Source organism: Polyodon spathula, chromosome 9 (genome assembly GCF_017654505.1).
Source record: "Polyodon spathula isolate WHYD16114869_AA chromosome 9, ASM1765450v1, whole genome shotgun sequence".
Classification (NCBI taxonomy): Eukaryota; Metazoa; Chordata; class Actinopteri; order Acipenseriformes; family Polyodontidae; genus Polyodon; species Polyodon spathula.
Window position 1 is genome coordinate 47,500,709 of NC_054542.1, and position 121,896 is coordinate 47,622,604.

General features: G+C 38.4%; 11 protein-coding genes and 1 non-coding gene across 18 annotated transcripts; 6 read left to right on the top strand and 6 right to left on the bottom strand.

The window, feature by feature from the left end:
• Positions 1-1,835: 1,835 nt before the first annotated feature.
• Positions 1,836-6,363, bottom strand: LOC121320952 (olfactomedin-4-like). Its single transcript, XM_041259790.1, has 5 exons — positions 6,195-6,363; positions 5,257-5,412; positions 4,121-4,333; positions 3,807-3,963; positions 1,836-2,904 (listed from the first exon to the last, which is right to left on the bottom strand). The coding sequence occupies exons 1-5, from the start codon at positions 6,258-6,260 to the stop codon at positions 2,090-2,092; spliced, it is 1,407 nt and encodes a 468-aa protein (XP_041115724.1). The 5' UTR covers positions 6,261-6,363; the 3' UTR covers positions 1,836-2,089.
• A 27,463-nt stretch (positions 6,364-33,826) lies between these two features.
• Positions 33,827-37,402, top strand: LOC121321106 (protocadherin-8-like). The gene is made up of 3 exons (XM_041260012.1): positions 33,827-36,280; positions 36,401-36,608; positions 37,095-37,402. Exons 1-3 carry the CDS (start codon positions 33,827-33,829, stop codon positions 37,400-37,402), a joined length of 2,970 nt encoding a protein of 989 aa, XP_041115946.1.
• Positions 37,403-42,120: 4,718 nt separating this feature from the next.
• Positions 42,121-47,749, top strand: LOC121320953 (leukocyte cell-derived chemotaxin 1-like). 2 transcript variants are annotated; one of them, XM_041259791.1, is made up of 7 exons: positions 42,121-42,232; positions 42,551-42,691; positions 44,059-44,199; positions 44,520-44,633; positions 45,660-45,813; positions 46,142-46,335; positions 47,082-47,749. In XM_041259791.1, the coding sequence occupies exons 1-7, from the start codon at positions 42,161-42,163 to the stop codon at positions 47,304-47,306; spliced, it is 1,041 nt and encodes a 346-aa protein (XP_041115725.1). In that variant the 5' UTR covers positions 42,121-42,160; the 3' UTR covers positions 47,307-47,749. The 2 variants fall into 2 exon arrangements, with proteins under 2 accessions (XP_041115725.1, XP_041115726.1); XM_041259792.1 differs by having other exon boundaries at positions 46,157-46,335.
• Positions 47,750-48,502: 753 nt separating this feature from the next.
• On the bottom strand, positions 48,503-58,027 carry LOC121320955 (protein SGT1 homolog). 2 transcript variants are annotated; one of them, XM_041259798.1, is made up of 14 exons: positions 57,939-58,027; positions 57,782-57,830; positions 57,320-57,410; positions 56,887-56,956; positions 56,414-56,484; positions 56,248-56,301; positions 55,363-55,391; positions 54,495-54,539; positions 54,105-54,127; positions 53,447-53,543; positions 52,407-52,514; positions 50,052-50,139; positions 49,620-49,792; positions 48,503-48,824 (listed from the first exon to the last, which is right to left on the bottom strand). In XM_041259798.1, exons 1-14 carry the CDS (start codon positions 57,950-57,952, stop codon positions 48,723-48,725), a joined length of 1,014 nt encoding a protein of 337 aa, XP_041115732.1. In that variant the 5' UTR covers positions 57,953-58,027; the 3' UTR covers positions 48,503-48,722. The 2 variants fall into 2 exon arrangements, with proteins under 2 accessions (XP_041115732.1, XP_041115733.1); XM_041259799.1 differs by lacking the exon at positions 54,495-54,539 and having other exon boundaries at positions 57,939-58,024.
• Positions 58,028-59,882: 1,855 nt separating this feature from the next.
• LOC121320954 (ETS-related transcription factor Elf-1-like) lies at positions 59,883-78,467 on the bottom strand. Of its 4 annotated transcripts, none has more exons than XM_041259795.1 (9): positions 78,274-78,467; positions 71,551-71,924; positions 70,153-70,327; positions 66,014-66,121; positions 65,240-65,365; positions 64,322-64,402; positions 63,763-63,955; positions 62,409-62,921; positions 59,883-61,809 (listed from the first exon to the last, which is right to left on the bottom strand). In XM_041259795.1, the coding sequence occupies exons 2-9, from the start codon at positions 71,620-71,622 to the stop codon at positions 61,293-61,295; spliced, it is 1,785 nt and encodes a 594-aa protein (XP_041115729.1). In that variant the 5' UTR covers positions 71,623-71,924; positions 78,274-78,467; the 3' UTR covers positions 59,883-61,292. The 4 variants fall into 4 exon arrangements, with proteins under 4 accessions (XP_041115729.1, XP_041115727.1, XP_041115728.1 ...); XM_041259793.1 differs by having other exon boundaries at positions 59,883-61,812; positions 78,274-78,465; XM_041259794.1 differs by lacking the exon at positions 78,274-78,467 and adding an exon at positions 72,186-72,310 and having other exon boundaries at positions 59,883-61,812.
• Positions 78,468-80,398: 1,931 nt separating this feature from the next.
• On the bottom strand, positions 80,399-80,470 carry trnae-uuc. Its single transcript has one exon. It is a non-coding gene; the product is annotated as a tRNA-Glu (tRNA).
• Positions 80,471-80,652: 182 nt separating this feature from the next.
• wbp4 (WW domain binding protein 4) lies at positions 80,653-88,613 on the top strand. The gene is made up of 10 exons (XM_041259800.1): positions 80,653-80,770; positions 81,538-81,610; positions 81,863-81,925; positions 82,739-82,862; positions 83,750-83,893; positions 84,286-84,344; positions 86,062-86,137; positions 86,652-86,968; positions 87,513-87,694; positions 87,870-88,613. Coding segments are annotated over exons 1-10 (1,239 nt in total). The 5' UTR covers positions 80,653-80,768; the 3' UTR covers positions 88,069-88,613.
• Positions 88,614-91,916: 3,303 nt separating this feature from the next.
• wu:fc50b12 (uncharacterized protein LOC103911624 homolog) lies at positions 91,917-95,465 on the top strand. Its single transcript, XM_041259802.1, has 4 exons — positions 91,917-92,058; positions 92,952-93,012; positions 93,309-93,472; positions 94,135-95,465. Exons 2-4 carry the CDS (start codon positions 92,992-92,994, stop codon positions 94,367-94,369), a joined length of 420 nt encoding a protein of 139 aa, XP_041115736.1. The 5' UTR covers positions 91,917-92,058; positions 92,952-92,991; the 3' UTR covers positions 94,370-95,465.
• Positions 95,466-96,506: 1,041 nt separating this feature from the next.
• Positions 96,507-100,195, bottom strand: LOC121320957 (kelch repeat and BTB domain-containing protein 7-like). Its single transcript, XM_041259801.1, has one exon. It carries the CDS (start codon positions 99,777-99,779, stop codon positions 97,890-97,892), a length of 1,890 nt encoding a protein of 629 aa, XP_041115735.1. The 5' UTR covers positions 99,780-100,195; the 3' UTR covers positions 96,507-97,889.
• Positions 100,196-101,085: 890 nt separating this feature from the next.
• Positions 101,086-107,409, bottom strand: mtrf1 (mitochondrial translational release factor 1). 2 transcript variants are annotated; one of them, XM_041259803.1, is made up of 10 exons: positions 107,278-107,409; positions 106,199-106,630; positions 105,734-105,825; positions 105,404-105,485; positions 104,964-105,071; positions 104,670-104,842; positions 103,674-103,791; positions 103,279-103,415; positions 102,775-102,873; positions 101,086-102,397 (listed from the first exon to the last, which is right to left on the bottom strand). In XM_041259803.1, the coding sequence occupies exons 1-10, from the start codon at positions 107,288-107,290 to the stop codon at positions 102,272-102,274; spliced, it is 1,380 nt and encodes a 459-aa protein (XP_041115737.1). In that variant the 5' UTR covers positions 107,291-107,409; the 3' UTR covers positions 101,086-102,271. The 2 variants fall into 2 exon arrangements, with proteins under 2 accessions (XP_041115737.1, XP_041115738.1); XM_041259804.1 differs by having other exon boundaries at positions 107,004-107,409.
• A 1,847-nt stretch (positions 107,410-109,256) lies between these two features.
• Positions 109,257-113,757, top strand: LOC121320961 (ras-related protein Rab-33B-like). Its single transcript, XM_041259805.1, has 2 exons — positions 109,257-109,657; positions 110,381-113,757. The coding sequence occupies exons 1-2, from the start codon at positions 109,316-109,318 to the stop codon at positions 110,825-110,827; spliced, it is 789 nt and encodes a 262-aa protein (XP_041115739.1). The 5' UTR covers positions 109,257-109,315; the 3' UTR covers positions 110,828-113,757.
• A 2,190-nt stretch (positions 113,758-115,947) lies between these two features.
• Positions 115,948-121,676, top strand: LOC121320962 (regulator of cell cycle RGCC-like). Its single transcript, XM_041259806.1, has 5 exons — positions 115,948-116,115; positions 116,755-116,931; positions 119,581-119,682; positions 120,329-120,391; positions 121,261-121,676. The coding sequence occupies exons 1-5, from the start codon at positions 116,082-116,084 to the stop codon at positions 121,266-121,268; spliced, it is 384 nt and encodes a 127-aa protein (XP_041115740.1). The 5' UTR covers positions 115,948-116,081; the 3' UTR covers positions 121,269-121,676.
• The last annotated feature ends 220 nt before the right edge of the window (positions 121,677-121,896 follow it).

Genomic DNA, 121,896 nt, shown 5'->3' on the forward strand with positions numbered 1-121,896 from the left:
AATACCACCACTGTTCTTTGTTTTTTTTAAAACGCACTTTCCCTTGACTGATGTGTGTTAAACATACCGAAAAGTTAGGAAGTTGGCTCTTTGAGCATAAAACATATGAATATATATAACCTGTTTGTAAACCTGTGCTGGTTCTTGTTAGAAGAGAGGAGTTAAATAAAATAAAAGAACTACCCTTTACAATGAAAAGATAACCATGAGGGGTTTCAGAGTGATAGCCAACCAGCATAGACCTGCTCTGAACTCCAGGCTGCAGCAGGAATGGGACTGACAGAACCCAGAATGACCCCCAGGGTGCAGCAGGAATGGGACTGGCAGAACCCAGAATGAACCCCAGGCTGCAGCAGGAATGGGACTGACAGAACCCAGAATGAACCCCAGGGTGCAGCAGGAATGGGACTGGCAGAACCCAGAATGAACCCCAGGCTGCAGCAGGAATGGGACTGACAGAACCCGGAATGGACCCCAGGCTCCAGCAAGAGTAGGACTGGCAGAACCCGTTGTGAACCCCAGGCTCCAGCAGGAATTTGACTGTCAGAACCCCTGTGAACCACAGGCTCCAGCAGGAATGGGACTAGGAGAACCCAGAATGAACCCCAGGCTCCAGCAGGAATGGGACTGGGAGAACCCGGAATGAACCCCAGGCTGCAGCAGGAATGGGACTGGCAGAACCCGCTGTGAACCCCAGGCTCCAGCAGGAACAGGACTGGCAGAACCCGTTGTGAACCCCAGGCTGCAGCAGGAATGGGACTGGAAGAACTCGCAATGTCCTGACTTAGCTGAGTGCATCAGCAAAGGTCGAAATTGAACTGATAATCAAATGCCACTAAAGATTGTCAAATATATCCCACATATTCCTTATTACTGTGAATAACATCAAATTTTGTTTTTCTTTTCATCCCATTTGTTGTCTTGTTTATTATTTGTGTTGCTGTACTAACACTTTTTAACCATGTCATAGGAAAATACCAATATGTTTTAATCACAAAGTGTTAGAGAAGTGACAACTAAAGAGTACTATTTACAGAAACAAAAAGCAATTCCAGTACTAAAAGCTAGTGAATAAGAGGTGTCATAATTAACTCCAGGTGGGATTGGTAGGAACTACCAGGGTATTAGGGAACATGAAAACAGTCTAGTTGGGTAGGATTGGTTTCTAGAGTTTATGGATTAATATCACCCAGGCCTATTGTCTTTGATTCCTTTTTTTTGGTGGTGTCAAAATGGGATGATCCCAAGACTAAATATTAATTGTGGGTATTTGAGGTCTAGGTGAGGGTGAGGCTTAGCCTATTTTAATTGTCCTCTTTGAACCCAAGCTATAACTATATATTTCACTTGGGACCCTAACACAATAGAATATGCATAACAGGGCTATGGGTCCCACCAATGAATTTGTTTTGGGTTGATTCATTTTGTAGCGCACAGCAAAACTATAGCATTGTTTTCACAGTTGTGTTTGCAGTTTTGTTTTTATTATTGCATACCCTTTTTATGTAAGCCTGCTGAAGGAGCAACACCTACTGAGTGTATCATGCGGTGGTGTTACATGATGTTGCACCTGCACTGTTTGGCTGTGAATGAATAAAACCTGGATGTCTGTCTATGTATTTGTAACCAAAATACACCAGTCTCTCTCTCACGCTCTCTCTCACAGCAGACTCCCACACCCTTTTACATCTCAGTATCAGATCTGCATCTCCGACTGTATCATTTTATTTACACTAGTAAACATAGATTAAATGCACATGTTCCTTCATTTGCCATACCCTAGGCTGTGTTTCACGATTCAGAACTGAAAATGAAACATGCTATTGACAATATCATTCAGGCATGCTTTATTTTATTAGAACGGAACAGAAATGATCACATTTTGCATATGTGTGTATTTTCAAATCAGCAGCTGCTTTCAATTTTTAGTGATTTTAAAAAATGCAACAAATTAACATAAGAAAACAATTGCCAGCCATTACACCTGTTGATTGTATTGGTGATTACTTTTTTAATTGTATTTAAGGATGCTAAGCATTGTTCTGCTGAGGGGATTGATTCAAAGGGATTATTTTAAACAGTTGCTCATTTATAGGTTGGTATTTTTTGGATAAAAGCTGAGATCATAATTGATCAGATAGCCATCATTATAAACATATAACTTATGGTCTGGTGGATTGTAATTGACACCGTGCACGTATTCCATCATCTTTTTAAACGGTATGCTAATTTTGGTGTCTTGGTTTGTCTTGGTGTCATACATGTAAAATATCTCTTCATGTCTAGTTGTTACAGTCTTGGTTACATAGAGAACTCCACAAACAATGAAAGCATTGCTGGCAGCTGGTTTATACTGTTGTGTCACCCAGGTTTTCTCAACATTAAGTGTTGTTTCATTAAGCTTACTGATCACAATGTTCCCCGTGCTTTCTTCAGTTGCATATATTGCCCACAGACCACTTTCATCCACAGCCAGATCAATATCCTGCCAGGGTGATCCCGAATATGAAAACCTGTTATTGAAGGCTGCACCTGGGAGGTCTTTCGTTAACACAATACCATTTGTGTTGATGTCAACTTTACGAATATTTCTTGAATTCAACAAGTTGTAGTACAAATTATTTTTATACACCACCATGCCACTGCCTTGAGCCAAATGACCACTGCCAAGTTGGTACTCTTTGGGGTTTTTGTACAGCAGTAAATCATCAAAGGACTCATACTGTCTATAATAGTCCATGTATCTCTCATCCCTCAGAGGTGCTTGCCAGTAGAGGTCCTTCTTTGGGGGGACGGGCGCAGGATCTCTTCCCCAGGCACCAGCTTTGTATCCAAATCCTCTCCAGTTCAGCTGGACAACAAATGGCTCGCTAATGTTTGAAACAAGCCCATGGTTGCAGCTTCCTGTGTTGGACAAACAGTCATCAAGACTCTTAAAACTGATAATATATATCTGTCTTTCTAAAAGGATTGCTCACTAAAGGCTGTAACTGCACATTCAGTCACTGTGGCAGTGTCCAGACAGAACACAAATCAATAATGGGAGGTTCACTAAATTCTCCTGCCCTATTTAAAGAATGCTCACCCCCAACATTCAAAAGCGAAATGTAACGTGGTTTTGGGTGTCACATGGGAAAACATGAAGCTACAGTACAAGTGCATTTTTAAATCAAATTTTGTACATTTTAATTGTATATTAAATATTGAGGCAGGACCTAGTTCGGGGCAGCACTAGAAAGATTTCTGAAATACAAGCATATAAAGTAAAGTGGGAATGCATTTTAAATCTTTTACATTTTATCTGAGAAAAACCTCAGAAAAAAATCACAATTTGAGCATAATGATTGGTTATAATAGTTATTATAATCCAGGGCTGGCAATGAAACATGAAATAAGCAATGCGATTGGTCGAGCAAGTTTACAGCTTTCCGTATATTGGATGGATAAGGACAGTTGGAGCCTTGTCACATATTCGAAATCACTGCGCTGCCTCACAGAATGTAAAGTATAGAGAGCCTCTTCCTTACAGTTACAGTACAGCTATAACTATGAAACTGAGTGAGCAGTTAGCTGCAAAAAATCCCAAAGCAGTAAGTAGACATGATGATTTGGATGAAGAACAATTAATGAACTGGAAGATAGCAAAACAGAAAAAAGAGATGGAGATTCACCATACCAACCTGCACCAGTAGGTCTAACTGCCCCAACCCCCTCTGTACTGCAACAATAGTTTGACATTTTAGTCCTAAGATCATTTTTCTTATGATTTCTTATAATTTGTTATAATTTAAGAATAAAATACTAACCATAAACAATAGGGGGTTGAGTAGGATTGGTTTGATTTCTGGTCTCCTGGCATTCCTCCAGTCGTCTCTTCAATGCAGCAACTTCACGGCGAATAGCAAGGACATTGTTTTTGTCAAACTTCTCCAGTTTAGTGATTGCAAGTGTCATATTCTTTAACTGTAAAAACATGTCAATTCGATTTATTTTGATTTAAAAAAATTGTAATGGTAATGTATTTAAAATAACATATTTTTTGGAATATTCAATGGTAGAAGCCTGTAACATGACACTATGAGTAAATGCAGACATTAGATATTAACTTGACAAAATATACCTCAATAGACAGTTGTTCAATAATCCCATTGCTGTCAGCAACAGTAGCCTTCATCTTATTGGTGAGGGACTCCATCTGTCTAATTTCAAGTTTGAGCAATTCAAAATCTAACTCGGAGTAGGAAGCAACATTATTTTCCATGGTCTCCACTCTAAAAGTGAGATTTTGCATGCGATGTTCATGAATTGATAATTTACTTGCAAATTCCTGTATCTGTGGGGAGAAAAAAAAGACATTTCAGATATTATTATATTATTATAAAGCATTGAAAATGCTTGATCATTATAGGAGTGAATTTATCCAAACACATGTTCCTTATTACTGCTGAATAACATCAAGTTCTGTTTTACTTTTTATTTGTTTTTGCCAAACACTACATTAAATGGATGCTTTATATAATTTCCATTTTCCTAAATCGAATGTCTGGCCTGTTTAATATCCTGTTCTGTGTGCGTCTCTGTTGTTGTCTCTGCTTAGATCATTATTTAACATGCCTACTAGCTCTTCCAGCAGATCAGCCCTTTCACAGCACATTTACAGCTTGGTTTATGGCACTATCCTTACTTAAATATATATCATCAATAGAATTATTTAATTATGTACCTTTCTATCTGCATATGTTGGGCAGATTAAAAAAAAAAAAATATATATATATATATATATATATATATATATATATATATATATATATATATATATATATATATATATACACACATACACATACACCATATGTTTTTTATGGGCTGGTCAGGCTGCACCTCAAAATATTCTTTGACGATCCAGCTCGTTCCCTCCTCTGATGTCATTTTCTAGCAAAATGATTTGAAAACTGAAGTGATTTCTAATTTCCACATTATGCATCAGCTGTAGTCTTTTTTTTTTTTTTTTTAGAAATAACTACGGTTTTTTCACATAATATGTAATTGGTCACCACCAACACTGTAAAGAATGTGTGTGTCTCAGGTACCCATTATAGTTTCCTCTTTTGTAGCACATTTTGTTTCCTGTGTAAAAAAGGAACAATTACAGTTACAAGTTACTGAAAAATGTAATCCCATTACAATAACGAGTTACACATAATGTGCTACTCCCCAACACTTAAAATCTGATACAGAAAGAATAGTTGGTATGACCTTTGTGAGTTCCCTCTCCACAGTAGTTGACAGAGAGACTGACAACATTTCAAGTTGTTCAACCCTGTCTACAGGAAATGTAAGATCCGGATAATTGACTGTACAGTGGCAGAATCCATTGGGTCCCACGCTCCCATTGACGCTGCCAGGTACCATCTAAAAGAAAACCAAAAAACAGAGCATTTCATCTTTTAATATACATTGTTTATTTATCTTTCCTAAATATCCATTCATTTTGTCCTTCACAAAACTGATTACATTTTTGTTTCTGCAAGTGACGTCGTTGACTTTATATAGAAGCTGCAAATGAATCTAAAACTGCAAAAAAGAAAGAACTAGATAGTTTAATTATATGGTCCCATAAAACTGATGGTTGTCAGATCAAATCAGTGCCCATAGTGGTCTTACACCCTATTTGCAGTGTTATGTCAAGTGTTTAGGTCAAACCCTTGCATGTACAGTACTGCATTTTATGTGGTAAAATCATGATTTGTAATGTATAATATATTTGAGAGAATTGTACGGAACTGAACAAAATCAACCCATAAACACCACTACATGTGGAAGGGAGTCCATCCAGTTGCCTTTTACTGGTCTTCATGCTGACCTTTCACACTTAATCTGGCAATCCACTGCCTCTCCAGGAGGCTCTTTAATCCCACCAGCCTAACCCAGCCAGTGCTGCCCCTTTTTCTGTTTGGATGTTCAGCCAGTCCAGTGGTCTACTAAACAGGCTACAATGCATACTGTTGGATGAATAGTGTGCTCATCTTTTACAGTGAATGTCTTGTCAGCATAAATGATTAGTGCATCTATAAAATATCTTGAGTAGATCATAGGTCTCTTGATAAACTACAAGTGTAGTATTCTATTTCTTTTAACTCGTAAACATAGAATGAATAATAGATCCTGGAAACAGTCTACAAAAGCATACTTACAGCTGTGGTCACTTGGGTTGTGAGGATGCTGCTCAGCAGCAGGACGTGGAAGCTTGCTGTGCACATCTTCTTCTGTGTGTGTCAATGTGCCAGAGAAAGGAATGGGCTTATATACCATCCTTCTGGAAACCACACATTCATCATCTTGACAGTGTTGTCAATGAGTGAATAAATGAAGCTAACCCTGAACTGTGAGTCATTGTTTTCTTAGTGCCTGAATACAGTGATAAACAATGAAAACATTGTTGTGTAATATTCCCATACTCTTGGCAGATTTTCCCTTTGACTACAATCAGATCTTAAAAGCAGAAGGGGGTATCCTGTGACACATACTTTGGGGAAGGGAAGGGAAGGGAAGGGAAGGGAAGGGAAGGGAAGGGATCTACAATGCTTGACCTACATAAGACCATGTCTGTTAACTGATGGTAATGCCTACAGAACCCCAACAATAAGATCTGGATCCTCTCGAAGACCAAAGTAAAAAGCAAACCGTACTACTAATGATAATATTAATAATAAAGCAAACTAAGACCACAGTTAGCAATAATAATAGTAATAATAATAATAATAATAATAATAATAATAATAATAATAATAATAATAATAATGATATTATTTGAGAGTTATTGTGTATTGTATTTGCTCTTAACTGTACTGTGATTCTTGAAACATGTATATTTTGTAACAACTGTAAGTCGTCCAGGGTAAGGGCATCTGCTAAGAAATAAATAAATAAATAAATAAATAAATATTGATTGTAGTGAGGATCAGGATTTATGAGCATGTTGTCATATAAAGTACTGAATTTCAGATTTTAATAAATTATGCGTTATAACAGACATTTTCCTATTATTAGTACTGAATAATATTCACAGTGAAATTACTCAGATCAGCTGAACTATTTTTCTCTGTTTAGATTCAAGATTACTAGACATCAGATACACCATCTTCAAACTGTTGGCATTTCTTGGATGGCAGCTGGAAGATGCCTTGGGTTTGTACATTGTATCAGAGAAGAAATGAATCTGAAATGTGCACTTCACACCAAAGCAGATGTTCTGACATCAGTAACAACACACTTGAACGTGACCTAACCAACATCTTGCAGCTCACATTAAATGCTGGAGAAAGTTAGATCGGAGGTAGTCTTGTACAAAGGGGATTAAGGGTTCTGAACAACTTTCTGTTTTGGATGCAGTTGGTCGAGCGATAAGAAGGCGAAGAGCAATCAAAAGAAGAGTCTACCATTTGCAGGGACCAAACCATTTATGGTACATTTATGAATATTTATTTTCATAATTTGATTTAGTTTAAGTAACAGTACATACAAACATATACTATATATCACTTATATTTGAGCATCAAAAGAAATGTATTACTTATATTTGGATAAAATTCACTATATGTGATTGAAAAATAACAAAGCAGAGGAGGTGCAGTGACTTTTTATTGAGCTGATTAACAACTGACTTCACAAAGATGCTGCAAAATGATCTGGCGATCTTGGGCAGGTGTTCGTGGCCTGTCATGGACAGAGTGTGTCTGGTTATACCCTCTTGCCAGGTTTGAAATTGCTGGCTGTGAGCACTCAAGACGGCGAGGCACAGTACACTGTTCTAGTCTAGCCTCCAACATGCCGATTGCATAAAGGCACTGCTCTCTTAAGAGATGTGTCATTTTCTTTATTGAAAAAAGCAAAAAAAGATTATTCTGATGCTTGATATATATATATATGATTTAATTTAAAGTAAGTAGGTGGAATTAAGAAAATTTCACAAAAGTCCTTTTCTTCAATAAGTGTTATTTTACAATATGCAGGAATATTCCCAGATACAGAACAAGCAGACTCAAAGTGTTTACAGTTTACAGGACATTAAATATCCTGTTGTACAGAATGTTTCCACTCCCCTGTTCCTGGCAGTTACCCAGTAGTACAGGGACACCATTCTCTGGGTACACCTCTTTCTTAGTACAATGGTTTTGTGTTGTGTGCAAAAGATGTGACTAGCGCAATGTGCTGAGTTAGCCTTTAAAATTGCTTGTCAGCATAAAATTACTGTTTTCCAACTTGTTATACTCAAGATGTTAGCTAGCTATTGTCATGTTATCTTGGATGTTTCAGTTTCCTCTGCCGTTGTTTGGAAGGGAAGTTGTCGTTAGCTTCCTGTTTTTTCTCAAGAGTATTTAACTTGCACTCAGTTATTGCCTGCTTGCCTGCTAAATGCTGAGCAAGTAAGCTGTAGGCTCAGGATCAGTGATTCTAGCCCTTATTAATTGTCAGCAGTGCATGCAATTTTGGAACCAGCAGTATGCTATCTCCAATGCTAGTGACAGAACAGTCTTTTCTTGGTGCTAACCATCGAGACGGTCATGCCGTATTCATCGTTAGTCCGTTACGTGTTAACAACAAGAAATTACCGAATTAAGCACAAGTTTCCAATTATCCGCAATTATATATATATATATATATATATATATATATATATATATATATATATATATATATATATATATATATATATATAATATGGAGAACACGAATTATATATATATATATATATATATAACATATATATATGGTACATGTCAAGTTTTAAATCTACTTCGAACAAAAAACCTTTGCATATCTGAAATGTTCACAACCTTGTATAGTTGTATACTGTGAACATATGTTACATTTTTAAAAAAAGGAAAGAAAAAAAGGTTTTGTACATAAATATCCAGATTCAGCCCTTCTGATCACATGCAATACGTTAAACAGCAAGTACCAGGGTTTTAAAAAAAAATAGTTATCGATCCCCACATGTTGCTTCAGCTGGTATCATACCTGTAATTTTAACCTTCGTTGTCAACACTTAAAAAAATTGAAATCCAGAGCAAAGATGTCCTGCAGCATAAGTCATATGATCTTTCCTGGAAAAGCAAAAAAAAAACACAATATTCCACACAAATGGTTCTGCATGGTGGGTTGCTACTGCTGTGTCTGCATCTGTAGGAAACAAGTCAAAATTAGAGCAGATTGTTTATTATGTAGGATATTTTGTGATCAATTGACTTATGCTGCACAAAATCTGCTCTCCATGATTGGCCATTTTGAGGACACATTTGCTCTTCTCAGAATGTTGATGGTTGAAGGTTAAAATTGCAGTGACCAGCTGTAGCAATATGTGGGTATTGATAACTCAATACAAAATTTTAAAAAATAGATACCTGCTCTTTAAAATAATATAGTCTAAAATTGTTATTCTTTGTTCAGAACTCAGTTTCAGTATCTGCTCAGTATATATAATTACTTTATCAAAATATGAATTATAGTTTTATAGCCAATATTGCATTTTTATGATCTTCATTTTATAGTCCTGCCATAGTAGTAAGGTTGCAATGTTCTTTCCATTATAAGCCCCTATTTTGTGCAGCTCCAACAGTGAGGTTAAGGTCAATCAATCTGCCTGCTGTTTTGGATTTCAGGTCTGATTAATATAGAAAGAATCTTCAAACAGTACAGGATGAGCATTAACAGCATGGATCACTCCAAGGGATTTTAGGCTTTCCTTAAATCTGAATTAACAGTTGGTTAAAAACTTATAACAAAGAAAACCAAATAAACATCAGTATGATTTGTATTTTTAATTCCATTAACTGATGATTATACTTTTGTTGTTGGTTTAGAATAGATACATCACTGTATTATGAAGAGCTCATATCACATTTCAATAAATGTTCGAAATAAAAATGTTCTTAAACAGCAATTTTTTTCTAAACCAGGAGATCCATTGAAGAGTTACATACCTTTCTAGTGAATTCCATGTACGTCCAAACACGTACCAATCCATAAAATCTTGGGCAATCATGTGTTTTGTCCTCTACACTTTTAACAGCGTGCAAGCAGCCTGTAAGATGTAGGATATTACAGTGCCTGACTGTCATATCCTGCAGACTCTCAAGTGTTGCTGCATTCTCCATCTGATAATTCTGAAAACAAAAAACAATTCCGGATAAATATTTCCAGAACAAAACCATTATTATGTGTGCAACCATATTATTTTGGAATAGTTTTTTTACACAGACACAAGTCAAAAGCAAACGTCCTGTATCAGCAGTATTATTTCGGGATCACTGATGTCTTTAATAGATGGCGTGGTGTGAGGAACACCATAGGCACTACAGTCATACTAGGTCTTAGAAATAAAGTTCGGAGCTGGCCCACCATGGACAAAAGACACAGCAATCACTCTCCCAGCAAGAAAGTATTCATCATTCTTCATTGCTAGCAAGAGCCACAATATCCCAACTGTTCTCCCAAAAATTTGGTTTTTCGCAAAGGAGTCAACTTCCTTTTTTTTTCTTTAAATGTCGGTATGTTTCACATGCCTTTTGTCAAGGGAACGTGTGTTTGAAAACAAACAGTGGAGGTACTTATAAACTTTTTATGCCATGGCAACTATATCCACTTACTGTGTTTGTAACGTTAATAATGTAACGATCTGCTATTCCTTTCTACTGAACATTTTTTATTTTGTTGAATTTGTTGATAAAGGTATCTGCCAAATGAACTAATAATAATAATAATAATAATAATAATAATAATAATAATAATAATAATAATACTTTTTTTAAAAAATCCATTTTTGTTTTAAGTAGCTACAGGATTTGCTTCAAAATAATAATCCAGTTAAAAGAATAGTAGATTGATTCACATTACAACAAGGTAAGCTGATGTTACAGTTTTCAGATCTGATGACTCGCTTGAGGATGTGTACTGGAAATCTGAACTACAGGACAATGCCTTTCCAGCAAGTGCACATGTAACTATATTAGAACAAAGATCAACTGAAAAACTAGGCCATCAGATATGCCACATTATAATTTTAAAGGAATGGTTGTCTCTTGTCAAATTCGATCTTTTGAATTGTCATATTTCAAAAGGTGCTTTGTAAATATAGCCCATAGTTTTGTATGACTTGCCATGCTAATAAAGACCTTTGGATTTTGAGTTTAATTGAATTGTGTTCTCTCTAGTTCTTCCTTGCCAGCATAAGCATATTGAATCTGTTATGGCATAAAACAGCTGCTGAATAATTTTATGAGTCCGGAAACACCTTAAAAAATATGACTTCTTTCAAGAGCACAAAGTTGACTGAAATGATAAGGTTTGTTAATCTGTGTAAACAGCACTCTGTCCTGTAAGGGTTATGTGTTATAGCATATGAAAGCTGAGAAATGTTAAGATTGCTTGACTGCTTTTTGGAAATTATGAAAGAAAGGAATTGTATTGGCAGATACGTTACAATGCTTTTGTTGATAAAGGGAATTTCTTTGTTTTTTTTTTTATCTCGTCGATAAAAGCCCCACATTAGGCTGTATATCTGTTCGTCTAACTGTAATTCAGGAAGTAATTGTAGAGCATCTATCTAGTGAACCACTTGTCCAGTTGTGATACAGTCTAATGACCATTTTTAGCACAAATTATTGAGTGTATCACAATCCGAGATATATAGAGTCCCCTGTTTGTCTGATTGTGTGTCAAACTTGCATGTTTACCTGTAATATAGTGGATACTGGTCATAGTGATCAACTTTTTCATGTTACTTATGGTTTAAATTTTGAATTTACAGCGTGGCGGTGGACGAATGTCACTGACACGTTTGTTACATTACCTATAACCCCTTGACAAGCAATGCATAAAACACAGAAATATATTTACAGTATGTATAATTGAAGACCATCCCACTATTCAGACACCAGCAACAGAAGTCCCTAGTTGTGACAGAAGGATCAAGGATACAAAGCATTGTATAGCACCCTCTTGTGTACGTTCAGGCTGATCATTAGGGCCGCTCCTCTCCACAAAGACAGGTTAATAACATAAGATAGATACAGAGTCCCACTGAAGAATGACCTGAGCACACTTCAAATGCATTAGTGTTTGAATCCATCCATTTATACAAAACAATAAGACAACCCTTAGCAGTAATATTCTTTCTGAACAGCACAGATCAGGAGAACACCTCACAGTGTCATACCTTATTTAACTGTTAGTGCTAAACGCACCTTCAATAAGATTCTTTCTAAGCAGCACAGATCAGGAGTCAGGAGAACACCTCAGAGTATCGGGTATAAAAGCCAATGCAACTTTTTTTAATTGTATAAAACTAGAAATAAAAGAAGTTGTTGGAAGGGACAGTTTAATTTTTTGTACTGAGTAGTTTCTTTCAAGTGTTATACCTTTTTATAGAAATTATTTTATTCCTTATTAACAATGTGACTTTTAAAAAAAAATGTGTTTTTTTGCACTTGCTTAAAAAAGGGCCCACTTTGTTAAAAATGTTGCTGTGTTAATGTATTGTATACCTTTCCATTAATGCGCAATATTTAATTGTGGGTGCTTTTCTTGGCCTATGAACTACACCACGATTGGAATATAAAATGAATAAAGTTACAGAAATAAAATGAATAATAATGATACTTATTATACCCAGTGGGCTTGCAACCTTGTCCTTCACCCTCTTTTAGGACTTTCTGTTGAATGCTTTTAAATGTTTTTAGTTATGTAACAGGGTGGGGGCTGAGCATGAACCAGCGACTCTGTGCACCGCAAGTGAGTGTCTCAACCACAATGCAAAAGAGCCAGGACAGGACAGGACCCACAATGGCAGTGTATCACACAACTACCAGTTACACTGACACACACTAGAGAAGTGAAAACAAGTACAGCAGACAAATGTGTTGGCAGGTGTGTTTCTCTACCTATCACAAGAGGGCGCTGTGGAAGTGGCCAATGCGCCCGTTCAGTTCAGTTATACTGTCAAGCTGTCTCCATGTTAGATTAGAACAGGCCGTGTGAAAAATCAACCAACTACTATCATACATTAAATGTTGATGTGTTTGTTTTTTTTTAAGACAAGGATTCTTTCTTTATTTGTTTTTGTAATAAAAAGTTTAATTCAATATTTAATTGGTGAATTTATACACAGTGTTCTGTCTGTCCCAACTTAGTTGATTATTTAACATTCTGTTAAATAATTATCCAGTGTATTTAATATAATAATTACTGAGTTAAATAGCAGCAGTATTTGTATCTACAACATGGTGTCAATATTCATAGACTTGCTCAGTCAGTCATAATAACCCATACACACAGAATTGTTGTTGTTATTGCATTTTCTCTAAATTCAATTGGTAAAGGGAGTCTATGAAATATGCCCATCATTGCAACAACATTGAAAATATGAAGCCCAGCTATAAGATGAAAGCACTGCAAAGAATGTTACTAATAGGAAGGAAACTCCCCAGGTTTAAAAGTCTTTTTTCTTTCAGCATGAATCCCATGATCTCTGAGTATTGAATTGAATCTTGCTTTTAATTTGTACTACAATACTGTAATGTAATGGTTAAAGGTGATACTTGTTTTATTAGTAGTATATTAGTATATGTTAAATAATGTCCAATATTGTGTATTTAAATACTACTGATTAAGATATTTTACATCACTTTACAAGAAAAAGTTCTTATTTTTTTTTATTATTTGCACATTTTACAATGTCATAGAATGTCCTATTCTAAATGTGCATTTGGGGATTGATAGATTCATTTGTAAAGGCCTTTGTTGAATGCTTCACAATATAATACAGAAAATGCACAGAAGAGGGTGAGCAATTAAAAAGAATGTATCAAGACTTGTATTTATATTGCACATTATGACTGTTTGGTCTTTTTTTGTGCATGTGTGAAATTATATGGTGATGTGTTCAAAAACATTTTTGTCCAGAATTTGGATGAAGAGTGCCAAGCAGTATCCAGAAGAGTCTATTAGTGTATAAAGGGTTAACCTCTATCAGGCACACAAGGAACACACATCTCATTAGTGTATAAAGGGTTAACCTCTATCAGGCACACAAGGAAGACACATCTCATTAGTGTATAAAGGGTTAACCTCTATCAGACACACAAGGAAGACACATCTCATTAGTGTATAAAGGGTTAACCTCTATCAGACACACAAGGAAGACACATCTCATTAGTGTATAAAGGGTTAACCTCTATCAGGCACACAAGGAAGACACATCTCATTAGTGTATAAAGGGTTAACCTCTATCAGGCACACAAGGAAGACACATCTCATTAGTGTATAAAGGGTTAACCTCTATCAGACACACAAGGAAGACACATCTCATTAGTGTATAAAGGGTTAACCTCTATCAGACACACAAGGAAGACACATCTCATTAGTGTATAAAGGGTTAACCTCTATCAGGCACACAAGGAAGACACATCTCATTAGTGTATAAAGGGTTAACCTCTATCAGACACACAAGGAAGACACATCTCATTAGTGTATAAAGGGTTAACCTCTATCAGACACACAAGGAAGACACATCTCATTAGTGTATAAAGGGTTAACCTCTATCAGACACACAAGGAAGACACATCTCATTAGTGTATAAAGGGTTAACCTCTATCAGACACACAAGGAAGACACATCTCATTAGTGTATAAAGGGTTAACCTCTATCAGGCACACAAGGAAGACACATCTCATTAGTGTATAAAGGGTTAACCTCTATCAGGCACACAAGGAAGACACATCTCATTAGTGTATAAAGGGTTAACCTCTATCAGACACACAAGGAAGACACATCTCCTTAGTGTATAAAGGGTTAACCTATATCAGACACACAAGGAAGACACATCTCATTAGTGTATAAAGGGTTAACCTCTATCAGGCACACAAGGAAGACACATCTCATTAGTGTATAAAGGGTTAACCTCTATCAGACACACAAGGAAGACACATCTCATTAGTGTATAAAGGGTTAACCTCTATCAGGCACACAAGGAAGACACATCTCATTAGTGTATAAAGGGTTAACCTCTATCAGGCACACAAGGAAGACACATCTCATTTGTTATCTTTCTTTAATAGTATTGTAAGGTTTTATATTTTGAGCTGGTAACACTTTAAAATAATTGGCAGATGAATGAATAGGACTGTATTTGATAATGCAATTCAACAGGGATTGTGGGTCCCATTCACACAGATTGAACTCCTGACTAAAGCCTTTTTTAAACCAGTAATTTCATGAATATCCAGTTTGATGACATTAATAAACCAGACTTTGAGTAAAACACTATTGGAATAACTTTCTTCTTTCATTGTTTCTGTTATAATTAATGATAACATTATTGCAAACAGTTCTTATTTTTAACATTTTCTGCTTCTTCCTCACGGGATCCTATCTATATTGTTCAAAAGAGCCGATTCCCAACAATTCACATTCCTTTGTCAAGGGAAAGAATGTTTGAAAAAAACAGTGGAGTTTTTTGATGCCATGGTAACTGCACTTATTTCTTTTTAAATCTATTAATAAATTAGTCATGTCATTTAAAACTTTGTTAATGATGTAACAATCTACTATTCCTTTCTATTTAAATCTTCAGACATCGTGGTATTGGGTCTATTTATCCATTTATTTGTCTTTATTCTATTGTATTGTACATTATCTAATGTTATTTACTCTAAAACTACAAATTGCTGGTCATTCATTTTATGTTAATTTGTTGTAGTGTTGAAGTATTGGTTCATTTACTTTTTTATTTCTTCCGTATTCGATAGGTGATTCTGTATTAGTTTATGCAATGTTGTATATATATATATACACACACACACACACACACACACACACATTGTCAGGTTTGCAATGTATAATAATCTATTTCCATGAAGCAAGAGAACAGTACAGATATCAATTACTATATCCCATACACACAATCTGTCCCTGATACCTGCAGACCAACTAGACAAGCAGCAAAGCTTAGGTTACTGTCCTTAGAAGCATGTATATGTATATAAGATATGTATTTTACTTGCCTGTTAGAACCCAATATCTGAGTTTAGGTTTCTTAGTTTTGAAAGACATCACAAGCTTACATTTTGAAACCAGTCAAGCATCATAGAATCTGTCAAAGAGAATCATGCAGGGAAAGGAATGGTTCAAGTGCACTGAGTAACAGAGTGCCCTATTGTTCCAGAAAGACTCTCGGGACACTTGTGATTGTGTGACAGGAGACGAGGTTAATCACACCAAAGTAACACCAAACATAGGACTTATTTGTAAAGGTTCTTTAAAGGGAATAAGCCCCTAACTAGAAACAAATTACATTTTGATTCTTTAAGGAAATGTGGAAGGATAACAGGGTCTTTGTGTGTTTCTTAATGGCAGAGTTTCTTAAACCCCACATGAACTGGCTGATTAGAAAACTGAGGAATTCATTGTCACATTTGGCAAATTCCCTGTAAAAGGTGTCTTCTGTGTTGGTGTGAAAAGGAACTAGAGTTTGTATTTCTTCTCGTATTCAAAACAGACTCTGTACTGTACTGTACTGTAAACCATACTGAATATGCCCATTGGAGTACAATACAATTGACAGGCTCATCAAAAGTCACCTCCCATGTGCCACCAGCAGAGAAGAAAAAATGTACTTCCAGTTTCACATAATGCTGACACTTGTTTTTCAGACCATCAAGTCAGAAATAAATTCAAGCATAGAACAATTTTACATCTGAGATTGAGCATACTGTATTTAGCATGACTTTCTGCAGGGAATAAGAATTCAACTTGCATTCATTCGTGCAATGATGGATTCACTAGGATTATGATCACTTGACCTTATAGAAGTTTACTACAGTATACCTTGGCAAAAACATAGCACAATGTAGTAAAGCACAGTGGGAGAACTGGCATATATGGTAAAGCATGGTACAAAGCAATGCACACTACATTACAGCTATGCACATTGACATAGAGTCAGAACAAGAAAACCTTTGGGCGGCTCAAAGAATGTTCTAGGTTAGAATATGATGGTCCTGAAACAGTAATAAAGGAAGCTTAGGGACACATTCATTTCAAAACATTTCAAAACAAATATAATAGTAATTCAAAGAATATTAATAGGAGCAGGTTTAGCACTTTCGAGCAGTTCTTGAGGACTAGAGCAATGTGCAGTGCCTGGGTCTTGAGGACTAGAGCAATGTGCAGTGCCTGGGTCTTGAGGACTAGAGCAATGTGCAGTGCCTGGGTCTTGAGGACTAGAGCAATGTGCAGTGTTTGTACTGTGCTTTTCAAGAAATAAACAAGATAGTGAAGTATCTCCTATTCCCAGATTAACAGGGCTGTTCTCATTGGAGGAAATCCATTCTGGTACAGCAGAGTACAAATAAACCCGAGTGGACTGTACGTAGGTGCAGATCGTTATCCCTCATTAAGCATCATGAGCTTGGTATTAAAACTAAATTTTAAATGAAACCCATATGGAGCACTACTTTTTTAAGCATCTTGGTTTTGTCCAAAATGTAGGAAAATATATATATATATTTTTTTTTTTTGGATCAGCCTAGGAAGTTTTGTGCAGCCACCAGCTGGCACACAAAATCATGAGGTACCCATGTGTCTCTACAGCTGATAACATCCTGGATCTCTTCCAGGCTCCCTTTGCTAGAGCCGTGACCTTGCTGAACTGTTCTTTACAGTGCTGAGACTACATTCTGTATACAAAGATAAAGTCAGTGCTAGATTGTGAACCATTATAGTGCATTGGGACTGTGAATATCTATCCAGTAAGCCAGCTGGCTTCCTCTATGCACTAGGGTGTTTGTTCCAGCTGGACTCCTACTATAGTGAGAGCTATGGCTGTACCCTGTTTTTGCCAAATACACAAAATACAAACTCAAGGCACAATGAAGATATTAGAAGGGGAACATCTGGACAGCAGCTTGTTGGTCAATGACATCACTGGGTTCCTCTCCATTCACCTCCAGGCATGCCAGCAAGCATTGGCCTGTGTTTGCATCTAGATCTGCTATCAGTATGGTCTCGGCCATTGCTGTTAATATAGAGTAGATACATATATTTAAAAATACTATCGTATTATAATTTACTGAATTGTGGAGGGACAGTAAAAGGAATAATAGAAACTGCAAAAGCTCCTGTTTGTGGCTTTGTTCTCTGGCTCCATGTAGAGTGGTAATATATTTGTTCCAGTCTAAAGCAAAGAGATGGAAGTTCATTTCACTACAACAAGGCTTGATGTTGATGAAAAAGCTGGTGTGACATTTTGTTTTTGAATTGGTAGCACAGATACTCTTATGTATACAAATGTATTGTAGAAGGTAAATATTACAGCTATTGTGGAAGTGTGATCATAAGAGTATTTAATTGCTGACTGACAACAACAGCAACAATCTACAGTGTCTTTTGATTCTGTGAGAATACTCGAGCATGTTTTAGTTTAAATTGATGGTTTTGAATATGATTCAATTCAAAGGTGTGCTAATTAGATTCTGGTCAGGTTTCTTTGAAAGACGGTGGATCTGTAACATTTCCAGAGAGATTTCTCTATTGTTTCCACTGATTTGAATTGTATTGGCAGTTCCATTGAAATTGCGCAGTATAAACTGAGGCACAGTATTTATTGTACTGGAGGTATAGTTCATTAAGGGTCTACAGCAAAGATAAGCAACCTGGAATCATGCCATTTTTTTCTCCATTGCTGGCCTTTATTCCAACCTCTTCCTTAAGTATTTAGTTGAAGATCCAAGGTTACCGGCCCATGTTCTGCTGAGAAAATGATCAGATCACGGAGCTGTGGGACAGAACATTTTCCAATAGAGCACTGCTTCGTTACAGCGAATGAAAGAAACATTAAATAAAAAAGGAGTTCTTTAAAGAGCACACAGTATCCCTTATTCCTCTGAAGCCCCCTATCATTAAAGTGTTAACAATGTATTTACCCAGGGTAGCTCAGCTGAGATGCCATGCATTCAAACCACTCGACTCTCCAAGAGACAGGGAAACAGGGACATTTACTAACCTTTTGCACCACCCCTTTTCTGACAAAGGAAAATAAAACTATTGTAACAAACAAATGGCTCAGAATGTTAATTATTATGTGTAACAAAGCAATTCATTTTTAGTTGTGTAACAGTCAGAGTCGCTTTCCCCGCGCACTGGAACATAATGTTCTCTGGCCCACTGACACTGTTAAAATCAAATAACCCAAATCACGATGAAGACATGAAAAGTTGTACAATATTTTACTGTTATTGCTGTTCCAGTGCTTGAAATAGATTCCTTTCCTCTTTCTACTATCAGCAATGTGTGTTTCTTTTGGTTCTTTGTTGTGTTTTATACTTCACTATGTAATAGGCAGATATTTCAAACGCAAGGCTTTTTAAGCTGCTGCTTTGGTACCAAAATATTTCCTGGAATCAGGCCATGTGACCTGCTGCACAGGAAGTGATTGGATACCAGGAAGAAACCATTTGAAAAATCTGTACATCCAAAATGAAAGTAAAAATACACACAAAGAATGTGTCTTCAACGCAAAAAGGAGAGCCTGTGATCCTGAAGCCAATGCTAATAAGTAAGAACATAGATTTTTCGTTTGGATTCGATGAATAGATTAATATTGCCCAGCTTTGTATAGTAACTCTCATACAAATCTTTAAATGGTCAAAAAAGTTCAAGTTTGGCTGCTTAGTGGAAAGCATCATGATCCAGTTAAGGAATACCCCATGTCTCCATTCATTCTAACCATGTCTGTTGATTTCTGTATATTCCATTTTTGTGGTAATCAACCATTCAGACAATTTTAACCCCGGCTGTAGAGAAACAGTCATGGTATAAGTCGAATAGAAATATTTTGTGTCAGTCCATCAGCTAAGCCCATATTAGAGCAATCTCTGTAAGAATATAATTTCAGTAAAGTACTTGACACCACCTTGACAAAGTTCCATCTGTCTTTCTTAACCCTTTCTGTTTTCAACACCACCAGCTGAGATCTCTAGCTGAGCTGCAATCTATAACATTAATATCCTTGGTCTGTTAGACGGCTTACATGAAGAGTTGCAGTATAAACAGCACAGGTGTAATGTAAGTCATACTGCAGGAAGGTGACATAGTGGATAAATGGCTCTCACAAAGCTCACCTCCTCCTCAGTCCTTTTCTTTGCTGTCTTAAAGCCTAAACCAAGAACACCAAAAGTCCTGCAAATGTTTACTGGCGAACAATTAGAGTTCTAAACAATTCATCATAATAGTTAACATTTAAGGAGTAAGGTCCTGTGTGGAAATCCACCCTTTGTCAGTCAAATATGTTTTGCAATTCTAGACAAACAGAATCACCAATAATTGAGCTGTGCATCATCAAGTACCAGAAGACAATACCTTCCTACAAGAAAAGTGGCAATATATGGACCCTATTGGAAAAATCTGGGGGACCCATTAAAGATGATAGCTGTTGAGCAGCAGGAACATGCTTCTAGAAACATTAAGAGCTGGGGCAGCATTAAACAAAGACTGATACTAACATCATAGAAGGGAGTAACACATCGTCCGCACATAGCAGTATTCAGTGCAGTGTATGCAGATGTTTCTGTGCCATTATAAGAAAGCAGTTGAAGTGTCTACCTCCAGCATATGGCAGGGGATAGGGTCAGATAGATAAAATGTTTCAGAGCCCAAACAATGCTTAACAACACGTGAATACAATTCTAACACATTGTAACAGAGTTAGAAATAATGTTGGAAACAGCTTTCAGCTATGAAGAGGAAATCTGCTTTTCAGCTCCACCCCATCCCTTCCAGTTCATTACTGTCATTGTGCACAGAAAGTATTGGTTTTTGTGCTACCTCTTAGCAATCTGTGCTCCTCTCCTTGCCAGATTTCTAATGGCTTTTCAATGATGATTTAGGAGACTTTGTTGTCTGCTGTCTCTTAAGGATTTTTTTTTTTATTTTATTTCTATCTTCCTCTCAACTCTTTTCTTCTCTGAATACCTTTGTCCCATTCTCGCCTCATTGCTCCCATTGCTCTATGACTGTGCTTTACCATTCTAGCAAGGTCAAAAGATCAACTTGGCATAAGAAACACTTGCAAAACTTAACCAGTTTACATCCCAATAAGATTCATGACAATTTGTAACTGTGATGGTAGTGGACCACCCCTATGGCACCCTGGATGAATAATTATCTTCATATTTTATACAGAAGCCTAAACTATAAAGATTGAAGCTCTTACCTATACATTCTCAATAAAGAATAGTCTGAGATTGATATGTTTCTTTGGATAACAGCTTGCTACAGCACCTGTACAATCACAAATGTCTCTCAAAAAGAAAACAAAAATAATCATCACAGTTGTCAAGACATATGTGCTCAGTAAGTGCTGCATTAACAATGGACAAGGTGCTTTAACAATCTTACTGCTGGAGCCCCTGTTAACAATTACATTCAAGTAGTAGAATACGTCGTTCTTTCTACACAAACCCTAACCCTAACCATTGCATTGTACACAATTTGCAGCATTTACTTATCTCATTATTCACCCTGCATCTTCTCGTTTTCTAATAATATTAAAGAGTGAGGTTTTTTTATTTAATTGTATTGATGAATCAATTGTATCCATTTATTTGGTAAAACTAGATTTCATGTATTGCAAGGTTATCATTACTGTTGTCATTTGTATAAAGTATATAGTCATATTAGTTGCTGCTATTGAAAACTTTGTTACGGTTTGAGACAGCTTAAAGAGCTTGAGTAGTATCACTTGCTGTTTGGTTCTTGTGTAGTAGGGCTTGTTTACCTTTCAAAAGTGCATCAAATTCATTCAATCAAAATGCGATCCTACTGTGTGTGTTTAATAGTGCTTCAGTTTTACATGGTTAGAATTGTTTTTCCTGATCTTGAATCAAAATAGTGACTGATGCTTGACTTCCATAGTATTTTACTTTCTTGAAATAAAGTGCTGCATTTGTTCCACTGAAGATTACTGAAACCTAGATAACATACACTATGACAAAATGATCTAATTTGTTCTACTGTACCTATGGAGATGCTTAGAGGCTTACATCATCAAGCCCTTATGGATGATTCCATTTGGAAACACTAAAAATGACAAAAGGGTAGTGATTTCCAGAAGGGTTAACATTATGTAGAAAGTGGTTGTCGGTCATAGGGTTAGGAAAACAAGGCTAAGAGAGTTTTGTTTTTATTACAGGATGTGATGTCAGAGCATATTCATTTACAGCCATGCAAAGCACGGTATATCAAGCAAGACCAATACCATACCCAGCTTTTCATATCTGCAAGGCTAATTTTCACATCTTTTTTTTTTTGTTCAGTTTACAAATTATAGCAGGGAACATATTATATTGAAACTGGTTCTAAATTTTGATTTTGCTTCTTACAACTGCCCTTTTGTGTTCATGGCATAAGGGAATAAAGAAAAATATCAGTATACAACATATACCTGCTAATAATCAGCACCCACTGGACTCCACGTGGCAAGTCATCATAACATGAATGTGTCTGTCAGTGAAGGGAGAAGACTGTGTGAAATCTCTGGCATATCTGGATGTCCAACTCATTCAATACCCCCATGGGATGAGCTTAAGTGTGGAAATGCCAGACTAAATATTGAAAAGAAAGCATCTGCTTTTAATGTCTTACAATTAATCCACAGGAAAGACAGTTGAGGAACTGCCTGTGAGAAAAAATAAAGAATACTAAGCATCCAGCAAGTTAATCCTCATTCACTGTCCTAGTGTCACGTTTTGTGGAGAATGCCAGGTAAAATGGAACAGCTAAACAAGAAAGGTCCAGCATCATGAATGCTTTGTGTGTCCTAGGAACTGAATCTGTATTATTATTATTATTATTATTATTATTATTATTATTATTATTATTATTATTATTATTATTATTATTATTATTATTATTAATATATAAAGAAAAATGTTTTTGAAAATTATTATCACATCCTCCTACAAGTGCCATGTGGAAACGCAATATATCAGATTCTACTTTTACGGCTTTTGAAGTTCAAAGGATAAAATAATAATGTATGTTGATGTTTGCGCGCCAAAACGTGCGCTTGTTTGCAACACTCCAGCCCAACACTCCAGCCCGCGACTCCCCGGGCCTTGGGCTTTTCTCTTCCTATTCACTGCTAATGGATGAGTAGCACATTGTGTTTGATTCTATGCTTTCTTTTCACTGGAGAGAGACCATTCATTTCGGTCGAATGCGGTGGAAAAAAGTGTTCTGTTTAAGCGTTTTAGGTACTGAAGTGTCACTCAAGTGTTCTGCGGCGCTCTTCTGTCTTATCCAATAAATTGTCCGGTCTCAATGTTTGTAACCCCGCCCCTTCACGTGCCTTGACTAAAATTAAATAAAACGCATTAACGGTTTACTGTAACCGAACTAGCGCTGTACCATATACAGCATGTGGCATCTGCATTAAATACGAGGGCACTAACCTCTCACCCTATACAAGTTAAACCCTTTCATATTGATTCCTGCATATTTTCTCAAGCAAGGAACGCGTTTGAAATTACATTTCTGTGAGTATTTTGGTAGACAGTTTAGATTAAGTGCAAGGCATGTACAGCGCATATTTAAGATTTTTGCAAATATTTTACTGTGAATAATTTAGTGTGTCGCTGGAGCAAAAAGTAATAACGTTGCCAAAATATGATGACTCTCTCAACATGTTTTGAAAAGAGCAGAGAGGCAGAAAAGAGGAAAAAGAAAGAGAAAGCTCAATAGCATGTACTTAGTTGGTTCCAACCCGAACGAGACCTTACTGTTATGAATACTTGGTAAAATGGTTTCCAAAGGAATGTTTTTTTCCTATATATATATATATATATATATTATATATATATATTATATATATATATATATATATATAATATAGAGAACACGTGGGCGGTAAATGTGCTCCACAGGAGGCTGCGCAGGGATACCATTCACAGAGAATTTGCATAATCTTCTGTCTCTTAAACAGCACACCATCCTTTAACAGCCTACCATTCGTGCGCTCGCGTGCTTTGGATGCATGATTGCTTTTAGCAGAAGAATGCAGAGTAATTAGAACATCTTTAACCCCTATAGCGAAGAACCGAAAAAAAAAGAGAAAGTGTACTGGGCCATCTGCTACATTTTAGCGAAGTTATGGTAATTCACATTGTATTACATTTTGTTAACTTCATTTGAAACGAATGCAGAATGTATATTAGTCCATTACGTTAACAGGGCCAATGTTTTTCAAGTTAACAAATTCCACTGCAAGTATATTAAGTAATTTCAATAAGACATCAGACATACAGTGCAGACAAACGAATGAGACTTACAGAATTAACGGCAGGCTGTACTATGAGCAATAAATAAATAAACAAACACCGAAGTGGAAAACAGTGACTATAAAACAGGCAGCTGCTGGCATTTTGAGTTATTTTCTTTAAATCTGTCTATTTTTAAACCGTAGGTGACACCATCAGGAACATTCATCTTTTGGGCCCTGATAAAAGTTATGATTCGCTGTGTTGGCTCCCGGAGGTTCAGATGTCAGAACCCACAACATGACACGAGCCTCCTTATACCTTATAACACACTGTAAACCAAGTGTTTAAGAATGAAGCCTACCTCTCCGCAACAGATTAGAAACATGTTAACACAAACATCTATCAAAACGAAACTATGGTTTTAATCTTTTATGTTTCATTGTTAAACATTTGGTTTTCAGTGTGTTATTAGGATATAAATGTGTGGCATAAACAAAAGTAACGTGCAATACTTATTTGGGGTCTGGGTAATTATACAATCAACTTTTTGATAATGCATTAAAATCCTTAAAAGCTTAATACCTAAAGGAAACATGTTTACATTTCTATTTGCTTTAAAGTTATTATAGGTTCCGTTCCTTGAGTAGTAACATCCCAGTAACAAGATACAGCAGTATGGGTTACTGAGCTATTAAAACCTTGAGATCGGTGTGGAAAATAAAATAGATTTGTTTCAACATACAACCAAGGAAAGAAGGTAAAATAAGAGTTTTCTGAAACATTGCATAATATTCTAAAACTGCAGCCTGTTCATTTGTATTACCACGCTTCTATTTGATTCACAATAGGTAATAATGTTAAGTACTTAAAAGACAATAACACTCTGATTAGAAGGAAAGGCAATCAATAACTCCTAAGGGTGTCGGTTTGTTATCTCTGACTGACTGTCAATCAAGCACAATGTACATTAGAGGAATGTTTATTTCTTAAAGTTTGATTTTTTAAATTGGTTTAAGAATAACATTAAGTAGAATTTAATCAAGAATACAGTGCTAGGACTTCTTGTTATCTGACAATCGTTTTCTAAAACAGAAAAAAAATGTATCATAGCAAATTACACCAGTGACAAATAAGAAATGCTGAAAAAAAATGTTTCTTGTATTTAGGCCCACCAGTCTGACTTTGAATTTGACTTATAGAATGTGTTTTATTGCATAGTAATTCTCACAGTTGTATGCCTCATATACTGTGAGACTGATTCTGTCAAATGGATACAAAATATTAGGCAACACAGCGATTTTCACATGTTCAACAACAGCCTATATATATAGTTTTCATTTAAAAGAATAAGCCTTCTTCGCGTACTTTTAAAATGACGTTTTCTTATTTGGGGCAGATGGTTTAAGACCGACAGGTTACTTTCTTTCTTGACCTCATGCAGATGCTTGCATCGAGAGAAAGAGATCTGAACACAAGGGAGAAATTCTGTAATACACCGTAACCGAATAGTCAATGGGGGGATCACTAACTGCTCTTTATTGGCCCTGCTAACGCGTTCCGTCTTTCTTTAAGGATAAATAATTGTGTCAGTAATTGTGAGAAAGATGAAAGGCTCAGTGAATTCATGTGGTGGTTTGCTATTATTATGAAATGGGGAATGAAGAATGCGTGAAAGATATGAACGGGTTTCCATTTAATACTGCAACACTGCAACAAACTGGACGTTGATCAATTGTTTCCTTTCAGATGTCCCATCAAGCTATTTTCTTTTCCCTAATGAGGTTGTCATGCACTTGTCTTTATTTAGCTATTGAAAGCTTGTCTGCGTGTGCTGATGCGCCCCGGTTTGGGGAGTTCTGCACATCGCCTCTGTTAAGCAATCTGTGTCCTTTTCCTGGCCAAATGTTCATCTGATTTTATAATGTGCAAAAGACATTATGACATGTGTAGACGCGTAATTCAGGACCTTCAGCATTGTTTCACACAAGAGGAATGCAAGCTCAGTTGGAACCCGCGTGTATGCTTTATTATTTATTTATGTATTTATTTATTTAAGAAAAAACTGGTTACATAGGGCAACAACTGCAAGATGAACTGAAGTGTCCATTTTTACACGACGATGTTGCATTATAAAAACAATTCATGAATGCTGTTATTAATGCATGGATAACTGCATATTTGTGCTGCTAACTGCTAAAATAAACCCATTATCCTTCGTACCAATACACTTGAATGTGATCCTCTTCAAACGTAGACCAACTTTGATACGTCTGTATCATGCAAAAATAAACTGGAAATGTATAATCAGAAAGTAAGACGCATTTATATACAGCCAGGTTTGCTACGGATTTATCCATGGGGAAAGGGAATTTGGAAATGGAATGTGTGAGTTGGCCGACTCCACAAGACGTATAAACTCCATTAGTTAATGAGCCAAAACGAGAGGGATAAAGACTTCGTTATATACGACGCATCTACTTTGTTTCAGTAAAAGTGACCTCTATTTTTTTTTTTTTTTCTCGCTAAATGCAATACAATAGGCGAGCACCACATGGATCTATTGCATGCTAAAGACTGCTAAGAGCCTGTGGCTGGGGCTATTTAACCACTAAATGACAAGAATTATAGCCTATTCTGAAAGAATACGGGTTATTCATTCATAGTTGAGGACGGGGGGTTGTTGTCTTTGATGTGCAGGCTTAAATGTTTCCAAAAGGGAACATTTATGTGAAATAAAAACGCTGCCTGGCCCTCCACTGCTGCCCGAGTGAAGGATTTGTTTACACTGTTTTGTTTCTTCTTCAAAGTAATGTATTAACTTGAAGCATTGGGTCCCATTTACTAAGCATTTTACTTCGTGTCAAGTTTGCACCATTTTTGTTAAAGGAAAAACAGACGTCTTATTTTACAGAACTAGCAAGAAATTGGTGCATATATTGTACGAGCTCTTCAGTACCCCCTGAGGTAGATATCTACATCTTCTTAACATCGTTTAATTTTATTAAAACAAACAGAAAGAGGTGCAAACTGCAATGGGTAGGTGTCTGCTAAATGTTACCCATTAAAGCATTCGATTTTCTAGAGGCAAATCGCATCCATAGTTTTAGAAAAGAAAAAAAAAGAAACTTCACCAAGTAATTACTCTATTAAGGCTTCAGGAGCCGGGACTGTATTCCACACGTAAGTTAAGAAATGTGGGTTTATTCTTAGCCCACGAGAGACAGGCTGTGGTCAAATTATAGATATCACTTTTCATTAAAAACAGAAACGTCCTCTGACCAATACTTTCATTTGCACAAACCGGTAAATGTTACAAATACAGTCCGGGTACACGTGCGTAGTTGGTTTCTTAATATGAAATATAGTGTTTAAAAGTGAAGAACATAATAAATCCTCAATGCTTGTCGTATTTCTAAACGGTTATATCTTTTTTTCTAAGATACACAACTGAATACTTTTACCAAGTGCTTGGGAGGCCCGTGTGCTATAATCGATTCCACGCACCATCAGGTGCGGTTCAATATTAATAGGTTCCAGTTGCAGGGCGTTCATGTTTTATAATACAGTTCAGTCGTTTAGAGCTTCGGTATTTAACTTTATGAATAATAACGATTGTTCTTGACTCTTGACTCTGTTCTTGTTCTCGTCTGATTTGTTTTATTACGAATATTGATACATTTGTGTGGTATTTAATTGAAACAGGCGTAGCAGGGCAATTAAATGATGGAGGTGTCCTTTTGTTAGCGTTGCGCAAACGTTTAAACATTTGAATGAACCCAGCGGGAGCAGGGGGGAATTTACTGCACAGACGTTGCGCTGAATGTGGTTTAAGGAAGCGGGGTCCTTGCAGATGTACAAGTCACTACCTGAATCCCTGGCGAGGGCACTTTTGTTGCATTGTTTATTCAATGTGTAAACCTTTTGTATCACAACAAACCTGTTGTCCGATACAAAGCAAACCACCCTCGCATTTGCTTTGCAGTTTGCTGCAACATGTATGTTTTGCATCACTACAGAATTGTCAAATGTCGCTTAAGTGGAATGAAACCCGCTGAGTAATGTTACATTAACATATTGAATTACACACCGCTTTGTAGTTTTCAATATCCCCACTTAAAAAAACTGACAAAGAAATGTGGCGTTTCAAAATCTAACATGAAATACTGTACTATTATAGTCTGACATCGAAAAGTAGACATTTAAGATATCATTTTATACATTTTTTGTAACGTTATGTTATATATATGTGTGTGTGTGTGTGTGTGTGTGTGTGTGTGTGTGTGTGTGTGTGTGTGTGTGTGTGTGTGTGTGTGTGTGTGGGGGGGGGTGGGGGTGGGGGTGTTTTAAAACTACAAAATGATGCAAAACATTTAGTCATAACTGTAGGCTTTTCTTAACGTTTCTGTTGTTCTTGTTGTTGTTTTTTATTTGAAGGGAACCTAAACTTGCAGCAAGAAAAGAAAACAAATCATCAAAGTAGTTGTTAATAATTGCATTTAGTCCTGAATTCATTGCCTGGCGGTTGTTATTGATATTTTGTCATTTAAGGTAATTCATATTTTGGCCTGACCATTGCACTTCATTTTAAAGTAATCATTTCATCACAGGAGACATCTTTAGGTTAATTTAAGTATGGTATTCTGTAAAGACGATTAACGTGTCCAAGTGTTTTAAGCATTTCAGTAAACTAGTAATGCAATATCTGCATTATGACCTATGGTGTTTGTAGAAACGTTAGTTTGATTGCATTCGTATTCAATATTGCACTTGACTCCATGCGTTTGGGTTGCTTTAGAATTAAATTGATGCTGATACTTTTCACACACGTATTGTAATTCTGAAATGCTTTACTTTTAAAATGCAGTGTTTGATCTCCTGACCCCGCTCGAAGCTTGGCTTAAAGGAGGCCAGCAATGAGATCGCTGAGGCGAGCATTAGACAAAAGTTGAGGATATTCAAAAGGGGTGCCGAGGAGTGAAAGAATCAGGCGGTACAAAGCCTCTTAAATCATCATTTGAAAATCATTAGAAATCTGGTGGGGTGGGCAGCCCAGATTGCAGGAAAATAACACAAAAGTCCCGTCTCTCTGAATAATGCTGTAAATGAAGTGGAAGAAAGATGGGTGCGGTTTGGGACACATTTCTTGGGTTAAACCAAGCTCGTAAACTTTTTTTACCCTTCAACAGTGTTTCAAAGTTTTATTCATGATTTGTTAACCATTTTGTTTTGTAATTAGTTATATCTTAGTGACCCCGCCCTGTTTAATTTCAGGGTGCCAGATGGCCCTAGCAAGGGTTATTTAGACCCCAAAAGAGGTACTTTCTTGGCTGACAACGAGTACACTGCGGGGCTTTGACTTTAGAAAAGCATCCAGATGCTTTTATTTAATAATTCATAGGTTTTCATGACTATAACGTGTAACAATATGATCGATATGTCTGGTGATTGATATTTTATGGGAGTAGCCTATATTGTGAGCATACCTAAGCGAGTTCGTTTCTATCAGCCGAGAACATTAAATCATAACTTCAGACTAAAGGCCTAAAAATGCGCACCCTATTTAACGTACCTTAAGTACCATTCCCACATCTGGACACTTTCTGTCGGCATTTCTGTAACTTCAGATTAAAGGAAACGAACAAAAAAAAGTACTACGGGGACCTACGTGGTTTCTACTCGCGTTCTTACAATTCTGGTATTTTTAACGTTCAATTTCTATTGCTTTTGGGTTAATCGGTCGCAAAGGCTCATTCCACAGTAGCCGATATAATTGGCATACTATAGGCCTAGCTATTCCACATGTTCCTTACCGCGATACTTCCCATTCCTCAAAGGTGTTTGAAGTTATGAATCATTAACGTTACACTACAAGAACCATTGATTTAGTGAATAAATATACAGTACTGTCAATTCAGGGGGGACATTTTAAGGTCATAACAGATGGAGCTGTTTTCCTTTACAATTGACGATAAGCAAATGTTAAACGGTGGGCCATTTGTTGTTGAGTCTATCTTTGTCCAGGATTCTGGCACCTCTCCTGGTTAGGCTGCATCACACCTTGGCCTGGGAAGTCTACGTTAACACTTACATGTTCTAGATTTTCTGTCACGAAGTGGTTGGTTAGACTATAGGGACGGGGTTCTACAGGCAGGGCAATAAAACAGTTTATTAGCTTACAACACTCATCTAAAACCTCACAATTAGTGTCATAAAACTATTACCAAATACTCACCTCACAGCTGCGGCGTAATTAGCAGATATATAGACGTGTAATTAAACACAGTACGAATCTGTATTATAAAGTATAACGTAAATAAGTTGCTACATTTTTTTATGCATAAGTGCGTCTGTCCTTAAGTGTTAATAAAGTCGTCCGTGTTTCATTTTAATGTTTGTTTTCTATTCTGTTTTAGACTACTGCTGAAAGTTAGCGCTGTGGTGAAACTCAATTATTGTGTTACCATTTTCTTTATTAGTAGGTAAGATGCACAATTAGGAAACTTCGATAACGTACATGTATTGTCCCCGAAATGCACCACCCCATTAAGAACATTCTGAATTACTGTAATCGTTTTCGATTGTTTCTCAACATGCTATGTTGTCCTAGTGAAACACTAAAGTAAACACCGTCAAACAGACTTAGTGAATAATATGTGAGGCTGGCATTTGAAGCGGTCCAATAGCCCTGCATATAATAACAAACTGTTTCTAACCGGTCAATTACTTCACCTTTTAAACACCGGCATTATAGCGCCCCTTTCTTAGGATCGCATTCGTATTAGAAACACATTACAAAATGTAGAATGTCTATTGGACAGATAATCCTGTTATTTGTGAGGTATATCTCGTGCGTTAAGATCTTTTTATAATGCTAGACAGACTTTGCAGCTGAGCTGCCTATTGTAGTGCCTTAAAAGCTTCAATATCCATCCATTCAATCACGTGATTTTCGTGTCAATCCTGCCGTCTGCACGCGAGTTCTACAATGTTAGAATTAGACTCAGCCAGGAAAATCCATCTTTTATCTGTGCTGGGTATTTGCATATTTTTTAAAAAGAAAAAGACTGCCATTGTGGTAACATTTGTTCTCAGGATAGCCAGGCGGTAGTCCACTAAATTGCTGGAGAGACCCTCTTTTGAGTGAGCTAAAGCCTTTTTTGGTTTGATAAAGAGGTGCTTTAGGCTTTTGTTAGGGAGATAAGCAATGGGCAAAGATTAAAAAAAAAAAAAAAAAAAAAAAAAAAAAACCTCGATTCGAGAACCGGTGTTCTATTTAAATCCCATTTCCATAATCACTCAAGCAGGCTTGAGAACCGTGGACAGCCCCAGCAACGTTAGCTCGCTTAACTCGCGTGCCATCACACCATTCTAGTAATTACTTCTTAACACAACATATAGCTAATTAGGAGCAGTTCGCTTAGTACTCGGCACGCTTCTATGAATCAGTCTGATATCTTACCCTTGGGTAAAATGCTTGAGTAAATATTTGAGCTGAGATGCGCACATTGGAGCCAGTGACCTTAAGCAAGAAATCACGAGCTGCTTAGAGCCTCTGGTGTACATAATCACCAGCTCAAGATGGCTGAAATCCTTTTGGGAAATTAAAATATTTATGTTTACTAATATCGTGAACAATATACACATGTATGTCTGGTTTTGCACAGACAGACAGACAGACAGGCAGGCAGGCTGGCAGACAGACAGACAGTTCCAATAATGGAACATGAATAAGTATTACGTAAAATACCCAGCTTATAAATACATAAAAAGGACAATGCGTTTATAAATCCTCACAATTCAGTTGGATATGGTATGCATTTATATTGTATGATGTAATCTATGGGAGCAGGTCTGCAGTACTATATCTGTTATAAAACAAACACATTGTCCACTAATCGTATTGCTCAATAGGGTTAACTATAACCCTTTATATATATATATATATATATATATATATATATATATATATATATATATATATATATATATATATATATATATATATATATATGCCTAAATGCTAACTAGTGTTTTAAGTAAATGAAGCATGCAGATCTGAAGTGGTTGTGGTGCATCTTGCTCTTATTCTCTCTCAGTCGCAGGTATTTAAACACCTCTCCAGCGTTTCTATAGTTTGAAGGGCAGATGGTTTCATTCCCCGTTGGTTTCTGTCAGGCCTGAGCTTCATCGTGTTGTTTTGTCCTTCTGTTAAGAGGCAAGTGTTGCTTCCCAGAGAGGTCCCGAGGAAACAAAAAGAGAAAGTCCTCTAAATCCCCGTGACGGTGCCATCAAGAGGGATCAGGGTGTAAATGGGTTTTAATACGAGCTTGCACTTCTGTACAATTCAGCACCCATCATCGTTTACTCAAAGAGTTATGGCAGTGACTGGGACTGAATGAAAACACACAATGGATACATGTGGCGCTCGCTCATTCTATTCAACTTAGCCACAGTCCGCTGTGGAAAGTGTTCAGGTCCCTTTCTCTTCAGCCTGCCACGTAGGAATAATACAGACATTGATGCCTCCAGAGATACCCGACCATGCCATTATATCTCTACTGCTATCGAGGGTTTCATAAGCCTTTGATATAATGTGACTATTGAAATCCATGTAAATCTCCTCACGTTTCAGACAAATCCGATTTGAAACGAGCTTTCTTCACCTGCTAGCGGGCAAGGTTACAGAAAAGCCGCCTTAGCTGCGACATGCATGTTAAAGCTTCCCAACAATAAACACTATCATTACAATCGCAAATTGAAGCTCTGATCAACCGAGATCACGCGAGTAAAACACATTCGGGGGCGCACATTTAAATAAAATCCATTTTAAAAATGGATCTAAAATGTTTCATTAAGTGAAACTACATGTATAACCGTTGTTGGATTACAAGGCACACAGGGCAATGGGGTGTTGTAGTGAATCTTAAGTAGGCCCTATGTATTGGAATACCCCATCTACGATAATAAAACAATGATTAAAACACCACAGGTCCTGTTTATTATTTATCCCCTTGTGAGTATTAATTGGGTACAAGCACAAATAAAACGATACTCTAATATAACTACAGATTTAAGAATTTCAGCGCTGTAGGGTTATACTTTTGTTCCCTTATCCAAGGTATTTTTTAAAATACACTACATGTAAAATAGAAGATAACAAAGAAGGAATGGTTTGTTTTATATTTCTATGCCAAGTTCTTTACACATTTAAGGAAGTTCCTAATAGGCTTAGGGACTACATAGAATCCACACAAGCTCTATTCGAGAGTTTCAAAGAGATTGATTGGTCAGACTCCGGCTCATTTGCATGCGGCTCCGTGCTATAAACCTCCAGTGCAGCAGTGCAGTTGTCTAAAGGGTTTCAATAAGTGAACACATTGTAGTTGCGACTTTCATCCCAGCTTTGGAGATCTGGTCACTCCAGAGACAAGCTCAACTTGAGAAGAGCTGTGCTTTAACTGAACAGATAAGAACAGAACGAGTGATTTTAAAGAATTAGTTGACCAACCAAAATGGGTTCAAAGAAGCTTCGAAACATGTTCCGTGTCTCGCGTAAATGGGCGCTCGGGTGCTATTTTATTAACTTGTTGTTTTTCTTACCAACTATTTCCAAAGCCAAGACCGTGAAATACCAGACCTATGAAGAAGAGAAGCCCGAAACAGTTATTGGACACCTAGCTGAAGACCTGCGGTTAAGTCCAACACAGGGAGGCCTGACCAGCTTTCGACTGATGAAACAATTCAACACATCTTTCATTAAACTGAGAGAAAGCGATGGAGAGCTGACGATTGGAGAGCGGATTGACAGAGAACTCATCTGCAGGAAGTCTCTCCAGTGTCTCATTGCTTTCGATGTTGTAAGCTTTTCCAAGGAGCAGTTCAAACTAATCCATGTTGAGGTGGAAGTGAAAGACATCAACGACAACTCACCCGAGTTCCCCCATCTGGAAACCTCACTTGACGTTTCGGAGAGTGCAGCGATAGGTACCCGAATTCCATTAGAAGTTGCTGTCGATGAAGACGTAGGCTCAAACTATATTCAGAGCTACCAGATTTCGGTAAACAGTCATTTCACTATCGAGGTCCTGAGCAGAGCAGATGGAGTTAAATATGCCGAGCTGGTTCTATTGAAAGAACTTGACCGGGAAACCCAGCCATCACATGTGCTGGAACTTGTAGCCACAGACGGAGGGAGCCCATCACGATCAGGTACCACCAACATAAATATTAAAGTAAAGGACTTCAATGACAATAGCCCTGTCTTTGATCAAAGCTCATTCTCTGTGGAGCTCAATGAAGACGCTCCAGTTGGGTTTCTCTTACTAGACTTAAACGCAGTGGATGCAGACGAAGGGTTAAATGGTGAAGTTGTTTATGGATTCGGCAATCAAGTAACATCAGAAATCCGACAGCTGTTTAAAGTGGACCGCAAGTCAGGTCGTTTAACACTCGAACACCCAGTCGACTTCGAGACCAAGAAAACATATGAACTTGACGTGCAAGCTTACGACTTGGGTCCCAACCCCACCCCTGCAATCTGTAAAATCATTATCCACATACAAGACGTGAACGACAATGCTCCTGAAATTAGTATTACTCCCATGACATCAATTAGTGCGGGGATAGCATACATCACAGAAGCTGCGGCAAAGGACAGCTTTGTGGCTTTGATCAGCACCTCGGACAGGGATTCCGGCGTTAACGGCAAGGTGCACTGTACTCTGTATGGACACGATCATTTTAAATTACAGCAAGCTTATGAAGACAGCTACATGATCGTAACCACCACATCGCTGGACAGAGAAAAGATATCTGAATACAACCTAACTGTGGTTGCTGAAGATTTGGGTTCACCCCCATTTAGAACCATCAAGCAATACACGATCAGAGTGAGTGACGAAAACGACAACGCGCCTCTTTTTAGTAAAACAGTGTATGAGGTTTCAGTTGTAGAAAACAATTCTCCCGGTGCCTACATCACCACCGTAGTAGCAAGGGACCCTGATCTAGGACACAATGGCAAAGTAATGTACAGACTCGTAGACACGGAGATTATGGGGTCCCCCGTTTCTACATTTGTATCTGTTGACCCAGCAACAGGTTCTATTTACGCACTAAGAAATTTGAACTATGAAGTCGTGAAACAACTTGAACTTCGAATCCTGGCAAGTGATGGGGGCTCCCCGCAGCTCCACAGCACTGCTGTAATCAATGTGAAAATCGTAGATCAGAATGATAACGCTCCTTCCATCACACATCCGGTTTTAATAAATGGGTCGGCCGAGGTACTGGTACCGAGAGATGCCCCGTCAGGTTACCTGATAACTAAGATTAAAGCTAGTGATGCAGACCAGGGTGTCAACTCCGAACTTACCTACAGAATCGGGAGAGAAGAACAGCATGCGGCATTTTCTATCAACAAAGTAACTGGTGAAATCTATTTAAACCGCGAACTAAGCCATGAATATCGGGAAGTAATAAAAATGGCCATCACTGTGAGTGACAACGGCAGACCATCACTCTCCTCGACTGCAACTCTTCGCTTCACTATTACAGCAACAGCTCCCCGTAGTGGTCATGTTGTGGTCGCACAGAGCCCCGAAGACACAAAGCTCTTTCACATGGACTTGTCAGTAATCGTCATTATAGTTTTGGCTGGTAGTTGCACTCTGCTTTTACTTGCCATCATCTTAATTGCAACAACATACAATAGACGCAAGAAAGAGAAGGAAACAACCGGCTTCCAAGGTGATGTAGACGTGCAGATTGAAAATGGAAGAATCAACTGCGACACGCTCATCTCTAGCCACAGTGGAAGCGTATTCGACAGTCGCCCTTATTGTAGCAAATCGCCGTTCTCAAATTCACAAACTACCGAGAGTGACATGTGCTCCAGTTCTGAAGATGGGAGAGATGCTGCATGCATGTATGAAGCAGAGAACAGGCTGGCGGGTTCCCATACTGAGGTGAGACACTGAAGTACGGTATGGACAGGCTCATCTGATGAAGCATCAATGCTGGGTTGATAAACAATACTATAAGTTGTTCGTGTTTTAATACGTGTTTCTTTTATCTTGTTTTAACAGTGTTACTCTGCTCTTCCTGGTTTCGGCGAGAAGGTTGTGCGGCCGATTGCGATCTGGAAAGGCAATTCTTTCAGCACTATCTCAGCTCAGGACCCAGAGTTCAGCGGCAAGGACAGCGGGAAGGGAGACAGCGACTTCAATGATAGCGACTCGGACATTAGCGGAGACGGTCAAAAGAAAGCTGTTGTGCCAGGCAACGTGCAAAACGGTGATGAATCTTTCATAAACAACTAGTGGCTACCACAAAATACCTTCCATTAAAGTTAAACTATGTGCTAAGTGAACCCACTATACAACATATCACCGCAGTTCTACAGTATATAGAGCTATGGCCAAAAGCTGAGCATTACCGATAGAATGTATCGAGTCCAATAAAATCTGAATTACATATTGAATTACATACGGCTTTGTAGTCTTCCATATACTTAACGAACAAACTGCCAACAGTTAAAACATGTGATGTTTCCAAATCTAAATACTGTACTAGTATTACTTTCTTTGATTACATGATTTTTTTTTTTCTCAATCCTAAAATTCTAGGTGATGCAAAACCTTTGTCCATAGCTGTAGGCTATCCCAAAATAAAATATAATTGTATAGTTGAGCGCGATGTGTGATGAGCAATGTTATCGACAACATCTTAGAGATGAGCTCTCATTGTGTATCTGAACATTTTCATGTTTCTCATTTGAAGGTCTGTGGGCGTGTACAAGCGAGTGCAAGATCATTGGGCACTCAGATAGGTGCTGGAGCCCCTCCGCAAGGAGAGCCAGTGCGAACAACTCCTCGCTTCCACTGGACACTCTGCGAAGAGAAAATTACTACCAAGCACACTTACCCAAAACAGTGGGACTGCAAAGCGTATACGAGAAAGTCCTACATATAGACTATGATTATGTTCTGGTGCCTCCTCCACGACCCGTGAGAATCCAAGAAATAAACGAAACCGCTGTGCCTGTATACGCACCAGCCACGACAGTGTGCCACACTAATAATGTTTAATAATGGTTTTCTGTTTGTTTGTTTAAAAAATAAATAATAAAGTTTAATTAATGTATTAATTATTAAAACGTGGAAGTTGCGATATATGCTTTGAGAAAATGCTAAGCACATTATTTAACTATTAGTTTTGTTTAATACCAGCGTAAGTCTTTATTGATTGTATTCAGTCACCTGTATGACTTTTGTTTAAACATGCTGTGTATATTATACAAGGTATTGTACATATAGAGTATATATTTTTGTAAGAAAAAATTGAAACCATAAGCTGTCATATTTGCAGTTTTACTATTATGAGAATTTCAAGATATTTGAGGTGATGATGGGCTGCGGTCTGTTGTAATCGTTGAAAGACTGGAATCTCACAGGGCAGAACAAACACGAGATCCCGTACAGACGCACCCAGCCTGCAGTATACTGGCCGTGACGCGGACCCCCCTGTACAGCTCATAACGTCAGCCTTCTTGGACCTCGAAATTACTTTATCAAGTTGATAACGATGTACTGCTGTGAAAAGAAGTCATTCGGCTATGTCTAAATAAATGTTTCAAAGCTGTTTATTTTATGAAAAGCTGTGATCTGTCGGTTTTGTTTTACTTTGTGCATTTCTATCTTCTTCGGGTATCTATAGAATGTTTCAGTTTTGTTCTGAAAAAGAAACAACACTGAAGGGCATCAATAATACCAGTATTTAAAAGATGGCACTGCTCTCATATCACACAATGACACTTTGTAGCCAACCGTAGCCAACACCCAATGGAGGCCCCCCCCCGGGCGGGGGAGGTTGGCCCCCCGCCCCACTATACACAACAGATCTACTCAAAGGTTTCCAGTTTCCACAGTGTAAAGTTGTGGGTATATTCGCCACATTTTAAAATGAGTACTTTCTGTTAAAATATTACAAGGCTGCACTACCAGGTAACGTTTTTTAGTTTTTAGTTTTTAGTTTTTTTTTACACGTGTTTTTGATGAAACCAGTTCACGTAGCTGAAAATCAAGATAATAAATATGTGTAAATCTTTTCAGATTTGCTGCTGGAAAATTGGCACTTTAGAAAAAAAATCACAAGATGGCGCTGTTGATCTGACGTTGAAAATAGCTAGGCATTAAGCAGCACCAAAAACCGTTCTATTGTTGCCCTGGATAAAAACAACACTTTTAATACAGTTTCAGTTATATTACAGTGTGCAGTAGCCTATGTTATGATGATCACAAAGGTCTGTTTTTCATACACCGATTGTAAATTGACCACAAAGGCTAATGCAAAACTAACCTAAGTCAGTAAATAAAAAACTCAATAAATATTAAGCAGCTCATCTAACATACATCAGCTATCTCATGCTGGTCATTTGTATGTTTCATTTAAGACAAAGTGAGACTGAAATGTGCCTTGCTATTGGAATGGTATCATATTCTATAGTCACTAGCTCTCCTCTCAAAACAGCACAATTAGGCCATATGCATGATCTATAAGCTGCTCTTTAGTCTCAAAAAGAGCAGTGAGGACCATGTTTTACTACTGTTTAAATACTGTGTACCAGCACTGTTCACCAATTGAATAAACCCCAGTGTACCATTGCACTACTGCGGCAAATCAAATACATGACAGAAAGCGTCTAAAAGGAAGGTCTCGGAAATCAGTGAGGTTCTTCTGATGAAGTCATTTACTTCACCACTTTGTGTTATCATTTACTTCACCACTTTGTGTTATCATTTACTTCACCACTTTGTGTTATCATTTACTTCACCACTTTGTGTTATCATTTACTTCACCACTTTGTGTTATCATTTACTTCACCACTTTGTGTTATCATTTACTTCACCACTTTGTGTTATCATTTACTTCACCACTTTGTGTTATCATTTACTTCACCACTTTGTGTTATCATTTACTTCACCACTTTGTGTTATCATTTACTTCACCACTTTGTGTTATCATTTACTTCACCACTTTGTGTTATCATTTACTTCACCACTTTGTGTTATCATTTACTTCACCACTTTGTGTTATCATTTACTTCACCACTTTGTGTTATCATTTATTTCACCACTTTGTGTTATCATTTACTTCACCACTTTGTGTTATCATTTACTTCACCACTTTGTGTTATCATTTACTTCACCACTTTGTGTTATCATTTACTTCACCACTTTGTGTTATCATTTACTTCACCACTTTGTGTTATCATTTACTTCACCACTTTGTGTTATCATTTACTTCACCACTTTGTGTTATCATTTACTTCACCACTTTGTGTTATCATTTACTTCACCACTTTGTGTTATCATTTACTTCACCACTTTGTGTTATCATTTACTTCACCACTTTGTGTTATCATTTAGTAAACTGTGACGTACAAAGATAAGACCAAAGATAAGTGAAGTGGCCATGGCTATAACTCTTAAAATAAATAAGATCATTTCAGCAGGGCAATGGCATATATACTCTCTCTAGATAAATGATGTATACAGTGCTCAGTAGGCCTACACCATTTATTCCACTTTGTTCAGTGAGACAGAAACACAAATTACTATAACAGCTGCATCAATAACATAGGAAAATAGTCCTGAATAAAAGGAGAGTTGTATAACCTCATTTTTAAACCCTTCATTGGGAAATGATATATTAGTGTAAACTGTAATTACAAGGAAGATGGAACTCTTCATTGGGAAATGCTATATTAGTATACACAATAATTACAAGGAAGATGGAACTCTTTTTCAAGATTGATCTGGGAAAGTCAAGTAGTATAAAAGGAGCTGGAAAAAACACACAGAGCCAAAAAGAATAATTGGGTCCAGCACCTCTGCTACAAGGCCAAGACACGTCCAAAAAACAAGTTAACAAAACCTACTGCCTGTCAATCTGAATAAGATTTTTTGTTTTTTAATTAGGGATTTACGTTTTGTAGGTTCGGGACTGAAGGCCTTCACATTTCTGAATAATTGCATCAAAACCTTTACCATTGTGGCATACAAAGTCAGGCATTAAAGGCAAAGTAGTTTTTAACTGCACTGTAAAACCATGCATTGAAGAATTAAACATAACCCTTTTGCAGTGTTTATTTTAGTTGTTTGAGAATAATGGGATTCAAATATGATGTTTCAGTCATACTAATGAGGTTATTATTATTATTATTATTATTATTATTATTATTATTATTATTATTATTATTATTATTATTATTTTACAAAAGCTGTATTATCTAATGCCTGGTCTATCATTCTAACACCACACAGGCAGCTGCGGTACAAGTCCTTGAGACAAACCCACTGTGACGTTGGATTCTCACTCCAAACTCAGAAGCTGGGTTGCCAGAATGACAAAAGCCTTGCTCTGCTTAAAATAATTTCTTAAGTAAAAGGTAAATTCCCAGTGTCTGACCCAGAGAGAATCTCTAAACAGTGTCTGTGTACTCAGCTGGAGTGAATGAATTGAGTCACATCTTGGATTGAGTCTGCACTTATGTGTCACAAATCGTGGAGTATCCCATGGTCAAATGAGGCAAAAGGGTTTATGTATTTACTTAGTATGTAAATATATTTAATAATAATAATAAATAAAAAAAAAAAAAAAAAATTAATTATAGGGGAAATTCGTTGAATAACACATAGGGCAGCATTCTGAAATTCAGCAATCCAATGTGATAATTTTCAAAAATAAACAAATAAAGAAATACAAGTCCTGTTCAACAACACGAGGAAACCGCATTTATTATATAATGGATTCCCTGCAGAGGTATAAACCACAGGGTTTATAGATTTGTCAGATGTACTTAAGTTAATACCCACATAGTTGGTCTACAAAGAAATATATTTTGGGCCTCTGTGCTTTTGACTGCATTGTCATTTTCAAGCCAGTTGTTTTAAGAGGTTGCGAGGTCATTTAAAGCGCGTATATTACGTGTACATATTCCCTTTAATGATTAGCACAAGCATGTAATTCGTGCTGCTAGAATCCATAGGCCTATGCGTTTTTGATAAGCAGAACAGGCGTTCGTCTGCCAAGCCAGTTTTCGCTTTGAACATTGACAAGAAAAGGCAGTTTCAGCTTTCAATTACGGTCATTCCTCCTCGGGAAAATCATCAGCAGCATACAAAACTAGCTCAATTTAACTATCCAAATAGTTCATTGTTATTAAGCTAATATAGCAACTAATCTTCCGAACGAATCTCATAAACTAAATATTCGCGCTCGGAAAACAAAGCAGCATAATAATACGGAAAATGTACGTAATACATAGCTAGAATAGTGCCTAATTGTACATTTATATTTCCCCAGAACAAGCGTTCTGGTTGCTTAATCACATGTTTTCCAAGTTCTTATAGAAAATTCATTTCAGCTTTTAATTAAAAAACTACAGGTTTTATGTATCAAAAATAACAATCGATCATTAAGGTTAGAAAATCTCAATTAAAAAAGTAATACCAAATAAGCACAATAATTCTAAACTTGTCAATAACAATAATAATAATAATAATAATACATAATAATAATAATAATGATTTTTAAGTATTAACCTTTCAAGCACTGCTGTGTGCTAATCCTCTTCCCTTAAAAATACACCAAAAATAAGTCATTTGTCAGGAAATGACGGTGTGGGTAAAATCATTTCAAATGTATTTCTTTTGGTGGGCTGCTACCGTTGACCAGGACACAGAGGTAATATAACACTCGCCTGGAATTCTGGTCACGTCGCAGTCTGGGCACTGGAGATCGTGCAGCGCTGGGCAATCCCGCTCACAACTGCAAAGGCAGTCATGGCAGAGAGCTCGGAGAAAGTGCCCATCGCTCTGGCGGGGCCAGAAGATGTGGAACAATGTTTCCCACCAGTAAGTATTGTCAAGATTGTATTTTATCACACAGGCCAGGACATTTAATAGATGGGAGGCAAACTATTGTGTTAAAGTTAGTTTTGGAATACCGAAAATATTGTGTTGCATGTAGCTCAACAGTAGGTCTTCTGTAAAGAAAAAAAGGTAAAGGCGTTATTTTCTTTGAGCCATTCACTGGTTGTTTGATTTTTTATAAGCTGTTACATACATGCCAACGTGAACCTTAAATTAAATATAGCGACACATTGGCTTATAAGAGTGATTACTTTATGACGATCCACAGTACAATTGTTATTCATTCCTTTCTTTATTCAGGCATACACTGCAGTCACGGTAAAACCTTCCAGCAACGGTCGTATGCTGAAAATCGGAGCTGCTGTGCTTATTGCTGGGGTGGCTCTTCTTCTGTTTGGAGCGATCGGGGCGTTTTACTTCTGGAAAGTCACCGACAAGCATGTACGAATTTTCACCTTCTATTCACTCGGGGTTGCTGATAACGAATGACAAACATTCGCCATTGGATTTTCTTTTAGCCTTCGTTCATCCAGCGCTATGGAGAGTTTAGTAGTTATGGGTGGGTGCAGTGGCACTGGAACAGTTTTTAAAGTGGGGGTGTTGAAAGCCATTGAACAAAACTGTAATCTCTGTGTATGATGGAAGCCATGCAAAGCCAGGCGGTGCTACTGCACCCCCAGCACCCCTAGTTCCAGTGCCCCTGGGTGGGTGCTGATAATGAAACCCTGCTGAAGTTTGGTGTCAGAGGAAACTTGTTTGGCTTGAGAGGGTCTGTTGGCTGCCCTGGATCGAGAGGAGGATTCAGCTAGCAATCGTAGTTGTGCTTTGGAGAGCTATTTATTTTCAACCTTCCCAGGCAATTAGGACTTTCAGGTCTTCTTACATATAGGAATGAATTACAAAAACACACAGAAACAAAAACTCAAATTAAAATATTCAACTAGACTATAAAAATGTATTTGCAAATGATGTGAATGTTTTTTTATTGTTGTTGTTTTGTTTGTTTGTTTGTTTTTTGCCAATAGTTAAACAATTCGATTTTATTTATTAAAATGTTTTTATAATTATTTTAAATAAATATATTTTATAAATTGGTTTACCTTACATGAGTATTACTCGTGTTGTTTTCCTACTAAGATCCTATCGCGCACCTATGAATTCTAATTAGCAGTGGTAACTTCTACTTTGCTCCGCATTTGGCATATAGGCTATAAGTTTTAAAATAAATATGACATTTTTCAGGTTTCTAACTTTTTTTTTTCTAATCGGCAGCTGTTTGGTCTTTCATTTTTTTTTTATTTAATTTTATTTAATTTTATTTTTTTATTATTATTATTATTATTATTATTATTATTATTATTATTATTATTATTATTATTATTATTATTATTATTTTAATAATTGACACATCAAAAATTAATTGAAATCAAATTGTATTTCATATGCGCTCTAATTCGGGTTTTTAGTAATATGCAACACTGTCAGCAATCGTCATTATTTGTATCACGGTGTATTATTGGAATCAAAATCCTTACATACGTTACCTGTCACGAGCACATCTTGAATAGCACAACTTGTAGTCCAGTGACTAAGTTAATTGTTATGCCCAACATCGCGCTTCCAAAACATAAACACATGCTGATACCTATACTGTATTGTTCTTAATCAAGAGTTGTCTTTGATCGAACACACTCCAGTTCATTAAAAACTTTTTGGTGGGAGTGTACCCAACTCCATAGGTACTTTACAAAACAGAAAGCAGGACTGCTTTGTGTTTGTAAGAAATTAAAGTGTGCTATTCTCTACAGGTGTACAATGTTCATTACAGCATGAGCATCAATGGAAAAGTGGAGGAGGGGTCCTTGGAAATTGATGCCGGAAATAACTTGGAAACGTTCAAAACTGGAAGTGGGAGTGAAGAAGCCATTGAAGTCCAAGACTTTCATATTGTAAGTGGGCACCGCTAATAACAGCAACCAAAATACTCATGAACTTCTGAGAAACCGTTTCAAAATCAACCAATTCAGTAAACAAAATATTATCAAATCGATTTATTTTTTCTGTCACTAGATGAATTAAAATGGCACACAGTATTTGTTATTTTCTGATTGTCCACTGGAATTCATAACACATCAGATGCTGTTATTTTAAGGTTGTCAAAATATTGTTAATTACATTTTGCCCTAATAGTTTAATTGTAGTAGGAAGTGACATAAATGCACATCAAATCCATCAAACTGATATTTAACCTGGTGTATATTTATTCTAGGGGATCACAGGGATTCGGTTTGCTGGAGGAGAGAAATGCTACATTAAAGCACAAGCTAAAGCTCACATTCCAGATGTTGAGAGTCTTAATAAGGAGTCAATGTCTTTCGGTCTGGTATGTACTTTTATATCAGGGGTCTCCAACCCTGATCCCGGAGAGCTCCTATCCAGCAGGGTTTATAGGTGTCTTTACATCATCAGTGGCTGAAGATCTGGAAAAATACAATGTCTAGCAGGATTATTGATTCATTTACACCATTAAAACACCCAATTGATAGCTTCCTACATAAAAGTTAGATGGGACAAACTCAAGCAGGTGTTTTAACCAACGCATCTTCAGAGTAAGGTACTGTGCATTACACTGGAGATGCTAGCCAAAGTGTTGGTCTACTTTGTCATTGTTTTCCCGTAACACCAAAGAATACTGTACAGCCTATGTATTATAACAGATGCATTCACAGCGATGTTACTGTATAGTTCCATAATTTTTCAACCAATCTGTGTGGAGTACATCTTTGTTTTAGTAATTCATTTGTATCACCATGTTGTGAATCCCTGTGTGTACAGCCTGCTACCAGAGGAGTTGATGAGGTGCAGCTGCAGGCTTCTAAGTCACAAAGCCTGCTGTTGTGCCTGGGGCTGTTCAAACAGGCCAACCACTTCCCACATCACCCAGACGAAAAAATCTACTCCTACTGGGCATAACTGCTAAACATGTGCCAAATATACAAAGCAGCACCATGCGCAGCCACCAGCTATTTCCTTTACAGAGGCTGTTAATGGACATGCTGCTAAATCAATGAAGACCAATTAATGCACTTCAGTAATGCAGTCCTTAAACAAGAGGCACTTCAGGCTTATTTATTTATTAAATTATTATTTCATTTACATAATTTTTTTCCCCACTGTGTACTTTTATATAAATGGAGTATACACTAAGGTGCTGCCACACTGCATTGGTCTTTTGCAGCATGTTTAAATGGAAAAAATAAACCCAACTTTAATTTTCAGTTCTTTGTTAGAAATTGCAACTATCGCAACAATTTAATTAAATATGAGCAATTATGGTCAGACTTTCAAGCAATAGAAAGTCTGATGCATAGAAATAGTTTATTAATCAAATTAATATTTTTTTTGGTAGGAGGATGAGATTATGCCAGTCAAGTTTGATGAGGAGTCCCTCATTTGGGTGGCTGCAGACCAACCAGTGAAAGACAGCAGCTTTTTGAGCACCAAAATCATGGATCTGTGCAGCGATCTTCCCATTTTCTGGCTCCGGCCAACATATCCCAAAGGTATGGAATAAACACAATTTTTTTTTTTTTTTTTTTTTGGTAGATTTTCAGATCCTACTATTATTCAATGAGTGTGCTGAATCCTATAAAGCTATTCCAAAGCATATGTCTGAGACAACCCTCTACTCACATGGAAAGGGTTAATACATATCAAGTCCTGGTATTATATTTATTATAATTAATCTGGTACTTTAAGGGTTGTATTTAACACAGAAAAAGTAGACATCATCAATGGCCCTTTTCTCATACAAAATCCAGCTCTGAAAATGTGATGGTATTAAGCATAATACTAACTGACGATCCCAATCATATGTTGGAAATTCTGAAGCGCCATCTCTTCTAGATGGTCAGAGGAAGAAACGAGAAGTACCACGCGCAAGACGGCAGTCAGACGATTATGATGAGAAGGAATTTGAAACAGATGCAGAAGAGGGCAAAGCTGAGAGTGAAACTGAAGGTGACAATGTTACTTCAAAACCAGCCGAGGAAAAACCGGACTTCAATCCAGAAAACCCCTACCATGTAAGTGCAACCTACTGAACATTTGACAAAGCTAAAGGGTTTTAGCTGTCCACTGGACACCTCCCTTTGACTAGGCGTATGCATATATATATATATATATATATATATATATATATATATATATATATATATATATATATATATATTTGCAAGGTTTGCTTCAAGCACACAGAACATTGGAGATGACTTTTGTATTTGAAGATAAAATGAATTAAAAAACAAAGTAGTCAAGCATTTCAACATCAGCAAACCTTATTTCTTAATGTCAATAGTTGTTTATGTAATATAGTTTAGCATAAGCAAATCTCTGAGAAATGACATCTGGCCTCTAGTACAAATGCCAAAGGATTGAATAAATGATAGCATTTCAGCCACTCTTACCTCATTTACTCCTTTTATCCCCAAACCCATAACAAGCCTCTTTCAAAGCCTGTCAAACAAGGACACCAACTGACACATCAGACTGGAGCAGATGCAAGTTCATCTACAGCTGCCCAGATCACTCACTAAACAGAGGCTGCCCTTTCTCCAAGGAAACAAACCCCCCTAGCCAATGCCATCATGACATGGAGACCCACCAGGTTCTGATCCTTACTTTATAGCCGTGACCACAAGTTCACGTCAGTATAGCGTAACTGAGCCAAGTCACACAATCTTAGCAATGTAATGTTCTGAGCCACAACTCCTCCATCCTGATATTAGACTGACAATATTGCTATCTGAATTAATCTCAATTTATTTCACAGCAAATGCTGGAAGGAGAGCGGGGTACCATGACCTTCGACCCTATGCTAGACCACCAAGGAATCTGTTGTGCCGAGTGCAGACGCAGCTACACACACTGCCAGAGAATATGTGAACCCTTGGGTGGCTACTGGCCCTGGCCTTATGATCATCGGGGATGCCGTGTTGCCTGCAGAGTAATTATGCCATGCAGCTGGTGGGTCGGACGCATATTAGGTGTTCTGTAAACTAGAGGCTGACGTTGTTAAAATAAGAAATGCAGCTAACACAAACCTAAGAAACCTTTAAAATACTTTGCCAGGCCTAATTGTATTTTAAATGCAATAACATTAAGTCACTCTTTCTGGATGTAAATAAATGTAATAAGATTGTAACTATGTATGTGTTAAGCTATTTGCAGACTGCTTCACTTTTGCAGACCGTAGCAAGCATGTCTTTTAGTAAATATGTATTATTTAACATCCATACTCTTGAATATTAACTCACCCTTGCTCACACTACTTTATGTTGCGATAGACTGCACTACTCTGATATTGGCTGAAATGTCACACTTTCCTAATTTTATTTTTTAACAAGCTATAGTTTGCCTATAAGCTCTCACAGCTGCTACGTTATTCCCTCCTCTCATCCTTTATAATGTACTTGATAATAAAACAATACTTTGCTCCTGGTCCTCATTTATATACATTTGTCTGTTGAATCCCAACAACTTCTATACCATTTAATCAAAGGAAAGTGTATTAAAAAAAACACGCATAATGCAGTATAAAAGCTATTTCTTTTGGTTAGTCCATGTTGATGGGAATTGTACAGGTACTATACTGTACTGTTGGAGGGCCCTTCACTCACTCACTGTATTCAGGATTTCAGTTTTTGATGTGCAAGTCATATTGAAATAAAGAGGGAGCACAGTCTTATCCTTAAATAGACACCACCTACAACAGCCTTGCTGGATTACTCCGGCTCCCTTTCACTAGAAAATCTTTCACTAGTAGGGAAATACAATCTCTCTTACGAGCAACCCAGAATTTCTATTCCAGATTTACTCAAGACCCTAATGGGGGTCAGTCGAATTTTTATATAAGAGTCTGATATATAACTAAACCAAGAGAAAACACATTCTCCACTATACTGTAGCTCTTATTACTTTACACTAATGAAGGTTAAACATGACTGACTGAAACAAAAAACCCACAATGACAGCTGTGTCATGACACAAAAAGTGACTCAACTTTAACCACATCAGGACAGCAAAAATGTATTTACAATTAGTTTTATTTATATCTGCAAAATGTGATGAAATTAACCTGAATGGTTTTAAAATCAGGACATGCCAGAATTATATAAATGACAGAAGGGGGGGGGGGGGGGGGTGGCGGGGGCACTTTTGGGGAAAAAAAAAAAAAAAAAAAAAAAGAATAAAGTTTAGAAATTGGTGTTCAAAGCAAAAAAAAAAAGAAAAAACACAATCCTTTGTCACATCTTTTTAGGAAAGTTGTAAACTACAGAACTTGTAACACATGCCAAAATAAGCAGTCGTGCATTGTCAGTGCTTCAACCAAAGATTACATTCTATGAACAATATGAACAAAGAGATACAGAGCTAAAGAAATGTGGCTGATTAGCAGACTGCTTGAATGGCATTAGAACTTTTTATATTCGGCATCATCTGGAGGGCACACCTCTACTTTTCTTTTGCCAACATCAGTCCAATTGGTGCTCAGAACAGTTCCTCCAGACTCCATCTGAAACAAAACAAACACTGCAATGGCACTGCAAATTCTTACAAGAAAATCATTTATGTACAAGTTAGCCCATGAAGCAGTGCTGAATGCTGAAATGGTGTACAATAACACACGGTATATATGCTAGATGAATCCGCTCCTCTGAAGTGCTTTCTCATTAGAGCTCATCAGTCAGTCCCCGCCTGCTTCCCGTTGCATGTTCACAGGGAAGCATGACAGAGGCCCTTCATTTCTGCTGCTCTGATTTGTAGGGCACTTACACTGGTCCTTTCAAATGTACATAAATGTTTGCTCCTACCTAATTTAAGACTAACTAACTAAAACTTATATTCTAGTCACATGATAAAAATAATGAATTGAACCATCACTGGTAACATCCAAGATGCTAGTAAATTACATGCAAGAGACACAATAATTCAGCTCATAGAATCTGCAAAGATGGATGACTGTAATTACAGATGATTTAATGAACTGTGATGGGCGCTCAGGGTCCATGAAAGATAAATTTGGCTGAAGGTCTCGTCCGTAGGTGCTCAACGGCTACATGCGCAAGGCCGGCTGGAAAAACGTAAACAATGAAATGACATGCTTTTCAGTGCCACAGATATGAAGTGGCTATGGGCCACCTCCCCCCAAAAAGATGAGGCGCTAAACCATGAATGGAAAACAATAATAAATGATTAACACACCCCACACTGGCCACAGTTGCGGAAAAGCAACCACGTTTACAATTTCAAACAACTTTCATCTCTATTTTGTTGTATAACCGCTATAAGTTCAATGCACTTTACTTACAAACGACTTGTTCATGGCACGTTTGACTTCATCAGTGCCATCCGAGTATATCTGCTGAAACAGTTTGTTAAGAGCTGCGTCTCCTTCTGGCTTCTCATTCTTCTCCTCCTCTTTAATATCTTCAACTAGTTTGTCCCAATTTCTTGTATGGAGTGAAGAGGAAGGATACTTGTCTATACAAAGAAACATGTGAGAAACAGTAAACACTTTACAATAGTACACCATCCAAGGTGATCACCATATTTAACTTCAGATTAAATCTAGTATTCCAAGTTATTAAGGCCGGTACCATACCAGTTTTCCAACATTTGAGTTTCTGGCCATATTGTATGAAGTCTGTTTTCATGAATAAGGTTTGATATTCATGCATCTGTTCTAGACTGCTGAGCTGTCATTCAATGATTGATAATCTATCTATAACACGGCACTGACCTGGAGTGAAGTGTTTCACATCTGCCACAGCTTCTCCCATAAGCTTCTCCCATCTGATAGCTTCAGCCTTCTTCATTTTAATCTCAATCTATTAACAAGGGCATTGAAACAGGGTTGACCAACTGCTAAATATCCCAGGTTTAATTCAACATTTTGGTAACATTAAATCTCTTTTTGGGGCTTGTGTTAGTAAAGCCCTTTCATCTGATAACTGAATCCCAGTCAACCGGCTATATGAACATCAGCATCATCGGTCTTTGAAGAGGAAGCTAATTAACAAAAAGAGTGGTCCAAGAAAGCAGATAAAACTGGACAGCAAGCAAGAGTACTGAAGCGGTTAAACTCTTGCATATTAACACAGAAAAGGCTTAGGAGGTGCAAAATATTTCAGACTGAAACTCAGTCTTCTGGGATCAGAGACTAGCTTGGACTGTAGCCAAAGCACACACATGCAAATGGCTGGGGGGGGGGGCAGGGTCCAGAAATACGTATGTGTGATCTGCAAATGTTACTTTTAGTGTAATAGAAAGTGTCTAGTTTGTTGACCAGGGATTGTGCTAACATAAGAACAACCTGTTTGCAGTTTGAGTGCAAATAGTTTGATCATTGTATTGAGGTAGGCAATCCCATGTTAGTAAAAATCCCATTACAGTAAAAAAAAAAAAAAACAAGCTACAATTTCTCAATGTTACATTCCTTTATAAACCGTAATAGTGGTTTCTGTTTTGATTCTAGACCTTAAGAGTTTAAAAAAAAATAAGAAAACAGTAGCAAGAAGGTGCAAGTGGTTAGGAAATAAAGCTAATACAATATATCATAAGAGAGAGGAGAGGGGGTGTTCATCTGCAACTTAAAAACCTAACTTCAAATCAAATAGAGAAATGCTCCAGATAGTCTTCATCACTGTACTCAGCCCCAGGTTTACAACACTTACTGTCAGCTCTATAACACAAAAGTCTATGCTTTTTATGCTTCAATACACCCTGTGTTGATGTTTGTATTAAAATCACGGGGAGACCGTTCCGTGTGGAATTCCAAGCTTGAATAGTGAAATGTTTTCATCTTGAAGCCAGTCTAACCTGGAGAACCCTTCAGCCCTCAGAACAAGCAAAGCTTTGTAAAGGCTGATCCTGTGCTCCCGACAGCCTAATGCTGAAGCGCACTACTGTGTTGAGACGACACAGCTTATATACATTGCAATCTGCCTGGGCAGCTGCAGGGAAATCTGAACAACACTAAACCTAACCTTGCACAAGAAATCAACCAATTACAGTTATGGATTTGTCAAAACTCCTCTACAACTCACCCTGCAAGTAGAACATGCAGCACAATTCAGTAAGGAGTAAAACCTTTATTTTGTCATTTATAATAAGTTAATAGACCGTTTGCTGCACAGAGTCCCTTTGTTTGAATTTTTTTTTTTTTTTTTTTTTTTTTTTAAATAACCAAATTCCACGATTATGAGCACTCAGGACCCTGATTGTACTATGTGTAACAAGATGAAAACGTCTCACCCAAGTCTGCAGGTTTTCTATTTAGGAGTTGTGCATGCACAGGAGATGAGCAATTTACTTAACATGGACCACATTGGTCAGGAGCCCAGTGTGTGAACATTTTAAGAATATACTTCATTGACGTTTTTTTCTGGGTAGAATGACTTCAGGAATAATGTACTCTCTGCATCGAGTCACTGTTCTTGTGCCCAATCGAAGTTTGGGGGTCAGATGAGAGATTATGGTTTCGGAGTTGCTGCACAGCACCAGTGAACAATGAACCACATTAGATTCTGTTTGTTATCTCTGGGCTCCCATTGTCCGGGTTCAATCTAGTGGCACTGCTTACGAACTAAAACTAAATGCAACTGATGACACAAAATACTGAGCATGTGCTTTCATTTAATCTGCATCATGTTTAACTGGCAAGAAAGTTGTCTCCCTCTAGAGGCATCCAAAGTAGATAACAGACTTTACCTTCGGCTAATGCAGATTGCATGTGAATTCCATTAAAACACAGACTTGGAAAGTAGTTTTTGTATTCAGAAGCTTAACACCAAGCACAATTAACACAATTAACTTCTTAATGTGATGTGTAATGTGCAGGCCAAGTTTTCTGCTTTTGTTTTGCTAATAAAAGCATAGCTATGACAATCAGCAGCTTAGCACAGCCCCATGCTTCATGCTGCATATCCACCAGACACAAATGAAAGTTACTCCCTCTCCCTCCGCAATACATATCATACTGCTCACATCCTACAGCAATTACCTCTATACACACTTAAGTTATAAACTGCTCCACAACAATGAAAAGAAAAAACAGTGTATGCATGTGCATACCAGTATATAAAATCCATCTTACCTTTGATGCAATAATTTTAAACGTGCATTGTGAGGGAACAATGGGGTGCAGAAGATCAATGTTCAGATTAAAGTCATCTTCAGATGCTAGTTTAACAGCTGTGTTCAACTAAACAAAACAAATAACTGCTGTTATTTACTGTAGTTTCTGAAAGTTTCCTTCAAGACCTCAACATTTGAATATTCTTTACCAGAACAACCTGGTTGGATGTTCAGTGCTTTCTTCACTGTTGTGATTACAATTCGGCCCATATGTTAATTTGCAACCAAACAGAAACATGTACGCTGGTGTTGAAACAAGAAATAATTTTAACCAAGTGTATCGTCTAAATACAAAAACACTTGAAATAAACCAAGTACAAAATCAAACAATAAAAACCCAATAGATCTGGCGAAAGTAACAGCAACAGGACATCCTCTACTGTAGTTTCCATTGTCACAATGCAAGCTTTTTAGTAGAAAACTTTAAACAATCAAGAAAAATTATAAAACACAATAACAATGGCAATAATGATATGCTAGTGGCAGCTTGTAAAGTACCTTGATCCTTGTACAACTCTAATGAGGCAGCCTTCAGCCAAGGATAAAGCCTCATTACCTGCCTCTGCAAGGATCACAAATCAGCTGTCACAGGGAGTCTGAACGAACCCCAAAGGCACCAGCCAAAACATTCACATAAAATCTATCACAGCCATATGGGCTACGTTTGAAGCCAGCCCAGACTGGGAAGCCCCCCCAAGACATCCCAGTCTTGTTAATAAAATTAATATTTCATCTCACTCCCATCCAGTGGTTTTACTGACTGGAGTTTTAAATAGTTTACAGAACAGATCAAACGTAGATTTAGCTTTGATTTTTGGGTATAATCTGCTTGAAATGTTTCTTTGACTAATCTTGACTTCTGTCACATACACTACTTAGTAGATCTACGACCTACGAAAAAAAGGTTCAAATACATTTGTGAGGAAACAACTAACCAACCGAGGACTGTGTGTCAGTACTGGAAACAAGTTTTAAAAAAAAAAAAAACTAAAACCTTACCTTTTTATCTTCAAACTGTATGTTAACAGCATCCTTCTGTGCATTCCTGATCATAATTGTGACAATAACTTGAGACTCCGTCTGGTACCAATCGTATCTGTTTAAAAAAAAAAAAAAAGCCATACAAGCCTGTTTCAACGTACTGTTTCTCAATAAAGATGAAGCATCTCTCCCTGCTGGTCCGTTTCAAGATGTGTTTCCTCTGTCAAGGCGCTCCAGTCTACTTCAGGTACAAGTAGCACGTTTTCAGCCTGGGGTTTGTCAAATGTAACTGTGCCAGTTGGGACTACTCTATACAGGTACACTAGTGGCAATGTAAATGTATGTGCGGTTATGCAATGTTAAGCTGCATTAAGTACATAGGGTGCAATTATTATTATTTTTACATAATGTGGTATATTTATCCATTTATTTCAGATCTCATTTACATATGCATTTTGAAAATTCCTTTTTATGTTCCACCACAACATTGTTTATCCCATAATATTGCATCAACTATCTAGTCTAAAACAGACAAAACATGTACTCAGCTCTTGAGAACGTATGCAGCTTTGCAAAACACATCTTGATGTACTTGTGCTGATCTACAGGAACTACTAGGTTTCCACGTGTCAGGAAGCATGTTACAAAATGTACGCATTTATAAATCTAAACTTACTTTATTTTTTGCGATGCTGTCTTCTGTGTTGTCCATTTGAGTTGGGCGATAATACAGAAAAAAATAAATATGTATGTTAATATTGCATTTGCAAGGTACAGGTTACATTTTAGCATCTAATATAATTATGAATCCGTTAACCTCCACTGAAGCGCTTCAAGCATTTTGATCTTTATGGTAGAACAGCACCACCTTGTGGAAGTATGTATGTGTGTCTGGCATGTTTGTGTGTCCAGAGGAGATACTGTCAAAACACATTCCAAATATAGAAACACAGCCAAGTAAACATAAAGGGTCATATAAAGATGTCATACCTACATAATGGGTCATATAAAGATGTCACACCTACACAAGGGGCCAAGTTATACAAAAAAAAAAAAAAAGGCTCACTCTGTCAAAATGTAATGTTAACCCTCTCCGGTCCAATGTCGGTACCTGTAGTAATAAAATAATGACTTGGATCGCATTATTGAGGAGTTAAGTGATAAAACGAGTGATCAGGCGATGATTTATTAGAACGCACGACTATGAAGAGGTATATGATAAATACAGCGAACAAGGGGTGGGGCGGGGCTGGAGATGCAGTACTGAGTGTCCTGTTGATATGCAGCACCTTTTAAATCTGTTTTACTTTGAATAAAATTACTTTTAAACAGCACGCGTAAAATAAACAGCATGTGAAAATAAATTGGACCTGACACGCCTGACTGGGGGGGGGGGGGTTTAGAGTGGCACATCCAGTAAAGGTGCTCTGCGTGGAGTGCAGGAAGCACCCTATAGCCTGGAGGTCGCCAGTTCGAGTCCCTGCTATTCCACTGCTGACTGTGGTCGTGAGCTCCCAGGGGGCGGCGCACAAAGCAACCTGTGTAGACTTTTCAGGCACCTGCCGGCTTGCCTGTAAGCTGCCCAGAGCTGCGTTGTCCTCCGACGCTGTAGCTCCGGGTTGGCTGCATGGTGGGTCTGCAGAGTGAAAAGAAGTGGTCAGCTAACAACACACGCTTGGGAGGACAGCATGGGTTTGTTGTCGTCGCCGCTTCTGTGGTTAGCGCAGGTGTGGCAGTGGTGATCTGAGCTTAAGATATAATTGGACATTTCAAATTGGGAGAAAAAAACAGGGTAAAAATCAATTAGCGATAACTAAATTTAAAAAAACAAAACCAAAAAAAAAAAAAAAACACCCAACGTGACAATTGGGGCAAACTACTTTGACTCCCAGTGTACGTACAATCAGTCATCTCTGTATTTGCATTGTACTTACCATCTCAGGTGCCACCCCGTGCTTTCCCACTGTTGACAAATAAATAATCAAATAAATAAAATCAAACTCCTTTATAAAATCAAGGGTAGACCAGCAGAACAGGTTTACCCCCATGTTCTACAATTTCAGTCTGGCTTTAAAACCTTGTAAAATAATAAAGCCGGCAAGACACAATGTATCGTGTACTCAAATTTAAAATGATACCGTGCATTCACAGTAAAAATGAGTTTTGAAAAGGATGCTCTTTAAATGTATCATTAATGGAGAAGCTAAGAGAATGAAGGCAAAGCAGTGTTTACATAGGGACGTTATGGAAGCACTAACACCAGTGTTCAGACTGGTAGTTTTTCTGGGCTTGCTGAGAACATAAAAGCAATCAGTATAGTAAGTAGCAATATATATTTTTCTGCTTGTTTGTTTTATGCTCTAAAGAGCCAACTTCCCAATGTTTCGGTATGTTTAATATACCTTTGTCAAGGGAAAGTGTTTGAATACAAACATTTGGGGTACTTATAGGTGCATATGTGTGTGTGTGTATATATATGCGTGTGTATATGTATGTATATATATATATATATATATATATATACATATATATGAGTGTGTGTGTGTGTATATATATGTGTATATATGTGTATGTATATATATATATATATATATATATATATATATATATATATATATATAGATAGATAGATAGATAGATAGATAGAGATAGATATACACACACACACATACATACATACATACATACACAGTTTATGGGAACTACGAGTCCAATCTGCGCAAGTTATATATATCGGTCATTCCACGACAAATCATCCAACATATACTGGATTTATAACCCTAGCACTGCCTGAAAGAAACCATTATAGCAACACTTACAATCCATGTTTTCTTCACATCTTTTGATCCAAACATTGAAGCTGCCCTCTAAACCTAGGATCAATGAACACAGGACAATATCAGTGTGGTGAAACCCAACTTACACTTCCCATAAGACCTAAAGGGCATTTTCTCTGTTCTGATCTTGAATGTACCAGACACTTACCGTCTATCTTCTGTCCTTCCTCAAAGGCTTCTCGAGAAGGCTGGTAATTTTTCAAATGGTACTCAGCAATTCTAAAACAAAAAGGTTGCAGGTTTTAACCACTGTCAACCATCGAACCACACCTGACAAAAGAACAGCAGTCTCCCAAGAATACCTGTCATCTTGGTACATTTAGAGATGAAATACTAGCAAGGTTTTATTATGTGAAAAAACTGCTTACAATACAGCAGCACCTAGAACACACGACAACAGAGTGACAATCATCACATTTTAAAATCCTGCTTCTAACCATCTGGGTATTTGTTTTTTTTACTGAAGACAACATTCTTGTAGCACTAGCAGATATACAGGTCTGGTATATTTGGTGGTAGCAGTATTGTGTGAATGGCTATCAAGAGCGATACCAGTTGACAAGCACTTCAACACAACGGTAAAGCAAAGGCACTTGAGTGCCTGAGCTGGGATATACATACCCTAATCTCAGAAATGCTGTGGCACAGTTTGGTTTAAACTCCAGGGCTTTCTTTGCATCTGTAACAGCATCTATAGAACAATGACCGTGAGTCTGGATGTCAGCACTTTGAAACAGAAAACCTTATTCTGTTGGTCTACCTCTACAAAGTTGTTATGGTTACGATGAGGGCATTTTTTGTTTCTCCCCAAACTAAAAATGTCTTGTCTTCGTCTTGCCAACGAAATCAAAGCATTGGAGGGACATTAAGGGCAATGGCATCTTTAAGGGCAATAGTTTTCACTAGAACAGAACTCAAAAGCCACAGAATGACAACAAACACACATACAGTATAACAGAAGCTAAAAACAAAATGTATCTGGAGCCGTTTACTCTCAAAGTATGCTCACACTGGTGCGTTCTGGATGTATAACAAACATGCGCGCTATACTTACTGCTGTAGTTCTTTACTAAAATATGAGCATAAGCTCTCTGACAGTACCACTCTGCACTATCGGCTTTCTGCTCCAATGCCCTGGTAAGATCCTGAGGAAAGATCAGGCACAGCATTCATTTTAGCGAAATTGAGAAATACTCCTCGTTCACTACGTCCCATTAAAACAGAATGGAGCACAGTAATTCAATATCTTGCATTTCATTAATACACAGTGCTAGTATGGATGGATCTCAATCAAACCTTTCATCCTGCAAACAAAAATAACGTTCAAAAGTACTTTACAATTAATAATGCTAAAATATAAGCCAAGATATTGAAGTGTATTTGTTAATGCTTTATATTAATGTACCATCATCAAGCGATCTTGTTCCAGAAATGTGTAAAATCATTAAGTACTTATTCAAAGACAATATTGAGAAAACAAGAAGAAATAAAACAGCATGACATGTTTACTTTGTACCTCTAAAGCTTTCTTAGGATCCTCGTCTATGACGCTGTCGGGGAAGCTTCTGAAAAGAAAAGAATTATATATCATACAATTACACCGTGTATTCAATTTGCATGAAACTCATTAATTAGTTTTTGTTCTTTATTTTTTATTTTATTTTGTCACTTACGGTTCAGTTGCCATGACTGGCTGCTGTGTTCTACTACCGTTTAGAAAGTTCTGGATGGGATTCTGGGATTGAAACGAGACACTGAGACAAAGAGTTTCACGCACCGAAGAAACCCCAGCAGAGCCGGAAGGACTGCGAACACATGCTTGTACTGACATCTAGTGACGTGGAGTTTTATTACATCACTTGCAGGAAAGACATTACAGACTGTTGTTTTCATTATAAAACATTCAGGTTAAATCTAAGTTTTTTTTTTTTTTTAAATGTATTTTTTGTTTTTATCTTTGTAACCTCCCCCCCAGGCAATAGGACGCAGCAGTTTAAACCTTCTTAGCTGCCTGTTCTGGTGAGCTGCTCCGATCTGCAATAATGTCTTTCGCCAACAGAGGTCTCTTCACTCACGTATTGTGTATTCAAATGGTATAACAATCAAATAAACTTTCATGATATAAAAATGCGTTGTAGAATCAAATGCATCTTGGTGAATGCGCAACAGAGTCTCCGTAATTAGTTTTTTTTCGTTTATTTGATCATAGGCTACCCTCTAAGCATAATTATTTTTTCTTAAATGCATTATTTTTAATTATAGAGAAGACTTGTGGAACCTAAAATAATGTGTTTTTGCAAAACGTTTCCAGTTGTATAGAATTTTTATGGTTATAAATGATATGTTAATAACATTGTAATTCTAAAAGAAATGTGTCATCACTCGAAGCGTTATTGATTTAAAAAAAAATGAAACTGGTATTCATTCATTACCTGGTATCGAATCACTTATGTTGTAAGTCACATGGTGTGATTGCTGTTACACCATTGGCGTGACATTTGCAGCAATTATCTGCAATAATGTCTTTAGACACCAGAGGTCTCCTCACTCACATATTGACAAAATACAGTCTTCCAAGAAAGAACACTTGAGACGTGTCTCCTGCTTAATCACTCTGGGTTTTCAGTTTAACTGTACACGAGTTTCCATTTCATTCCCATATCAGGCAGCGACTGCTGCAGTTCAGACCGCACTGGTAGGTCTGCTAGATTGCTGGTTATAGAGCCAGTGCATAACAGTCATTGTTCTTCTTGACGTGTGAGGGTTAAATCAATGACAGCCCATTACCTAATGCAATGAATCTTGCAATTCTTTCTTTCTAGGGGGCCCACAATGTACACGTACAGTATGCAAGTCTTAGGCTGCGGGAACACGAAGCCTCTTTGCAGCTTCACACTTGGTTTCAAGAGACTAGGTTTCAAGCCACTATGGCACACCATGGGAGACGAAGGTTTAGATACAGCAACGTTGTTTAAAGTAGGTTTCCCGGTCTTCTGCAACCAGATTTCAAGCCACTGTTCCTGAAAAAGTGGCTTTGTGTTCCCTTGGCTTTAGCCTGTGCCTTTATGTGTGCGCTGTGGGTAGAACAGAGTCTTGCAGAGTGCCTCTGTGAACCTGACCCCCTGCCAGTAATCGGCCAGCCACAGTAAGCAGTGTCATGGCAAACTAAACATTAACTAACCACATCATATAAAAAGAAACAGCTTCCATACTAAAGTCCCTGTTTAAAGTAAGGCCAAAGGTAACTTTTCAAGAAGTAAAGAAAGTATGTCAGTAACAGACCGCTAAGCCATGCCAAGCTACTCATCTTTCAGGACATTTGATAGCCTCACATTTAGCAGTCCCTCACTACTAAAAGGAAGGAATGTACTTCAATGGCGTATTCCTCTGCCCTTACCAGTACATAGTTGACCTGTGTTCATTGTTTTGCTTACAGTGTTCTTCGATTGTTTCCTTCTCTTCATACAACCTTTTGTAAGTACAGACAATTGTTATTACTGTACAGTACACCAAAAAATGAGCTTTTGCTAACTGCTTTAACACTATCAAAATGTACTCTCAACTGGTAAGATCTTCACTCCCCCCAAACCCAAAACACACCAAAAGCAAAATCCACATCAAAATTTAAAATTTATTTCCATAAATACAAAACCACTCGAATATAAAATGTTTAGAAATATCGCTATACATATTCGTAGTCCTACAGCACCTGTGTAAAAATGTAACTCACAAAATTTGTTAGAAATTTGTATCCATTAACAGTCAAATTTAATGTACAATATTTACATTACTGGATATGTCAGAATAGTTTTATAGGCTGTGCTTGTGCACCATCGCATCCAAAAAAAGTATCTTAAAAGGCCACAAAAAACACATATTATATAAATAAAGCTGGAAAAGTACAGTAAAACTCAAACAAAATTAAGCTTGTTTTGTATTGCAGCTACATGAACGTGCAGCACTTTGCAGAGTCCTTCATATTTTTACATTGAATTTCAAATTACATCTGGAAGGTTTTGTGAGAATTCATGTAGAAAGCATATCTGGGATCAGGTTAATGTTTCATTTAATAAAGTTGAACCTTTCCCTCTCTGGAAAGCACAACTCAAAAAAGGAGGCAGCTGTACTGTAGTAGAGTAGCTGGATTTTGTTAAAACCTCTCATGGGTTGTTCAAATGTCAAGAGCACCCCTCTGTAGCCTGGAGATGGCTGGTTTGTACCCAGGCTATGTCATTTGCAGACTATGACCGGGAGTTCCCAGGGAACAGCGCACAATTGTCCGAGTGCCACCTGGGTAGGGAGGGCTCAGGTCGGCAGGGTAATCCTCGATTCACTACGAACCAGTGACTCCTGTGTCCGTCAGGGCACCAGCGAGTCTGCTGTGGAGCCTTTCAGATCCGTGTTGTCCTCAGGCACTATAGGTCTGATGGCTTCGCTGTGGACCTGCAGTGTGAAAAAAGACAGCTTGGCAGGGCACACTTCATTTCGCAAAGTCGTTGCAGCGGTGGACTGAGATCAATACATACAATTGCCGATTCCAAACTGGGAAACAAATGGGGTAAAAAATCCAACTAAATTAAAAAAAATTAAAAAAAAAGCACCCCTCTCCTCCATGCACACACAGTTGGACAGAGACATCCAGCACCCCAGATATCTTTACCAGTTTCAGTAAAGCAGGATGGTGCTGAATGCTGAGTTCTAACTAGAAAGGAACTCTTTCCAGAAAGAAAACCACTGGAGGGGAGGACTGCTGACTGTGTTTTCTTTAATAAAAGTACACCACAGTAAATTGTACAACGCTTACACAATCCATGTGTTTGTGTATGGGTTTTCTTCTGTTTAAGAAATGAAAAGTTCAGTTTCACAGTGACAGATAGCACAATGGAAATGCCACAGAAGTGAATTAAGGGAAGGGAAATTGATTTGCACCTTTGTAGTTTTTTCCATTGCAGATGGGTTTACTTCAATTCTCTCCGCAGCTACCGTACTGTATTTACAAACACGAGACAAGTGACAACGCAGTCCTTTCAGATGTCTTCCCTCTGACTGTTTGTCACCTCGGATTCCAGCCACATGTCATTGAGCACCACTACACTGAAGTGCGGCTGTGACTTGAGGTCGGTGCGCTGGCTGCTCTCCATATCCTCCCACTGCTGTGTCTGAGGCAGGCTGTGTTTGGTTTCAGGTGCTTTGGTTATCGAGGCGATCACCGTGCCGGGCGGATGGGACACCAGCTGCAGGCCGCCCGTTGAGAATGTCACCACAGGGGCGGCGGCCCCGACTGTCGGGGAAGAAGGCACAGAAGCAGTCCTGTTACTGTTCGCAAGCACTTGCTGACCAGGGACTCTGCTCAGGGCATCTGGAGATGTGGGAGCTGCCACCTGAGGGGAGGGAATAGCTTGCAGGAAGAAGGTGGGAGGCGAAGCCCCAGACGGGTCAGTGCTGGCTAGAACTGTTGTGAGCGGGAGGGTCTGCAGTGTTACAGTGCCCACCGGCTGCATCCCTGGTGACACTACCACTGGAACCGGAGACGGGCTGCTCACGCTGCTGCCAACAAAACAGACACAGGGACGCAATATTAGAGGCACAGAAAGGCACATGTTTGATACCTCTGAGCAATCAATAACGCCTGCAATTAATGATAAATCTCCAAATCACCATTTTATTTTAACTTTCATAAAGTACTTTAACCCTTTTGCACTACAAAACTTCTGAAGAATATTACAAAACACTGTGGTGCAAGTGCAAATATATGATATGGTTTTCAAACTTTATATTTTAACACTCTTAGAGCTACCGTTACAACTAAACTGAATATCAGCATGACCGACACAGCATGTATAAAATAACAGTTCATACATAACGGCCAGGCCATGCATAACTGAAACCGTTTCTCAAGATGTAGCCTTCAATAGCTTGGATACTGTACCTAATAAACCTTGCACCATGTCACTGAAACATTTGGTGTGTAGTGTTCCTATAACCCTGCACAGTGGATTAGTATAATGTCTATGAAATTCTCACAATGTGGCGAAGACTATAACATTGTGAAATGACTGCAACAAAAGGGTTGCATTTTGCCAGAAGACAGAAATAAAAGTTCAAGATCTGACACGGAAGACCACACATCCAATGACACATACCTGACTGTCTGGCCACACTGTGCTGCAGTTAAAACAGTCTGCCCCTCCTGGGCATTCTGAAAATGCTCCATGAGTTGGACTGTCCTGAAAACAGACCCATGCTGTCCTGGTTTCAATGACTGGATACTCTGCAAAGTTCTCAACATTTCCACAGACACTACCGGTAAATGTTGCTGCTGTATGAGCTCCACCTGCCGGACTGGCTTGATTGCCTCTGTGTCCACTGCAGACTCCAGCACACCGGGGGCAGGCACTGCAGCTGCTCCTCGCCTTGCTCTGTGTGCGGAGGCCCTCTGCTTTGTGGCTGGACTTCTGCTGCTGACCGATTTCTTGGTGGAACGGGGTGAAGCCTGATCATTGCATGATGGCATGTCTGCCTCTAGCATGTCTATGGATTCTGCGGAGGACGGATCAGTAGTATCCACGTAGACAATGTTTTTTGGCATCTCTTTAAATTGGTAGACCAATCTCTGTCCTTCTACCTTAGATAGTATACCTCGCTGGTAATAGTACCTGCAGAAAATCAGACACATGTTGTTAACATCATTTTAAAATCTCTGGATCTCTCAATCACAGGTCAAGGAGGCGCCATAGAAATTCTACTCGCTGTAGACGTACCTGCTGTATGATGCATGCGAATGTACAGCTTAGAAGTAAAAAATACATACTGTATTTTGTCTGTTTAATAACTGATCAATGTCATAGTAAACAATATACAAAACTTCCATTTCTATTTACATATTTATATTCTTTAGTATAGCATGTTATATTTAAATTATATAATGTTTTACTAGTTATTAGTCTAGTTACTAGTTAGTCTTTACTAGTTATCCCCAAACTTCAAAATATGAAAATGTTTTGAATGTTGACACAATAGCTGGATGTGACTAATAATAATCTGTTCTAAACATATGAAAACATTTGCATGTGGCAATAGGACTTGATAAAACAGCGTGCAGGGCAATCCCCAGCGGACAGTTTAAGAGTTCTGAAGAATCATGCAGAACAGAGGATCGTTCTCTCCACGTGGGAGGATTGTTAGTGTCGATGGGGTGAATTCACCACTTCCAGTGAAACAAGTGAAGACTCAGCTGCTTGGACTTGATGTGAATTGGTGTTCTCCAGTCTCAGAAAAGCAGCAGTCATCACAAATCCAAACAGCTGTTTCTTCCCTGGTTTCAGTTTCAGCTGTAAATCAGCCCAATCTGCATCAATGACTCTCACTAACCTGATTTCTGTGGAGAGCTCAGTCTGAATATTCAGCTCAATCCAGCACGAATGCAGAAATACAGGGGCAGCAAGAGTATGTAGTGTGAATATTATGGGATGCACTGTTCCGGTCATCATGCCTTACCTGAGAGCTCTGCCCATTGTCTCATAATTCATATCTGGCTTGTTTTTGTGTCTTCCCCATAAACGTGCTACAGCCTTGGAGTCGACCAGTTTAAAGATGCCCTTCTCCCTTTGTGTCCACTTTATATATCTTGGGCATGTGGATCTGTCCTGCAGTAAGGCTATTAGGAACTCCCAAAGATATAACATATTGCCTTAAAAAAAAAAAAAAAAAAGTATCCACTTCATATTCAGTTAGGTAGAGCTCAATGATATTTATCTGTGCTGTGCTGTGCCGTGGACCATGGCATTGTCAATCTACATTTAAAAAGAGAAAGTTACCCTGGCTAACTCTTCAAACAAGCCTTCAGCTTCCTACCTCTATTGCCGTGTCACACTAGATCAATTCTGTTCAGAAATCTTCAGATATCTTCATTATTTTAATTGGTACATTTTAAAACACCAATTTACAACCTGTCATTCATCCCCTCACCCCCCCCCCCCCCCCATATCAGCAAGTCAAATGTTCAAGAAATGCTACTCATCTAATGTGCATTGACATGGACTTGTTTAACACGTACCTTTGCCATCTTTAGCTTTCTTTCTTATTAAGATATTGGGTGTGACAGGCGAATCAGGTCGCGGTGGTCTGGGTTTTCTGCCTATAGTACACAATACAGCATCATTGAACACTTTCATTCTATTTTTTCTTGGTGTATTAATTAATATAAATGCCTGTGCATCAATACAACCAAGTACATAACAATGCATATCATTACAAAGATGGACTTGTGAGCAGGTAAATGTGTACAATATCGAGAACACTATTAACATTTACTTTATTTATTGCATTTTTATAGTGCTTTTTATACAAAAGTATTGCAAAAAACAATACATTTGTACAACATGTCACACATCTAACTGCCACAATCAGACCATTTAAATAACAGATAACACACATAATAAAAAAGCAGCAATTTTAAAGTTGCATTAAAACCCACCAAGACAAGAAAGCCACTTAAAACTGTGCAGGTCCCAGCCTCCCTGACAAACAAAGGCAGAGCACTGCACAGATCTGGAGCTCTACAAGATAAAGCCCTGCCACCCATGCTGCTCTTGCTGACCCCTGGGAAGACATGCTGCCATCACTGGCAGTAAAACAGGGAAGGAACAAGCTCCCACTTATGGGCAAGGTGCTGCATTTAACATGGGTTCCCTTGGCAACACTAATAAGTAAACCTTTTTAAAAAACACATGGCGTGTGAAGTGGCTAAATAAACCGGATTCCTCATCCTGGGCATGTGGTTTCAAAAGGCATCCCTGCACAGTCAATGAAAACATACACATTTCAAACTAAAAGGTCACAGCTCTTTGCAAAAGAAAGAGGAACCACAACTGTTGCTGCCTGCTCTGGCCCTCTCTCCAGTAATGTTGACTCAAACTTGGGGTGACAATGGCAGAGGAAGGCACAGCACTTTGCTGATTTGATGGACTCTTACCTTTCTTCTTCTTGGGCTCTTCTGTCGTTTTCCCAACTGCTGATTCGCTCAGGGAGTGCCGACCCTGTTGAACTTCCACTACCTCAGGAATTCCATCAGCTGTTACCGACGGCACCAACACATGCGCTGAGGAAAACAAACCACACAGCAGTAAGAACTTGGGCTTCTGACCTTCCCACCGTGATAAACAACCAAAGGTTTTACACGTTCTTGGGACTGACTTTTGTATCTGTACTTTAAAATAATTAAAAAATGTCTGTGTACCAGACCACTGTACTTCTCTAACATTAAATCATGGTTTCTGTGTGCAAATACTTGGTTTGTAGTCTGTGACACTGTTTGAAATACCTGCAGTTTAACTGGACCTAAGCTGTATGATCCTGTTGGAAGCGTTGGGCAGGCCTGGACCTTCGCACTAACCTCTGCAACCACAAAGGAGAACTTTCTGTTTTTGTTATAAAGCCCCGAAAAGGATGAATTTAGTTTAAGATTGTTAAACTGCGTCACCAAAACATGCTAAAAGCACAAGTCTGAACTTTATATTTGTGTTTTCTGCCAATTTTGTTGCTCCATTGGCTGGTCTTGTTAGTGAGGTTTCTGAATTTCATAAACTACTCATGTGACCTACACTATTTCTTTGAATTGTCTAGTTTGAAGAAAGAGGAGTCTGGCTCTATCAAACAGATCCCTCTGTTCCCATCACAACAGCTTGTGTTAAGATGTGTAAAGCACTTGCTGAAGCTCTAAGCACTTTGTGTAATTTGGGGTACTTACTGATACGCTTGTCATCCACAAAGCAGCCCGGGGAGTCCATGTTGAGCAGGGCCTCAGCCGCCTCAATAGTTTCCATTGTTTCACCTTCATTCTGACAGGAAGCTTCAACTGCAGAAAGAAAAGGACACAGAGCAGGCCTTGTAAGAAATCCCCATGCGTCAGTACAGCATGAAGAGCAGCCTGAGGTGAGGAAACGAAACTCTGTGTGTAGTTCAGAGTGCAGAAAAACAGCTCTCGTGAATTCATACAACGTGTCAAAATGTGACTCAAATTGTTTTGCATCAACCTGGGGTCCTCCGTTCAGTTTTAGTAGTTGGCTGCCAATGATAATGCAGTGATAATGGTGGCTTATAGCCACTAACAACACAGGCCTTGCAAAACACCAACAAGCTAGAATTACACAGTTTTGCAACCACAATATGTTCTAACTGTGGGCCTTGATACAAGAAGGTTCAAATGTAATTGTGAGGAGAGGTACTCAGTTAAACTCTGCTTGACACACAAGTGTAAATAGAACAGAAATAACCAAGAAGTGTCTAAGTTTACTGCTTTTCTTATAATATTTTTCTTTGTGAATATGCACAGCTACATTTGCACAAACATAGCTATAGCATGCATCTGGCTTTCTTGGTTTGACATCAGCACCTTGTATACATAGTTTAGAAATAGCTTCCTGTATAAAACAAGATTAATAACACAGGTCTACTCCTAAACTGAAAGGATAAACACCAAGCTTAACAACGCAGGGTTTAAAATAAATAAATAAATTGCTTCAGTCTAAACATGACTTCCTGTTAACTGATCATTATGTTTTAATCAGGCCTAGCTGCAACTCCATATTTGTTTCTTAAGCAATCTTCCTTCAAATGACAACATGAAGCAAAATAAAACAGGAATTGTAGTACTGGATGCTACTGTGCTCTAGAAAAACATGGAGGGCTTCTTGGCTGCTCATTACAGAACCTGAAATTCACGCTATAGCCTGTTGGTCATGCACACATTTAACACTTAAACATGAATACTACACACATTCCTACTACAGGCTTCAAGAACTGTGTGTAGAGCAGCCAGCCCAGACCGTCTGTCTGCACACGTCTTATTTTGAATGCTAACACTACACTGTGTGCTAACTGTTCTGTTGACACTGGTGGAGTACATACAGGGAGCTGAGCTGCCAGCGATGCAGAGGAGGAATGCAGAGCATGACCCTTCCTCTAGACTCGAGAGAAAAGCCAGTCATTTAACTTAAATTATATTCCCTGTTCAATCCTACACCATCCACGGGGTTCTGTTTACCTTAATTAAACCGGAAACGTTTTTCCATGCTAGCCTTTTCAAAAACGTGTATTGCTTTAAAAGGTAAAACAAATGCAATATGTTATCAAAGACTATTACCTCCTGTCTAGTACCGTATGCAAAACAGTTTGACTGTACTGCAATACCGTGTTAATAATTGATACCAAATAACTAGGTCTAATCCGCACAGCTGCAGCACTTACAATATCAAGTTTAAACTTGCATAATAAATTATATTTATTAATAATAATAATAGTATCAGAAGAACGTCACCAACATTTGGATGTACGTGACTGACTATTTTCTATTTAATCTGTTCCGCTATACTGTATATAACACAGGCCTACTATTTTTTTTTAGTCATGGTCTGCATTTATAATGAAGCAAGCTCCAGACTTAAATCCAAACTGCGGCTAAACATTTTTTAAAAATATGTATCTCCCGACTGTTTAACATATACTTATTTGCACAAACAGAATTGCAAAAAAGAAAAAGAAAAACAACTGAAATAAGTATTTTTTGTAACTCTATTCCTAACGGTATTGGAAAATCACAGTAATTGGGTGAGGTTTGTTCCGACAGTGCCTTTAATTAAATAAGAAATTACATAGCGCTTCCTATTCGTTTCACCCACTGACCGACAGGGATACGACTTGATTTTAAGTAAACCAAACTTCGTGGAACACAAAGAACAGACGCTGATGTATGTTTCTGTGTTTTCAGAAGCACTTTACGATCCACTTCGCTTGACTACTTCAATTGAACTTCCTGGTTGCGGTGATTTAATTCTCCCTCTTACTCCCTCTCCCAGTAAGTACATATATAGGGTATACATAACGGTACATCTACAGTTTGAAATGCATCTCGCAGCCACAGTACACTTTATTATGACACCGAACCACAATAAAATTACCTGCTTTTATTAACAGATCCAGTTGGTTTCTTCCCTGGCACAGAACAGTCGCCATTTTTTTTCGGACACTTAGATTACTGAAATAGTATTCCTCCAAAGTTATAAAAAGAAGCAATCGGGAACTCTACTTGTGTACTCCACCTCAGGGATGGCGGTCCTTCCCGCACGATTTCGAAATTCTGTACAAACGCATTGTGGACATTTTTTTGGTTGTTGTTTTGTTTTTGTTATCGTTAAACGCAATTGCATTCGTTTTAGAAATAACTCTCGGCGTAATTAGACCACACATGAAAACAGCTGAAATGGACGATGTCAATGTTTTTCTACACTTCCTGGATAAAGGTCGGTCCATGAGCAAAAAGCCAAAGCAAACTTGCTTCCTGAAGAGGCGGGGGTACGAATTCCCAGTTCTCCAGGGGGAATGGGGTACGCCTCTTCGGGGTGGCTGACCAATGGCAGCTGTTTGTGCTTCAATTCCAGACACACAGCATGCTTTGGTGTGCTGGGTGACCATGGTCACCAAGTCTTGTCACGGTGCCAGGCCAGCAGAATATCACTACAGTTATTAAGTTTTTCCCGAGGCCCACACATTTGGGTTTTACAAGGTCCACACATTTTTGTGGCGGTACTTGACATCGTAACTCATGAAGATAGTGTCCTATCGTTAGCCGTACTTAGCACCTGAAGAAGGGGGCTTTACCGCCTGGTAGGCCTGCCTCATGCCATTGACATAACGAGAAGCGCTTCACAGGAGGTAGTGCGCTTATGGGTTATAGTGATATTACTAAATTGATACATTTAAAAAAAGTAAAATTTTAAGGGTTTTTTTTTTTTTTTTTTTTTTTTTTTTTTTTTTGTGTGTGTGTTGTTAGTGATAAAAATACGTCGTGATCATAAACAACGACTACTTTATGTCTGTACAAGGGTTCATAAGTTCTACCAAGAGTAAGTCGAACATTCCCAGTGTTCACAAATAAACTTTATAACTATAACACAATTATAACTCTTTTATATTTCTTACAAATGTAAAGATCACGGTCATTTAGGTACACTGACGTTGTTGGACCAAAGTTGTCATTTTAGATAGCATGTAGAATATGAACCATTTATCGTTGCAAGATGTACCCGTCGCGACCTTTACAGCAGTTTATATAAGTTCTTTTGTAGTAACTTAATTTGTCATCATCCGGTGCCTATGTGACAGTAAGAATTGGTCCAGTTTGCTTTAAATATATATATATATATATATATATATATATATATATATATATATATATATATATATATATATATATTTTTTTTTTTGTTTTTGTTTTGTTTTTAAATTGATTAACATTAAACCTTACCAACAGTAGTCATGATTTTGCACAAAGATAAAGAATGAACAAATCCATGTTCATGGTTGACTGTTGATCGCTAAGTCTTCCTGTTATGTTTTTCATTTTTTTTACACCACATTACAGGCCATTTTAACTTTCTTTCTGTTTTTGCTGTACTTTCTGTTTCAGGTTACTGAAACAAATCATGAACTGGTTTGCATGGTATTTTGCACTTTGCTTGGCTTAACCCTTGCTTTTACTTTGTATCTGACTTATAATGGTAGTGTGCTACGTCCTTGTCCTTTCCATAGATTAATAATTTTTAGTCTGGTTTTCTGATCTCAGATTTTGTGATTAAAAGTAAAGTTTAGGTTTATTTTAGCTCTGGAAATCCTGGAAAAAAAAATAGGTGAGCCATCAAGGTTTTGTTTTGTATTCAGCGTAGTCATGCTCACTCTTAATTCTAAGATGTTATCATTCTTTAAGAATCTGTGAAACGTCGATGGCTAGCCCTTTTTTGCTTAGCGATTCTCAGCCTGCAGTAACCCTAACTTCATTGATACATCTGTGCTGTGTTTATTGTATAGCAGTGGTAGCTCTACAGTGCAGACCTGTGTGTGTGCTGCTCTCTTGTTCTGTTACTTGTTCCTCTGCTACATCCAGGGAGCTGTCCTGGATCATCTGATTGGAGTCCTCCACACAGGCAAGGCCAGAGTAGTCCTGCAGATGGTCTGCGTTGGGGACCTGTTCCACGATCACAGCTGGGAAAACTGAGGGATCGTCGATCTGGAATGAGAAAGAGGTTTTTACAATAGTGGTACTGTAAACTGGACAGCCCCCCCTACACACACACACACACACACACACACACACACACACTATAGGAAAGATCTGAGCTCTGTATCTAGTAATGTAATGCAAGCTAATGCTCTCACCCCATCATATTCTGTAACAGGTTATTTTTAATTTTATTTAAGTTTAATTTTTTTATGAAAGTTAGTCCAAGAGTAGTGATAATAGTGGCTTCTTTATGGTTGGTTACTCCTGCACAATGAAAGTCACAACTACACCAATAAATGACCATACTGTACACAGTATAAACAGGATTAATGCTAAGTACCACATTGAGGGATATTTAAAATAAGAAACATTGCATTTTTCACCAATTACAGTATTATTTATCAATTTAAGTAGGAATACAATCATTTTACCTCCATTTTCAAAGACATACAAGTCATTTTCTGGGAGATGTCGAGTAATAAAGATGACAAGGCAAGATTCGTTGTTGTTACAGGCTAGTTAATATACCAGTATAAAACATGCTTTACCAATATGCCTAATAAACAAGTTTGTAGCATTTCATTGCAAATTTTTTTTATTCATTTGGTATAATTGGCTCTTATATACATAATCAAGAGTGTATCTTTGAAAGTGCAGCGTTATTTGATGTTTTATTTATTCCTCAATTTGGGCTGTGTCTTAAATTTGAAGGAATACGATATCATACAAGAGTTTGAAATGTTTATACAGGGCTGTATGAATATAAAGGCATCAAAGAAGTGCAAAGTTTGCAAAGTTCATTGTTGTAATTACAAATGTTATTGTAGAGAAGACCAACTGCAGGCCCCTCAAAAATACTAATGTTGCTAACAAGGCACGTAGAATATCAACATTTAAAAATGCAAAAAATATAATACAATGACTGGTCCAGCCAAGGTCTTTGTTCTATTATATGATATCATTGAACGCATGGAACCTTTTTCAAGGCTCTGTATTGTTTAATGTGTGAATGATAAACCTGTAGAGAAATGTCCCGTGAGGACCAGAGATTGTAATTTCTTGGTAAAAATGTAAGAGAGTCAAGGAGACAAATGTTTCAGTAAGTGCCTTCTGAAGAGTATACAATAATAACAGCCACACACTTTTTTTTTTTTTTGTTGCTCTTATGCCGACCATGTTAAGACAGCAGATTGAGCAACCCTCTGGTGAATCTCTTCTCCTCCACTTACCTCTCGCACATTTTCCATGCAGTTGCTGGCATACTCGAACACAAGCTCACTCTGATGAACCACTGCAGCCATAGTGATGCATTCCCCAGGGTTCAAAACCACATAACAAACTGCTTTGAAACACCTGGCTTGAGCTCAAAGTTTGGATATGTTTTCCAATCGGACAACACACTTGCAGGCAATCCTTTTGTGCAGCTGTAGTGGGTGCTGCAAAGGCTCAACAAAATGGTAGTTAGAAAAAAAGACCCTAAGCAGACAGGACAATGTGGTGTGTAATCCAAAGCAACAAAAATTCGATGAGGCAAGGAAAAGCCTTTCAAAGTACAGTATCCTCAGTTCATACAGACCAGATCAAAACACTGTCGAGCTTAGTTCTGCAGAGAAAAGAAAAAAAACAAGAAAAGTTTTAATTAGTTATCCTTTGAATCTCAATTAAACAACTGCACAATGTCAAGTTGCGTACTAGCACTGCAGCAAAAGCAGTCATACATAGCAGTTACAGTCTGGGTTCAAAGTGCAATTGATTTCCCCTCCCATGTGAGCTGCTATTCATCTCAGCCAAAGCATTTTAGTTGCATGTTTATTTTGCCAGTCAAATTAGGCCCCTTTGTCTGGGGCGGGTATTCTAACAATACCATCAGCTGCCCAATAGCTTTGTTCTGGAAAACAACGTGTGCTGATTTCTGGCTGTGGTTTTCAAGTCTGTTGAGGATTTCGCTGTACTCTGTGGTTGTTCCCTTATCTGTACTTGAGGCTGAAAAGCTGCAGGAAGGAAGCTTGACTGACCACGTCACGGCAAACAAGAACATGCAAACAAGCAGCTGCACGCCCCCTCTGCAGCAACAGTGTGTTCATTTGAAGTGGATGAAAAAACGAACACTCGCTGTTTTGTCATTTTTGTACTAGTTCGATACTTTGAGTTGAGACCTTGGTTTGCCTTTGTATAGCAAACCTACCTTAACCTTTTTGAACAAAAAGTAGTGCTAACTGTTTACTGGAGCTGATAAATCCAGTATGTTTAGAACTCGAAATATATACAGCAGTGCTGTATACACCCTTGTTTAACATTGGCATAGAATTATACTGTCAGACTTGTCACCTCAGCAGTTGATATTAATGTCAGCATAATAAATAATTATTACTGGATTAGTTTCGACCTTTTGTAATATAAGATTATTTTGCAACTTAATTGCATTTATACAAAAATATACTTAAAGTAATTTATATAATAAGCATACCTGCTATGACTGCTATGACTGCTGCGTACTGTACATATGTAGTGTGAAATCAACTTCAAACCTTAAACGCAGTCTTTTGCACATTGTCATCCAGCAGAAAACCATCAGGTTATATGCAGATGTTTCCTCGACAAAAACCACATGTTACAGTTACAGAAGCTAAAGTAAAGAGCTTGATATCTGAGAAGTATGTGAAGCGGTGTCTCTGAATACACCCCTTGAGGCAGGTGCATTACAAAACCTGCCGTGCCCGCTTGTGAACGCTTAACAAACACAGTGAACTGACGTCTGCAGTAATCATGTCATTGACAGCACGCAGTGCTGGTACAGACTCAGCTGCCCTTGCTGGTGTCCTGACACTACCCAATTCTCAGCAGAGAGAGAAAGCAAGAGAGAGAGAGAGAGAGAGAGAGAGAGAGAGAGAGAGAGAGAGAGGTAAGTTCCACTTACTCCTCCAGACTGGAAAATCCAGTTCAGTCACATGGTTTCCTGCTCCACCATTCCTCCCTTGGTATTGAATTACACAGAGCAAGCACAATGACAGCACCTTGCCATCTAGCCACACAGATCACATACCTGCAGCAGCCGCCTCCCTCCGGCTCACAATCACATTATTAACCCAGGGGAGACCACTTACTATGTGTTCCTAGCTGAGGCAATGTTTGGTTTTATAAAGCACAAGGCATTAAACTGAAACAAACATACAATTATAAAATACGCAGAACTAGGAAGGGATTTTGAAATTGTTGTGAATTAGGGATTGTTTTCATTTATCAGCATTTGAATGTTCTGTAACTATGATATACTAGCTGAAGTACCCAGCATTGCCTGGGGAAATTCAATATTTCAATATTTCATGTATGACAAATTGGAGAATGGTAGCCTTATGGTTTCCTATGAGTTACCTGTCTTGGGTGTCGCACAATGCGCTCAGACCCCTTTCCCTTTTTAAAAAATGTTTTGTTCTTTTTGTTTATCTTTTGGGATAAGTGGTTTGCCAGATCTGTGCAGGGTGCATCTGTATGACCTGTGGATGGTCCATATGTATGACCGTCTGCACTATACCCCCTCTCAGTGGGCTTCATCCTGAGCAGGGATAATAACACTGTGTAACAATTATTATTATTATTTTTTTTTTGTTCCTGGGTAGTAAGTGTTGTTTCCTAATTGCTTATGCCTCAAAAGTATAGAAAATGGCTATTATTCCCCACAAACTTTGCTTTTGTGACCAGGACAGTGATATTTCAAAATATCACTATTTCCAATGGGAAAACGGGCAAATGTGTGTCTTTTCGTTCACATAAAGTCAGAAAAAAACAACATATGAATCCAAATTAACACGTATTTATACTAAAGCAATACAAAAATGACTACAAAAGATTTAGAAGTGAGTAGTTTTTCGAGATTGTAAATACAGTATAATCGTAAATCTCGAAAAACTACTCACTTCTAAATCTTTTGTAGTCATTTTTGTATTACTTTAGTATAAATACATGTTAATTTGGATTCATATGTTGTTTTTTTCTGACTTTATGTGAACGAAAAGACACACATTTGCCCGTTTTCCCATTGGAAATAGTGATATTTTGAAATATCACTGTCCTGGTCACAAAAGCAAAGTTTGTGGGGAATAATAGCCATTTTCTATACTTTTGAGGCATAAGCAATTAGGAAACAACACTTACTACCCAGGAACAAAAATTGTGTTACATAGTGTAATTGAACTAGGTCCCTTTGTGTTTGTCATAACAAATGTCACATGGGTAAATTGTGGCCATGCCCACTACTTTCTAACTCTCCTGGTAACTGTTACCAAGGTGACCAGGAGTGGATCTGACTTCTCAACCCTGATAAAATAAAAAGTACAATAGTGCTGCTGATGGACTGTGGCTTTTCAACAAATACTCATGTCACTAATAAAAGTATCTCCCCCCTGTTAAATCTGCATTGAAACACAAATATGATACTATGAAGTCACAGAAAGAGATGATTCCTGCAGCATCCCAAAATCTTACTTCCACATCCAAACTGTGAACTGCCCTGTATGCCAAAACCCATTAGGACTGCAAACCTTTTCAAGTTTAAGATTTAACTCACTCTATGTGTATTGTCTCAAATAACAGAAAATACAGACATCTAACAGCATCAAGTCAAGGAAAGAGACGATTCCTGCAGCATCTCAAACTCTTACTGTAAATACATGTGAACGTTTGTACTAGCACTATGGTTTTATAGCAGTGAAATACGGTTTCCACACTGAGACACTTGGTATGTATTTTAAAGATCCCTCTGCTGCTGCTGTGATTCTGTTTATTGCATTTATAGCAGTGAAATACGGTTTCCACAGAGACACTTGGTATGTATTTTAAAGACTCTAGGCATTGTATTTTATCAAACAGGAAGCATGGTGAAGTTAAATAGAGAAACACTTCCTGCCTCACATCTGCAGGCCCATCTGTGAGAAGTTATTTTTACTTGTTTCCTTCTGCTCAGTCTAAATGAACTTGTTTTTTGTACTTGAGGGGTACTCGTGTTGACAGTTTCTTAACATTTTATGTTGCAGTATCAGTATGACACAACCAAGAACGTACTGAGCATGCTAGTAATGTGCACAAGATATTTACATCCCATGTGAAAAAATACTTAATGTTCATATTTTTTAACTATTACCAGTACGAGAGAATACTGTGGTTGTTATTTGGGTTGGATTGGGTAGATTTATCACATTCTTTATTACATTTGACATATCATTGCATGTGTGTATAGCTCATATTGCTATGTGTTATTTCAGTTCAAGTAGGGAGGGTTGCTCAACACTTTGAAAAAATAAAGGTCCAATTTTCAGCTCAAAGGCCACTGCACTGTTAGGGATACAAACTGTTTAAAGCTTATACAGTGCCTCAGAGTTTCATGCATTTAAATGAGGATTTTTTTTCCCACTTATCTACACACCATACTCAACACTGTTAAGAGGAAAAAAAGTTTTTATTGAGAAAAAAATTATATATTAAAAATGCAAAACTGAAAGATCATAATTGAATAAGTCATTCTGCTTTCAAACTTACACCATGTGTGTCGCAATACTTGTTGAAGAGTAGTGTACAAGGGTTAGACAAAAAAACATGTAGGGCCACTCAGATGGCAATGTAACAAGAGGGTTAAATTGTTCTGAGGGATACGTGATCATTCTTCAATAAATACCCTCTTTAATGACTTCATTAAACAGTGGTATTCATAAGACTGGCCGATCGCTGTTATGCAAGTAGCATCAGTAATTTGGCCAATTAATATATATAAAGCACCTTCTAAACAAGCTCCAATTCTAAACAAGATTTGCAGCGGGGAGATGCAGCTTTTGTATAGAATGCATGTCCCATTTGCACAGAGAATTAAAACTGTGTGATGGACAGGTACATCTGGCTTGCTTTTATATTTGTATAATTATGTTTAAGTTTATAAACCAGTACCCTCTATTCATAATAAGATGCTAGGTACACCTAAAGAGGAGCCTTCTAGTCAGCTGTATTAAAAAAAAAAACACTATAATAAGGCAATATAGCATAATTGAAGCAGAAGGTTGAATCTTCATTTAAAATAGACAAAGTGTATTGAGGTATGTCAGGCCTAATGATTATGCATTTACTGCACTGTGAATCCATTGGCACAATAAGAAACACAGAGGTTCTGAAACAAAACCTTGGAAATAAGTTTCCAGTGAGTAAAACAAGAAGTAAAACAAAACTGTTTTATTATTACCAGCAAAACCACCAACAGTCCTCTTCTTTAAAGATACAACTATAGAGTTCAGAGTGCATTGCAGAGCTCATACTAGTCCATACAAAATGCAGTGTCTCCAGCTCTAGTGCATATATTCATTTGTGTTTTTGCAAGTGATATTAAAGCATCAATATCTGCATTGAGCAGTCTACTTCCAGCACTCATGCTCGTAGCCACAGTAAGAAAAATATTTGTTTGCTGTAACTCGTTCTGTCCATTGTTTTCACCCTCAACCTATTAAGACAATAGTCTACCTTCTCACAAAAACCATTTTAGCAACCTGCAGTATTTGCCTCATCACTGGCTAGAATCATTTCATGAGCCCCCTGCAGTTTTGTTTTTAAATAAACAGGTCACACATTTTGCACAAAGTGTATATATAAACATGTTTGTGAAGTTCCCCAGGTTAAAGGAAAACATCCAGGGGGTGTTCCCATTCATGGAAATATTTAAATATGCAGATTGTAAACTGATAAGATACAGTGTTTCAAAATGTTCCTGCATCTGCTGTATGAGCTGTTTTTAAATCAATTCCACCTGAATGCATTCAGCAGTTTCCTTTGCTTGAATTCCTGTGTTCATAAGCTAATACAGGTATATTGTAACACAGACCATCCCAGTGAGACAGCATCTTTAAATGCTCTTTTCCTGTTATATATCTAGTATTAGCACTTGTAGTTTCAAATGGAGTAGCCCTGATTGCAACTACAAGTGTAATTGTGTAATGTCTAAGTAATTACAATGGAACTGGAATTGTAGTTGAACTTTGGCACGCCTGTGTAATTGGAATTGGAATTATACTATGTAATTGATCGATTGCAGTTCAATTACATATTTATTTGTCATACGATGGTTATTCTTGTGTTTTCAAACACTTTTAGTGGCCGCATTTGTTTGAAATAGTATGCTTCTGTATTTGTAGCTGTAATTATTGCTTGGTTATTTAGAATAATAGAGTAATCATGTTAATATTTGTAGTTGCTCATGTTACTTTTTAGTGGAATTGTAATTACTGCAGCATAATTTGAATTGCAATTGTAATTGAACACAAATAGCATTGTCGTTGTAATTGCTATTTCAGTAATTGATTCTACTGTCAGTGTAATTGTAATTTATAATTGTAATTGACCGCAGGTGTGAAGTGGAGTGTACAAAAAGCTTTGGGGTCTACTCCAATGGCCCTGAATACAGAGCTAATCATCAGTCCCAAGCCTGAGAACATCAGTAACAGAGCCTTCCCTTCTTACTTATCTGCTTCAAGCACCACGCTGTGCATTTTTCTATTGTAACTTCCATCTCTATCCCCTCTGCGGTTTTCATTAACCCTGGGCAACAACCCTGACAGTGATATACAAAGTCCTGTATAGTTTACACTTCATTTCCCTTCTCGGGTTACTTTAAGCGTATAGCTCCAAGCTCTTATTTTCTAATTAAATACAGTTATAAAAAATGAAAGCTCGATAAGCCAGAAACTGAATCAAGATTTGCTGCCCCGTCATTCCATGCTCACCTTGTTTTGAATGAAGTTAGTACTTCCCCAAGTCCACCAGTGTTCCGTTCCAGTAATGTGCAATAACGTGCATTTTGGCATGTGATTTTGCACAGCACACATTCACAAAAACTACGTGCAACACTATGCAAGTAAAGTACAAAGTGTGGGAGGATCAAATATTCTTACAGTAAACAAAAAAATGCAGAAAGCACTTACCTTGCCTTCTGTGTCTTGTCTGTTTGGGTCCCAGGGCTACAGTAGTGATGCCGTGTTGTTTTGTGTGTGTTGAATAAAATGGCTACTGTAGACTGGGGAAGTGGTATCTTGTTGTTTTATGTTATGACTCATACGTATGTGAACCAAGGACTGAGGCACACCCATGCTGCCTTAGATTCTACACAGATTATGCAGGTGATCAGAAAGCGAGTAACAGAGAGAGCCGAGAGAACATGAGCTTTTGACCCCACCTTGTATAGAGAGAGGAAAGGGGAGGCAATTCTACACCAAACAACATGGACTTCAAGCACTAGATAGCCCAGGGGACAATAATGAAGTAAAGAAAGGAGCTAATCCTGTGCTGCAGAGGTTAACACACATTTACACTCTCCACACCTCACGCTGCCCGTAAGAGTCTAGGCTGCTGTAGGAGAGTGAAAGCACAGAAAATATGCAAACATTTTCAAGAGAATGTAGTACAGTGGATCTAAGCCTATAGAGAAAAATCAATTTAGCTTATAAAGTAACAGGAATTCTTGAAAAACTGTGCCTGTGGGCCTACTGATAACAGAAGTGCATGGTTTCCATTCATTTATATCCCCCATGGGAGACATAGTGAAGCATCTAGAGAACTGCTTGTCCAATTATGATGAAGCATACTAAAGAACAGTATTATATGTTATTTTAGAGTTCCGCATGTAATGTATCTTCTTGAGAATGCTTGTCCGATTGTGTTGAAACTTGCAAGGATATTCTCCAGAACAAGTTCTTGACAATCGTAATCTAGGCTCACATTTGTATATACTGTACTGTAAATCTAGAGAACCGCTTGTCCAAGTGTGATGAAACTTGCAAAGAACCCTTTTCTGCTTAAGTTGTTGAATACATCTTCATCTAGTGGGTGTGGAGTCGGCTATCGGCACTGTATGGCACACTTCTGTTTCGTTTATCTAGAGAACCCCTTTAGCACAGGTTATTGAGTGTATGTGTTATCATATGGAAATTAGATTAGGGAACAATAGATGAAACCAAGTTTAGGTTTTTCAGTAATCTTTCAAAGAGAAACAGAATACTTTATTGCAGCAATCTGCAGTGTATATTAAAGAAAGAAGATAGCTGGATGGATGGCAAGTCCATCGGTAGATGTGTGACAGGGGTAGGTACTGTAGGTAGCTTTCATAGATCCAAGTGAATGCCTGCTGGAATCCTCCACTTAACCCCTTCAGTGCTAGGGGGGCATATGGCATACACCCTAAAAGTTCCTCATTAATCAATCATTATGATTGCTGCATACTGTCCCAGGCTGCAGTCCACTGGACCTAGTGCTCGCTGCTGGACCTTAATCAACACGAGATTGTCTTAAATGTCTTTAGAGTTCATATTTGTGTAATTAAGAGGTTATAATAGAGTACATGTAAAAGATACAGGTATATTAACTGCACTGTAGCTACACAACAACAACAACAATCCTATAGCGCCTTTCATCACAAGGATACCAAAGCAGTTCTCACACACAGACCATTACATTAAGAACAGTCCAATACAAACATTGTATAACATTGACATTTAAAAGAGACATAAACTGTGGGGGTTTTTTTTATAATTGTAAAATTAGACAAACTAAGATAAAAAGCTAGTTTGTTACATTTTATTTACAACCCAATTATATGATCATGAAAACGGGTTTGTTAAGTACATGTTGATAATGAATTTCATGCTGACGGTCACATTGCTGGCATGTTCAGCAGGCACTGAACAAGCAGTTCGTTCTGTGACAGGAAAGCAGACAGCACCGTTATACACCTTCACCACTGCAGAAACGTAAGAACAGGCAGCTGAAGAATAGTTTTTAGAAATACAGTTATGAAACATAATTGTATGTTTATATGTGAGACTGATTTCTCTGTGAAATTTCAAATGTGCTAAAATGATAATGTGCTGAGGGAGCGCTATTTTTTTTTTTTTTTTTTTTTTTTTTAAAGATAACTGGTAAGGTGAAATGTCAGTTAGATAAACTGGCAACAATGAATGTTCACGGTATTATTTAAATATACATTTAATAATAATAATAATAATAATAATATACTTAAATTATTATTATAAAAAGCAAACAAAAATATGTCACTTCCCATACCGGGAGTCGAACCCGGGCCGCCTGGGTGAAAACCAGGAATCCTAACCGCTAGACCATATGGGAGTCTATAACATAATAACTACAAATGCAGGTTATTCGACTTTTTAAAATAATTAAACAATTGTAATAATAAATTTAAATACATAAACAAACGACATTAAATAGACTCAACATATAACGATAATTAACAACAACGGCCGTTGTACGGTACTATTTTGTCCCTTGGTATGTTCCGTACTACAGATCCAGCGTGATGGAGGAGTGTGGTTGAAATGTGAAAGCGGTGTTACTAGTTAGTGTTTATAAACATCTTGAAAGACTTTGGTAATCCTGCGAATCTGCATAAACCTGCCCGGTGAAGATGTAAGTACAATGTACCGATAGGGTCGCCTAGTCTCTGGTTTTTCTAGTTTAGTTCGATTTGGTTTTGCTGACCAAGTCAGTCTTGTGAGCAGTAGTCTAGTAATGCTGTATGATGATATATAAATGTTCTCGCATTTACAAATGCACATTTAATAATGTTTACTTGTATGTAGTGTCATTGTTTCAACTGAATATCACCCAAACCTGAATACTCGAAATGTAACTACATCGCATTGTGATTTAATCTAGTGAAGAGCATTACACAAAATCAAATGGATTGAACATACCAGGCTGCTGTTTCATAACTAGTATCATCAGTGTGACCAGCTGGAGTGTGTGGTTCAAGGACATTTGGAAGCCCTTTCAGATATTCAGATACGGTGGTGACTGAATTAAGTTTATAAACTGTTTATAGCTGGGTAGTTCTGTCTTCAGTATACCTCGTGTTGTCAATCGTGCTTTTCTGTCGTAATGCTCCTTGCGCAAGTACTTTCTGAGCATCTTTTTAATACCTGTAGCACTACCCTAGAACGAAAATCGATTACAGGGACCGACATCGAAGAGAGAAATATACGTTCAAGAAGAATATGTACTTGTATTATTACTGTTGTTGTTAACGTTAAATGTGTCTCAATGTTCATGTAACGTTTTATACTTAACCTGATGCCAACTTATTGAAAACAATATATGGTTGGATAGTGCCACAGTTGTCCTGGCTGTCAGTACCCTTACGATTAAACTGACACCTCATCACTGCTGTTTTACAGGACAGACTACTGGAAATCACAGCCAAAGAAATTCTGCCAGTACTGCAAGTGCTGGATAGCAGACAACAAGCCTGTAAGAATGTCCATTGTATTAATTGACCCTTGTAAATAATGCAAAGTGAAGTATGCAGTGTCAATGAAATCAGGACATGAGTTATCTTCATTATTATTATTTAAGGCTAGCACTGTGTAACAGGTGCTTTTTAATGTTGTGTTCCTGACCATTACCAGACCAGTATGTAGAAAATGTGCTGTTATAAGTTGCTGTTCACATTGCTTTGTTTGTACTGTTTATTCCTGTTTATATTGTTGTTGTTTTTTAAAGAGTATTGAATTTCACGAACGAGGCAAGAACCACAAGGAGAATGTTCACGCCAAGATCAGTGAGGTATGTTTAATCTTTCAAGTCCTTTGTTTTATTTCTGGTGAATATGGGCACCAGGATGATCAGTTTGTGCTGGTATTCTGTCTGTGTTGTGCAATGAATTCGATTGTAGTGAGAAGATCTGCAGCCTGTTTTTTGTTCTAGTCAGCACTGATAGAAATGGTGACACTTCCAATGTGTCTGCTAACCTAAGGAGCAGGTTCAATTGTACAGATACTTGTTCAAATAATTCAAATACATGGGTTAGCTATTTAATTATCACTGAACCTCTCTTGTCCTACACAATATTTCAAAGCTAAGGTGTAACCACGGTTTTCTGTAGTGGTAAGTGCCCCTAATTATGTGCCAAATCTTAATGTGTACTCTGCCAAAGGGAAGAACTCCTAACCCTATTGTTCAATATGCCAAAGGGAAGAACTACACATACATGATGGGAGTGTAACACATCCACAATTTCAACAAACAAAAATAATTTGGTCAAACATTTATTTTACTGCATCGATATGTAATTACTGTACATAAGTATTGTTCTGGCAGTCAGTTTGGCTCAGTATGCCTGGTACCTGTCCGTTTATTTTTTTTTTTCATGTAAAAACTGGCCTTACTGTAGATGGCACTGTTGCACAAAACAACCATTTTATTTACCCTATATCCAGAATTTAAGTATCATGCTTGATTTTTGTTATGTGGTCATGTACTTCAGAAGAGATAAGGTCACAAGTTTGTAAATGTGCCTGTTTTTATAAATAAGCAGGCACTCTCTCTCACACACACACACACACTTCATGCACATGACATTATAACCTGTGTGTGCAGATTAAGAAGAAGAGCATGGACAAAGCTAAGCAGGAGGATCGCATGTCAAAAGAGTTCGCAGCGATGGAGGAGGCGGCTCTGAAAGCTTATCAGGAAGATCTGAAGAGATTAGGAGCTGATTCAGGTAAACACACTCGGGTTACAGTGCTGGCTTATTAAATTCAAGGACACGGGTAGTTGTTAAAAACTTTACCTTGTATTGAAATATTGGAAAGTATATTGTGATGTGTTGATTTCACGTAAAAAACAAACCCTAATAATCATACCGATGGCTCAAATTGTGTATTTACAGCATGAAGAATATGTATTTAAAACATTTAGTGGCATTGATCCTTTTTGTGAAGTTTCTTGTGTTTTTTTTTTTTTTTTAACCTTTTAAAATACGTTAGGTGTTACTACCCTTGTAGTTTAAGTGATTTTGCAAACATGTATGTAACTACCATGATACTGAAGTCTAGTCAATAGATGTTAACAGCAGGATACTGTTGCATTTTAAAACATTATTTAATATCCAGCCCTGTCGGGTTATTTACATCAAAATATAATACAAACACATGCTCAAGAAACACACTTAAATGATCTGAATGTAGATCAACCATTGTTCAGATCTGTTGAATTTATCCCATTATCTGTTAACATCTACTTATAACAACAGTTTATTCAACCAGTAAGTAATAGCACTTAAAGCTGTTACAGATCACCCCTCAGTGTTAACAAGAAATGCATTCCTTTACCGGGTCCATATATCAGTGGTATGTTCTTCAACATTTTTTAAATAGTTCTTAAATATATTCTAAAGGCTGACTGGTTGGTTTACTCTTTCTTGCAGTCGTCACAATGTAACACAAATAACTCAATTTATTAAAAAAAAAATGGTTGTATCTTCAGAAACAGGCCCTGTTCGTCCGTTTATAAATATTTCCATGGGAATTTCAGCTGTTTTGTCGTCCACTTTACCTTAAGCACTTTCTGTTGTGGATGAATCTCTTTTTATTGTAAATTCTATTTTAGCATCATCCACGCCATCATCTACAGCAATTCCAAGACAAAAGGCAAGAAAGAAAGTTTCAGCAGTAGACACTGAGGGAGCAGGCGTCTGGGTGGAGGGAGTCACTGAAGATTTCAACACATACTACTACAACACAGCAACTGGAGGTAGGCTGTCCTGTTTAACTAGCTGTCTATTCAATGTTGATTATGCTCAGTGGACTTACAGTTCTATGACTGGATTTGCATTTACTTGGCCCCTATTTTTAAAAAGGAGAAAAAAACACTTATGTTTCTACAACTCTATACCAAAACGTCATATAATTGAAGATCTTAAGCAGCGTTCTTTTTTTGTTTGTTATTTGGTGACATTAATATGGAATGTTCTCCATTTTAGAAAACGGGAGAAACAGTGGAGAAATCACTTTGAAAAATATGCTTTATATTGATTGCTTTTTAAAAAGTAGAACCCGATCGAAACACATTGCTGCTGCTGCTGATGTTGCATTAGTTGACCTGTCAAACTGTAATATAGAACTTACTGTTTCTCTCAATTGTAGAATCACGATGGGACAAACCTGATGGGTTTCAGGAAAGATCTTCTAGAGAAACTGAACAGGTGACCTAATGATTCCCAGCTGTACAGCACCTTGCATGTGGATGAAGCAGAGGGAGAGGTGACCCAATGATTCCCTGCTGTACAGCGCCTTGCATGTGTATGAAGTAGAGGGAGAGGTGACCCAATGATTCCCTGCTGTACAGCACCTTGCATGTGTATGAAGCAAAGAGGTGACCCAATGATTCCCTGCTGTACAGCACCTTGCATGTGTATGAAGTAGAGGGAGAGGTGACCCAGTGGTTCCCTGCTGTACAGCACCTTGCATGTGTATGAAGCAGAGAGGTGACCCAATGATTCCCTGCTGTACAGCACCTTGCATGTGTATGAAGCAGAGGGAGAGGTGACCCAATGATTCCCTGCTGTACTTCACCTTGCATGTGTATGAAGTAGAGGGAGAGGTGACCCAATGATTCCCTGCTGTACAGCACCTTGCATGTGTATGAAGCAGAGAGGTGACCCAATGATTCCCTGCTGTACAGCACCTTGCATGTGTATGAAGCAGAGGGAGAGGTGACCCAATGATTCCCTGCTGTACAGCACCTTGCATGTGTATGAAGCAAAGAGGTGACCCAATGATTCCCTGCTGTACAGCACCTTGCATGTGTATGAAGTAGAGGGAGAGGTGACCCAATGATTCCCTGCTGTACAGCACCTTGCATGTGTATGAAGTAGAGGGAGAGGTGACCCAATGATTCCCTGCTGTACAGCACCTTGCATGTGTATGAAGCAAAGAGGTGACACAATGATTCCCTGCTGTACAGCACCTTGCATGTGTATGAAGTAGAGGGAGAGGTGACCCAATGATTCCCTGCTGTACAGCACCTTGCATGTGTATGAAGCAGGGGGGGGTTGCATTTTTTTTTTATCCAGGGTGAATGTTTTTGTTGTTAGTGCAGGAGAACGGAAATAGGAAACCTGTACAAGCAAAAGGTACAGTTGGGAACCTCAAACAGTGAGTCAAAGGTACAGTTCAGAACCTCAAACAGTGAGTCAAAGGTACAGTTCAGAACCTCAAACAGTGAGTCAAAGGTACAGTTCAGAACCTCAAACAGTGAGTCAAAGGTACAGTTCAGAACCTCAAACAGTGAGTCAAAGGTACAGTTCAGAACCTCAAACAGTGAGTCAAAGGTACAGTTCAGAACCTCAGACAGGGAGTCAAAGATACAGTTCAGAACCTCAAACAGTGAGTCAAAGGTACAGTTCAGAACCTCAGACAATGAGTAGTGACTGGGATAACACCGCTGTGTGTCGTCGTCCCTCTATAGATCTACAGCTATAGTCAAAAGTTTTGCATCACATAGAATTTTATGATTGAGACATCATTAAAAACATTATGTAATCAAGGAAACTACCAAATAATATCATGAAAGTCTACCGGAAGCCACAATATTACAGTATTTCATGTTAGATTTTTAAATGTTACATTTTTCAGTCTTTCATTAAGTATATGGAAAACTACAAAGCAGTTTGTAATTCAATATGTTAATATAACATTATTCAGCAGGTTTCATTCGACTTTATGAAGCAAAATAAGTTCATTCTATAGGTTGATGCAAAACTTGTGGCCATAGCTGTAGATAGGTGTAGAAAGAGTGATTATTTGTAAATTCTTTAACAAATAAGCAATGAAAAATACATTGCCCTGTTCTATTAATGATTTAAATCACTCTTTTGGTGGTTAATAAATCCATTAATGAAGATGACATTCTCTCTTTAGAAATCAGCAAGCAGCCCCTGGGTTGAAGCTGTCAGTGCAGAGGGTTACACCTACTATTATAACACAGTAACGGGAGGTAGGTACCAGACAGCTGAACCCGGTTCAAGAAGGAGATAATAACAGTCACTTTGGGAATTCGATGTATGAACCCAAAGCTCTTTGGTGTAATTACAACAGCAGGTTGTTGTTTATTTGTACATGGCTGTTAATATTTGATGTGGACACTTTGCAGTCTTGCCACCTTTGAACATTCTGTATTCCAAAACATCTGGAGTTCGATCTGATGGCAGGTAACAATCTGAATCCAAGAATATTCGTTTTACTGCCAGTTCCTTAATCAATGTAACCACACCTCTATCGTGAAGTGAAGTGTTCAGGTACAAGCATCAACTAATAAACTAAACAGTAGCAAAGTAATAATCAGTGTGGAGGCTGGGAATAAATGAGACATGTACATAGCCTGTTTGTGTCCTGTTAGTATAACAGACTCAATAAACATTCCAGAAGTGCCACAATTTTCAGTTTGACAAGTTATTAGATTCTCTCATGATTTAAAGGCAGAAGTATTCTAATCCCTTTGTTTTTCACAGAGTCAAAGTGGGAGAATCCTGAGGACTCGGTCACTCCGCCTGGTGTAGCCCAGGATGAAGCCAGTGGGGACAGTGCAGAGAGTGTGGAGCCTCCCTCCCTGGAGCCAGACTCTGAATCAGCAGAGCACAGTACTGAAGAGGGGGGCGGGGCAGAGCCTGCAGCTCAGAACACTGAGGAAGAGGGCGGGGCAGAGTCTGCAGCTCAGAACACTGATGAGGGAGGCGGGGCAGAGCCTGCAGCTCAGAACACTGAGGAGGGGGGCGGGGCAGAACCTGCAGCGCTGGGAGAAGCACAGAAGCACAAGATCAGCTTCAGAGTAAGCAGCTTCATGGTTCAGTGTCGAAGTAGAATTTCTGCTTGGAAATGCAGACACTGAAAGGCAGTATTGACCTGACAATACAAAACTATTAAATTGCCAATCTGTTTTGGTAAATTTGCCAAACCTGTATATACAGCTGTGGCAAAAAGGTTTTGGATCATCTACAATTTTAGGAAAAAAAAAAAAAATGAACTTAATCTGGATATTTTATTTAACATGTAATCAAAGAAACTACAAAATTATATTGCAAAAGTCTACCGGAAGCCATAATAGTAGTACAGTATTTCACGTTAGATTCTGAGTGAGGAGAGTTCATGTCGGTTGATTCATGACAGATTAGACAATCAGCTGGGTACTTTTCAGGCTAAAATAAACATTATTACTAAAGATGTTACTGCTGGCTGCCCTCTTAATACAATAATGCTAGGTCCTATTTATTGTATTGCTTCTCATATAATGAATGTTTATCACATCATTTGTGACACAGTCCTGTGAGTGATTGTGTAATATGTAATCTGTGCATACATTCTATTCATTTTAGTGGAAAAGTCAGACTGAAGAGAAAAGCAATCTCTCTGAGGAGAACAGCAAATCCAAGGAAAAGGAGGAAACCAAGGAAGAGACCTTCTCCCCTGAGGCAGAGGAGGAGAGCAAGGTCAAGAGAAAGCAGAAGAGCAATCCGTACGGAGTCTGGGAACAAATCCAGGAGGAGGAGGACCCATAGTGAGTTAACTGACTGATGGCATAGCCTGCAGTGTAGCAACCAGCATGCCAGTCTGAGGTCTGCTAATGAGTGTGCAGCGGGCTTGGTGACTCGTTACACCACCGTGATGTAGTATCCTCGTTAGGCAGTACAGCAATCGTTTCCCTGAACAGTCTTTCTCTCTATTCCCCACAGTAAGCAAGTGGACATGCAGTTGCCTCAAGTGGAATCCTGTCCATCAGGGCCCGACATTCCTCAGGAGCCCAAAGTGAAGTTTAAAGAGAGAACCATCACCTCCCTGGGAGAGGAGACAGGGGAAGCAGTGGCCTTCAAAAAGAGAAAGCTCGAAAACGGCAAATCTAGAAACCTCAGGCAGCGCCGAACGGATGAGTAATCTCCTTTCATCAAACTAGAGACTTGAGCAGGAAGGGTGCCGACAGTTTTAACTGCATGGAGAGAAGCTTTCTGTTTTAAGAAAAAAATAAAAGTGTGCACATCAGCTTGAGCAGTAAACAGCTGGTCTGCTGTATGAGTTCCTTACATTTCCGTGGGATCTGTAAATATAAATGTGTATTTGCTTAATTAGGTGGTTTTGTGATGTGGTGCTTGAGGGCTGCAACAGAAGAATCTTTTATTTTATTTTATTATTTACAGTTTTAAAATAAAAATACCCACAGGTTTAGTCTGTTTTTTTTCTTGTTGGTATGCTTCACTTGCTTACTTGACATGATCAAGTGAAACTATCCAGTATATAAATGTTCACTGTCTGGAAGGAAAAAATAAATCTTTCTCTACTGGATCCTTTTTTTTTTTCCAGATTTTGGGATTGTGTATTGTTTATGGAGTCTGTAAATTTTATATGCATCTGTGAAAGAATTTGATACAGGCACCAAATGTATGAATTCACAGCCGCAAAATAATTAAAAAATCTGTTCTATGTTTTTGTTTAAGTGCAATTTTATATTAAGAGGATCTGTACACTGAAGATATGACTGAACAGTGCCTTCCATTCTTCTGTTCTGTCACAATACTGTACTGTAGTGTCCACCTTGACCATCTCATGAGAAGTTAGTACAAGGTCATAGTTTGACAAATGAAGCCATAAAAGCATATATTGTAGGTTGCAAAATATGAGAAAATAATATTTGTTTTATTAGTATTTCAAAAGCCCCAACAAAATGCAAAATGTGCTGATGTGTTATATCCTTTCCATTCTATTATGAATCCTCAACATTGATATAATTAGCAAGATAATCCCACTTGAGAGTTTTGGCATTGTTCACTTTTAAATACGTTTTTTAACCCTCTCCTCAGACTGAAGGTTTTCTAGAATAAAGCAGGCTCTCGGAACACAAGAGAATGACCGTAGTGCTTTTGAAGTAGTGTAAATAATGTAGGTGGATGGACAAACAAATAAGAAACATGTTGAAAACAAGAACGATCCAGTCAAGCATATATGCAGTCTGTGAAGACAGCTTTGGATTACTGTTTAGAAATTAGAAAAATAAGTAATTTATACAGAAAACATTAAAAAAAGAGATTAAAGGGAACAAGGTTCAAACTATGATAAATGTCATTATTTGACAGCAACTCTTTTTTTTTTTTTTTTTTTTTTTTTATTGGAACTTCTTGCTATGACAATTGAAACATTACACCGAGCTCAGTGTAGGAAGCATCCTTTCTTAAGCATCCTCTGCAGCTAAGGTGTTAGTTCATGCATCCCTCTTCTTGTCTGGAAAGTAGCATGAAAAATGCAATGTCAATGTATTATCTGGACCTGGACATTGTTGCACAATGATTAAATGTATATGTATTGTCCACAGACAACAGCCAGCTCAAATGGTTCGTATGACTGGTCCGATTCATTAACCAGAAGCACAGCTTGACATTAGGTTCTCCTGAGCCAGATCATTGCATCAGATAAAATCTTAGAAGAGTGCTACAGAATACCATTTTAAAATATGAAATTTAAAAGGATGTACTGTCTGAATCTCTGACTCACCTTGTCCTGGTGTATGTTTGGTCTTGGGTCTATTTGGATCTCTGCTACTCTATCAGTATATCTGGCATGGTCGGAGCGAAGCAAATTAGATGCCTATTAATCAATAAAGCGGGGCGGGTGAAGTGAGGATTAGAAGAGAATTACTATTTTACTGTGAAAGAAATGCATGTTAACCTTTTTCAGGGAAGGACAATTTTATCAAATGGGGTTGTGCAGGTCTGCCCAGCCTGTCACGTCTTTTGAAATGACACCTTTATATGAGTTTCAACAACAACTGACTTTTACTGCATTTGAACCATAAGAGGCTTTATATGTCAAAGCCATCAAAGCCCATGGAGCAAAACTAGGGTCTGTGATACAATGGCTGAGTATTCTCAACAGTTACATAAAATACACTACCAGCAAAACAAACCAACGAATGAGATGTAGAATAGATTCCTCTATGCAGGGCTGCTGGAGTCAGCTTCGGAGGTGAGAATCCGGGGGTTTAAAAGTCAAGCTGAAAGGTAAAGATAAAGTGACATAGCGCTAGTTCCACACATTGGTTAACAGGAGCACGCGTTCCACAATACGGATGGTGCTTTGTGCCCAGTAGTCTCAAACTCATTAACAGAATGTATTAGCAAGAGGACCTACAGTATGCATATTTATTTTCAGTCAATACACACAAATAAAGTTCATAATATATATTTCTAAAGTTAAATGATGTAATTGATATTAAATGACAAATAGGATATACATGCATAGAATTTTATAGCCTATAGATATACCATATAATTACAAATATTTACCCTATACAGCTGTCCACATTTACAGTGATCTACTGAATATTTCCATGTTAGTTTAAGATATTTTAAAGAAGACTCTACTGGGTTGTCTATTCTAGTCTAGTCACTTACAGGGTTTTTTTACTTGCATCCTTCCAGAAGTTGAGTAAAATCTCAGCAAATGTGTCATTTTCCTTGAAGCCGTCATACGCCTATTTTAATTTTCAGCCAATCCAAAAAACAAAACAAAGCACCAGAATTTAGTAAGATGTAGCCCTATATAGCTATGACCTCACAATAGATAAATCAAACCTGCCAGTATCAGCAATTATTTATATTCCTGGCAACAGTTGCTATGGAAACATTTCCCAGGAACTGTTGTAGTCAGAGTTCCACTTCAGCTTTAAGCATTAGATTTTAAATTCTAAAAAAGATTCTAAAAAGAAGTATTAAAAAAAATACACAGCATAGGCTGATTTTTTCATTCAACAGTCTTGTGAGCTGTCCAGACAGCTGCTTGTTGTAAAGGACATTGATTGGTATTTAATTGAAGGTCCCAAGCGTGATGAGGAAAGACACTCCTGGTACACAAGCAATGTGAAACTGGGGTTTATGTTCATGTCATTTAAGACCACAGACGACTTCTGTTATGGGTTACGTGTTCCGTGTACTGTGTGGAGTGCTGTCACACACAGCACACTGAAGACAAGCTATCAGAATCCCATGTGTTCTGTGGATAGCGAAGATCCTGCAGCAGTTGTCATTGAAGAGGAAGAGATGAACTCCAGTGTCTCAGCTAAATGCTCAGCTTAACAAAAATGGATAAATCAAAGCTTGCATAAAACTGGGCCAGCTTCTGCTGCAGCTTGGGTCTTAATAGAAATGCACCCCTCTATGTGTTACATTGAACTGTACTGGGGTTATTATAAGCACAAGCATTTAAAAGTTTGACCGAGAGTGTCATTGTGTGCTCAGTGTTATTCAATAGAACACTCTTATTTCAAATCCTTCCACAGCAACTGGGTGATATAAAAGCTTTAGGTTCCTCTGACCTCACAGTCACACACTTCAATGGGAACACACTACTGGCGCCACCTTGTTTAAACGCATGCTAGAATAACCTAGAACAAGGTCTGTTTGTGTCACACATGCTCAGCTTTAAAGACCATAAAAAAAGAGATTGTACACAGGCTACATTATGACTTCCAGACAGAATACATTTCCCTGCCCCAGAACCAGAGTGATTGTACACCATCTCAGCTTTTTTAATGTGTAGTCTTCATGTTTCATTTGTTATGCACATCCCTAAGTGAAATAAATGTGAGGACGGCTACAGCAAGAAAGATCCCTGATTGACTTGAGTTTTGTTTTGTTGGGGTCAACCGGCATTAGTACATGAAGTCAGTTTCTAGGGAGCTGTACGCCTCTGCCACCCATGCATGACAGGGTATGTAAAAGTAGCTTGCAACTTTAATGAATGTTCTTAATTGTTAACAGAGTGGATATTTGTTGTAGTTACAGCATGGTGACAGTGAGTTTATATAACGGCAGCTTTCCCTTTTCGCATTTCTTCCAGTATTCTTCCCAGCTGTGCTTGCTGAGTAGCTCCTCATCTGTGAGTATGCTGACATTTCAATATGCTTTTGCTAGTTGAATATAGCTGAATGCAGTTCCTGGTTAAGGGGTTGAAATTCTACCTAGCTGTGATCATTATACACAGCCCCAGGGAATCCCTTGCAGGGACCACAATGACAAACACCTTAGAGTAGTGTTTTCAATCTGTGGTACGCGTACCAGTACTGGTGCGTGACAGGCTTGCAACTGGTGCACACTGGCAGGTGTTCTTTATGACGATATGATTCCTCAACCACAATACTCCCTCAAATGTATCAATCTTTTTGTACCAATGAGAAATGAGAAATTATGATGAGAGGTATTTGTTGTGAACTTTCAAAGTTACCAATAGGGAACCAAAGCAGCCATTCTGTGCTGTTAATTGTGGTGAACTCCTCTTTTCAAATAATGAGATGATGCCGTCACATTTTCAGTGTGAAAACAAGTTGTTCTGGGGTAGGTCTGTGTTTTACAACAGCCGTTTAAGATTGCACATCGCTACTGGTACACCTGGTGGTCCCTGTTGGAAACATTGGTACAGGAGATGAGAAGCTTGAAAACCATTGCCTTAGACTACAATCACATTTACAAAAAATTAACAACCATGGTAATAAATCATTATTATCAAGTCTCCCTTCAAATGCAATATCACATGGCTAAATCTGATGCATCAAGAACTATAGGATACATTGCGGGGGGCATTTTTGAAATAAACGTTAGTGTATTGCAAATCCAGATTAGGACTGATGCTTTATACCCAACTCCCTGCACCCTATCATACTCCAGCGCACATGGTGTCTTTATACAGGTGATCTGTAGTTCTAGGATTTAAATAAGTACCAGATCTGCAATTCTGCATGAACTACTATTTATTTATTTATTTTTTTTCAACAGCAAATCCAGAAACAGTAATAATTTGGAGATTTTTTTTGAAATGCCAAACAAAGCACAAGAGGTAGGTAAGCCATTATAAACAGTAAAATATATTCTGGATTAATTTACTCCACAAAATAAAAATAAAAAATCAGCTGGGAGTTAAAGTTTACGCTGTGGTTAGAGATCTGAACAGGGGCTCAGCATTGCTTGTGTTCATGACAGGAGGGACGCTGTTGTTAAGGTACTTCAGCGTAATTAAATGAATAGCTTTTACTTACTAAACTCCCCAGAATATCGTTATTGTATATAGAAACCAACATTATGTTTATAAAAAAATATGTATTTCAAATGATGTGTGTCATTTTTGTACCATAGGATGCAGTCATTAATCTCAAATCTATACAAGATATTGCCAAGCAGCTGGGGTTCGAATGGACCATCATTGCTTATGAGCTGGGTCTCACCAGGGCAGAAGTGAGGCAGTTCCATGCTGGTGCACATGAGAAGAAAGGCCAGGCTCAGAAGATGCTGGAATACTGGTACTGTGCTGCTGGAATCACTCATTCTTTACCACTGGACACAAATACTGACAGTTTCTTTACTTATCCTTTGACGTCGATCTCTTACTTTCTGTAAAACGTTCCTGCAAAACGTAGCACCTTCTGGGAAAAGACTGTATACATATCATAATGAATAAGTGAAAGCATCTCAGTGAACATCATCACTGAAATGAAGATAGAAGGGTTTGCAGTAGCACATAAAAACAAATTATTGGGAATAAAATACATATATATGTGTGTGTGTGTGTGTGTAAACTCACGTTATCTCAGTAAAGAGAACACAAGAGTACCGAATACTGAAATGTATTTTAAAATGGTTAACCTGCCAAACTGAAAAACAAAAAAAAATAGTGTGGTCCATTTGAAATGCGGATTTAGAAGGCTTTTAATATTTAACATATTGTACACGCTGCACTTCCTTCTGTGTTGGGTGTATATTAAGTTCTTTTAAACTACAGTATTCCCTTCACTTGCACCAGTATTAGAGAAGGCTGTTTTTTTGTTTTTTGTTGCTGATACAATGAAAACATGTGTGTAGCCTGCTGATAGCGTGCGCCACGCCTTACTCCCTGGCAACCGCCTACCAGAAATAGTTTAGTTTCAGTTCCATTTCATTTTTCTTTTCACCCCACCCCCCCCAGGTATGAGAGATCGTGGAACAAACTGAACAAAACCAAACTTCTGCAGGATGCTCTGGAGCGGGCCGGCCGGAAGGACCTGGCTGATAAACTGCGATGCCTGCACTGGGGCCACCAGAAACTCAGTAACAGAGTGGAGCTCCCCTCAGCATTCCCCTTCCTCATCACTGTGCACAAAACCATCAACAACAGGGAGGGGCTCAAGAGGATCAACGAGCTGAGCCGCAAGCACACTTAGACCATCAGCACTCCTACCCTGGCCATGTGTAGAGTCCCAGTGTGTCAGCTGTCACCACATTCTGCAATATATCTGCTACCGCTTTGCCATAGATCAATGGATTAGACCCCTTTGTCTTTAATAAGAAGAGCACCCTTTTTAACTGTTATTGATGTTAACAATTAAAAAAAGTCAATGATTTAGCATTGGAGAAAATGTTTAAAAGTAGCAAAGCTAATAGGTTTGAATCTGTCTTATAGGCTACAAGCAAATTATGGGATTTTTTTTTTATTATTATTTTTTATCTAATAGAACCACTCACAAAAACACCACACAATTTACCATTATTCTACAGTTTGTATTGGAGACAAAAAAAAGCAATATAAAGAAGGGTCTATTGGCAATGAGAGAAAGCACACAGTTCTGTGCTTCACTGATAAGGCATGACTTACTTAACTAGCTAATAACATAATTCATATACACAACAGATGCTTTTGAAAATTCAAGTAATGTAAATAATGTGCTAATCACACTGCACTGTTGAAATAATAAGTAATGTGTTTAGTGTTCCTGGCCTTTTCCATGTAGGTTTGCACTAATAACAATACTGGTGCTGCTGGTGGCTGATTTAGGGCACTCCTCATGCCCCACCATGGTGTTGAAAGACACTGTGCAGGCTGAGGTTCCTCCTTTCCTTTGGGGTTGCAAGTTAAACCAAAGTTCTGTTTAAACTGGGACTGTTGAAAGAGGCATTTTTGGCACCATCTGGTGGTTAAATATAACATTGCAATTTCACTATTAATAAATACAGAATAAGGTATTAATACTGTACATCTCTTAACCCTTTGTCGTTTTTCTGATATTGTTATACTGTAGTGTCAACTTAATTATTGGTTAGCCAATTGCCATTAAAGTCATTAAATGTCCAAGGGAAAGTTAGATCCAAGAGCTTATTTTTGTTGAACTTCAGCAGGACAGCAGAAGCCTGTGTTTTCTGTTCAATGGCATGTGCTTTACACACATTCACAGCCCACCAAAGCAGGGTTGTTTGTTAACTCTGGATCAAACCCAAACTAGCTGATTCCCATATCTGTAGATTTCAGCATGTTACCAAAGCAACGGCAGAACATGTGAGGCCAGAAACCAGCATGAAAAACAAGCAAGACTCCGTGAACAATGGGCTGGCCACTGTGCACCCGTCGGTCTTGCACACCTCTGCTAATTTAAATAAATACAAGTGCAGAGCTGTAATCAAGAACAGTGGCGGCAGAACTTCCTACCAAATGTGATTAAACAAGAGTGATTTCTGGTTTTTTTTTCTGTTTTAAGTAAATCAGGAACAAAACCCTACTAACATATTTTAAACAAATATTAAATAAACTGCTTCAAATCGTTCTTTCACTCATCAAGAGTTCGCAGTGACATCATTTCAATACTCCTATTTAATACAAAGCATGGCTGTGTTTGAGAGGTACAAAGAGGTGTTCACGAGGCAGGTTACTCTGGGCACAAAAGCTACATAACTTTGTATTTTCAAATCAAGCCCAGTCATCTTCAGTGCTACAACCTGGGCACGTAAAGTGCACTACTCAAAAAAAATGAAAGGAGCAAAGATGAAATCTGGCATAAATAACACTGTGAACATATACCGAAACATACCTATAGGCATTTTGATTGCATGGGTCCCCTGTTCAGATGGGTGTCCCTGATATTATGCACATAACAAAACGAATATACTCTATCTGTTCATATCAGGGTGTAAAGACTCCTCCCTTGAAATTCTCAGTTTTAATTATGTTTTGGACAAAATGCATTAGGAATTTTTACTTTCTGTGTTCATTGCACTAAATTCAAGAGTGCAAAAAATAAAACAAAATCATGTGTACGTTTGTGTAAATTGCCCATGCCATACATTTTCCATACAATTTGCCTTCAGTGTGGAAAATGCAGGCCTGGGTGTTTGGTGGTTAACTGCACATAATGACACCTTTGCAGTCGGTTTAATGTTTTTTTTGTTAGGGGCACAGGTGAAGGATTACAACCGTCTACTGCAGGATTACTATAATTCCCAGCTGAGCTAGATATCTGCTATGATCATTATTACACAAATCAGATCATAACACTGGGATAAGGATTGTCAATGACCAGCTGTAACAGACATGATGTAAAGATGTTGCCAATTGTTTAATATATACAGTATAGCAAAAATACAACTAACGCAGATTTGTGCTTGTGAACAAACCAATAAAAACAGACTCGATATACAGATACTTCCATCCTGGTCAAGGTTTTACTTGATTGTACATACATACCACACTTTTTCAATTTAGTATATTCAAAGTGCTCACCTCACTGCATTCTTTTTCTCTTTTGATATGTCACTTGTCACAATGACAAAGCTGTCAGCACTGTCCCCCTCAGACCCCGAAATCAAGATGATGACTACCATCAACCTCGTCAGAAGCAACAGTATGCAAAAAAATATCTACAGTACCGGAGAAATGACACAATCGTTTTGATGACAATCATACAGTAAATCACTTGAATATCGTTCTAGTGGTTAGAGCAAGAACAATTTCTTGTGTAAATCACACACAGGAGTGAACTATTTTCATATAGTGTGTAAACGTGCACCGGTCCGTATTTTGCGGTCTGATGCTCTTGTATAGAAAATGCTTGCATCTGCCTCCCTCTGGACCACGAAAGAAATAACCGGGAGGAATCAGACACATGTCAAGAACAGTTTATTAACTGACAGCACTAAATGGCTTGCACTTTTCAGTCACAAAATTCTTGTAAGCCTTATCAAAATATTAGGGTCTTTTATCAAACTGCTGTGAGCTGTGGCAAAGTAACAATTTCAAAGCAAGTAGGCTATGCTGAAGCACTTTCTTCCATACAAAACTATACAAAAAATCCACCCCCCCATGTATCCTTAGTTTATTCCTCCCTGGTGTAGCTGTTGTTAAATATTAAAGGCTGGTACACATTCCCCTTGGTTTAAGTCCATTATCTTCACTCCTACTTGTTCTGAGTCACACAAAGAGCTGTGTGAACAAAGCACCGGACACCTCCTTTCCATCTGGTATCTAAATCCAGTTGAATCAGGGGCACTTGTCCATGTGCTGTCGTTTCTCAGCTAGTTTCATTCTTCCTGTTAGCAGCTAGGACCTCATGCTAAGCTGCACAAGTGTTCTGTATTGAATCAGGACATTTTTTGTCCGTCCCCCATGCCAAAAAATAAACACCAAGCAGTTAAGATGTGTCTCAGAGTGCAGCATGCTACCACATTGAGGTCTGAGTGCTACTCAAGTCACATCTCTTTACTTTAAGCTTTCTGCACTGGTAATGGCTGGTTTCAAGGTTTTAAAATCTCAAGGGCCAAGCAGTAATAAAAATGAAACCGAATAAACTAATGTAAAAGTATGAAATACAGCCCCCCCCCCACTACATTACTTAGTATTTGTAACTTACTGATGCACACCTGTCAAACAAATATTATATTACTCTAAATATAGTGTGTATGGGGATGCTGAGAGTGCTACCAGTTTTCATCTTCTGAAAATGAGCTGGAGCTGCCAGACTCAGAGTCGGCGTCACTCAGTCCTTCAAAGTCCCAGTCTGCACTGGACCCGCTGCGGTCATCATCCTCCTCTGTGACAAAGTTCTGCCCCGACTCCAGACACGTGGGGTAAATGCGTGCTGTAAGACAGATGAATCCGTACGAAAAGGCATAGTGCAGTAATCCAAGCATGGTCCCCATGTTAATCCACTGGTCGCTGCTGGGATTGTATTCATGAATGGTGACCCTGTTTTTATTCCGGGTAGGGAGGGTGGTTGTGATGAGCATCAGCTTGTTGCCATGCCGGACAATCTGGTAGTTGCTTGTGTTGCCATCAACTGGAATGTCCCCAATCCTTCTCCATTCTCCCCGGGCCGGGCTGTACACTTTCATGACAGGGATGTCACAGATACAGAAAATCTGCTCCTGGAACACACAGGCTTCCTGAAACTCTGGCCGCTTCAGGGAGGCACAGTTGAGCCACTGGTTCCTTTCGGGCTCCAAGCAAAGCATCCTTTTGTTGCTGACAACATACAGATGATCGTTCACTGTTACAATTTCAATTTTACCTAAGGAATGAGGCAGGGGAGCCACAAGCCTCCACTGATTCCTCTGAATATTATAGCACTCCACCTCTTTTAACCTGGCACTCGTCAATGGATCGCGACCGCCCAGGATGTAGATGTTCCCATTGAGGTACCCAATGTCCATATCCGTTCTGTCCAGCAGTCTTTGTTCCAGCTCTGTCCAGTTGTTTTGCGCTGCATTATAAATCCAGAGATGCTTAGAATGCTGTGAGGCCAAATACAGGTCATTTTCAGGTGAAACACAAACTGCAAAGGTGTCAATGGCCAAGTTAGTCAAAGGGGAGGCCATGGTAAAGATTTCTCCTGCATAGGGGTCGTAACATAGAAAAGGTTCCTTAGGCTGTCCAAAGAATATGATCATTTCTTTGGCACTCATCCCGATCCTCTCTGTGGGGTTTTCCGAACTTGCAGTGATCTCACTGCACGTGGCTGCAGTGACACCCTGCAGGATTTCCTGGCACTGTTTCTTTATGAAGGGTTTAGACTTGAGCCTTTCTATGTACACCTTCTCTTTCTCAGTAAAGTGATGCCATCGTATACACTTCAGCACCTCCAATGCGTTCCCCACCTTTTCTGTCATGTTTGCCTCTATCCACTGGATGGCTACTGAGCACACTTTCCTCTCGCTGTCCACATCCAGTGTATCCAACGCGAGGATTTCCTTCACTTGGCTCAAGCTCAGCTCACAAAGCTCCCTGCCTTTCTTGCAGAAGTGCTGGAAGTTCCGGGCAATGAACGCCCGGGCCTTGCCCTTCAGATCATGATTGTCAAACGCGTCTGCAAACTTCAAGATCCCTGCACAGTTTGAAAGGTCAAGCCTCCTAGCCATGAAGCTGGAGCACGCTTGCCTTACGTATTCCAGCTGGAGCATGTTAGCTGATGCATAGAGTCTCTGGACATTGCCCTCGCTGATCGTTACCTTCCCCGTATAACAGTAGTCAATGATAAGGGACATCGACTCTGCGTCCACGTCGTGAATAGTCACTTTCTTTTGCTTGCTTTCATACAGTCCGCCGGTAAACATGCTTTTGAAATAAGGGCTGGCTGCTGCCAGGACGTTCCGGTTGCAGGAAAACAGCTTCCCCGTTCCGTTGGCGCTGATGCTGCTGCTGCCGTTCCCCGGTGCGGCGTGCTGACACAGCTCCGAGGACTCCACTTCAATCGTCACGTCCACCAGCAGCTTACAGTCATAGAAAAGCTTCAGCTCCTTGAGTAAACTGCGAGCGTGATTCGTGTCCTCTAACTCCTCCGGGCCAGTGAAATAACTACAAACAGAGGCCATCTTTTGCGAAAAAAAAAAACAAAAAAAACGCCGGTCTGTCTCGGCAGGGTTATTTAATCCCAATACGTTTTACTGCTATGCAGAGGGCCACAATCCAAGAATCCCTCTGGTGTACTACTGGCAATTGTTTGTGATCACAAATAAAAAAAAAAATCTACCTGGATCTAACGGTGATTGCGCTAGTGTTTGTCCAGCAAGCGCAGACTGTAATACTCCAATGTAATGTAGCTACACACTCTTTTGCACATTAGACACAGTATAAACATACTCCTGTGTGCCGTTAAAGTAACACATGTCCGTTTTCAAATGTAATTATTATTTTTTTTACATTGAAAGTACACTGACATTCACAGCACAGTCACCTGCTTCTCTCTGCAGTGCCAAAGCTTCACAATCACATCCATCACTTCGCACGGGCAGCGCACGCACCCCATACTGTCAGCTTGTGATTGGCTGTGCTGTTGAGTGACGCGGCACAGGGGTTTGGTTGACAGAATTTGTCCCACGTGGTTTGTTGTGTCAAACACACAGCGCGGAAAAGTATAACATACAAATATACACATAACTACACACACATATGTAAGCTGCACACTCAAATATAATTGGCGTCAGTTTTCTAAATACTTGTATGGCTTTCACTGTACTCAACTATGAAAAAGAAGACTCCAACAGCAGTCCAGTTTGTTTACCTTCCCACAACTGGCAGTTGTAACTGTGAGGGCATTCACGTATGGAATCTGTATGCACCACAGATTGGGGGGGGCGAGGGGGTTATTGTTCAGTCTGTTTACGTAGAGGCTACCAAAACACCTACCTTGCAGTACTATGAAGTTAAGCCTCAAGATAATAGTTTAAACCAGATGTTAAAACATCAGCGTAGTCAGTTGACAAAACAATAAGCTCTTCTTTGTTTTTGTGTTAAAGTTACACATTATACAGAGCACATGGCCCAGATAAACCAATTGAGACAGAGCATCACTTGACTGATAGGCTCGCAACCAATCCGTGCGCTCTGCTCTGTGATGGCGCAGAACTGGAGATGTAAACTCAGACGCTTATGTTCAAGGGTGCGGTTATAAAACGTTTAAGAAAAACAGGGTGTTGCTTTTTTTATAAAAGGAAAATGATATAATGTAGTTACTTTCTTGCTGAAATGATTACCATTTTCAAGGCATTCATAAAAATACTTTTTTAAAAACCTCCACGAGAGTTCTATAATGTTGTTACCACACTGTTTAATACCTCGTTTAAAGCTTAAACCATTTTGTAACAAATCTTTTTTTTAAACCTCAATGATAATTGCAGCTTTTAATTTCACTTTAAAAAAAAAAAAAAAGTTTCTTGATATTGTTTTATTGTGTATCTAATGAGACCGGCAAATATCAAACCCTCTCACAGTAAATGAAACATGATCTACAATCTGAAAGCACCATTTCAACAAAGTACCATATGTGTCCTGAGATATTGTGTGATTCAGCAAGGAGACAGCCACAAAGATTTGAACTGAACGATTCTTTAACTCATTTGACATATGACCATGCCCATGGTAAAACATAATATACTTTGGCACATGGCCCTGTCTACTGAAGTGCGATAGCCGCCCCTATACGCTGGCTAGACTATGATGTAATAACTATTGATTGATGACAGCTCATGCCAGCGGGCAGGACAAGTGGCACTCTGGGCTACCTTCCGCCAGGACAAGGCACACTGCAAGGTGGAAGCAGGGGAGGAGGAGGACCAAATAAAGAAACGACAAGGGGGCTCACACCTGAGGGCTATTTAAAGGCACAGTTTGATTAGGTATGCGATTTGAGGGTGTATTCTCCTTTCAGAAACACAACTATAGTTTCAAATAAAAGGAAGTGATGTTTGTCAACAGTTCTCTGAGAAACAAGAGCCTGCAGCTATGCTCCAAATGTGCTGTCTAAACCTGGGCATGCGCACACCATGTTTACACAGGGGTAGAGTAAAACCAAACGGAAACATCCTCGACAAGTCTCACAAGCAAGAGGCTTTCTGTTGATTTTCACCCGAGGTATCACACAATACCATGTTTGATCTGTCCAGGCTTCCCACGGTGGCCCTTATTGACACTTGTACGGCAGTTGTTAAAAAAATAAAATAGTGTCCAACCGGTATATGTCTGTTGTAACCACAACCCCAGATTAACAGTGTGTTTTAATATTTACTGTGAACAGTTTAACCCATGATGGCAGTGATGATAACTGTGAATACAGCAGTGCATCCTCTTTATACAGCTATACCCTGGAGTCACAGTTACAAGACCATGCTATTTGTGTTCCTTCTTATAACTAGTATGGAATTGCTAGTGGAATGGCATTAGAGGGCAAATGGTGCATTATAACTGATCCCACATTATAAAGGGCTGCCTTATAAAGGGGGGGGGTCGCTGTATTCGCACTGTCTGGTTGTAGATACACTGGTACAGTAGTTGCCTAGTGGTGTCAGAAGGCACCGACAGTTGGATGTCACATTCCCTGGTAGCTTTCTCCGTTTCTGCTGTTTTCTACCAGTTCAAGAAGAGCCTCTGTTTCTGCTGACTTCAGCAGCTCACTGATCAACTCCTCCAGCAGTTCTCCACCACTCATAAACTCCTGCCAGAAACACAGACGCTGTTATTATTAATAATAATAATAATAATAATAATAATAATAATAATAATAATAATAATAATAATATTTTCTTATTCCCCATTCCCCAAACCTTCCTAATGTATTTTTTGCTGGAAGTTGAGACAAGATCCAAAACTCAAAATTATCCTTCAGCTCCTGCAAGGTGTTTCTTGTGCATAAGTCAGGTTTGCACTCCACTGCAATACACACAGTCAGCTCTAAGCTAATAGTAAAACCTGGATATGACTAGAAAGTACATTTAAAACTGATTGTGGAGGTTTTGAAGGAACAACAAGAAGTATTTGAAATGAAACATATATAGAGAGAGTCTGTCTGAGAAAATGCACTGGGTACTTTACCTTGATATCTCGAGTAACATATGAAATCCTGTGATCAGTCACTCTGTCCTGAGTGAAGTTATAGGTTCGAATTCTTTCCGACTGGGACCGCGTTCCTACCTATGCATTAAAACAAAGACATTACGCAGGGAGCTGTGGAGGATCTGGAGCTTTTCTAGAAATACACTGCAATGTATACACTCTCTCTAACAGCTCCCAAATACAGAGTAACAGTGGTAACTAACCTATAACACAATACACTATACGCATTCTGATTGCTGTGGTACACAACAAGATCAACGTCAAAACATCAGACATATCATGCATTAAAAGCTGATGCTAATTACATCAGCTCTAAGTAACTTTGTAAAAAGACAACCCCTCTATAACTCACTGGAGCGATCTTTCCATGGCAGTAGTTGAGGGAGAAGGTAACACACACACGTTTTATTTCTACATGTCTGCAATGCCATTGTGTAAGCTGGTGAACATGCAGATATTAACAGCTGAGTCCAGTTGAAGCACCTGAAGTTTCCGGGCACTTTGCCTTTGCTCCGTCTCCTTTTCTATGAGCTGCTGGTAAATTCTCGCTCTCAGCATCCTCACTGCAGTTTCCCTGTTTTGCAGCTGTGAGCGTTCCTGCTGACACTCAACTGTTATTCCTGTTAAATGAAAAAAAACACACAGCCACAACTAATAAACAACACCAGGTGGACAGCTTCATCATTATGATCACATACCCTTGCTTTGAAATCAGCATATTACTCTGGTAGAGTAAGCCCACTGATGATTCGGTTTGAGCACAAATCAGATACTTTAAATATATGGAGTGGGTGCTGCTTTACTAAAATGTGACATATCAATACAGACACACAGCATGTTACAAAAGGCTTAGTTCTGTCTAGTACAAGAGAACTTGCCTGTGGGAATATGAACCAGTCGAACGGCGCTGTCTGTTGTGTTAACACTTTGACCACCTGCTCCCTTTGATCTGAACGTATCAATCCTCAGATCTTTGGGCTCTATAATAACATCTACCTAAAACAGAGAGAGAGAGGGAGAGAGAGAGAGAGAGACAGCGAAAGCAAAAGGGAGAGCAAGAGAGAGAGAGGGAGAGCGAGAGTGAGAGACAGGGAGAGATGGCAGAGAGAGAAAGCAAGAGAGAGAGAGAGAGAGAGAGAGAGAGAGAGAGGAGATAAACAGACTGTCACTGTGATACTGCAAACAAAGTGATGCAAGTATATTTCTTTCTTGAAGTAATGAAACATGTGGCTTCCTTGTGTACCTTGGTTAGCAAGTCACTATGAATAGAGCAAGTTGCTGAAACATTTCCACCAAAAGATGTGCAGAAGAATTCACCTCTATAAACCTGCTCCCTCTTTATAACGCTATAGTCTGCAGCACTATTACAAGACCGTGTAGTTTGAGTTTCCGCTTGTAACAAGATTGAAAGTTCTAGTGGAATGGCATTTTAGGGAAATTGGGAGCCACGTCCACGCTGCCTTTTAAGTGGTTCTGTGGTATAAAGGGTGCCTTATAAAAGGGGAGCACTGTATGTTGCAAGCAGATTGCAAAACAAATCACTTAACTAATTAGGAATTAACTAACTACTGGCAAACAGCAACTGGTGATATAACAATTCTGACCCAACAGTACTGCACTTGCGTTTCTTATTAAGACTGTATTAAAAATGCAAAGAGAGGAAGGGACGCAAACTGGCACAGTTTTAGGACATTGATAAATCCACGCTACATTGCATGAATTGCAGCTGATTGTTTAGAATACCGTTTAATTTAAAGGATACATCCACACACACACATACATATATATAAAAACTGAAGAATATACGAAATTAGGAATGTTATTAATATCTTGAAATGGGAAGTCACTGAATTAGGTATTAAACATTACTTCACCTCATCTGGCTGTGGCAATACAATAACCATCATAGTCCCGGTGTGAATACGCTGCATTCTGGATGAGAGGCCGACCTCAGGAATCCTCTGAACCCTGTGCATTCCTCCTTCATATTTGAAATGCCTGTAGACGCTTTCACCAGCAATGCGGGCAGCTGCATGATGCAACCCCCCTGGATCATTGGAAAAAAAACACAAGAAAAAGAAGATGATATCGTTGAATATTGTTGTTTCAGAATTCAAGAGGGACAAGCTTTTAATAACTTGCTTAATGCTAACCCTGAACTCACATACCATACTCAGCAGGAGTATAGTTGAGAACTTCAAAAGCCCATTGCTTGTAGCTTGCAAAATTCTGATACATTTCAAAGATTTCTCTTGTAAACTGCTGGCATATGTCACCTGAAAGATAAAACAATCCGATACACAGCTCTGGTCAAAAGCTTTGCATCACCCTATAGAATTAATACATTTTGCTTCATAAAGTCAAATGAAATCTGTTAAACAATGTTACGTTAACATATTGAATTACATACCGCTTTGTAGTTTTCCATATACCGGTACTTAAAGAAAAACTGAAAATATTTTTGTAGTTTCTTTGATTACATGATGTTAATAAAATGATTCAACCAGTTGCACTGTAGTGTCACAGCAGCACCTCCCTGTGTACCAGTCAGCAAAATCAAGCAAATATGTGTCGGCTGTCTCTCCGGCTCTGCGTGGCTCACACTGACCTCCTGTTGTTCTCCCAGCAGCCACCTCCACAATGACATCGCTAGCATCATGCTTGTCACTAGGCACCAGACTCTGAAGCAGCTAAGCAGAAAAAGGCAGATCAATAAAAGTGCAGAGTTCAGTGCTGCTGGCTGTCACTTTGTCTTTTAAAACCCTGTATTGCACACTGCATTCATTTAAGAACCACATCCAGGTACAGGGTTACATTACAACAGTGCAAACACTGACAGGAGGGGCATCCAAATCTTACTGGTATGACAATGCACCTTCAATTTCATGAGATTATGCAATAAAAGTGGGGTTGCACAGTGTTTTTTGCTGAGCCTTACCTTTGTTTGCAGTGTTTCAATGAGTTTTCTGATGCCCTTCTGTTCTTCTTTAGCAAGCTCCAACATCTGTGTGTCTTCTCCTGCCTCTGCACCTGCACTCCATAAAATTTTAACACACAAAACACAAAGCTAGATTAAGGATAGTAATGTTGTTTTACGCCGTGTGGTCTCACAGTACATTTTCAATAGAAAATACAAATTCAACAGGTTTCACATTGTTAAAATTCTGTTGTGTAATGTCCAGTTTGAAATAGCAGCCGCATTAACAGTTCCACCAGTCTACATACAGTCTACAAGGCTGTCAGTACTTTACTCTTGGGACAGCAGTTAGTAGACTACTGATAAAAGCAGCTGCCTTAATTCTGAGGGTGACTTTGTATTGCTGTCAATAGACGCCACATTGAGACTATAAACAAAATCGACCTAATAATGATGCAGCGGACAAAAAACAACTTCAATACTTGCTTTCAATAATTGCCTGCACATCCTGCAGGTTTTTCACCGCACGCTGCGATTCCTGAAATATTGTTGCCATGGGTGACAGTTGGATCTGCCGTCTGCTCATGATCCTGCGATCACTTTCAGTTAGCGCCGTGTCATTCAGTCTCTGTGTAATCTGTCGGTATTCTTCAATCATTTTCTCTAAATATCTTTGAACAGATTGTTGCTGTAACAGTTCCTTGGAGAAATGACGGCAGTGTCTTCTTGTCAGCTGTTGTGTGTATAAACCGGCAGGTTCATTTGGAGTCCCTCGCCAGTTCCAGTGCTGATAATAACGATGTGTTGGTGCACGCTGTCTGGGCCCGTGTGCAGCACCTGCCATGGCCAGCAGAAAGCGCTGTTTCCTGAGTTCACTTCCAATGAACCAAACGCACTTCTTCATCTTGGCCTGTTTACCTGAAAAACAAAACAAAACTGTAGTTTAATAATTAGGGTTACATACATTGATTAAGCTGACTAATTCACATTCTGCATTCACTATTCGTACATTATAATGTCCTTTAGAGTGCAGTGTTATCAATCCATACTAGAGTAATTCAATGAAACACAACCAGAAAACAATATGTTGTTTCAAATTACACTTTTTAACACATTAAGATTCGCTTTCATATTTAAAAATATCCAGGGGATTTCAGAATTAATTTATCTTATTACAAGTTTATAATAAAAGGACATGTGTCATATATCATTAAGGAAAGCGGCAAAAAAAGAGGCGTGTTTGTAAAACATCTTTGTGAGAAAAGCCGGCGAACACTGGTGCAGTACATGCCTTTTCATAGGTCCATCTATTATTATGCACTTCTCTAGTCAAAACGGTTGCCAAACCAATTTCTGTTTCTGCTTGTTCTGCTGATGATCACAATGGAACTGTTGCAAAATACTCTGAAACGTTTAAAAGATTTATAAATCGAGTCCCGTTATTCAGCTGTTAGTTAAGGCTTAATGGAATACAGCCCTTATCCCTCTAACAACACCACACGCACCCCACATACATTCAAATAACTTGAATCAAACGCACTAACAACTGTCATCGTCAAAATCACCTGCTTGGGCCATTAATCTTAAATCGCCAACACATGTAATTCAGATAAAGCTAAATCAACTAACATTATACGTTTATGCTAAAACGTTCCCATATAACTCAGTTTAGTTTACTGTGCCGCCAGGAAACATGGCAGATCTAGTTTCTTGTCCCTAACGATTGTCGTCATAGCAGCCGTTCATGAAATGCATTATGGGATTTGTAGTTGTTTTTAATCAAGTATTTTAAGGTGAAACACTTTGAACAGCCGCTTAGTTCCTTGTGTACCTAATGGGGAAAAAAAACCCGCTCATAACATGATTTTCTGTACACTTCTGTTCCAACTTTAAATATACATGGTTTTACTTTGATATTTAATATAATATATGTTTATTAGCCCAGCTAACAACTTAACGTTGTCACAAAGTTGCATTGGATTCAAACAACCCACAACCTTATTGAAATGTTGTGACAAGCTGGGAGCAAGCTTTGACATTTAAATTTACTTGAACGTTTACTTAGTGAGAAAGTAAACTAGTTTCTCCATGCAAAGGCAACGACCAGCAGCCTAATTTTATGTCAGACTGTCTCAGACGAAACTGTTAAAAAATTAAATATTTCTTTACATACAAAAATAAAATGAGTCACAATGTTAATACTTTGTGTTGCCTATTGTATAGTATCGTATATTAATTTTTGTGCAGTATTTAATATAAATATAATGTTGTTTTTTCACTGTTTATTATTATACACTGTTTTTAATTTATGGGGGGGGGGGGGGCAGAATCATGTTGAATTTTATATTAAAATGTGATTCTTGAGTGACTAAAAAGGATGCGAGATTATACATTGCATTAAATTCTTGCTTGTTATTTTCTCTATAGCTACAACACACAAACTGAATAGAAACTAAATGTTTGCGCACGCTCAGTATTGTCCAGCCGGCTGCCATCTGCTAAGCGGAGACAAACGCCTTAGACGTTAGATGTCCACAAAAAAAGTAGGCAGGCAAATTCATTATATTAGTTTTATCGATAAGGACGGAATGTTAACAATGTACTAGTTTTAAACATTTGCGAGGTGACCATTTCTTGTATCATGCCGTCTGCCCCTCTATCGCACAAAGAAAGTAACCTGTTAAGAGAATTCTGGTAAGTTTATACAAAAGCAGGCCTCTGAGTAATAATTGATTCTAATTCTGAGTAATAATGTACACAGTGATACAGTAAGACGAGCCTGCGTACAAGTGCAGTCACTGTGTGTTTCACGCATGTTCAAGACAAACAGGATAACATTACCTGGTGAAATGCACCCGGATGGTTAATTAATTGCATTCTAATCAAAGAACATTGGGGGTTGCTGTCATCAAAATTATATCAATAGCCGAAATGAGAACCTGTATCAGAGGTGTCACAAGTAATTCGTTTTCTACTCAATAAAATCGAGCTTGAAACTAAATTATTACATTTTTTTTTTTTTTTAACCTTTTTTTGAAAACAGATAAAAAAATAAACACCTACCTGACAGGACAAAGTGGGTTTCCTTTATGTTATTATTATTATTATTATTATTATTATTATTATTATTATTATTATTATTATTATTATTATTATTTAAAATACCATTTAGAAGCTAACAGGTCAATGTTGTATTTAACAAAGACAGCAGGTGTGTTTAATAAGGAGGGGAGCAAGCACAAGCTAATTGCCAAAAACAGGAAAATAAAGAAGAAGAAAAAAACAGGCCATTATATATGCCATGGACCTAGAAACACAACAAACTTAGCATGTGGATTATTAAAAACAGTTTTGAGAAAAGTGTGTTTATATCATGCACCTTTTTATGATTATGAAATCTGAGAAATGTTTTCCGTATAAAATGTTTATTGTTATTATCAGTGTTGGTTATAATTATTTGCAGTCTTTAAAAAACAAACAAAAAAAAAAACAGAATTATCATGCAAAAGCATTATGCTAGCCCAGTTGACGTACTTTCAATGTTCATGCTTTAAAAATCAGTTTCAGCAATTGTTTTTAGGACTATCTGTAAATCCAGCAAATATGGAGCCTGACAATCACACGCTGCTTTCCAGACTACAAAATCATCTTTTTCTCGCGGTGTTTTCTGGGATTTTCTCTCTCGCTGCAATGGCTCATAATGAGAACAGGAATGTGTACGGCTCTCCTGCAAGGTACCATGCACGGGTCAGCACGCAGCTGCATCCCGAATATGACTGCTTGCAAACGCGAATATTTAAAATAATTGTTATTGGTGACTCAAACGTGGGAAAAACCTGCTTGAGTTACCGGTTTTGTGGTGGGAAATTCCTGCAAAATCCAGAAGCCACTATCGGGGTGGATTTTCGGGAACGGACTGTGGAAATAGAGGGAGAGAAAATAAAGGTAAGTTGAATTGTAGCCCCCTTATAGATGAAAATGAAGTGTCCCTCTAATAAATAAAAAAAAAAAAAAAAATGCCAGAGGCACGTATTTTATTTTCGACACAGAACGGCAAGAGGGAACATGACGCTGTTTGCATTACTCACATCAGTAACCAGCTGGCTGGTCCTCCTCAAACAGCACAATGTAACGACGAGCAGCAGCAAGGATGCTGTAGTCATTCAAAATGTGCAAAGCCACTCGCAAGGCTATACTGAAGTTAGACTTGCTGGCTGGAATTTAAATATAGTAGTGTTAAGTTTTCGTTAATATCAGATGTGTAACACAGTGTTTCTCGGTAATATTGATTGTATTGGATGTGTATTGTACGTTTTTACATGTGTGTGACTTACTACTTTAATGCGCACAAAACGTTTTTGTTTTGTTATGCGTCGCTGTTACTAACTGTTCGTGAAGCCCCATTTATGTAAAACCAAACAGTGCAGTTACATTAAATATCTGTGCTCTGTTTTCTAACAGTGCATGTGTATGACTGTACAGGACTTAACCTTATTGAATCAATTTAGCACTTGATACTGTGCATCTCTTGCCACATAACAAATCATTATTGTGTCTTGTTGAACAACAACAATACTTTTAATAATAATAATAAATAATAATAATAATAATAATAATACAAAATGTAAATGACCACAAAGCAGTGATCCATTTCTGTTCTTCTCTCAGATTCAGATATGGGACACTGCCGGGCAGGAGAGATTCCGCAAAAGCATGGTGGAACACTACTACAGGAATGTTCACGCCATCGTCTTCGTGTATGACATCACAAAGCTCTCCACGTTTGAGAGCTTGCCAGACTGGATTGAGGAATGCGCCAGACATTCCGTCTCTCCTTCCGTGCCACGGATCATGGTTGGCAACAAGTGTGACCTAACGGACACATGTCAGATCTCTACTTCCTCTGCCCAGCGGTTGGCGGATAACTATAACCTGCCCTTGTTTGAGACTTCTGCGAAGGACCCCACTGAAAAAGAGCACGTTGATGCCATTTTTATGACACTGGCTTACAAGCTGAAGAACCACAAACCCTTAAGACTAAAACAGCTACCTCGGGAGAGCAGTATGGTACATCTTTCTCAGGAAGAAGATGCCCAGAGCCCTTGTCTGTGCTAAGGTTTTCGTTTCCTGCACACTTGTGATAGCGTTGTCATGCACTGTATCTTGACTTGATGGTCAATCCAATCTTGGAGTACAGTGCCCTGCTATACAATGACATTCATTCCAGAGTTTCACATTGTTTCTGTTGCGGATGTGTGCACAGGGCATAGTCTTATACTTGGAGATTTGAAACCTCTGGCTTTCTCTTCTATTGACAGGAGGAGGTTTGAGTTCTGTTCTACTTCAGAAAATTCAAGATAATCAGTCAGTCAGTCTTAAGATATCAGTACCTTACATCTTATGTTGTTACTTTCTGACAACAATCATTTTAAAGGCATGTCATTATTTATTTAAATGATGTATACTAAGTTAGTGGATTGTTTTGAAAGGGGAGGTGATCTAAGTTTTTACTAAGGATCATTTTCACATTAGGCAAATATCCTGCAGGATTCAGATTCATTTATGTATTTGTTTAATAAAATGAACTGTAGAGTATATTTATATGTGTAATAAGGAGGAAAGCATCCAGAGATGTTTGGCATAGATCAGAATCAAAAGGGTTATATTGCAATATTTGGCTTTAATAATAAACTGTTTTTGGACCAGGCACAAAAACATGACCTTTGAGAAATAAGAGTACACTTGAAACACAAGGATTGATGTGATCAGGATGTCTCCAGCCTCACATCTGGGTATCGGTTATTCTAGAAAGCAAGTTGCTAGTAAGAATGTACGTATTGAAAGCATTCCAGTGGGTTGTGAAGCGTCTGTTTGATTTATAGGTACTGGTCACATGGGATAGTTAAAACTGTAATGCAAGAGGTTCAAAAAGACTAAGCAGTGGTTTGCAGACTTGAATTAATGTTATCATTCATCAAAAACAATATATTTGCATAGTTTGTTTTGTGTGTTTTTTGTTTTGAATCAGTGATCTGCTGCTGCAAGGCAAGACTTGGAAGCAGCTGTGCACAATGCAATAAAATAATAAATGATCTGAAAACACCACCGTGAATCTCTAGTGGTGAAGTGTATGAGCCAGCCAGCATCCTGGTCTGCAGAAACCAGACATGAGACCTTTACAACATAGTATCAGAGTTAATACCATACAGAGACTAGAGACCAGACATGAGACCTTTACAACATAGTATCAGAGTTAATACCATACAGAGACTAGAGACCAGACATGAGACCTTTACAACATAGTATCAGAGTTAATACCATACAGAGACTAGAGACAAGACATGAAACCTTTACAGCATAGTATCAGAGTTAATACCATACAGAGACTGTAGAACCAGACATGAGACCTTTACAACATAGTATCATATTATATACATTTGATATGCTCTTTTTTATTTTTCAAGTTCTCAACCCCCACTAAAGGGTGGTTTATGTATTGCGATTTACAGAGAATTGAACATCCCCAGGCAGTATAGTATAACAGGTTAGCTATCTGTTACAAGAAAAAGAAAACACAGAAAAAGCGTGTGTCTATCTGAGCGCTTCCCACTAGAATATCTTACAATGCAAACATTGGCATGGCAGGAGTAAACTTGATATATCCATAACACACATGTACAAATACAGCGGCATGTGAACTGAGAGCAGGACCCTCTCTCTCCATTTCAAGGTGCTGCTTTTGACACCCGCTAGAAACCCCGCGTGTTAAAATGTAGCACGACAGTTACAAAAGTAAACAGAAACGTGCAGCTGAAAACACATTTCTTGTTCTTTCCATCTGCTATGCTGACTGGTAAACATTCAAGGTATGAAACAAGGTGTTACTTTCGCCACTCTTGCAGATACTTACAGCGTGCTTGTGCAGGTTTGTCTTGGGAACAGTCTGGTGGATATCGCAACTATCCATCCCTGCCGTGGCAGCTCAAGGACTTATACAGTTAGTGGCTTTTAAAACACACGCCCACACACACACACACACACACACACACACACACACACACACACACGCATAATGTTCTGCATTTTTGCAGCATACTAGTCTGCTAAGGAGAGTATCGCTATTACTTAAACTGACGGAGTTCACGTGGTTTATTTGCTATGTACTCCCATTTGTTAAATGATAATGAAGTAGTGCTATTTCTGGAGTTGTTATTACAAAATTACGTTATAGAAAGTATTACTCGCGTAGTAAAACACATTTCTCATAAAAGTAAAGGCATTGACTATGATAATTACATTACATAGTAATACATATTTACTGAGCAACTTTGTTGTTTGAGTAATGGTTTTGTGATATGATTATGAGTCGTACATTAAAATACAATGCCACACATGCATCATTTTTATCTGCACTTCTGTATTGGTGGAAAGCCTCATTTTGTCAGGTAACGTTATTACTGTATTAGATACAGTAGCTTGTGTTAAGTGTACCAGGTACAATACACTCTGCGACACCCCGCACTTCCTAAAAGATCCGCTAGAGGGCTTCTCACACTGTGTGCTTTATGTGCGCACATGCATTCATTTTGCTTTGCGCAGCAAGATGTTCCAATATGCCTATATTGAAGGCATTTTATGAACGCATTTCGATGTCTTAAAAAACATTACCTATGTTGTAACTGAAGTTGAATTTGTTAAGGTTGCCTTCTCTTCTGTTATATACTGCGATATGATGAAGGTTGTCATCATCTCTTGAGCGCTTCCCGCAGTTGTGTTTAAAATACTGTCTGGGCTGTCGCCTCGACCTCTGAATTTCTGCACCTGCAGCTTGAATCACGAGGCCGTTGACAGCACTTCGTGTGAACAAAACTGGGTACATTTCATTACACTCCTCGGCCCTGGAGACCTGCAGAGCAGCCGTTTCAATCATTCAAGCCCAAATAAAGTTAGTGGTGTAACATGCACTCATGCAATTGGCTGTATTGAGGACTCAGATTAAAAAAAAAAAAAACTACAACAACCCTGCAATGTATTCTTCAAGCAGATTTAAGCCTATGCACGATACATGTATATTTAGAATATGTAAAAAAAATAATTAAAAAAAAAAAAAAGATAAACAGGTTTGGAAACGTGGGTGTCCACACATTCAGTAGAAGTAACACATATTTACCAGAATACCTATCTATCTATCTATCTATCTATCTATCTATCTATCTATCTATCTATCTATCTATCTATAGATATATATATATATATATATATATATATATATATATATATATATATATATATATATATATATATATAATATATAGTCATATATCCTCAGCCATCTAATATAAAGTCGGTAGATTACATTTTACTATAAAATAGAAATTTACCTATTGAATGCATTTAGATTGTGTTTCACACTCATTGCTCGTATTGGTAACGCTTTAACTATTTCTAACGAATGATGGTTACGTTAGTTATCCCACATAACACATATCTATATGAAAACTATATATAGATTTTATATATTATTTCTCACTTGAAAAAAAAAAAGGTCAGCTATAGACATTTTCAAATAAACTGTTCACCCCTGAATAGAATATTATTGGTCTACAGTTGATATATGCAAAGCATAGAAATGTATTCCAGAAACCCTGTGTGATAAAAACGACACTAACCACATATTCCAAACACTGCTGCTGCATACAGTGTGATCATTTATCTATGCTGTTAGGGTTATTTAAACACTGTACGTCAATTATATTGGACAGATTGACACTAATTCCTTTTATTCCATTATATATGAGGGCTATGCTTCTTGTTTGTACTCCGCATAGCAAGTCCTAAAAGGGATAAAATACTTCGGTGCCTCTTTACTCATAAATCAGGAGTCACTTATACGGTAGAAAGGGAAAGGGATCAGTGAACAGCTTCACCCCGTATTGCTCAATAATTTTCCGCTAAACTGTGACACTGGGACTTTATGACCTATACATTAATAGAAACTTGTAACGTCATGCATTTCTTTCCGACTACGAAAACAACACACAGCAGAGAGCTGTCATGCACGCCGCTGCAGAAAGAAGTCGTGTAAGGAGCTGTTGAGGATCCCAGCCTTGAGCTGGGAAAGAGTGACCTAATTGAGAAAGTTTGTGGAAAGCCAGACACCTTCTTTGGCCTGGAGTCAGACACATGCAGTGTATGAAGCTGCTTCGGCGTTTTGAAAATATGAACAAAATGTAAAAACATATTTAATTGGCAGGACAAGATGGCGCACTAAGCTTTTGAAAAGTTCCATTTGGAGTAAAGATACAATTGTGGACCAATTAAGAACCAAATTATTATTTCTTCTTTAAAAAAAAAAAAAATCAGAACACAAGCTGTCTATTACGTTTAGACTTAAAGTGTTTGGTTAACAAAATTAGAGTAAAATATCATAACAATATAGTCAAAGAGAACATTAAAACAGCCGGTAGATAACAGTTAAAAATGCTCCAAAAATACAAACTAGCCTGTCTGTCCTCAAATGAGGATAGTGGGACGGGTTAGTATGAGTCAGCCACCCTCCCTGCGCTTTTCCTGAAAATGACCAGTATTAACTAACCACTGTCATAAAGCTAATTACTACACGACATTTACAAAGTAATATACTATTTTTCAACAATAACCCGGTGACATTTACCTAAAATATAATTGTGCCTTTCTTCAATAATAATCATTATAGTGGTTAGATACTCCTGAGCATGACTGATTACAAAGTATATAACGTCCTGCTCTTGAATTTAGGGACGAAGTAAACTTGATAAAGCAATTAGGTTGCCTTGAAAGATCTTATCTAATGTTATGCTACCTAATGTTATAGTACCTAACATCTAATGATATAGTATCTAATGTTATATTGTCTAATATCTAATGATATATTATCTAATGTTATGTTGTCTAATATCTAATGTTATGTTTAGAAAGCAGGGTTCAATTATTGCGCTGAGGCTCTCGCTCGTATTAACAGGAAACCTAGATAAAGAAATGTGTGTCAATTGTATGAGTTGCCCAGCTATTTAAATTATATTAGCAAGATGAATCGTAACTGGCTGTTATATGTTACTTTTTGCCGTAGGTAACCCCCTGAACCTTAATCACTTTCCAACGCAATCTTGTTGCCCAGCCCTCGCCCCCGCCCTTGACTGAGAGACGTCAACGCCCCCTACAGCAATACAAAGAGGTCCGTATAAGAGCCCGGCGCTCCCGATCACAGTAGTGTGGATTGTTCGGGGTAACACATTAGTGCAGAGGAAAGAGGCTGCAGATAGAGACCTTTGGAACTGTTGTGTTTATTGTGTACTTTTTGGATACTGCATAAGAAGAGCGAAAAGTCGAAATGAAATCTCCCAAAGTGAAAACGCAGAAGAAATGTAAGTTACGTTAGTTTTATGCATAGCTTGGATTTTGGTTGTGGATAGATGCACGGATGATGGCTACTTGTCTGGTTTTGTCACTGGTTGATGCTGGTCACAGTAGGAGTATTAATTCTTTCTTTCAAAATATAATATTTGTACATGTTGGTTGTGCGAGTGTGGCTGGGCTTTTGTTTGTGCAGCTTAGTATTGCTATTATGTTATTAAAGTAAATGAATGGCTCGTGCTATGAAAATTGCGAAGACTTGGTTGGGTGCCAGTTGACAACAATAAGAATGGTGTGTATCCAGTTGAACCACGCTGCTGTATTGCAGTATTGTTAAATAGCAAATTTCTACAGAGATATTTAACTTGATCACTTTATTGTTTCCTAAGGTTGAAAATCAAGAGATACTATTTGCAACATTTATCAATATTTCTTTCTGCAGTATTACTGTAGCCTTAGTTAGGACACAGAAGTCGCACTGCAAAATAACCAGTCTTTTACAGCTAAAAATACTGCATTGTATTGGTTTGTTATGGTAAATTATCAGTGAAATCTGCACGCACTTGTGCATGAAGTATTGCAATTATTCAACGTATTCGGTGAAAAGCACTAGCGTGTAACACAAATGAAATTGTGTTGTGGTTTTCCAGCACATTTTCCAGAGGACGACGACGATTTGAGCGCAGTTCTTTGCGAGTTCGATGCAGTTATTGAAGATTTCTCATCACCTTTACACAAGAGGCACTTCAGATACGATGAACATCTAAAAACCATGAAGAGAAGGAGTAGCGCCAGCGTCAGTGACAGCGGCATCAGCGATTCAGAGAGTAAGTCACTGTGGTTCTAGCGGGAGAAACACCGGGGGGGGGGGTTCAAAATGAGAGACCACCATGGTTTACCACTGCCTGGCCATGCTTGGTACTGTATGGCACAAGAGCCAGACCATGCTGAACAACACACACTGGTGATACTGATGAGCTTCATGGTCACAGTGGTTGCAAAGTTTACCAGCAGTCTGGAAAGTGGTAATCTAAGAGCTTTTAACAGGAGGCACAAGTACAGTAAACAGTGGACACACAGACAAAGCACAGACCAAAGCATAAAGATGTAAATTCAAGTTATTGTGTGACTGGTCAGCAGTAGTCAGTCACAGTACAATGGCATTGCCTTCAATACAATTCTACATAATTAACTCAAATGGACACAGGACACAGTCCATAGAGGAAACCATTTTGATTGTCACAAGAGATTAAGAAATACTCAAGGGGGTTGAAAACGTGATGCTGGTTACTGTAATAGAAAGCACATCATTGGGCTTGTTTACATCCACCAGTGGCAGCTTTAGGAGGGGAAAACGTCCCACTTTGAAATCTGCTTGCCACCGCCATGCAGTGCATCTTTGAGGCAATCAGGCATGCCTCAGTGTAGGCTTTGACAGCATCAACGTGTAAGAAAACATTTTATATGAAACACATTCATTTTTCAGGGTAGCAACCTCTCAAAATATTTCAAACCCGTGAGCACTGCATGCTAAATACAGGTACAATAGCTGTCCCGCATCTGTAAAACACCATGATAGGTACTGTATAGAAATATCACGCTTGACCATAGTTATTGTGAAAAATTGTATTTATTGAATGTACTTTAAAGTAATAATATTTAGTTTCTTTCCAAATGTTTCAGCATGCAAATAATGTGAGTGCGTTTAGCTGCTTTATAAAAATGAATTCAGTCTCCAATCCCAGCAGCTTTGTATAAACTTTTGCTGAAGGTCTCAAGCGTCCATGAGAGGTTGTGTTCATGATGACTTGTGCAGTCATTTCCCACTGTGAAATAGCAGACTGCAATGCAAACCACAGATTAGACTCTCTTTACCGAACCAAGATACACCCATCTCTAGTCTAAGCCCTTTAGTTTTCAGCCATAGTACCGCCCACAGGAACGGGATAATTTCAGAGCAGTTTTTATTGTACTGTCGGCATGCACATAATATACAAAACATATATTTTACTGGACTACAGTAAAATATACAAACAGTGTCAGTACAAAGGGATGGAAGAATACAACAATGAAGATTGTATCCCCTTGCATGTTCCAATTATTTTTAACAAATGAGTCACATTTCCAGATGACACAGAGCTTGGGGAAGTAGCTCTCCCATCGTTTGAAGGAAATTCTAAAGTTATTTTTTTCAGATCCCTACATTTCTAATGACATTTTATGTCGATAAAAGTAAAGTTTTGAATGATGGTCGCAAACATGTAGGGATCAAACATCAAATCATGGCCGATCATGGGGGCAAATCCTTTTGAAAATTGGTGCTAAACTGGTGAGAGCCTACTGGTGCTAAATGATCAAACCCACCGAGGCGGTGTGGGGGAGTGCTGAGTGCACCCAGGCAGTGTGGGGAGTGCTGAGTGCACCCAGGCGGTGTGGGGAGTTCTGAGTGCACCCAGACGGTGTGGGGGGAGTGCTGAGTGCACCCAGGCGGTGTGGGGGAGTGCTGAGTGCACCCAGGCGGTGTGGGGGAGTGCTGAGTGCACCCAGGCGGTGTGCGGGAGTGCTGAGTGCACCCAGGTGGTGTGGAGAGTGCTGAGTGCTAGAATCCTAGAGGAAGTGCAGTCAGTTATGGATGGAGTAGTTCAATGCCAAAGTACACTCCTGTTCTGACCATTTAACTACCACGTGGCATAATTGGCACCCTCGGCTCATTAGCTGTACTGTGCTGACAGAAACGTTTCTCCAGCTGACAGTCCTGATACACCATCACCACCTGCACCTGGTTTAAAAGTCTTTCTCTCCTCTTCATTGCATTTCATACTTTAAAAAAGGAAACCAATAATCTTCCCTTTGTGCTATTTCACAGTCACAGGTTGGGTATAGAAAACTCACATTATTGAAAAAATAAAAAGTAGAAGGAGAGAAGCAAGCTAAATGTTAATATCTGGTAAAGACAACCAGAACCAAAATGTAAATGTTCTGCTTATTGGGATACGCTGCATGAAAAGTCAGTCCTGTGCCTTTCCTCCTGTTAACTCAACCAGCATTGTGTTATATTTGCCTCAACACTTTGATTCCGAGTTCTAGTGGATGCCTCCGTTTTAATAACCACACAGGAATGGTCTGTACTTTGTGATACAATGTTAACAGCAAAAGGTTGTTGTGTGCCATGGTAAGGGAAGAACATGTCATATTAGAGTATGCACTGATTACACAGCTGCAGCACTGGCATAGATTAAAAACTCTTCTGGAAAACACAGAACATGTTTCCAAAACGTGTGTGTGTGTGTGTGTGTGTGTGTGTGTGTGTGTGTGTGTGTGTTTGGCTCTTGGAATTCAAAGCCGCTTCTAGGCATCTATGCTGTCTCACGTTTAGGAATCCCAGATTAAGGCACAAAGGTTCTTGCTCTCTATAATCATTGCCTCTACAAACGACACCTTAACATGCTAGCTAACTGCTGTGTGCTTTCCAACAGGTGCAGACTGCCTTTATAGAAACAGCTTCAGCTTCAGTGATGAAAAGCTGAACTCAACTGTGTTTCCACCCATGCTGGCCTCCTCCTCCTCATCCCCCAGAGGTACATATTAAACTAGCATGATCAGCATTTACTGTACAATGCAATCACAATGTCTAGTGTTACCTACAGCTCTGTTGTTTATTACTTTTTGGTGGTTTGCCATGGTTGTACGTGCTTGGCCAGGTCTTTACTATGCTCCGCTGGTCTTGCTATGCTTTCATCATGGGATACTGCAGTGAGGGGAGCTCTTACACTATGTCTCTATAAAGCAGTCTCTGCTGCTGCACCTTCAACTGGCAATATCTTAGTCATCAACCATTTCACTTGCCAATTTCATTGCCTCAGGCAGAACCTAACAGTGACCTTCACTTTGATGGAAGATGGCTGTTTGTAAGAAACATCACCCTGTATGCTGCTTGTTGCACATAGATGATTATTATTGACACATTAATAGGATCGCACCCTGAGCGCTCGGCTTTACTGAAGGGCATTAAAAGAAGTGTTTTTAAAACAACAGGAGATTTTCACACAAATTTAATAACATAATTCTTTTAAAATTAAAAGATTTAGTTTTTTGATGGGGGGGGGGGGGGGGGGGGTGACAAGCTATTTCCATGCAGCTTATAAAGATGTACAAGTTATGGTGGGGTGAATAGGAAGGGCTGTTAGGAAATGAAGTAATAACGGCTTTCTAATGTGCTTTCAGCAAAGCTTGGAGACACAAAAGAATTAGAAGACTTTATTGCTGATCTTGACAGAACGTTAGCAGGTAAGTGTCACTCACTGTCCACTGACTCGTTAACTGCATTCTGCCCTGAAGTCACAATATCAGATAACTGTTTCGCTTGTCTCTGGTGTCTGGAGAAGTATTGTACACTCATTCTTAACTATCCTGTTGGCTTTTGTTCTCTTTTACCTCATATTTAGTCCATTGTAAGACAGACAGACACACACACACACACACACTCGCACACACACACACACACACGCACACACACACACACACACACAAGCCCTTACCCCTGAATTGTCAACATTCTTCTGATCCGCTATGTCAACAGAGGGTTACAGGTGGCTGCAGAAGCCCTGCTTCTGACAAAACCGAACACCTCTTCCCTTCCTCCCACACATTATGTTTCAAGCCATCATCAATAGACAACTAAAGTAGATGTATAGGTAGACTTTGTGTGAGTTAATAGGACCATTATCAATGGACCCGTTGCTTAAAAGGAGAACAACTACCAAGAAAACAGCTGACTTACTGATTCATTCTCTTTAAGCAAATGCTGGTTATCTCGGGGCCATTACTAAAATAACTCTGCCTGTTCTAGTCCAGTATTATGTTTGATTATTTTTTTTAAATGTTACAAATACTGTTGAATGTCCCTCTCATGAAGACCGAGCAGTTCAGCGAGCTGGCCTGAGTCTAGTTGTTTTCATTCCTCCTGACCCTTCAGTGCCCACCCCTGCATGAGCTAAGGAATCTTCTTGGCACCTGCCTTGTTGGTCACATGCTGGTGTATATATGACCGATCAATGAGGTGTTAATAAAATGTAAACCCCTACTAAGTGTAGCATTGACACCTCGGGAGCCAAATTGCGTACTGATCGTGTTGCATTTCTCACATTTGTTCACAGATATGTGAAGGGAAGATGGTCGGCACCAGTTCACGGAATGAAGTGGGGAGGGGAGGGGGGGAGGCACAGAATCCAAGAAAGACACATGTGGAAATACAGTCTCTTTGGACTTGAGGATATGCATGTGTTGCACTCCTGCTTATCTAATGCTTTCGTTCTGTGAAAATAAAAAGTAGTGCTCCTGTGCATGATATTAAAGACTCTGCAACATGTATTTTACAGCTGACATGACCTACAAGTTGTGATGGGGCTGTGCTATATTTTTACTCAACTTGGAGCTCGAATATAATTAAAATAGCTTTTTATAGAAATATATTTGTAATTTTATTGAGTTGTAATTTTATTAATGATTTAGTTTTTTTTTTTTCATTGAAATATATTTTTGTATCTTGAATAAATCTTGATTCAGATTCTAATACCATGGTATCTAAAGCTTTATTTTGTCTTGTTTTCATTTACTGTGAACTGGGTTCGATACACTTACACTTGTCATGACTGAGCAGTCTCAATAATATTCATCCTCTGTAAAATTTGCATTTTAAATTAAGAGTACTCAAATTATTCAAAGATTCATTTTATTTGCATTAATGTTATATCTGTAAAACTATAATATTTATATTGTATTTATATAAAAAG

Excerpts from the sequence above, each read along its gene's own strand:
- LOC121320952 (XM_041259790.1), bottom strand. The coding sequence starts at position 6,260 with ATGTGCACAGCAAGCTTCCACGTCCTGCTGCTGAGCAGCATCCTCACA. Across the intron at positions 5,413-6,194 it reads CAACCCAAGTGACCACAGCT|ATGGTACCTGGCAGCGTCAA; the intron begins GTAAGTATGCTT and ends GTTTTCTTTTAG. Across the intron at positions 2,905-3,806 it reads TCAACCCCCTATTGTTTATG|GAAGCTGCAACCATGGGCTT; the intron begins GTTAGTATTTTA and ends TGTCCAACACAG.
- LOC121321106 (XM_041260012.1), top strand. The coding sequence starts at position 33,827 with ATGGGTTCAAAGAAGCTTCGAAACATGTTCCGTGTCTCGCGTAAATGG. Across the intron at positions 36,281-36,400 it reads TGGCGGGTTCCCATACTGAG|TGTTACTCTGCTCTTCCTGG; the intron begins GTGAGACACTGA and ends TTGTTTTAACAG. Across the intron at positions 36,609-37,094 it reads GCCAGGCAACGTGCAAAACG|GTCTGTGGGCGTGTACAAGC; the intron begins GTGATGAATCTT and ends TCTCATTTGAAG.
- LOC121320953 (XM_041259791.1), top strand. The coding sequence starts at position 42,161 with ATGGCAGAGAGCTCGGAGAAAGTGCCCATCGCTCTGGCGGGGCCAGAA. Across the intron at positions 42,233-42,550 it reads TGGAACAATGTTTCCCACCA|GCATACACTGCAGTCACGGT; the intron begins GTAAGTATTGTC and ends TTCTTTATTCAG. Across the intron at positions 45,814-46,141 it reads CCGGCCAACATATCCCAAAG|CGCCATCTCTTCTAGATGGT; the intron begins GTATGGAATAAA and ends GAAATTCTGAAG.
- LOC121320955 (XM_041259798.1), bottom strand. Across the intron at positions 55,392-56,247 it reads ATGTGAAGAAAACATGGATT|TGGGAAAGCACGGGGTGGCA; the intron begins GTAAGTGTTGCT and ends ATTTGTCAACAG. Across the intron at positions 48,825-49,619 it reads GTGCCATGAACAAGTCGTTT|ATGGAGTCTGGAGGAACTGT; the intron begins GTAAGTAAAGTG and ends GTTTTGTTTCAG.
- LOC121320954 (XM_041259793.1), bottom strand. The coding sequence starts at position 71,622 with ATGGCTGCAGTGGTTCATCAGAGTGAGCTTGTGTTCGAGTATGCCAGC. Across the intron at positions 66,122-70,152 it reads AGAGAGCAGCACACACACAG|TTGAAGCTTCCTGTCAGAAT; the intron begins GTCTGCACTGTA and ends TTCTTTCTGCAG. Across the intron at positions 65,366-66,013 it reads TGTGGATGACAAGCGTATCA|CGCATGTGTTGGTGCCGTCG; the intron begins GTAAGTACCCCA and ends TGTTTTCCTCAG.
- wbp4 (XM_041259800.1), top strand. Across the intron at positions 84,345-86,061 it reads CTTCTAGAGAAACTGAACAG|AAATCAGCAAGCAGCCCCTG; the intron begins GTGACCTAATGA and ends TTCTCTCTTTAG. Across the intron at positions 87,695-87,869 it reads CAGGAGGAGGAGGACCCATA|TAAGCAAGTGGACATGCAGT; the intron begins GTGAGTTAACTG and ends TATTCCCCACAG.
- wu:fc50b12 (XM_041259802.1), top strand. The coding sequence starts at position 92,992 with ATGCCAAACAAAGCACAAGAG. Across the intron at positions 93,013-93,308 it reads TGCCAAACAAAGCACAAGAG|GATGCAGTCATTAATCTCAA; the intron begins GTAGGTAAGCCA and ends TTTGTACCATAG. Across the intron at positions 93,473-94,134 it reads CAGAAGATGCTGGAATACTG|GTATGAGAGATCGTGGAACA; the intron begins GTACTGTGCTGC and ends CACCCCCCCCAG.
- LOC121320957 (XM_041259801.1), bottom strand. The coding sequence starts at position 99,779 with ATGGCCTCTGTTTGTAGTTATTTCACTGGCCCGGAGGAGTTAGAGGAC.
- mtrf1 (XM_041259803.1), bottom strand. Across the intron at positions 103,416-103,673 it reads ACTGGTTCATATTCCCACAG|GAATAACAGTTGAGTGTCAG; the intron begins GCAAGTTCTCTT and ends TTCATTTAACAG. Across the intron at positions 102,874-103,278 it reads AAAGTGCCCGGAAACTTCAG|GTAGGAACGCGGTCCCAGTC; the intron begins GTGCTTCAACTG and ends TTTAATGCATAG.
- LOC121320961 (XM_041259805.1), top strand. The coding sequence starts at position 109,316 with ATGGAGCCTGACAATCACACGCTGCTTTCCAGACTACAAAATCATCTT. Across the intron at positions 109,658-110,380 it reads TAGAGGGAGAGAAAATAAAG|ATTCAGATATGGGACACTGC; the intron begins GTAAGTTGAATT and ends TTCTTCTCTCAG.
- LOC121320962 (XM_041259806.1), top strand. The coding sequence starts at position 116,082 with ATGAAATCTCCCAAAGTGAAAACGCAGAAGAAAT. Across the intron at positions 116,116-116,754 it reads AGTGAAAACGCAGAAGAAAT|CACATTTTCCAGAGGACGAC; the intron begins GTAAGTTACGTT and ends GTGGTTTTCCAG. Across the intron at positions 116,932-119,580 it reads CGGCATCAGCGATTCAGAGA|GTGCAGACTGCCTTTATAGA; the intron begins GTAAGTCACTGT and ends GCTTTCCAACAG.